Below are 138550 nucleotides of genomic sequence, written 5' to 3' on the forward strand. Positions count from 1 at the left end.
TTGGTGGCCTGCCAGCGCCTCCCTCATTTCCCACATGTCACAGGACTTCTTACGGTCCAGCCTGCTCTGTTCCTCGGTTGTCCCTCCCAAGCACAGTGCGTCCTCTCCTGGGACGGCTCTATTAATAACCCTCATGTGGATGTTCTGGGACGGCCATTCATGCTTCCTGTCCTCACGTGTGGCCCCCACTCTATGCCATTCATGAGAGTGACCCCCAGGCGTGGCTGGCTCCCTCCCTTTCTCCACTGCCAGCGCGTCTGCAGGATCCAAGGTGCCATGTGTTTGCTGTTCACAGTGACCCATGAGTGAGAGGCGGCGGCGTTCACACCATAGTTTAAGTTAACAATGCCCGGCTGGGACGTGCGCTGTGTGACCCTCCTCGGGGACTGCAGTGTGGCAGAAAAAAACACCCTGAGCTTCCTCTCTTCTCTTTCTCCTGCTGATATTTTGCTGCCCCTAACAATCATTGGATCCAATATAAGCTATAAAAGGCAGCCTCACAAGTGCTGAGCAGGGGAGGGAAGGATGGAGAGGGGTCTGCAGGGGCGACTAAAGATTCCCAGCACGAAAGGCAACCGCTATCTATCAAGGCTATTCATCCATCTAACGGGGATAATAATTTATCCTAGGGCTGTTGCTAAGGCTGAGTTAATATAGCTAAAGTGTACTATCAAGGTTAATGGCAACCACCTGAGTTCAAATCTTTGCACACATCCTCACCTAAATGTAAAAACTCAACAAAGAATGCAAATGAAGCCGTGACTCACTCCTTCAACATTACTAGGTGACAGAACCCAACAAACTTCAAATAATCTGCAGGTAGAAAAAAACCACCAAATACCAGCAGACCTCCGCTGCCTCTGTAGGTCATGAGCAGGGTCAACAGGTCAAGGGAGGCTTAAAGGACTCAGTACAGGCCAGGCACCGGGGCTTACGCCGGTAATCCCAACCCTTTGGGAGGCAAAGGTGGGAGGATTACTTGAGCTCAGGAGTTTGAGACCAGCCTGGGCAACATGGTGAAATCCCGTCTCTACAAAAAAAAAAAAAAAAAAATCCCCCCCAAATTAGCCAGGTGTGGTGGTGCTTGCCTGTAGTCCCAGCTACTTGGGAGCCTGAGCGGGGAGGATCACTTGAGCCCAGGAGGTCAAGGCTGCAGTGAGCTGTGATCACACCACTGCACTCCAGCCTGGGTGACAGAGCAAGACCCTGTCTCAAAAAACACAAAGCAAAAAAACCTGTACATAGATTGTTAAAATATGGATTAAAACATGTAAATGTAAAATATGTAAACATAGTAAACATTGCTCAGGCAACACACCTTTGGTGAGGCTCCTTCCATGTGTCCAGTCCTGCACCAGCCATTCCAAGTACATGTCCTGTGCAGCTTCCATCCCAGAGGGGGAAACAGACAAGCCACCGAAGAATGTACTGAAAGGTGGCCTCCAAAAAGATATATTCATTTCCCAGCTCCTGGAACTTGTGAGTGTGATCTTATGTGGAACAAAGGTCATTGCAGACGTCATGAAATTAAAGATCTCGAGAAGAGATCATCCTAGATCTAGGGTGGGTCCTAAGCCCAGTGACAGGGGTCCTTATAAAAGAAAGGGAGAGAGACATTTGAGACACAGAGATGCAGAGAAGGTCATGTGAGGACAGAGTCAGAGATGGGAGTGGTGCATGTATGAGCTGAGGAACGCCTGAAGCTGTCAGGAGCTAGAGGGGCCGGGAAAGATCTCCCCTATAGCCCCAGAAGCAGCTCGGCCTGGACAGCATCTTGATTTTGGGTTTCTGACTTCCTGAATGATGAAAGATGCTTTTCTGTTGTTTGAAGCTGCCGAGTTGGTGGCCATTTGTTATAGCAGCCCTGGGAAACAAATGCAGGGAAGGCATTTTCCTTGCAACCAACTTCAAGATCATTGCTTGAGGCTGGCACAATGGCTCACACCTGTAATCCCAGCACTTTGGGAGGCTGGGGTGGGAGGATCATTTGAGGCCAGGAGTTTGAGATCAGCCTGAGCAATATAGAGACCCCATCTCTACCTGCCCCCAACCCCCCCACCAAAAAAAAACAAAACAGAAATTAGCTAGACGTGGTGGCACCTACCTGTAGTCCCAGCTGCTAGGGAAGCTGAGGTGGGAGAATGGCATAAGCCCAGGGGTTTGAGGCTGCTGTGAGCCATGATCACGCCACTGCACTCCAGCCTGGGTGACAGAGGGAGACCTAGAGACAAAGTCTTATTCACAGTTGGATGTCTACCATTGAGAGTGCAGCCAGGGTCCACTTGGAGACAGGAACCATGCCAGTTATTCTAACAGAGAGAACTTAGTATATAAAAGTGTTAACTAGATATTGAAAACTTGAAAAGGCAAAGAGAAAACACTAAGTGTCACGGACAGAGAAACTGCAGGAAGTAGCTACCGTTCTTGGACAAGGGCAATGAAGGAAAGAGGCTGAAGTTGTTAAAACTTAGAAGCTTGGAGGAGGAGTCCCTTGGGGCTGGGACGCAGACCTCTGAAGGGGATGGAAAGAATCAGAAGAAGCCAGATATTGGGGCCAGCTCTCCAGACAGGCATGGCCACACTTAATCAAAGTCAGATCATATTTCTCCTTGGCTCAATACACTCCATGGCTGGTCGGGCACGGTGGCTCATGCTTATAATCCCAGGACTTTGCGGGGCTGAGGTGGGCAGATCATGAGGTCAGGAATTCAAGACCAGCCTGGCCGACACAATGAAACCCTGCCTCTACTAAAAGTATAAAAATTAGCGGGGCGTGGTGGCAGGCACCTGTAATCTTAGCTACTTGGGAGGCTGAGGCAGGAGAATCGCTTGAACCCAGGAGGCGGAGATTACAGTGAGCCGAGATCACACCACAGCACTCCAGCCTGGGCGACAGAGTGAGACTCCATCTCGAAAAAACAAACAAACAAACAAACAAACAACAACACACTCCATGGCTCCCATCTGACTTGGAGTAAAGTGACTCCGAGTCATACCTGGAAGGCTGTGCTTTGTCGCACCCTGACGGCTTCTCTGAGCCCATTTCCTACGTGTCTCTCCTCACTCACTTCACTCCCCAACACTGCCTTCTGGTTCTTGTATGTTTCAGACACACGCAGGGCCTTTGCACTGGCTGTTCCTCCTTCCTGGAACACTGTTCCATTAAATATCTTCTAAATTCTCTTTTATTTTTATAGACATAAGGGTCTCACTGCTATGTTACCCAGGCTGGGCTCAAGTGATCCTCCTGCCTTAGCTTCCCAAAGTGCTGGGATTACAGGCATGAGACACTGTGCCTGGCCTGTGTCCTTAAATATATATATGTATATATTTTTAGGCAGGGTTTCACTCTTGTCACCCAGGTTGGAGTGCAAGGGTGCAATCTTGGCTCACTGCTGCCACCTCTATCTCTCGGGCTCAAGCGATTTTTCTGTCTCAGCCTTCCAAGTAGCTGGGACTATAGGGCACGCCACCACCCCAGCTAACTTTTATATTTTTTGTACAGATGGGGTTTCACCATGTTGCTCAGGCTGGCCTTGAGCTCCTGGGCTCAAGTGATCCACCAGCTTCGGGATCCCAAAGTGCTGGGATTACGGGCATGAGCCACCAAGCCTGGCCTCTTCCCTTAAATATCTTCTAAGTCTTTGTTCCAACACACCTCCGTAGTGAGCTCTTCCCTGACCTTCCTGCTAAAAGCCCAACTCCCAGCAGCCCCTCCCTTCACTCTACTTCATTTTCCTCCTTAGCAAGCATGGACACCTTCTCCTTTTTTTGTCTTACTCTGTCCCCCAGGCTGGAGTGCAGTGGTGCCATCTTGGCTCACTGCAACCTCCGCCTCCCAGGTTCAAGGATTCTCCTGCCTCAGCCTCCCTAGTAGCTGGGATTACAGGCACCCACCACCACGCCCAGCTAATTTTTGTATTTTTAGTAGAGACGGGGCTTTGCCATGTTGGCCAGGCTGGTCTCGAATTCCTGACTTTAGGTGACCCACCTGCCTCGGTCTCCCAAAGTGCTAGGATTACAGGCGTGAGCCACTGCACCTGGCCAGCATGGTCACCTTCTAAGACACAAAATACTCTAGTGATTTGGGTTATTGTTCATCTCCCCTCCACTAGAACAGAAGCTCCCCCAAGACAGGGATGTTATCTCTTTTGTTCGTTACTGTATCCTCAGTATCTAGAGCAGAGTAGGCATTCAGTAAATCTTGGTGGAATGAATGAGTGAATTAGGGCCTTTCCAAGGATAAATGCAGTGACTAGGGAAAGAGAGCTTGTTGGGTGCCACCTCTGAGTGGCCCTGCCTGCCCTCCCTGTCCCTGTCAGGACACAGGTCACAGGGGCTGTTCTGTCCTGGGGAGAACTGGAGGCTGCCCAGCTGCTCCCTGATCCATGGCCATCTAGAGGCATCTAGAGCCTCTGAGCCCACTCCGGCCCCTCCAGCAGGAAGAAGATGTGAGCGCCTGATGGCCCAGCTCCAGTGCTGCAGGCCAGAGCAGCCAGGCTGGGAAGGAGAGCTCAGTGGAAAGGTATGTGTGAGGCACCCTCACTCCCCAAGACTGTATGTCCTGGGAGCCTTGCAGGAGATAGTGGCTGCGGGTGGTTGACGGGCCCCCAAGAGCTACCTTAAAATAAGTCCCTAGCAGAGCCATCCTGTGACCACCCTGGCTTCCTCCTGCCCCATTTTCAGGCCTGGGATGCTCCCTTCTCCCCAACCCAGAGGGCTTAGCTCAACCAGCCCTGCCCCGACAAACTATGAGAATTGTCCAAACGGCAGGCACAGCAGGTATAACTGGGAGGAACAGCCACCAAGCTCAAGCTCGAAAACATGTGGTGGAGGTCATGTTGATGGCCATGATGATGGTGATGATGATAAAGGTATCAGTGAGGGTCCTAGCCGAAAACCAATAGCACACTCACATTAGGACAATTCAAGAAACGTTAATAAAGACTTTACAAAGATGTAGGCATAGTGTATAAAGGCATTCAGAGGCCAGGTGAAGTAGCTCATGCCTGCTATCCTAGCACCTTGGGAGGCTGAGATGGGAGGATCCCTTGAGTCTGGGAGTTTGAGACCAGCCTGGGCAACACAGTGAGACCCCATCTCTAAAAAAAATTAAAAATCAGTGAGGTATGGTGGTGCATGCCTGTGGATTCAACTACTTGAGAGGCTGAGGCAGGAGGATCACCTGAGCCCAGGAAGTTGGAGGCTGCAATGAGCCATGATCACACCACTGCATTCCAAGCTGGGTGACAGAGTGAGACCCTGTCTAAAAAAATATCAAAAATAAAAATAAATAAAGGCACATAGATACAGAAACCACTAGAAATTGTGCCCAGGGAAAACAGCAGCAGCCAGATTGTCACCCTTAAGTCTGCAGGATCCTGACACAGAGAGAGCTGGGGAAGTGGTAGGTGCCAACGCTAGGTGGCACGGCAAGTCAGAGCTGGCAGAAAAAAAACACCCTGGACTCCCTCTCTTCTCTTTCTCCTGCTGATATTCTGCTGCTCACCACCATTCATTGAATCCAACATAAGCCGTAAAAGTCAGCCTCATGAGTGTTGAAAAGGGGAGGGAAGGATGGAGAGGGGTCTGCACGGGCGACTAAAGATTCCCAGCACGAAAGGCAACCACCATCTATCAAGGATATTCATCCATCTAATGGGGGTAATAATTTATCCTAGGGATGCTTTGAAGGCTGAGCTAATACAGCTAAAGTGTACTAGCAAGGTTAATGGTGCCCATCTGAGTTAAAATCTTTGAATGCATCCTCACCTAAATGTATAAGGTCAACAAAGAATGCAAATGAAGCCATGACTCAATCCTTCAACATTACTAGGAGACAGAACACAATAAACTTCAGATAACCCGCAAGTAGAAAAAAGCCACCAAATTCCAGCAGACCTCCTGCTGCCACTGTAGGTATTGAGCAGGGTCAACAGGGCAAGGGAGGCTTAGAGGACTCAACACAGGCCGGGTGTGGTGGCTTACGCCTGTAATCCCAGCACTTTGGGAGGCTGAGATGGGAGGATCGCTTGAGTTCAGGAGTTCGAGACCAGCCCGGGCAACCTGGTGAAACCCTGTCACTACAAAAAATACCAAAAAATTAGCTGGGTGTGGTGGCACAGGCCTGTGGTCCCAGCTACTTGGGAGGCTGAGGTGGGAGAATCACTTGGGGCCAAGAAGTGGAGACTGCAGTGTGCAGATGATTGATCCACTGCCCTCCAGCCTGGGGGACACAGCAAGACCCTGTGTCAAAAAAAAAAAAAAAAAAAGAAAGAAAGAAAAAAAAGGCACAGTATCAAGAGGAGGGAGAAGGGAGCAGAGTTAATAAACAAAGTACACACAGAGTCATCTTCAGAAAGGGAAAGGCCAGCACTGAGCGTCCAGATACCAAACACAGGTTTGGGACTCAGTGGCTCACAGCGCCAGCTACAAGAAAGAAAGTTGGAAGTGAATGGCTCAAAGCCAGCAGCCTCAATAACGCATTGCCTCTGGGAGAGAATCTGATTAATGGATGAGGTCGTTCATCTTCAGGATGGTGGCCACCAATTCTCTCCTTTCCTATAGATGCATGTAGTTCCCCACTGAGAGGCAGAATCCATTCCTCTACTCTCTTATGTCTGGGTTTCCCTGTGACTATTTTTGTTTTGTTTTGTTATGGGATCTCACTCTGTCGCCCAGGCTGGAGTGCCGGTGATCCTCCCACCTCAGCCTTGCAAGTAGCTGGGATTACAGGCGCAGGTCACCATGACCAGCTAATATTTTTGTTTTTATTTTTCGTGGAGATCGTGTCTGGCTATGCTGGCCAGGGTGATCTCAAACTCCTGGGCTCAAGCAATCCTCCTGCCTTGGTTTCCCAAAATGCTGGGACTATAGGTATGAGCCATGGTGCCCGGCCCCCGGGACTGTTTTTTTTTTTTTTGGTTTGGTTTGGTTTTTTTGAGATGGAGTTTTGCTCTTGTTGCCCAGGCTGGAGTGCAATGGTGCGATCTTGGCTCATCACAACCTCCGCCTCCCAGGTTCAAGCGATTCTCCTGCTTCAGCCTCCCAAGTAGCTGGGATTACAGTCATGCACCACCACGCCCAGCTAATTTTGTATTTTTAGTAGAGATGGGGTTTCTCTATGTTGTTCAGGCTGGTCTTGAACTCCCGACCTCAGGTGATCTGGCCATCTCAGCCTCCCAAAGTGCTGGGATGACAGGCATGAGCCACCGCGTCTGGCCACCTGTGACTGTTTTAACCAATAGAAAATGATGAAGGAGACACCGGGCCAGTTCCTAGAAGAGGACTGGCAGCTTCCACTTTGGACCACTTGCTGTGGGGAAGGCCATCACCACTGAGGAATTCAGGCTGGCCACACAAGGAGGCTGCATGGAGACAGACACGATGGACCAGCCTCCAGCTGTCCTCGCCATTGCAGCCCAGGTAAGAGGCATGGATGAAATCTTCAGGTGACTCCTGACTCAGCCGCCATCTGAACAACCACATGAAAGACCCCAAGTGACAGTCATGCAGCTGAGCCTCATCCACCCCTAGGACCACGAGATACAATCAAGTGATTGTTCTTTTAAGCCACTAAGTTTGGGGCGGTTTGTTGGACATTGAAAATCATCAGAACAATAGAGAGTGGTGGTGGCCCTTGGAGATGTGGCAATGAACAGAAATGAGGGAGTAAGGGGGTGTAATGAACCGAACTGAACTGTGTCCCCCCAAATTCGTATGTTGAAATCTGGCTGGGTGTGGTGTCTCACGCCTGTAATTCTAGCACTTTGTGAGGCAGAGGCAAGAAGAACGATTGAGCCCAGGAGTTCGAGACCAGCCTGGGCAACATAGGGAGACCCTGTCTCTACAAAAAATCTAAAAATTGGCTGGACGTGGTGGTGTGTGCCTGTAGTCCAGCGGCTCAGGAGGCTGAGGTGGAAGGATTGCTTGAGCCTGGGAGGTCAAGGCTGCAGTGGACCATGATTGCACCACTGTCCTCCGGCCTGGGCAACAGAGTGAGATCCTATCTCAAAAAAAGTTAACCTCAGTATCTCAGAATGTGACTATATTTGAAGACAGGGCCTTTAAAGGGGTAATTATCAGGTTGGTTCAAAAATCATTGCAGTTTGCCATTACATTTCATGGCCAAAACCACAATGACTTTTGCACCAACCTATACTTTGAAATGTGGTCATTAGGGTGGGCCCTAATCCAATATGACTGGTGTTCTTATAAGAAGAGGAGGCCAGGCACAGTGGCTCGTGCCTGTAATCCCAGCACTTTGGGAGGCCGAGGTGGGTGGATCACCTGAGGTCGGGAGTTTGAGACCAGCCTGACCAACATGGAGAAACCCTATCCCTACTAAAAATACAAAAATTAGCCGGGCGTAGTGGTGCACGCCTGTGATCTCAGCTACTCGGGAGGCTGAGGCAGGAGAATCGCTTGAACCCGGGAGGTGAAGGTTGCAGTGAGCCGAGATTGCGCCATTGCACTCCAGCCTGGGCGACAAGAGTGAAACTCTGTATCCAGAAAAAAAAAAAAAAAAAAAAAGAGGAGGTTAGGACACAGATATGTACAGAGGGAGACCACGGGAGGACACAGGAAGAGATGGCATCTGCAGCCAAAGAAAGAGGCCTCAGGAGAACCAGCCCCACCCACACCTTGATCTTGGACTCCCAGTCCCCAGAACTGATAGACAGTACACATCTGTTGTTCAAGCCCCCTGTCTGTGGTACTTTGTTACTGCAGCCCTGGCAAACAACTACAGGAGGAAATTATGGATCCTGTAGAAACTAACCAGGAAGAAGATGCCCCGACCCCTTTCCTCCAATACTCCCCATCATCATCATTCATTTTAAGACCACGCTTTCAGCTGGGTGCAGTGGCTCACACCTGTAATCCCAGCACTTTGGGAGGCTGAGGCAGGCGGATCACTTGAGGCCGGGAGTTTGAGACCAGCCTCGCCAATATGGCAAAACCCTGTCTCTACTAAAAATACAAAAATTAGCTGGGTGTGGTGGCACATGCCTGTAATCCCAGCTACTCAGGAGGCTGAGGATGAGACTCTGTTGAACCCTGGAGGTGGAGGTTTGTTGCAGTGAGCCGAGATTGCACCACTGCACTCCAGCCTGGGTGATAGGGTGAGATTCTGGGACAGACCTCTCATCCTTTCTCCGGCAGCCTCACACCTGCTGAGCCATGCCCCTGCTGTTGAGAGACGTGAAGAAAGCCAGGCTTCTGATTTTTCTCTCCAGGTCCTTAAGGTTGTTGAACACATTTTCTGCTTTTTGTCTGACCAAAGGGGACTAACTCGCATTACAAAAGGAGAGAGTTAAATCAGACAATGTTCAGGACATTTGTCTGCAAAGACTCTGAGACTCCGGCTGTTATCGAGGGCTGAAATATCTTGTTTTCAAACATTTCTAAGAAAAAGGCAGGCAGTTTCTTTTGGAGACTGTCAGTTAAGAATCTTTAGAATGGAAGTGACAGAAATCTAACTTAAGTTGCTTTGGGGAAAAAGAGGTCGAAGGGGCAGGTTTATTGGCTCACATAACTGCAAAGTCCAAAGTAGATTGACATCAGGCATTGCTGGATCCAGGGACTTGAATGCTGTCACCAGAATGCCAGCGATGGGGAAAATATGGGTGCAGCACAGTTCTTTCTGGAGGTGGTAGGAAGGATAAGGTGACCCTTTCAGAGTCCCTTGTTCCTAAGCAAGGGGAGGGAGGGAGGGAGGAAGTGGGGGCGGGGGAGACAGAGAGAGAGAGAGAGAATATTACCTGGCAACACACAGTAATTTCTATGCTCAGAAATTGCTGGTGAGGCTGGACATGGAGGGTTGGAAGTTTTTGGTTTTGTTGTTGTTATTGTTGTTATTGTTGAAGACAAGGTCTCACTCTGTCGCCCAGGCTGGAGTGTAGTGGGGTGATCCTGGGCTCCTGGGCTCAGGTGATCCTCCCGTTTCAGCCTTCCAGGTAGCTAGGACTATAGGTGACACCACCATACCCGGCTATTTTTTATTTTATTTAATTAATTTCTTTCTTTCTTTTTTTTTTTTTTTGTAGAGGCAGGGTCTCATGATGTTGCCCAGGCTGGCCTTCAACTTCTGGGTTCAAGCAATCCTCCCACCTGGGCCTTCCAAAGTGCTGGGATTACAGGTGTGCACCACCACACCAGACTGAGTGGTGGGAATTAGTAATTATTTTCTTTCAAGCTGCCAAGCACAGCCCTCCCTCTGTTAACCATGTCTAGAGATTTACTTCAAGAGCAGAGAAGGTCTACAGACCCATGCTGGTTTCCAAAGCACCCCCTAACACACACACACACACACACACTTGTGTGCACACCTGCATGTCTGCCACAGCTGTGAAGGGCCTGATGGCCCTATGCAGGTGGTTTCTGGCTTTTGGAGGAAGTCTAAGGGTCACAGAAGACAGAGGCACTACTGGGGAAGTGGGAGCTAGCAAACTCACCTATAAAATGGGGTAAGCTGGCCAGGCGTGGTGGCTCACAGCAGTAATCACAGCACTTTGGGAGGCCAAGGCAGGAGGATCTCTTGAGCTTAGGAATTCAAGACCAGCCCAGGCAACATGGCGAAACCCTGTCTCTACAAAAAATATGAAAAATTTCTAAAAGTTAGCCAGGTGTGGTGGTGCATGCCTGTAGTCTCAGCTACTCAGGGGGCTGAGGCAGGAGAATCGCTTTAGCCTGGGGGAGTCAAGGCTGCAGTGAGCCAAGGTAGCCCCACTGCACTCCAGCCTGGGTGACAGAGTGAGACTCTGTCTCCAAAAAAAAATGTGTATAGTATACATATAGGGTGAGTTGACTTATTACAGCTAGGGCTTTTGTGCCTGGCAGAAACCTTAGTCTAATCCTTTCACTCTACACAAAGGGAAACCATCCTAGAACAGAGAAGCAAACCGAGCAGAATCCTCGGAACAGGCCGGGCGCGGTGACTCACATCTGTAATCCCAGCAATTTGGGAGGCAGAGGCAGGTGGATCACCTGAGGTCAGGAGTTCGAGACCAGCCTGGCCAACACGGTGAAACCCCATCTCTACTAAAAATAAAAAATTAGTTGGGTGTGGTGGCACGTGCCTGTAGTCCCAGCTATTCGGGAGGCTGAGACAGGAGAATTGCTTGAACCCAGGAGGCGGAGGTTGCAGTGAGCTGAGATCGCACCACTGCATTCCAGCCTGGGTGACAGAGGAAGACTGCATCTCAAAAAAATTAAAAAAAAAAAAAAAAAAAGAATCCCTGGAACAGAGCCACACTGTGAGTCAGCCACGGGCAGAGACGAGCCTGCCTCCTGCCTCCTGGGTCAGTGCTCCTCTGTTTCCTCCTTTGCTTCCCCCAGGTGCCCAGTGCTCTCATACCATCCACTTTGGCTGCCCAGGACTAGACTGGAGATTGAGGCCAGAGGGAAGCTACAGAAAAATCTTGCAGCTGGAGTCCTGCTCTCTGACTAGTCAAACCTTGTATTCTGCACAGCTTCTTCCTTCTGCAGAGAGCATAGGGGTGGTACCTGATCCATTAACCAGCCCTTCTAGCCTCTGATTGTGCATCTGCTCTGCCCAGAGTGCCCGCCCCATCTTCCATCTTCCTTCTTGTGGCTAACTCATTCTTATCCTTCAAAGCCTTAGCCCAGCCCCACCTTCTCCAACAAACTCCCTTCTCGACTGCGCACTCCTGCTGTGCTCACAGAGCATCCAGGACTCGCTGCCACTGTATCTGTCACTCACTGTGGCAGCCTGGGGAGCCTGTGATTGTGCCCATCTTTCCTCCTGCACTGTAAGCTTCTCAATGGCAGGGACTTTCTTGTCCATTATGTATCCCCACCTTCCAGCAGAAATATTAGATTTTCACCTGCACAGTCTCATTTTATGCTCACAACAACCCTATGAGGTAGCCATGAGAAAACAAGGAGAGAGAGGAAGCAACTTGCCCAACACACAGAGGTAGCAAGAAGTTGATGTGAAATTGAGTCCAGACTGTGATTTCAGTCTTGGCTCTGGGCTACTGTGACCCCAGGGTCTCGGTGAAAGTTTGTTGAATGACTTAAGCGTCTTATTTCTTTCTCTGTGGCCAGATTAAGCACTTAGAGTTGGATGGTGGTGGGGAACCAATACTTCTACCACAACAACCTTTGCTGAGGGCTTACTATGGGAGAGATACTATGCTTGGCATTTGACATATACTCTATTAATTTCCCATTGCTGCTGAAACAAAGTCTCACAAGCTTGTTGGCTTAAAAGAACATGATTTTATTTTCTTACAGTTCCAGACATCAGAAGTCTGAAATCTGTTTCACTGGGCTAAAACTAAGGTATTGGCAGGCCCATATTCCTTCTGGAAGCTCTAGGGAAAAATCCATTTCTTTGCCCTTTCCAACTTCTAGAAGCTGATTACATTCCTTGGCTCATGGCCCCTTCCTCTATCTTCAAAGCCAGCAGTGTAGTCTCTTCTCTCCTCTCTGACCTGTTGCCATCCTTACATTTTGTCCCTCTGACTTTGATCCTCTGGCTTCCCTCTTATAAGGACCCTTGTGATGACATTGAGCCTTCCTGAATAATCCAGGAGAATCTCTCGACCTTGAGGTCCTTAACTTAACCACACCTGCAAAGTCCTTTTTACCATGTAAAGTAGTATATTCACAGATTCTGGGGATTAGGATATGGACATCTTTTGGGGACTATTATTCAGCCTACCACAGACATCATCAAATTTAATCCTTGTACATTAATGCTCCAACAGAGGTGTTATGATTAGCTTCATTAAATAGACTTGGAAAGCACATAGCATATGACAGGCCCTTGATAAATGTTGATGGGGCTGATCTGGTGTGAGAGTTGGTTGACAACATATCCTCCTCCCTGGACAGCAGGCCTTGGAGGATGTGTCTAGTTCTGTGTCTTCCTCAAGTCTTCTCCCACAGTCCCCTCCACTGGGGACAGATAGAAACTCTGTCAGAGTGTATGACACTTAGACACTTAATTGTCTCACTTGGGGTCACTTTGTCTCCCCAGTGAGATCACAATCTCCTTCAGTGTAAAGACCAACTCTCTTGTACTACTAATTATTTGGCCCTTTATACAGTGCCACGGGCTTTTGCAGACATCATTTTTTTTCCTTTTAGTCCTTGCAAGGACTGTCCATTTTGCCAAAGAGCAAAGTGAGGCTCTGGTGAGATGCAGAGTCAGTTTTTGATGGTGCTGGTTGATGAATCCTGCCTTGCTCTGAACCCTTTATCTCATGGTACCCACCATGAGGGGCTCTCAGCACCCTCAGCAGCCTCTCACCCACTGACTCCCCTCTGCACTTGGCTGAATTTTCTTACCTCTTTAACTTCCTCTTAGCCTTTTGATACTCTTACTGTGGCATGCTCATGTGCACACACACACACACACACACAAAACTACCCCAGCCCCCCAGAACATTTCCAGCACTGGTGTCTTTACACAGCCCTTACCCACCCACCTCCATTTATATTTCATCTGCAAAATGCTCATCTGAGCCACTTCCCATTCTTTCTCCTGCACACACAGTCACCACTAGACTTGCACATCCCCCACAGCACAGCTCCCAGAGCCTTCATAGATGACAGGGTATTCACCTAAGCTTGCTTTTTGTAGAAACACCTTGTGATCACCCTGGCAGTGATTATGAGCTTCAGGTCTGGAATCAGACTGCCTGGTTAGACTAATCAGACTGGTTAGAATCCAGGCTTTATCATGTGTCAATTGTGTGACTTTTGGAAAGTAGATTAATTCATGAACACCATTTCCTCCTCTGAAGTGAGGAATAATAACCGTGCTTTTCTCACCTCAGGGGCAGATGCTATTTTTTAGGCAAGATCTGCTTAGAGGTCCCAGTTTCTTATTGCTGCCCTTCTCTGCTGTAACTCTTCTCCCCTCATAGACAGCTCCACTCCTCCAGCCTGCTGCTTGTTGACACCAATTCTCTGGAAGGGGAGTGACATCAGTCATATATGCTTTAGGGGGTTATTTAAGCTGCTATGACTCTTCCCAGGGGCATTTCTCTTCAAAGCCTCACTTCTAACCACAGACAGGAGGACCAGGCCACCTGCTAATGAGAATTAGATCATGGGTGGTCAGATGAAGGAGGCACTGGGAGAGGGGAACTCCCCATATCTCTGGTATCCCAGCAAATAGATAACCATCATTCCAGCCATCCTTTTGTTTTCTTTCTTTCTTTCTTTCTTTCTTTCTTTCTTTCTTTCTTTCTTTCTTTTTTCTCTCTCTGTCACCCAGGCTGGAGTGCAGTGGCATGTTCTCAGCTCACTGCAACCTCCATCTCCTGGGTTCAAGTGATTCTCCTTCCTCAGCCTCCCGAGTAGCTGGGACTACAGGCGCCTGCCACCATGCCCAGCTAATTTTTGGTAATTTTAGTAGAGACGGGGTTTCACCGTGGTCTCGATCTCCTGACCTCGTGATCCGCCCGCCTCAGCCTCCCAAAGTGCTGGGATTACAGGCGTGAACCACCACGCCCAGCCTATCCTTTTGTTTTCCATCCTGTGTTGGCTTGGTGGGGGAGAGGAGGTGTTGACACCTGGAGGACACACATATAAGGCATTCTTGGGTGACTTCGTCATCACTGGACCCTATCTCTCAAAGTTCCAGCGAAATCTGCTCTTCCCTTTAAGGAGTGAAAGAAGGGTCAGCATTCCAGGAGTTCCTGGTCATACCCAGGCTTTTAATGAATTGCCACTGGGGAATCAGCATCCCGTTGCTGTAAGGGCTATAGGATGGCGGGTTGTGAGAGCATAGGGAAAGGTCTCGGAGGTCTCTTGTCCTTGCTCCACGCAGGTCTTTCTGGCCTGAAAATCCCGTTGAAGAGAGCAGCTCTTGAGAGTTTGCTCCAAGTTCCCTCCGGGTGATCAGCACCACGGACAGCGGCTAGGGCGCCCCCGAGGACCCGCAGGCAGGCAGGGTGCACAGCGGCGAGCAGGTGCTGCGCTACGTGCGGGCCAGGGAACTCGCGCGGGGAGGGGAGAGGCGCCGCGGGTGGCGGGGTCTTGGCCGGGGCTGTTTTCGCTGTGAGTCACCTCGTGCTCCCCGCGCTCACGTCGGGCCTCGGAAAGCCGGGGTTCTCCCTGCCTTTTCCAGCAACGGTGGGGTGGGGAGGCAGGAAGAAAGCGCCAACCTAGGACACCCGGACATTTGCAGGAAAGGAAGAAGCGGGAGACGGGGACTTGTCTGTGTCTCCAGCGCGTTCCTGACCCCGGCCCGACCCGGCCCATTGCTATACAAGGTCGGCTTTGCCCGGTCTCCACCTCCCACGTCGCAGGCGCGGAGGGGCTCATTCCCGGGCCCTGATCTCAGAGGCCCGGAATGTGGCTGATAAATCAGAGATAACCCTGCATGGCAGGGCAGGCCCGACACTCAGCTCCAGGATAAAAGGCCACGGTGTCCCGAGGAGCCAGGAGGAGCACCCCGCAGGCTGAGGGCAGGTGGGAAGCAAACCCGGACGCATCGCAGCAGCAGCAGCAGAAGCAGCAGCAGCAGCAGAAGCAGCAGCAGCAGCCTCCGCAGTCCCTCCAGAGACATGGATCCCCAGACAGCACCTTCCCGGGCGCTCCTGCTCCTGCTCTTCTTGCACCTGGCTTTCCTGGGAGCTCGTTCCCACCCGCTGGGCAGCCCCGGTTCAGCCTCGGACTTGGAAACGTCCGGGTTACAGGTGAGAGCGGAGGGCAGCTCAGGGGGATTGGACAGCAGCAATGAAAGGGTCCTCACCTGCTGTCCTAAGAGGCCCTCATCTTTCCTTTGGAATTAGTGATAAAGGAATCAGAAAATGGAGAGACTGGGTGCCCTGACCCTGTACCCAAGGCAGTCGGTTCACTTGGGTGCCATGAAGGGCTGGTGAGCCCAGGGGTGGGTCCCTGAGGCTTGGACTCCCCCATCCATTGCAGGAGCAGCGCAACCATTTGCAGGGCAAACTGTCGGAGCTGCAGGTGGAGCAGACATCCCTGGAGCCCCTCCAGGAGAGCCCCCGTCCCACAGGTGTCTGGAAGGCCCAGGAGGTAGCCACCGAGGGCATCCGTGGGCACCGCAAAATGGTCCTCTACACCCTGCGGGCACCACGAAGCCCCAAGATGGTGCAAGGGTCTGGCTGCTTTGGGAGGAAGATGGACCGGATCAGCTCCTCCAGTGGCCTGGGCTGCAAAGGTGAGCACCCCCTGCCACCCCGGCCGCCTTCCCCCATTCCAGTGTGTGACACTGTTAGAGTCACTTTGGGGTTTGTTGTCTCTGGGAACCACACTCTTTGAGAAAAGGTCACCTGGACATCACTTCTTCTTGTTAACAGCCTTCAGGGCCAAGGGGTGCCTTTGTGGAATTAGTAAATGTGGGCTTCTTTCATTACCATGCCCACAATACCTTCTCACTACCTCCTACCTCTTATCAAAGGGGCAGAATCTCCTTTGGGGGTCTGTTTATCATTTGGCAGCCCCCTAGTGGTGCAGAAAGAGAACCAAACATTTCCTCCTGGTTTCCTCTAAACTGTCTATAGTCTCAAAGGCAGAGAGCAGGATCACCAGAGCAATGATAATCCCCAATTTACAGATGAGGAAACTGAGGCTCAGAGAGTTGCATTAAGCCTCAAACGTCTGATGACTAACAGGGTGGTGGGTGGCACACGATGAGGGAAGCTCAGCCCCTGCCTCCATCTCCCACCCTAACCATCATCACCCTCTCTCTTTCCCTGACAGTGCTGAGGCGGCATTAAGAGGAAGTCCTGGCTGCAGACACCTGCTTCTGATTCCACAAGGGGCTTTTTCCTCAACCCTGTGGCCGCCTTTGAAGTGACTCATTTTTTTAATGTTTTTATGTATTTATTTGATTGTTTTATATAAGATGGTTTCTTACCTTTGAGCACAAAATTTCCACGGTGAAATAAAGTCAACATTATAAGCTTTATCTTTTGAAACTGATTTGTCTTGGCGCATTAAAAATAATCCCTCATTTCAAAGAAACCAACCCAACTAAAACCACAAAGCCCTGTGATCTCAAGGCATCTTCATGGTGGGATGAGGATGTGGCCTCAGAGGTAGCAGGCTTTCTTTTCTTTCAGAGTTTTTAATGCTCTGAAATGTTATTAAATATCTCAAGCACTTGAGGCACTTGGGAGAAACTGCTTTTCAAAGCAGGGCAGTTTCTTCCTAGGTGTGGAATGGCCCTGAAGTACGTGTGCAACCTGAGGGCACGTATCCAGCCGTTTTCTCCACTCGTCCTTGCTCTGCCTGGAATTCCACCATTAAAGCACTCTCCCTGGGGATTATTGCTTTCAGGTCTCAGCTAAAATGTCAGCGATTGGCGGTAGTGTGTGTGGGTGTGGCTCATCTACATTCCCATACCGGGGTGAGCCCTCCATCCTGCCCCAAATATCAGCTTTGAAACTCCAATTCCTGGGGTCATCCTGCAAAGGAGCCTTCAAAACTCCAACCCACAAAGTGAGAGGGGTCTGGCAATCAGCCCAGCTTTCCAGGGTGCCCCTCCCCTGGGGCTGCATCATCTCTTCTCTTTGCCTTAACCAGTGGGGAGGCTGTCTCTCCTATGGGTCCCCTTCCCACACACCCTGCAATCCAGGCCTCCGCAGTGCTGAGTTCCTCTCCTTTCAGATTCCTGGGAAGGGCCTCATGTCATTCGCTTTCTCACAATGCCATTTATAATTCCAGCTCAGCTGAGGGGTAAGGCACCATGAGGTCCACTATTATTATGTCCATTTTCCAAATGGGAAAACTGAGACCCGGGAAAACTGAGACCCTGGAAAACCAAGCGTCCTATCCAAGAGCACACAGCGACTAAGCGCTGGTGCTGGGAACTGAGCGGAGATCCAGGTGACTTTTGAGCCTGTGCTCTCTGACTCTTGAGCCCCACACTCCTGCCCTTGAACTTCATTCTTAAGTCTTTTCTGATGTTCTCATCAGATGTTTCTTTGAATGAGAGGGACCCAGAGGGTGGAACTTTGTGTTATTTTTCATTTTCACCCAGTGTGCATCTGAGGATTTATGGATATCTAATGACATCAATTAAGATTGTTTAGACTGGGTGCGGTGGCTCACGCCTGTAATCCCAGCACTTTGGGAGGCCGAGGCCAGAGGATCACCTGAGGTCAGGAGTTCGAGACCAGCCTGGCCAACATGGTGAAACCCCCTCTCTACTAAAAATACAAAAATTAGCCAGGCATGGTGGTGTGTGCCTATAATTCCAGCTATTCAGGAGGCTGAGGCAGGAGAATCGCTTGAATCTGAGAGGTGGAGGTTGCAGTGAGCTAAGATTGCACCACTGCACTCCAGCCTGGGTAACAAGAGTGAAACTCCATAATCTCAAAAAAAAAAATTGTTCAAAAATGAGGTTTTAGGCCAGGGACGGTGGCTCACACTGTAATCCCAGCACTTTGAAAGGCCGAGGCAGAAGGACGGCTTGAGCCCAGGAGTTCAAGACCAACCTGGGCAACATAATGGGACCCCCATATCTTCAAGAAATGAAAATGAAAAAAATTATCTGGGTGTAGTGGTGCATGCCTGTGGTCCCAGCTACTCAGGAGGCTGAGGTGGGAGGATTGCTTAAGCCTGGAAGGGGGGAGGCTGCAGTGAGCTGTGATTGTGCCACTGTACTCCAGCTTGGGTGACAGAGGGAGACCCCGTCTCAAAAAACAAACGAACAAAAAAAGAGAATAAAAGAAATAAAAAAGAGGTTTTAGGGGCAGCTTATTTTTCCACCAACTGTGAGTCATCATGTCTAATGTTTCCGAACTGGGGAGAGCAATGAGTAATTAGCATAGTTAATATTCATAAAGGCCTCATTCATGTACCAGGCACAGTCATATAGACCTCACAACAATGAAGGAGTTAAATTTCTTTTTTTTTTTTTTTTTTGAGACAGGTCTCACTCTGTCATCCAGGTTGAAGTGCAGTGGTGCAATCTCGGCTCACTGCAACCTCTGACTCCCGGGTTCAAGCGATTCTCTCGCCTCAACCTCCTGAGTAGCTGGGAGTACAGGCATGCACCACCACCCTCAGCTAATTTTTGTATTTTTTGTAGAGATGGGGTTTCATCATGTTGGCCAGGCTGGTCTCGAACTCCTGGCCTCAAGTGATCCACCCGCCTTGGCCTCCCAAAGTGCTGGGATTACAGGCTTGAGCCACTGCGCCTGGCCTGGAGTTAAAACTCTTACATCCCTCTTTTTACAGATGGGGAAACCAAGGCACAGAGATATATAACTTGTCAATGTCATGTAGTTAGCAAGTGGCAGAGCCAAGATTCGAGGACCCGTACCCCTAACCACTGTCCCACCCAGCTTTTGCGAAGCCAGTGAATTAGGCTTGTGGGTGGGATGGAGGTCCCCCTCCTGGTGGCATCACTCAGTTCAACATCTGGGGCCACTGCCTGCTGGTGGCCTTTCCCCTCTGCTCAGGTGATGAGGACACACCCCTCCCAAAATACTCCCCAAACCCAGCCGGCACTTTCAAATTCCTGCAGATGAGTCTGGCTCATCCATAAATGGGGCTCAGATGGTGGAGGCTGTACACACCATACATCCTGTTACTTGAGTCCTTTCCCTAAGCAAGGAAAGAGGACCCCAAAGTGACCTGCGAAGGAGTCAAATGTGACAGTTGGAGCTGGGTAGTGGTAGTGGGCCGCCTGCTGTACCCAGTGAGTGACATCTCATGAAGCTGTCCACGTAGTTGGTGTTTGCAGGCAGCTTTGTGGTACACACACCGCATGTAGATGCCCTTAAAACCAGCCCTCCCTAACCATTCCCCACGTAGCTGTAGCCATGGCCTTAACCTCCCTGACTCCCCGTTACCAACCTTGTCTCCCAAAGAAGCTGCCAAATGATTTATCTCCATAGACACTTTTTTTTCTTTCTTTCTATCTTTTTTTTTTTTTTTCTTTTTTTTTTAAAATTTATTTATTTGTATTGATCATTCTTGGGTGTTTCTCACAGAGGGGGATTTGGCAGGGTCATAGGACAATAGTGGAGGGAGGGTCAGCAGATAAACAAGTGAACAAAGGTCTCTGGTTTTCCTATGCAGAGGACCCTGCGGCCTTCCGTAGTGTTTGTGTCCCTGGGTACTTGAGATTAGGGAGTGGTGATGACTCTTAACGAGCATGCTGCCTTCAAGCATCTGTTTAACAAAGCACATCTTGCACCACCCTTAATCCATTTAACCCTGAGTGGACACAGCACATGTTTCAGAGAGCACAGAGTTGGGGGTAAGGTCACCAATCAACAGGATCACAAGGCAGAAGAATTTTTCCTAGTACAGAACAAAATGAAAAGTCTCCCGTGTCTACCTCCCTCTACACAGACATGGCAACCAACCGATCTCTCAATCCCTTCCCCGCCTTTCCCCCGCTTCTCTTCCGCAAAACCGCCATAGTCATCATGGCCCATTCCCAGTGAGCTGCCGGGTACACCTCCCAGACGGGGCGGTGGCCGGGCAGAGAGGCTCCTCACTTCCCAGTAGGGGCGGCCGGGCAGAGGCGCCCCTCATCTCCCGGACCGGGCGGCTGGCCGGGCGGGGGGCTGACCCCCCCACCTCCCTCCCAGACGGGGCGGCTGGCCAGGCAGAGGGGCTCCTCACTTCCCAGTAGGGGCGGCCGGGCAGAGGCGCCCCTCATCTCCCGGACGGGGCGGCTGGCCGGGTGGGGGGCTGACCCCCCCACCTCCCTCCCAGACGGGGCGGCTGGCCAGGCAGAGGGGCTCCTCACTTCCCAGTAGGGGCGGCCGGGCAGAGGCGCCCCTCACCTCCCGGACGGGGCGGCTGGCCGGGTGGGGGGCTGACCCCCCCCACCTCCCTCCCGGACAGGGCGACTGGCCGGGCGGGGGGCTGACTCCCCCACCTCCCTCCTGGATGGGGTGGCTGCCGGGCAGAGACGCTCCTCACTTCCCAGACGGGGTGGCTGCCGGGCGGAGGGGCTCCTCACTTCTCATATGGGGTGGTTGCCAGGCGGAGGGTCTCCTCACTTCTCAGACGGGGCGGCTGGGCAGAGACGCTCCTCACCTCCCAGACGGGGTCGCGGCCGGGTAGAGGCGCTCCTCACTTCCCAGACGGGGCGGCGGGGCAGAGGCGCTCCCCACATCTCAGACGATGGGCGGCTGGGCAGAGACGCTCCTCACTTCCTAGATGGGATGGTGGCCGGGAAGAGGCGCTCCTCACTTCCTAGATGGGATGGCGGCCGGGCAGAGACGCTCCTCACTTTCCAGACTGGGTAGCCAGGCAGAGGGGCTCCTCACGTCCCAGATGATGGGCGGCCAGGCAGAGATGCTCCTCACTTCCCAGACGGGGTGGCGGCCGGGCAGAGGCTGCAATCTCGGCACTTTGGGAGGCCAAGGCAGGCGGCATGCTTCGCCGGGCGATCAGAGCTATTCGCCCATAGTCCGTAGCCCAGAGCCGGGGCTGCTCGGCTCTCCGTCCCGGGGGGCCGGGGCCGGGCTGGAGGCGTGCGAGCCTCTCATCCTCTTTTTTTTTTTTTTTTTTTGAGACAGAGTTCTCTGTTGCTCAGGCTGGAGTGCAGTGGCATGAATACAGCTCACTGCAGCCTCAACCTCTCAGGCTCAAGCAATCCTCCCACCTCAGTCTTCCAAGTAGCTGGGACCACAGGCTCATGCACCACGCCTGGCTAATTTTTTTTCCTTTTAATTTTTTGTAGAGATGGGGTTTCACCAGGTTGCCCAGGCTGGTTTCAAGCTCCTGGGCTCAAGCAATCCTCACACCTTGGCCTCCCAAAGTGCTGGGATTACAGGTGTGAGCCACTGTGCCCAGCCTTACGCTTGTTATCTTATTTTATTTTTTATTTATTAATTATTTTTTGAGACAGAGTCTTGCTCTGCTGCCCAGGCTGGAGTGCAGTGGCACAACCTCGGCTCCCTGCAACCTCTGCCTCCCGGGTTCAAGCAATTGTCCTGCTTCAGCCTCCTGAGTAGCTGGGACTAGAGGCGTGTACCACCACACTTGGCTAATCTTTTTGTATTTTTAGTGGAGACGGGGTTTCACTGTGTTGGCCAGGCTGGTCTTGAACTCCTGACCTCAAATGATCTGCCTGCCTCGGCTTCCCAAAGTGCTGGGATTACAGGCGCGAGCCACCACACCCGGACTCTTGTTATTTTAATCTTTCCAGAAAGACATGTTGGTGAAAACAGACTGAGGAGATTTAGTCCATGGCTTCAGAGCTGCAAGAAGCTTCAATAGTGAACTGGTTTTTTCAGGTCTCCAGTGTTGAAGTCACAGAAGTCAGGACCACGTTGGGCCTGAAAGCTTCATCTCATGTCAGTGATTTTGCACCTGGGATAGTCTCGAGGAACACTGAGCCCCTCTCCCTCCCTCTTATGGCTGATTTGACCCTTCGTTGTTGTGTTTTGTTTTGTTTTGTTTTGTTTTGTTTTTGAGATGGAGTCTCACTCTGTTGCCCAGGCTGGAGAGCAGTGGTGCAATCTCGGCTCACTGCGACCTCTGCCTCCCAGGTTCAAGCGATTCTCCTGCCTCAGCCTCCTGAGTAGCTGGGACTACAGGTGTGCGCCACCACGCCCGGCTAATTTTTTTGTATTTTTAGTAGAGACGGGGTTTCAGTGCGTTAGCCAGAATGGTCTCCATCTCCTGACCTCGTGATCCGCCCTCCTCGGCCTCCCAAAGTGCTGGGATTACAGGCATGAGCCACCGTGCCCCACCTGCTTTGGCCTTTCTGAGAATGATTTGTGGCAAGGAAAAAAAATGCATTTCTCTTCCTGCAGAGCTGGGTCTAAACCATGACATGAACTTGGCCATTTGTCTTTGTTCATGTTGTAGATCTCAGCCTCTCTCTAGGATTTTTCATCCACTGCCTTAGCTTAAATAATCAGTCTTATTCCACCGAGTGATCCATTTTTCCCTTGGGGTCTGGAGCCTGCCCCATACAGCTGCCTTGAGCGTTTCTAGAACCAAACTCAGTATCTGCCCTTGGACACTGGCTCCCACCCTCCTGCCTCTAGCTGTCCCGTTTCGGGCACGGCAGAGGCCCGTAGCCCCTGATCTCCAGCACACATCAATCCTTTCATCCAGCAGCACCGCACTTTTCTGCCTAAGAACTTTCTCTGGCGGCCGCAGCCCACTCAGCTCCTTGGGGCCGGCAGGAAGTGCTGGGGAATTGACATTGACCTGAGCAGTGCTCAACCAACATCTGACAGGAGCTGGCTTTTTTTTTTTTTAAATAGAGACAGAGTCTTGCTCTGTCACCAAGGCTGGAGTGCAGTGGCATGATCATAGCTCAATATAACCTCAAACTCTTGGGCTCCAGCGATCCTCCCACGTCAGCCTCCCAAGTAGCTGGGATTACAGGAGTATGCCGCCATGTCTGGCTAATTAAAATAATTTTTTTTTTTCTGTAGAGATGGAGAGTCTCACTATGTTTGCAAGGCTGATTTTGAACTCACGGCCTCAAGCAATCCTCCTACCTTAGCCTCCCAAAGTGCTGGGATTACAGGTGTGAGCCACTGCACCTGGCCAGGAGTTGGCATTTAAAGACCCAGCTCACGCCTGGTGCAGCAGCTTACACTTGTAATCCCAGCACTTTGGGAGGCTGAGGTGGGAGGATAAATTGAGTTCAGATGTTCGAGACCGGCCTAGGCAACAAAGAGAGACCTCGTCTCTACTAAAAATAAAAGAAAAAAAATTAGCCGGGTATGGTGGTGAACATCTGTAGTCCCAGCTACTCGGGAGGCTGAAATGGGAGGATCACTGAGCCGGGAAGTCAAGGCTGAAATTACCACTTCACTCCAGCCTGGGTGACAGAGCAAGACTCTGTTTCAAAAATAAAATAAAATAAAATAAAACAAACACCCAGCTCCCTTGAGTCATAGGTGGCATGTGTCTCTGTTCTCCAAACAGAGAACCTGTTTGGAGTTCTCTGTGGGAGGAGGATTAAGCACCTACTGCTAGAGGTGGTCACTGACTTCTACTTTTTCTGTATCACTTCCCCACTCTCCACTGACATTTCTTGGGTTTGTCTCCAAGATCAGCCACTAATACTGGAATCCCTGTCTCCGGTTCAAGAGAACTTAAACTAAGACACTCCCAAATAAGTCAACCTTCCTGCAGAGCCCTGCCCTTCATGATTCTCCTGCCTCAGCCTCCCGAGTAGCTGGGACTACAGGTGCACACCACCATGCCTGGCTAATTTTTGCATTTTTAGTAGAGACGGGGTTTCACCATGTTGGTCAGGCTGGTCTCGAACTCCTGACCTCAAGTGATCCACCCACCTCAGCCTCCCAAAGTGCTGGGATTACAGGCATGAGCCACTGCTCTCAGCCAGTGTCACCTTACATTTGCTTTCCTTCCTTCTCTATTTGTGTGGGCAGTGCTTTCAGAAGGCCCCCAAAGATCCCCAACCTCCTGGTCTTCATACCCTCTGTAACCCCCTCCCTTAGAGTGTGAGTAGAGACCCAGAGACTCGCTTCTAAGGGACACAGAACAGTACAACATGAAGAATGGGATGTCACTTCTGAGATTAGGTAACAAAGAGACTGTGGCTTCTTCCGTAACTTCTCTTTCTCGCCTGACCTAATAGAAGACAGTTGCGTCTCCATGGAGAGACCCACGTGGCAAGAAACTGATGTTTCCACCAGCCACCAGCAAGCGAGAACCTGTGGCTTCTGCCAACAGCTGCAGGAGTGAGCCTGAAAGCCTATCCTCCCCCAGCCAAGCCTTGAGATGACTGCATCCGCAGCCAACACCTTCATTGCCCAGGGGCCCCAGGCCAAGCAGGGCCAGATCCCTGATCCACAGAGCACAGAGGTGATGAGATAATAGATGTGCGTTGTGTGAAGTTGCTAAGGTTTGGGGTGACTTGGTTTTTATTTTGTTTTGTTTTTTGTTTGTTTATTTATTTATTAAAAACAGGGTTCCTTATGTTGCTCAGTCTTGTCTGGAACTCCTGAGCTCAAGGGATCTTCCTGCCTCAGCCTCCCAAAGGGCTAGTATTACAGGCGTGAGCCACCATGCCTGGCTTTTGTTCTTTTTGAGACAGGTTCTCACTCTGTCACCCAGGCTGGAGTGCAGTGGCTTGGTCATGGCTCACCGCAGCCTCAACTTCTTGGGCTGTGGTGATTCTCCCACCTCAGTGTCCAGGGTAGCTGGGATGACAGGCACGCACCACTGCACCCAGCTAATTTTTTGTATTTTTAGTACAAATGGGTTTTTGCCATGTTGCCCAGGGTGGTCTTGAACTCCTGGGTTCAAATGATCCTCCCAAAGTGTTGGAATGACAGGCGTGAGTCACCACGCCCAGTCTGGGGTGACTTGTTACCCAGCAGTAGTTAACTAAAACAGCCTCTCACTCCCCCTCACTCTTGCTTCCTTTGAATAGGAACCCCCACAAAACTTTAGCGACTGACCTTTTGCCTTGGGCTTCGTTTTCTAGGGAAACTGTCCCCAGTATTCAGCCCTTAGTGACCTCCATATTAAACCAAAGAAACAAAACATCATTTTCAAAGTCAGCAACGATCATCCCTAAATATGAACCAATTTTTCCCAACTGGGGCTTCTGCTTTAGACCATCTGGGTCCCGCAGAATCATGCCACGAATGTGTTGGGGATTTCGTGCCAGCTCTGCACGCAGGTGACACTGCACACTCTGGGGCTCCCTGCAGCAGCCCAAGGCATACCCCCAGAGAATCGTGAAGCCAAACTCTGGGCTGGAATCTGGCAACACCCGGATTCTGGATTCTCCCACCCGTTTGCAGTGCTCCGCCCGTTGTATGACTAAAATGACTTCTTTCCAGTGATAAGGAAATAAAAGGCTTTTGATTTTTCAGCCGTGGAAGAGGTGGGGATGGAGGTGGGCCTGGCTTTCTGTGCCTGTTACTTTTCTTCTCTCTCACTCCTACAGGCTGCTTCTAACCACCCCATGAAATATTAGATCCCCACCTACAGACAACCCCCAAGGCTTGCCAAAGAGGGTCCCTTTTATCTTAGAATAATATCACTCTGGATACCTCTTGTGACCTCTAGTCACTTGCTGCCCTGATTTCCAACCTTATGGCTGCACAACGTCCTGTTCACCTGGTCAGTCATGAGGTCAGCACACCTGGGGACAGATCTGGCCAGCCAGGACAGAGCTGTTCACTCAACACACATTTTCTGAGCTTCTAAGGAGTGGATTAAAACACATTCGGTGTAGAAATAGATCAGGAGAGCAGCCAACACACACAGACTTGGTAAGTGCACAAAAAAGCTACAGCCCCAGGGGCATGGGGAAGGTGAAGGAGCTCCCTTGGGGCATCTGAAAGATGGGGAATGGGGGTTTAATTGGGGAATGCAGCTAAGAGGTAAGGTGGCAGCTCTCTACGTGAAATAGGCTAGGATACAGACATCAGCGTCAGACCTGGGGATCCAGTCCTGGTTCCGCCACTTAGGCACCTAGTGGCCTTGGGCAAGTGGCATAGCCTCTCGGGCTCAGTTCTGTTCCCTTGTAAGCAAGGACAATGCTATCTACCACCTGGGGATGGTGATCAAAATAAAATCATTTCCATAAAGTTCTCAGCACAGTGCTAGGCATGCTACAAGCAATCAATAAAGACAACTATGATGGCCATCTTGCAGGGACTCAGCACTGCACACTTGTTATGTGTTGACACGTTCTCAGCTCACTTGGGCTCCACAACAATCCTGCAAGGTAGGCAGGGAAGATTTCTACTTTATTCATTCATTTATTTATTTATTTTTTGAGACCGAGTCCCACTCTGTTGCCCAGGCTAGAGTGCAGTGGCGCGATCTTGGTTCACTACAACCTCCGCCTCCCAAGGTCAAGCAATTCTTTTACCTCAGCCTCCCTAGTAGCGGGGATTACAGGCACGTGCCACCACACCCAGCTAATTTTTATATTTTTAGTAGAGACAGAGGTTTGCCATGTTGGTAGGGCTGGTCTCAAACTCCTGGCCTCAGGTGATCCACCCACCTTAGCCTCCCAAAGTGCTGGGATTATACGTGTGAGCCACTGCACCCAGCCGGTTTTTAACATTCTTTCTCATTTTACACACAAGGAAAGTAAGGCTGCGAAGAGGTATGCAACTGGTTTGTTTTGGGCTACAGTACTGGTCTCTCAGCCCTTCAAATTTAGAGTTTTCCCCCAGTATACATTGCATTGAATGGTAATGGCTAACACTGAGTTCAGTGCTTAGCAAACAGGCCATTCATTAAACATAGACAGACTTGCTACCTGTTATTTCTCTTTTGGGGGCCAGGGAAATTGTGACCTTGGTGGCTCGGTCACTTGCCACTTGCCACATCCTCAGGGAAGGATGTAGAAGGCATTGAGGGAAACTGACTATACCTCCTTCACCCCCACCTCCCTCCCTCCATTGGTCAAGTTGCCATGGGCACAAGCCCAGGAAGGGCAGGGGGATGTTAACAAACTTCAGACACGAAGAGTCTGAGCATCTATAAACAGCAACGGAAGAAATGAAATTAGCCGCGTCCTCTAAGCCTGTCCCCGCAGCATGCTGGAGGAGGGTCGCAGGGGACATGGAAGAGGAGGAGCTTTGGAGAGAGGATGCTTGTGCTCCCCCGCCTTTTCTTGGTATTTCTATTTGGGGGTTGGATTCCTGGGAGCTTCATCACATTTGGTTCTCAGCTGACTTTATATACTAAAAAATAACTTCCTTTCACCTGACCATGGAGAGGGACTGCCAGGGGTGAAGGCAGCCCTGTCTGAGGCCAGAGGTCTGCCCACGTGGCGGATGAGGCAGGTGTGAGGCCAGCTTGAGCATCTGGATCCATTTGTCTCGGGCTGCTGGCTGCCTGCCATTTCCTCCTCTCCACCCTTATTTGGAGGCCCTGACAGCTGAGCCACAAACAAACCAGGGGAGCTGGGCACCAGCCAAGCGTCACCCTCTGTTTCCCCGCATGGGTACCAGCGTCGAGGAGAAAGAATCCTGAGGCACGGCGGTGAGATAACCAAGGACTCTTTTTTACTCTTCTCACACCTTTGAAGTGGGAGCCTCTTGAGTCAAATCAGTAAGAATGCGGCTCTTGCAGCTGAGGGTCTGGGGGGCTGTTGGGGCTGCCCAAGGCAGAGAGGGGCTGTGACAAGCCCTGCGGGATGATAACTTTAAAAGGGCATCTCCTGCTGGCTTCTCACTTGGCAGCTTTATCACTGCAAGTGACAGAATGGGGAGGGTTCTGTCTCTCCTGCGTGCTTGGAGAGCTGGGGGGCTATAAAAAGAGGAGGCACTGGGCAGCTGGGAGACAGGGACAGACGTAGGCCAAGAGAGGGGAACCAGAGAGGAACCAGAGGGGAGAGACAGAGCAGCAAGCAGTGGATTGCTCCTTGACGACGCCAGCATGAGCTCCTTCTCCACCACCACCGTGAGCTTCCTCCTTTTACTGGCATTCCAGCTCCTAGGTCAGACCAGAGCTAATCCCATGTACAATGCCGTGTCCAACGCAGACCTGATGGATTTCAAGGTAGGGCCAGGAAAGCGGGTGCAGTCTGGGGCCAGGGGGCTTTCTGATGCTGTGCTCACTCCTCTTGATTTCCTCCAAGTCAATGAGGTTTATCCCTTTCCCTGTATTTTCCTTTTGTAAAGAATTTGCTGGACCATTTGGAAGAAAAGATGCCTTTAGAAGATGAGGTCGTGCCCCCACAAGTGCTCAGTGAGCCGAATGAAGAAGCGGGGGCTGCTCTCAGCCCCCTCCCTGAGGTGCCTCCCTGGACCGGGGAAGTCAGCCCAGCCCAGAGAGATGGAGGTGCCCTCGGGCGGGGCCCCTGGGACTCCTCTGATCGATCTGCCCTCCTAAAAAGCAAGCTGAGGGCGCTGCTCACTGCCCCTCGGAGCCTGCGGAGATCCAGCTGCTTCGGGGGCAGGATGGACAGGATTGGAGCCCAGAGCGGACTGGGCTGTAACAGCTTCCGGGTAAGAGGAACTGGGGATGGAAATGGGATGGGATGGACACTACTGGGAGACACCTTCAGCAGGAAAGGGACCAATGCAGAAGCTCATTCCCTCTCAAGTTTCTGCCCCAACACCCTGAGTGCCCCATGGGTGTCAGGACATGCCATCTATTGTCCTTAGCTACAGTCTGCTGAGAAAATGCTTAAAAAAAAAAAAGGGGGGGCTGGGCACGGTGGCTCACGCCTGTAATCCCAGCACTTTGGGAGGCTGAGGCAGGCGGATCATGAGGTCAAGAGATCAAGACTATCCTGGCCAACATGGTGAAACCCCATCTCTACTAAAAATACAAAAATTAGCTGGGTGTGGTGGCGGGCACCTGTAGTCTCAGCTACTTGGGAGGCTGAGGCAGGAGAATCACTTGAACCCAGGAGGCAGAGGTTGCAGTGAGCAGAGATCGCGCCACTGCAGTCCAGCCTAGGTGATAGAGCGAGACTGTCTCAAAAAAAAAAAAAAAAAAAAGGCCAGGCACGGTGGCTCACGCCTGTAATCCCAGCACTTTGGGAGGCCAAGGCGGGTGGATCACGAGGTCAGGAGATGGAGACCATCCTGGCTAACACGGTGAAACCCCGTCTCTACTAAAAATACAAAAAATTAGCCAGGCGTGGTGGCGGGCGCCTGTAAGTCCTAGCTACTCCAGAGGCTGAGGCAGGAGAATGGCGTGAACCCGGGAGGCAGAGCTTGCAGTGAGCAGAGATGGCGCCACTGCACTCCAGCCTGGGTGACAGAGCAAGACTCCATCTCAAAAAAAAAAAAAAAAAAAAAAAGCAACTGCCACTAGCCCTGGGAAATTAAAATATTCATAGAGCCAAGTTATCTTTGCATGGCTGATTAGCAGTTCATATTCCTCCCCAGAACTGCAAGATCCTGAAGGGCTTAAGTGACATTTACTCTGATGAGTAACTTGCTTATCAATTCATGAAGCTCAGAGGGTCATCAGGCTGGGGTGGGGGCCGGTGGGAAGCAGGTGGTCAGTAATCAAGTTCAGAGGATGGGCATGCTCATACATGAAGCTGACTTTTCCAGGACAGCCAGGTCACCAAGCCAGATATGTCTGTGTTCTCTTTGTAGTACCGAAGATAACAGCCAGGGAGGACAAGCAGGGCTGGGCCTAGGGACAGACTGCAAGAGGCTCCTGTCCCCTGGGGTCTCTGCTGCATTCGTGTCATCTTGTTGCCATGGAGTTGTGATCATCCCATCCAAGCTGCAGCTTCCTGTCAACACTTCTCACATCTTATGCTAACTGTAGATAAAGTGGTTTGATGGTGGCTTCCTCGCCTCTCCCACCCCATGCATTAAATTTTAAGGTAGAACCTCACCTGTTACTGAAAGTGGTTTGAAAGTGAATAAACTTCAGCACCATGGACAGAAGACAAATGCCTGCGTTGGTGTGATTTCTTTCTTCTTGGGAAGAGAATTCAGGCCGATATTCCTTGTCGTTTTACTCTTTGTCAGAGGAAAGAATGCTGAGTTTTTCTTCTTCCTTTCATTTCACCCTCCTTTTTTGGTGGGTGGTTGGGGAGGCCTCAAATTCCACTCCTAGTGGGGTTTTTGTTATTTTTAGGGGGGAACATTCAGAAAATGAGAGTATTAATTAGATTTTCTCTGGTACATTTCGAGAGAGTTAGGTTCTACAGCTAAGTTAATGGTGCTTTTAGTTTTGAAAAGAGTAAGCAGAGTGTTGAATTTAAAAGCTGAGCAGGCCGGGTGTGGTGGCTCACTCCTGTAATCCCAGCATTTTGGGAGGCCAAGGTGGGCAAATCACTTGAGCCCAGGAGTTCAAGACCAGCCTGAGCAATAGAGTGAGACCCCATCTCTACAAAAAATTTAAAAATTAGCCAGGCGTGATGATGTGCACCTGTAGTTCCAGCTATTCAGGAGGGCAAAGTGGGAGGATGGCTTGAGCCTGGGAGGTGGAGGCTGCAGTGAGCTGGTATCATGCCACTGCACTCCAGCCTGGGTGACAGAATGAGACTTGTCTCAAAAAAATAAAAACTGAGCAAAGTGAAGAAAGGTTTGCCATGCAGACAAACTACAAGTTCATGTGCCTTTTGTGTACTAACAAGTATTTGGAAAACAGCCATAGTCTTTGCCTAATCTGGGTCTGAAGGGCCTGGGCTTGTATTTTACTAAGATAAGAGCTGCTGGAGAAGATGCCGGCTTTTTGTATCTGCTCCTGAAGAGGGTATTTGCTCTGAGCACAAAACACCAGGCAATAAGTTCACCTTAAACAGAGTAAACTGTTTTCCCACCTGTTACCCCCATGGATCCCAACCTCATCAGATTCTATGACACTCCAACACCCCACACCCACACATGCCGCTGTGCCTTTATTTCTGCTGTTCCTTCCACCTGGGGTGTCCTTCCTCTGGTCCTCCCAAGGACATTGTACTGATTTCTTAAGGCTCATATGAACACTACTTCTTTCCTGATACCTCATGCCTAGTAACAATGAGTCCCTTCGTAGGCAGCGTTGCACATGTAACCGTTATAATAGCACACAACACGAGTTGCCTATGTGCAATTGCTTGTGTCTACGTCCCTAGACTGCAAGCTCTTTGAGGGCAAATGCCCCTTCGGCACTCTCAGAGTTGATGCCCCATAAATGTTGGTCAAATTGCCTTGGTCTTGTCCAGAAATTAGGAAAAGAGGAAATGAAGTAGTAACTTGCTCCTTGCGGAGGAAAGGGGGAGGCTCCCAGTGAACTGATGGCAGGGGGTGGAGGTGGGGGGAGAGCCTCATCTAACCACCTCCAGTCAAAATCTTCTCTATCTGGACTTTAAATACCAGGAAAACCAGAGGGTAGAGAATGACAGGGATGAAAGTAAGTGCGACAGGAGACAGCACTGGCCCAAACCTGGCTCCTGAGGTCTGGGATGGTGTTGCGGGTTGCTAGGAGGGGAAGTAGCCCATTCTCAAGGTGTCACCGTAACACAGGGAGTTCTCATTGAATGGAACTGACTGAAAAATGACAAAAACACAAGGCAGAAAATGCCCCTGGGACTTTCAGAACACTTGCGGATGGATGCAGGAGCTGAACTGGCTGCGACCACTGATGGAACGGCCACTTCTCTCACTGATGGAATGATGATTTGAAGCAGATCAGAGACAGAGGCCGCGCTTCTTGCAAAACCAAAAGCAAGCGAACAAAAAGCAATGGCAGATGGCAACAACAGAAGCTGGCCATGGGTCTTCACCTCTCCAGACCCAGCAGCAGTTTCACTTCTTCTGGTTGGACATCGGGGCAATCTGTTTGTGGGGCAACTTCCTAAACACTAGGAAGAAACAGAATGGATTCCCCATCCGCTGCTCCTCCAGGACGTGGCTGCTAGCAGGAGGAAATGAATTCTAGAGGAGAGGATCAGGAAGAGTGTTCATCTGAAGGGAGAAACAGACAACGGTGACCTCTGCTAAGATCCACAGGATGAAATCTGTTCTTATTAATGTCACTGTCTAATACAGAGAAGTGGACCCGCAAGAATGAAGAGCCCCGCTGCCCAGCTGCATAGAGAGAGCTCTGAGACTCTAAAACTACGTCCTAGTGTAATTTCCACACATCAGAAAGAGGGGGAGTAAAATAAAAAGCAAGTATCCCTTGAAAGAAAGAGCAGCAGGGCCGGGCGTGGTGGCTCACGCCTGTAATCCCAGCAGTTTGGGAGGCCGAGGCGGGTAGGATCACGAGGTCAGGAGATCGAGACCATCCTGGCTTAACACGGTGAAACCCCATCTCTACCAAAAATACAAAAAATTAGCCGGGCATGGTGGTGGGCGCCTGTAGTCCCAGCTACTCGGGAGGCTGAGGCAGGAGAAGGGCGTGAACCTGGGAGGCGGAGCTTGCAGTGAGCCGAGATGGCACCACTGCACTCCAGCCTGGGTGACAGCGAGACTCTGTCTCAAAAAAAGAAAGAAAGAAAGAAAGCAAGCAGCATGGAGACAAAAGGCTAAAGGAGACAGAGGAGACAGAAGACATTTTATTCTCACATGTTAGGGTTACAATGAGAACTCCCAAGTTCCAAAGGTTCAAATAAAAATAGCATTTTACAAATTAAAAAAAATACAATTTATATACACAGTGGAATTAGCTAACATCATACAAACAAACAGTGCAAACAGAAAAAAGGAAGCTGCGACTGCGGCAATGGCCAAGGTCCGCAGAGCTGTGGTGCAATACTGCACATCAATACTGCAGGGCTGGCGAGGCCACCTTGGGCCTCTGGAAAGGCTTTCCTGTCACCCAGGGTCATGTCAGTGCATAATTCTGCATCACAAATGCCATACAGTGGACTGGGTCCTGAAAGTGTCCCTTCCAGCTGGGAACTGTTAAGTTAATCAAGGTCAGGAGCAAATCATCCCTCAGCACAAGGTCCCAAAGCCAGGGCCGGGGGCCCACTGGCCCCACTCCCTGATCACCTCGCCTAGGGGCCATGGAACACCAAGCTGGAGATGAAACACAAACCACCACCTCTTGCCACCCGTAGGCTCCCGGTCCACGGATCTGCTTTACTGAGGCGCCTGATCACTGGGTGATGGGGCTGCTAATGGGTGAGATGCTGAAAAGGCTGGTTTCTAATGGACAGAAATGGAAGGAGCGAGGCTCACAGTTGATTTGTCATGAGTGGCGAAGTTGCTGTCTTTGGGCTTATCTGGAAAGCGCAGATGCAGAGAGAGAAAAGGAAACCACGTGCCTTTGCATGGGGCCTGGGTTTGGGGCCTCCTTGGCGGCCGTCCAGTCAGTTTAGGGGAGGGAGGTATTTGCATTCTACTGTCTATCTCTGGGCTAAACTGATGGGAACAAAATATCTGGTGACTTAAACACAACAGGATGTGCACAAGGGATGAATTCCAATAACATTCACCGGGGCAGCCTCAGGGCAGGCGGCTGCTGATCCAGCCCTCGAGAGGCCGGGGTCCTCCTGCAGGGCGTTAGCTCTGCCAGCTCCGGGAAGGGGCGGGGAGAGGGGACGAAGTGTCTGTGACAGGTGATCACACCATTCTCCTGACTTGGACAATTGGCTTCCTTCTTAATAAAAGGAAGAAATAACATGATCAAGCTCTGAACACTGCCATAAAACACAGCAGCAGTTGGCCAAACAGTAACATTTAAATAAGAATTGCCTTTTTGGTCCTTGTGATGTCCTGCATTATTTCCTGGGAGTATTATCCCCATTTCATAAGTCGAGTGCATTCTGGGAAGCAGAAACATTTAGAAGTCAAAGCAATTTTGGTCAGGGAGATAAGAAAATGGGGAAAATGGAGGGGCCACAATCAGCTAGAAAAGACCTCGAAGCAGCCCCATCTCTGGAGTGGAATTATTCCCTAGAGTGTGCTGAGCGCAAGATCTGGACCAGCAGAGCCAGGACTGATGCTCACCCCAGGGTGAAAGGCAGACTTGGCCAAGGAGGTCGCCCAGGGCTGGGCCTGAGAGAGCTGTGCTGCCAGGGCCAGGTGCCGAGGCCCGTGGGCAACCTCCACGGTTTTAAAAAAAACTAAACGTAAATGAAGGCCATCTTGAGCCAAAGCACGTCTGCCCCAGGTATGCCTGCTGGGACTGATACCATGTAGAAGGTGGGAGAAGATAAGCGCGAATGCCCAATGCCCAGATGCTCACTTTGGGTGCCTAGTCAGAGGGGGCGGGCCAGCCTGGAGAAGAATGACGTCCCTGAACAACAGGGTGTGCTTCCCATGCTTCATGTGAAACCTTCAGGCACGTGCTGGCAGGAAGCATCTTCCTCACGCACCCTCCCTGCGGCACAGGAGGCCCTCCTGAAGGGCCTCTGTATGTAAGCTTGGGACAGCTAGTGCAGGGGAGAGAGAGGTGTTTGTGAAGGGCAGACAGCCTCTTCCTCAAATAGGCCATCTGCTTTATCATAGCACATACCTTTCAGTGGTCACTGGCTCAGAAGTGCTTCCTTTCTACCTTGGAAAAAAAATGGTAGCATTCCCCAGAGTTGAGTGAAGCTGCTTTATCTAGGAGTGCCCTGCTTTCAGCTAACTTTGGTGGGTGATGCCAAGATCCTCTGAGCTCTGCCTGCTTCATCAGGAAGATGTAGATCAAAACTTAAGGAAATGAAAAGGATCTGGGTACAAACGTGTTACTGGGAGACTGGGAATAATCTGCAGATGGAGAGAAAGCTGCAATGTTAAGGATTAGGGTAGACGTAAATCCGATCCTATTATCAGATTGACCATCCAGGGGCTATTAGTGTGATTTTAATCCTTTGTGTTTCTGGTGGGTGGTGGTTCTAAGGAGAGTCAAACCACAGGGCAAGACCAGAGCCTCTGCTCACACCCAGGAGCAGAGTGTTTCCCTTAAAACAAACTAGCGAGGATACCGTGTTAGGAGTCCCAAATAAGGGAAGGCCTCTCTGAAATATGGAGAATTTTCTCAATGCCCAATTCCTAAATCTAGTCATGAACTGAATGTTGTCACTGGCATCTCCCTAGCTTTTGCCTTGGCCAAGTCCCTCTCACACATTTAAGGCAACAGCCGGGTTCTCTAGGAAAGTAGCAAAGATGGCCAGGAACACTGCTCGGAGTGCAGCCCGGGGCCCGCCTGATTCTACCTCTGCTTCTGGCTCTGGTGGAGCCAGGGGTGGGCCTGTGCCAACACTGGAGGGTGGGAACACAGGGAGCAGGAAGTGGGAAGATCCTTGCTGGGGAAGTCAGAAAAGTCCAAGCTCTGATGGTTCAAAACCACCCCCAGGACCTCTGACCAGCAAGGTGTCCGATGACTCCCGGCTTTCTGAGTGAGTGGGTGACTGGGAATCTTCCATGCCCCGGAACAGCCCCAGCCAGCTGTGCCCGCCGGAGTGAGCATGATTTGCCTCCCCAGGCAGCACCGGGAGAGGGTGGGCTGGGCTGTCAGATGGTCTGGTAGTGCTGCCTCAGCCGGGCCTGCAGAAATTCATAGGTGAGGTTGTGCCGTGTGATGATCCCCACGATCTAGGGCAAAGAGAAGAAAGCCTGAGTCACCTTCAGGGTAAAACCCGCTGGCGAGAACAGGAGTGACAGGAGCCGGCCCTGTTAGTTTGTCACAGAATGTGGAGGCCTGGATAGTGCAGAGCCAGACACAGCTTGATTGGGATAAACAGATAACGAGGGCTCACACATTGGAGGCCGAGGGGACAAGGTTAGCTCCAAAAAGGGCTTGGGCCAGCTGGCATCTGAACTAAAATGTCCTTCCACAAGGCACATGCTCAGCGCTCAGCTCCCATCATGACCAGCCTGCTTCACAGATGTGCAAGCGGTGGGGCCCTTGAAGTCTCCTGAGATTATGACCCCTGCCACGCCTCATACTCACCACCTTGCAAAGTGACCTATGGGAGTCATTTGTTACAGGTCGTTACAGTGGTTCCCACGTGTCACTGTTGTTGGGAACTCCAAAGCCACGTCATAAACTATGTTAGGACTCTGTCAGTGTAGTTGGCAATTACATTTCAAGGGACATAAGTTAATCTACTGCAACAAAACCTGTGTAAGTACGCACTATGCATGCCAGGGTTGTGCCGCGTAGAAGAAAAGACTGAGGCCGGGTGCAGTGGCTGACGCCTGTAATCCCAGCACTTTGGGAGGCCGAGGCAGGTGAATCACTTGAGTTCAGGAGTTCAAGACCAGCCTGGGCAACATGGCGAAACCCTGTCTCTACCATAAATACAAAAACTAGCTGGGCATAGTGGTGCATGCCTGTGGTCCCAGCTACTCAGGAGGCTGAGGTGGGAGGACTGCTTGAGCCTGGAAGGTCGAGGCTGCAGTGAGCCGAGATCTTGCCACTGCACTCCAGCCTGCGTGACAGAGTGAGACCCTGTCTCAAAACAACAACAACAGCAACAACAACAAAAGACTGAGAGGGTGGCCTTGAAAAGTTACCAGGGCTACCGCGACAGGGTAGGGACGAGGGTTTGGTTTTTGCTTGTTTTTTGCTCATATGTGTTTTTGTATTTTCCTACAATGAAATAATATTTGTGTAATAAGAAAATAATATTTGTGTAATAAGAAAATAATGAAGTTCTAAAAAGAAGAAAAAAAGGAAAGTCTGCAGCAATAATTACTAGGTGTTTTATATCTTTGTAAAACTCAAAGTATTTTGCTTGAAATTCTCTCATCAAATGCGCAAATCCCCACACAGGTGGAGAACCAAGGAACACCAGTGGTACGGAGTGAAGAGCAACATTTCAGGAGGAAGACACAGCCTGGTAGAGGCGCGGCTCTGGCTGGAAAGGACGGCCAGTGGGACGCTGCTGCCATCTGCTGGCAGGCAGGGGAAAGGGTCCCGAGTGCACGGAAGCCGAGCAGGGTTCAACGCTAGTGTTGGGCCACCCTCTCCCCTCCTGGTGGGATGCCTATGTTTCTGGTGAGAAGCCTGGGTGCACAAACAGCACCTGGCTGGGGGATCCTCTCTCAAAGGTGGGGGCAGGGCTGGGGCCTCGCTCACCTCTCCCACAGCGTTCACCACGGGCAGGTGGCGCAGGCCCATCGTTCTGAACAGGTTGAAGACTTGGGAGACGTGGGTGTTGGGCGAGACGGTGAAAGGTGAAGGGTTCATGTATGGGGTGACATCCTGCAAAGAGACCATGTGTCACTGACTGCCTGAGACGCCAACGGCACGAAGAGGCAGCTCCGCATGGGACAGGCCGGGGCAGCCCTTCTCACCACGATCATGCGCGGGTTGAGCAGCGTCAGGTCCAGGTCGTGGATGTCGGGGTACCGCGGGTAGTCCTCGGCCATCTCGGCATAGGAGAGGCGCGGCTGGCTGGCGCTCTGCAATTCCAACCCAGACACTGTCCGTGCTCAGGCAGCAGTGGCCAGCAGGGTCACCTTAGAGCCCCTCCCCTTGATGCCTGAATATGCCCAGCTCCAGGCTGCTGAGGCAGGTGGTGCAGCAGCAGCAAGCGCTCCAGAGTGAGAGCTCTCCAGTCAAACCAAGTCCTTGGCCAAGTCCTAGCTGTGGCACCCTGGGCAAGTCCCCTGATCTGTCTGCACTCCCTTTCTTCCTGATTCATGAGATGCAAATGGCTTATTTGGAAGTTTAAGTGAGAAAGCACTAAGTAAAGTGGCCGGGGGGTGAATGTCTCCCCCCACCAAAAGATATGGCCAAGTCCTAAGCCCTAGTACCTATGAATGCGACCTTTCTGGAAACAAGGTCTCTGCAGATGTGACCGAGTTCAGATGAACCCATGCTGGATTAGGGCGGGCCCCAAATCCGGTGACAAGCGTCCTTAGGGAAAGGAGAGAAGATACATAGGAGAACGCCATGTGATGACAGTGGCGAGGATGGGGGCTGTGTTCACAGTCAGGAGCACCAAGGTCTGCAGGCAACTCCCATGAGCTAGGAAGGGGCAAGGACAGCACCAGACCCAGGGAGCGCTGCCCTGGTGACACCTGGATTTTGTACTTCTGGCCTTGAACTATGAAGGAATAAACCGCTGTTGCTTCTCACCACCCGGCTGTGGCGACTCCTCCCCTAAGTCCACTCTGCACTTCTCGCCTTGCATTCAGCTTTCCCTATGGCACTGTTCACGGCCCGCCGGGCAGCGCCCAACCCCTCGAGCTTCGTCAGGCCTGGCCTGGCTGATTTCTGCCTCGGAGAGACTTACCGACTGGCTTTCAGAGTAACAAACTCCTCGGACAAGCAGGGTGACAAGCTGCGACCGAAGGATCAGGCCGTGGAAGGTCAGAGGGCGGAACCGCTCCTCCATGGTCCAGTCTTCACTTGGGGACTGGTCAGGGTATAGGTTGGGGTAGGGAGTGTATCTGTTACACAAAAACCAGATGCTGCCTGGGATACCCTCAGCGGGAGCGCTTCTGATCCATGTTCCCAGCCCGCTCCCCATCCAACTTTCCCAGGAAACTCAGGAGCCACCTCACAACATCTGAGCCAAGGGCTCACCCCACCGCCGTGTAGCCCTGTGGGCAGTGGGGGCCCCGCCAGGCTCTCACCTCCTTTCCAGCATCTGCTGCAGGAGGTCCTCCTTCTCGGCTGGCTCCTCAGAGGCGATGTGCTCATCACACATGTTCCGTAGCTCGCTGGACGGATAGGACTTCATGGACTGGCTCCGTTTGCGCTGCTCGCCGGCCCGGGTGAGGATGCTGGATTTCTGTGGGTGGGGAGGCCACAGGCTACTGCGCGTGGGCAAACGAACATAGCAGTACTGATGGAGCTTAAGGATTTGGGTGACAGGGAGGGTCAGAAGCATATCCGGACGCAGGAACTTAAAGGGGCTGAGGTTCAAAAGAGTGGCTCAGGCTGGTGGTTCAAAGGAGCCTGAACCCTAGGACCTGGCTGCAGCTTCTGTGGTTTCCTTTAATCTGGGAAGAGCAGCTTGATTCTCCAGAGGGGAACAAGCCATCTCCTACATCCTGTCTTGATAGAATTGTCAATCAACGTGCCTGCCCCCAAAGCCAAGGAGTGGCACACGACCCAAGTGAGGCAACAGGATACCCCCTCTCCCTGGATTCTGAATCGGAATCAGGAGGAACCCAGGGCCAGTGCTCCTTCCTCCTGGTACCCAAGGGATGTCTGCTAGACCCTGCACTGCTCCCCACAGCACATGGTTCTGGTCCTTCAGCTTTCCCAGCTGTCCTGAGCTTTCCTGTGGATTTCTTTCTCTTTCTTAAGGAGGTCGAAGTCCATTTCTGTTGCTGGCATCTCTAGAACTCTCCCTGATACTCTCACACAGTAAACAAACCATGAAAGCTGCTGACTTGAAAAACAGATCTGTCCACATGCTCATTGCGGCAAGAACGCACACACATCTTCACGGCCTGATAAAGCTGCCCCTGCTGTCAAATCTACTCTCCCTGTCGCGTGTGATGAGAACAGTGCCAACTTCCCCTGAGAGCCGGTAAGTCCACCCCAGCCAGGGGTGGGCAAAGCACTAAGCCGTGTGAGACGGGACCGCTTGTCTCTCACCTGCCTTTCCTCTCATGCCGTTTTCTTTACCTTGAACTTGATGTTGTTGCTGATGAGCTGGTTGCCCTTCATGAACTCCTTCTCGTTACCGCGGTTCTCTGTGACCACCGGGAAGGCGTGGTGGACCGTGGTGCGCAGGATGCTCACCAGAGACTGGATGCGGGTGTGCGGGTAGACGTAGGTCAGGTTGGGCTCCATGATGTCGCTGGCTCTCAGCCTGGGGGAGAAGGGCAAGTCATCCAGCCTCGTGACAGAGCCCGCAGGCCCCTGGGAGCAAGCTGTGCTGGCTCTCCAGCCCTGCTCAGACCACGGGCGGGGTGGGGGGCTCTTCTGAACTGCCCCAGCTCTCCCTCAAACCCGATGCATTCCTTTGTACTTCTATCCCCCGACACATGCTGTTCCCGCACCTGGAATGTCGTTCCCTGCTGTACCAGGCTGATGGGCTCGGGCTCATCCCTCAGCTCAACAGCAACATCCCCTCACCAGGAAGCCCTGGCTGCTGGTCCAGGGGCTGGCCACGCCCTCCTCGGTGCCCTGCAGCACGCTCCACATACTACCCCTGAACCGCTAATTGTGCTACAGCATTTACCACAACTGGGTAAATGGGTGGGCTGGGCGCAGCGGCTCACGCATGTAATCCCAGCACTTTGGGAGGCCGAGGCCAGCAGATTGCTTGAGCCCAGGAGTTCAAAACCAGCCTGGGCAACACAGCAAAACCCCATTTCTATAAAAAAAATGTTAAAAATTAGCCAGGTGTGGTGGCACGCGCCTGTGATCCCAGCTACTCAGGAGGCTGAGGTGGGAGGATCGCTTGAGCCTGGGAGGCATAGGTTGCAGTGAGCTATAATCATGCCACCCTACTCCAGCCTAGGCGACAGAGTGAGATCCTGTCCCAAAAAAGAAAAACAATAATAATAAAATAAACACAGCACTTGGGTCCCCCTTTAGATCAGGGCACAGCAAACTGTAGCCCACCGATCAAGTCCGTCACGCTTACTGCTTTCCTGCTGCAATGACAGAGTTGAGTAGTCGTGACAGAGACCATACAGCCCGGAAAGTTGAAAATAAACTCCTGTCTGGCCCTCCACAGAAACGGCTTGCTGGCCCCCGTGTTAGCCCGTAAGGGCCTTGCCTGCTATCTAGACACAGGAAGCCCAGGTACCTGTGGATTAGCAGGTGGGTTATGAGGTGATTATGCCCAGAACAATCTCGACTGGCAGTAGGGCATTCTGGTGGGCACATGTGAAACAGGCTATTCTCACTCCTGGGGCTGGGCATACCCTTAAACATTCAATCACATCACGAACTTGATCCAGAGACCTCACCTCATATCTAACCAGAATGCCATGGGAGTCAAACCACCACGAAGAGGCCCTGCCCACTGCAGTCCCAAAGTGCCTGTGTCCCCTGCCCTGCCCCCGCAGCCCCCAGCCCATGGGCTGCTCCATATTCTCACACATGCTCAGGAATGGGTGTGTTGCTTCTTTCAGCCCAAGAAAAGTGAGTTACTGTTTCCTACCCTAATAACAACATTCCTTAGGCCTCAGAGCTTATATATTCTGAAACTAGGACATGAGCAAAATCATGGCCTTACTTGTCCATTTCCACCTCTGTCTCCCATTCCAGAAGCGGCACGCCTCGCAGGCCCACGTGGATATCATAAATGCCCTTATTGAAAAAGTCCCCTGTCCATTTGGCCACCTGAAACACAAAGCAAAGACCTAAAAATAGGTCCTATGGGGCGGACGTGGCCCTGAGCCTGACAGGGGCCTGGAGGGAGTGTGCTCACCATCAGTGTGACCATGATGGGGAGCCCGTAGGTGATCTCATTGGTGGACTCGATCAGGATGACCGTGAGGCTGATGGTCATGCGGACCACCCCGCCCAAGAAAGCCGCTGCACCAATCAGGGCAAAGGTCCCCGAATAGATGTGGCCCAATCCAATGTAGCTAGTGAAGGAAAACACCGAGAACATGGCTTTGAACCACACCGATAGGCTGTGGGGAGGACCTACAGCTCATACTCTTGTGCCTATGCACATATGTGCATGCATGGGCACAGACACATGAACGCACGCACACGCACACACATGCGTACACACGCACACGTGCACACACATGCACATACACACGCACACAGAGTACCTTTTTAGGACATTGGCAACTAAACGTCCAAAAGCAGCTCCACACAGCAGAGAAGGCACAAAAAGGCCACTTGGAACAGAAATGCCGTAAGTCCAACATGCAAGCAAGAAATAGAGAACGAAGAACAAGGCCAGAGTGACGGGGCTGAAAGTACCTGCAAGGGAAGAGCCAACCTGAGTCCCACTACCGGATGTCTGCCAAGGCCCAGTAGACCTACCGGGCCCGACCACACCCCATACCAGTTCCCCTTCCAACATTGGAGGCAGAAACCAATCTTTTGTCTGGGTGGGCGTTACAAAGAAGTCCTGGTCTTGCTTGGAATGAAGGGCAAGCCTGGCTGTGTCCGAGATGACACCAATCACCCACGATTGGGCTGCAGTGCAGACACTCACCATCCTGGTGGAAGAGCTGGAGGATGGCAGACTCCTGCGGGTTGAAGAAGAGTGTGGCCATGTCATTGTAGGTATCATTGGGACAAAAAAATGTCTTGATACTTGAATTCACATCTTCTGTGACCTAAGAAGAAGGAATCAGAAAATCAGTACAAGGACACCTGACTTTGAGTCTTCAAGTGGGATGTCTCCAGCCGGGTCCAAAACAGGTGGCTGCACAGCTTTCCCCATCAATCAAACAGGCCAAAAACTGACCTCTACCAATGGCAGCCACGCGGGCAAGTGTATTCTTCACATTCTGAATGCACAGATGAAAGAATCGGGATGAGGGCCTTTTGTTCATCCACACTCATGATGAAAATGTCACTATGGCCGTGATTCACCGTGAATTTGGTTCTGCTTCCTCTCCCGGTGCTAACTTTCTAAGTGATGCTGCTAGAAGCCTGGCCTGAGAGCCCTAGGACTGGGGGAAGATGAGGCAGGTGAGAGCAAGTGACTGGGAGTTGACAGGTATCTGGGGAGGAAAATCCAGGGCACCACTTGACCGAAAGCCCCAACTCTGGTTCCAAATAAAAAAAGCCTTTGATTTTGCTGCAATTTGCTACAAAAAAAAAAAAAAGCGCCTGAATTTGCTGCAAAAGAAAACCCACCTCCATAATGCCTGGAGAGCAGACCCAGTCCTCCAGGCTGCCTCTCCTTCTAAACCCCATCTGGGGAACAAAACCCAAACAGAAAAAGAGATTATTTCTTCTACTACTTCTACACATTTTAGACCTCATTTTCTTGCCATCATTCTGTGTGGGAAGATGGGATCTTTGCTAGAGGGCAAGGGTGTTTCAAGTGTGCTGTTTTATTTTCTAGTTGACAGTGTACAACGGTACAAGGTTGTACTTCACACCTATCACTGTGCATGCAAATAGGGAGTCTTATTACAAAGGTTAATCAAGGCTATGGGTTTCTTCTGGATGACACAGCTGTGGAGATGCCATTATGTGGACGTGCTAACAATACCAGGGGGTGGTTTGTGTGACCCCGCCAGGTGAAACGGGCTGGGCAATATAGACGTATGCAGGCTGCTGTGGAAACAGCACGGCACTGCTGACTGGCAGCACCTGGCACTGGTGAGCCATGTGCAGAGCCTCAGCGTTGTGGAGTGCACGGGGGATAAGCTCAGCTGATGGCTTCATAATAGACACATGCAGTGTTTCCCAAACTGTCTGGAGGAAGTTCAGTCCTGAAGGCTTTCCAGAGAGTCCTGTGGTCAACTGCATTGAGAAACATCCTAGCAATTCTTGGAAATCAGTGTGTCTGCTAAAAGCTGAGCACAGGCTCCAAAATCAGATGGCTTTGTCTCTAAACTCTGCCACTCTCTAGTGACGTTGAGAAGGATATTTCATTTTGTGAGTTTCCTCACCTATAAAATGGTTAACAACACCTACCCTCTCATTATATATGACTAGCTGAAGGTTTTTGGTCAAGACCACACTGTGCCTCAGCTTCCTTAGCTGTAAAATGGGGGCACAGCTACTGGCCAGCAAGCACAGTGCTGATAAGGATTAAATGAAATCATATAAAGTACTCAGTGGAATATCTGGTACACAATACAGACACCAAACATTTATAAGACTTATGGGAATAAGGCCCTAGAAGTTCTGTACTAAAGGAACGTATTTAGGTTGGGTGCTGTGGCTTGCGTCTATAATCCTAGCACTCCTAAAACAGGAGATCGTTTTAGGCCAGAAGTTCGAGACCAGCCTGGGCAATAAAGTGAGATACTGTCTCTATAAAAATAAGCTGGATGTGGTGGCATGCACCTGTAGTCCCAGCTACTTGGGAGGCTGAGATGGGAGGATCACTTGAGCCCAGGAGTTTGAGGTTACAATAAGCTATGATCACACCACCGTACTCCAGCCTGGGTGACAGAGTGAGATCCTGTCTCTAAAAAGATAAAGAAGCATATTTAATTTCTAGCCCATTTGACCATAGAATCGTTTTTTGTATGCTTTAAATCACACGCATCAAGGTATCTGTCTGGTAATGAGCTAGGCTTGGGAATAACTAGTAACAGGGGTCGGCAAACTTTTCCATAAAGAGCCAGACAGTAAATATTTTAGAAGTTGCCAGTGACGTACAGTCTCTGCGGCATATTCTTTTTTTTCCCTCAACCCTTTAAAAATATATAAACCAGCTGGACACGGTGGCTCACGCCTGCAATCCCAGCACTTTGGGAGGCCGAAGTGGGCGGATCACGAGGTCAGGAGTTCAAAACAAGCCCAGCCAAAATAGTGAAACTCCATCTCTACTAGAAATACAAAAATTATCTGGGCATGGTGGTGCGCGCCTAAAGTCCCAGCTACTTGGGAGGCTGAGGCAGGAGAATCGCTTGAACCCAGGAGGTGGAGTTTGCAGTGAGCCGAGATCTTGCCACTCCACTCCAGCTTGGGCAACAGAGTGAGACTTTGCCAAAAAAAAAAAAAAAACAAAAAAAACACATATATATATATAAACCAGGCTGGGCGTGGTGACTCACACCTGTAATCCTAGCAATTTGGGAGGCCGAGACGGGTGGATCACTTGAGGTCAGGAGTTCGAGACCAGCCTGGCCAACATGGTGAAACACCGTCTCTACTAAAAATACAAAATTAGCTGGGCATGGTTGTGGGTGCCTGTAATCCCAGTTACTCGGGAGGCTGAGGCAGGAGAATCACTTGAACTTGGGAGGCAGAAGTTGCAGTGGGCCAAGATCGTGCCACTGCACTCCAGCCTGGGTAACAGAGTAAGACTCCGTCTCAAAAAAACAAAACAAAACAAACAAACAGAAATATATAATATGTGTGTGTGTGTGTGTGTGTATATATATATATAGTGTGTGTGTATATATATATATAATATATACACGTAACTGGGGACACTGAAGAGGCTGTCCTCCAAGACAAGGGCCCCAATGGGGATCTGAGAGATTCAAGTGGTTACAGAGAAGCAACAAGAAAAGAGTACAGTTGTTCCTCAGTATTCACCAGGGATAGGGTCCAGGATCCCGATGGATACCAACATCCAGGGATGCTCAAGTCCCAGATACAAAATGGTGTATATTTGCATATAACCTATGTAGGTCCTCCTATATACTTTTAAATCATCTCTAGATTATTTATAATACCCTAATACAATGTAAATGCTATGTAAATAATTGTTACACTGTACTGTTTTTTATTTGCATTATTTTTTACTGTTGTCTTGTTCTTTTTTATGTTTTGCATCCTGAATATATTTGCTCCACAGTTGGTTGACCCTGCGTAATTCCATGGATGCAGGACCCACAAATGTGGATGGCCGACTGCACTTAGAGAATGCTCACCTGTCTGCAGCCAAGGGCTGGAATCACACATCTGGCTGACTCACTGAACCATAGGTGTAGCTCTCAGAGCCTCCGGGTTGGACCGAAAGAACACAGCGTGGAGTAGGCTCCACAGACTACCTCATGGGACCACTCCTCAGGGAAAGCCTCTGGAAAATATCGCGCCCTCCAAGAAGGGAAAAGGAGGAGTGCAGGAGGGTGGCGCACCCACAAAGGACCCAACGCCGGGAAGAGGCAGAGGATGCTGGGAAGACAGAAGCCTCCTTACCCTGACACAGACATTTCTTCCTCTCAAGAGTGACTGTCATAGTCACAGAGGCCATGAGGTGGGTGCTGAGCCTCTGGGCTGTGGCCCCTTCAGGCAAGGGGAGGTGGAAGAGTAACTGGGGCTCAGAAAGCACCTTGCTGTCAGCTTTCCAAGTGTCTGTTTCCCATGAGTGTTGTTCAACAGAGAGGAGTTGCCCTCTGTGATGCCAGGCTTGCTCCCAGGTTCCCCTCTGTGACGCCAGGGTTGTTCCCAGGTTCCCCTCTGTGATGCCAGTGTTGTTCCCAAGTTCCCCTCTGTGACGCCAGGGTTGTTCCCAGGTTCCCCTCTGTGACGCCAGGGTTGTTCCCAGGTTCCCCTCTGTGATGCCAGGGTTGTTCCCAGGTTCCCCTCTGTGACGCCAGGGTTGTTCACAGAAGTGGCAAAGACAGAGGGCATGTGGTGTGCACTTTCTCTGAGGTAAAAAGACGACTACAGATTCCCATATCTCTCAATGCTCGGGTAATGGGTGTGGAAGGATGAACCCAACACATCTATTAGTTCTCAACAGAGGAAGGTCATACATTTCTGGATTCTTCCTCGTGGTATGGGATAAAGGTAGCAGGTGCACTGGGGTTACCTGGAGCTGGAATGAGTCATTACCGATTTGACTCGAAGAGGACATCTGTCGGCATTCTCCTAACACCATCGAGGCCACAAACACCACCACGGTGGTTACCAGAGACACAAGGAGGCTCTCTAAGACTCTAGGAGGCAAAGCACAGCTGTTGTAACGCTACAGAAAGAAGCTCTGGTCTCAGGAATTCAAAACATAACCCTGCCTACCCCCAGCCCCGATTTCTCCAAACAGCATTCACAGCAGCCCCTGGACAGTCAACATGTGTGCAGAACTGATCCGTGATTTGCTGTATTCCAGCAATTTGTTTGTAAAAAGTGGACAGTTAAAGTGGGCTGCTACGTCCACATCATCTCTCTCCAAGGAATGAATGGCTTTCCATTATAATAAGTCCTGGGGCGAGAAGCCTCCTGAGAGCAAGCTGCTCAGCAGGGCCACGGTGACCCTTCTAACCTTATCATGTGTCCGAGTGGCCAAGTCAGGACAGGCAGGGAGTCAACCAGCAACTCTGACATCAATTAAGCTGGCTCAGCCCTTTGGCCTGTCAAGTAGGGAAGATGCATGGCCGTGTTTAGATTCTCAGTCTTAGATGAGAAATCAAAGCCGTGGAGGCAGGGTCTGCTCCTCGGGAGAGATGGCGCGGCGCACACCAAGCTCAGGGAGCCGCAGCAGGCTGGGGGGAGGCGACTGTGCAGATACCTGACGAGCTTAGGTTTCGGGTGCACGTTTCGCATACGGTACTTTGCAAGCCTCTTGTTCAGACAGTTGAATGTGGCTCCCAGGAGGCCCCCAATGACCCCCATCACGACGAAGAAACCCAAATCCATAGCTGTCCAGAGATGACATTTTTTATCAGAGTCAGAGCACTGAGAGAAGGGGAAAGGGAGAGGGAGAGAAAAACCATAGCAGCCATGAGAACCGGAAGAGACAGAAGAGAAGACAGAAGCAAGAGTGGGGCTGCTTTCCCGCACGGCAGAGGCTAATTGGCGAGATGTGCCCCTGGAAGTTGTACCTAGCCCTCTGCTCATTTCTCTCTGGTCCTTCACTTGAGAGGAAATTTTCATGGGTCAAATTAAAAATCCTTGGGGAAAGGACAAAACATACCTTAAACTCGCCAAAGTTCAGCAATCCAGGGAGCTGGAAGGAACCCCAGCTTCCAAACTGAATCCCAGAACGGAAGAAGTTGAGGGTGAAGGTGGCAGACATGGAACAAAAGAGCTAGGGGAGAGGTGACAAAAGACAAGAAGGTTCAGGAGTGGTATGTCCTACTCTCTCCCAACCCTTCCTCCTGGTACCCACTGCTCTATGCAGAGACCTCCGGAATCCACATCCGGGTACAGAGATCTAGTGACCCTTACAGTAGATACACCCCAGGTATGACCAACTCTAGATTGGGCTTTAAGAAGTTTCCGTTCCAGCAGCCTACTGTACTATGAGAGCCTATTTACAGCCTTTACAGACCAGACCTTGCACCAAAAGGAAGGATCAATGCAAAGGGAAGGACAGCCTGCTCTGAGGGAGGAGACCGGCTCCAGTCCAAGCCCCATCACTTCCTGCTTTATGACAACAGCCAGTTTCACATTTTCATGTCAGGTGGTTCATCAAGAAAGGATAACAAGGCCAGGCGTGGTGGCTCACGCCTGTAATCCCAACACTTTGGGAAGCCAAGGCGGGTGGATCACCTGATGTCAGGAGTTCAAGACCAGCCTTGCCAACGTGGTGAAACCCCATCTCTGCTAAAAATACAAAAATTAGCTGGATGCGGTGGCACGTGCCTCTAATTCCAGCTACTCATAAGGCTGAGGCAGGAGAATCGCTTGAATCCAGGAGGCAGAGGCTGCAGTAAGCCGAGATCGCGTCACTGCCCTCCAGCCTGGGCAACAGAGCAAGACTCCATCTCAAAAAAAAAAAAAAAAAAAAAAAAAAAAAAGGTAACAGTGGTTTGATTTGGGGTTAGGGAGGGTATTGATATGAGAAGTACAGAAAGTCCAGTGTGGAGGTTATGGGCACAAGAGGAAAGCTGTTTCTGATCCAGTCGACCCCCCAGTCTCATCAAAACTACCATTCCATGTACCGAGTAAGGGACACCCAGTGTAATTCGGGGGGTGTGGTTAACGCTTTCACTGAAGGTCCTCCTCACCACTTTCCACGTGAGCCCTTGGTTCCAGAAGGACGATCCCTCCTCTAGACTGAACAAGGTACCCCCGATTGGCGCCCCGAAAGCTGCAGCAACTCCAGCAGCCGCTCCTGCTGATACAAAGTCTCTCTTGTCTCTGAGGAGAGGAGAGAGACGAGTTATCCAATAAAGAGCCCTCAGCCCACAAAAGGCGGTTTCTGACTTCCTTATCATGAACATTTTCTCACACCTGTGAATGAATAGGCAGGGATCCTGGAAGGGCAGGTCACTGGTGAGGCAGCCTTTGCCGCGAGTGTGTCCACCCGAGAGCCACACACCTTAGCACCAGAGTCCCTTTCAGCATGGCGGCTACTCCGCCTGGGAACAGGAGCCCCTGACCTCTGTGTTTTCTGTGATCTCAGAATCTCAGCCCCCAGCTCAGGGGGCAGATCAAAGATCGGCACGATCACTGCTGCACCATGTTCCCACCGGATCTTCCTTCCAGAAAACCCTGGCATCAGTAAAAACATCAAGGTGCCTTCTAGGTATGTGCCGAACTTGCAGGAATACAAAAAGAAGGTGGTCCGTGACTCAGTCAAACTGAGTCTCTGATTGAAAGAGCCTTACGAGGCGGGCAGGTCAGTAACACACACATCTGACACAGGGCTAAGAAGTCTACTAAGAGTACCTTCTGACCCAGGAGGGTGGCTGACCAAGTGAATCACTGGGGAATACAAAACGCCTTCCTAAGAATATGCCTGTCTGTGGCCTTTCTTGGTTGGGTTTTTAATCTGGGACCATCTTCATTTGCCTGAGATGATTCTAGGCCTTATGGCATGACAAAATAAAAGTCACGATGCCAGCCTGGTGCTTTGGCTTCTTATTTCCAGAAGAAAAGTTCAAAGCCCGCCCCCTTCTCCCACAGTCGGGTTTCCCCGCAGGGGATACTGCCAGGCTAGAGCAAGTATCGAGTCTGACCCGCAGCGCATGAACATGTTGTTTCCAAAAAAAAAACCAATTTCTAACCTTTCCATACCTGTCGCTTCGGAAATAGGGGAAGTTAAACTGGATCTTCCGTAAGGAGATGCTCTGAAACTAAAGCAAGAGAAAAGAGAGCCACTAAAGAGCCTACTCATATAACCAAATACTACCTGTACCCCAGTAATTATGGAAAAAAAAAAAAGAACACAGGTCAGGGGCAGCCTAGGACTGAAACTATGGGAATCCACGGCATCAGGGGAGGCCCCTCTGCTTGAGCACACCTGGGTAAGTGTGCTGCAGGAAGGAAAGTCCAGAACAGCAACTTGGGAAAAAAGGAGGCTGGGCGTGGTAGCTCATGGCTCACGCCTGTAATCCCAGCACTTTGGGAGGCCGAGGCGGACGGCTGATTACCTAAGGTCAGGAGTTGGAGACCAGCCTGGCCAACGTGGCAAAACCCTGTCTCTACTAAAAATACAAAATTTAGCCAGGCGTGGTGACATATGCCTGTAATCCCAGCTACTCGGGAGGCTGAGCCAGGAGAATCGCTTGAACCCAGGAGGCGGAGGCTGTAGTGAGCAGAGATGGCACCATCGCACTCCAGCCTGGGCAACAGAGTGAGACTCCGTCTCAAAAAATGAAAATAAAAAAACTTGGGAAAAAAGGAGATTACCCCCCACCCTTGGGAGGAGCTTATTTTTCCTGCCCTCGTGTTTCTAGGACCTTCTGAAATCCCATTTTGTGCAGAGTCAACAAGTCTGAAAGAATAAAGGCAAATGGCTGAGCTGAGGGAAGGGGAAGCGGAAGCTGTTGCAGAAGACCGAGTCTGCTCTGCTCAGCAGCGCCAGGAAGAGAAGGGCCCAGAGCCTGTCCTCTGTCTGCCCCACAAAGGTGCACACTGATGCCCACTCCACGCCTGGCCTTCCACCCCTTGGCTCACTTCTGCCAGATCTGGTGCTCAAGGCAGTAGTAGGAGAGAGACCAAAAGACGAGCTCTGGACGAAAGAATCTTCCCTCCTTCACCTCAGAGACTCCCAACCACAATAACTCCCTCTTCTCAGGACTGGAGAGGGAAATGACTAAGAGTGACAGTTCACAGGGAACTGAGACTTCTCCAACAGCAGCCAGGGATCTGGAGTAGCCCCCAAGAATGGGAGCTTTGAGGTCTCGAGCTAGTACCTCAACCTCTCTAAGCCTCAGTTTCCCCATCTGAGGATGGGGGTAATAATAACAACGAATCATTGAAGGTGGCTATAAGGAGAAAGCAGTTAGTATACATGGCGTCTGGCACACAGACCATAGTTAGCAGCAGTTATTATGACTGTACCACGCCAACTAGAATCAGCATGGAACTGTGCCTAAAACCATGTCAGTCGATGCTTTGAGCCTCTTGGATCTGGCAGCACTGAGATGATCCACCCAGCCACCCTATATAGAGGCGCCTGGTGATGGCTATGGAAGCACCCAGTGACTTTCATCCGCCACGTCACAGTTTTTCTCTATGTCTCATTTTTGCTCCTAGGGCTCGGTAGGGCATCATTAAAACTTCCAAGTATAAGTTATGCCCTTTCCTGAGAGATAGACACATGGTTTACACGTGAAGCCAGAATGGCACCAGGTTCCAATGTGATGTCAGGGTGTCCCAATGGATTTGGCCCAGTGTAACCACAGACCTCCCACTAGGCCTGCCCAGAGGCCCACACCCTCTCAGCCCATCTTACCTGAGGGAGGCCAGCTCCCACCACTGAACCACTGTGGATCATGGGGCCTTCCTTCCCCACGAAGAGCCCTGGGCAGGGTGAAAAAGGAAAGACCAACAGTCAGTGCAGAAACGCCCCTGGGTCAGGAGACCTTGGCTACAAAAACCTTCCTCGTGACAACTGAACAGAGATGATCCTAAGACTTTATAAGAGAAAGAGCCAAATTCCCACCAAATAAGCTCCATTTCAAGTCTTGCTAGAAGAGAAAACACTCTACATTCTAAATTGTGTGTCAGCAAATGAGAGCCTGTGAGCCCAGACCACCAGCTCCCTCCTGGTTTTACATGGCCTGAGAACTAAGACTGGCTTTTACGTTCTTAAATGCACAAATGTAAATAGTTACATAAACATCTACATAAGAGCTTCCATTCTGATTCTTGGCCCACAAAGCCTTAAATATTTACTATCTGGCTGTTGACACAAAAAGCTTGCTAATTTTGACAAAAGCTAATTCCACAAGCTAAATTCCAAATCCCAAAACTGAAGAGTGTGTTTGTCAGGTATCTGAATGGTAACATACGAATAGTGTCTGCATTTAAAAACAGCCCATCAACAAAAAGTGCAGACATCAGCCGTTTGAGGCTGGGCCCTGCAGTCCAAATCTAATAACTGAAATACATCATGCTTCTTGTTGCCTCTGCCCTTTGAGTATTTGAAGGATACAAGTTGGACCCTTCTTACCTCCAGCCACACTGAACAGCACTCCAAGGACCTTGCAGAGCAGGGTCCGGAGACGGACGATTCCTGGCACCTTCACGCCATTCAGATAGCATTTGACCTCGGGTATCCCAGAACCTGCTGCCACCGGCTGATGGAGGAGAGCAGGCACACCCATAACTCAAAATCCATTGGTTCTCTGGCTTACCCTCAACAATCTGGGCAGCGGAAGAGGGAGAGCTGGCCACCTTCATTAGCAGCGTGAGCATCACCTGGAGGGCTTGCTAAACCACAGCTGCTGGGCCCCACTCCAGAGGATCTGACTCAGGAGGTCTGAGGGGCAATGGGAGGACTTGCACTTTTTTTTCTTTTTTTTTTGAGATAGAGTTTCACTCTTGTTGCCCAGGCTGGAGTGCAATGGCACAATCTCCACTCATTGCAACCTCCGCCTTCTGGGTTCCAGCAATTCCCCTGCCTCAGTCACCCGAGTAGCTGGGATTACAGGCATGCGCCACCACGCCCGGCTAATTTTGTATTTTTACCGGCTAATTTTGTATTTTTACTAGAGACAGGATTTCTCCACACTGGTCAGAATGGTCTTGAACTCCCGACCTTAGGTGATCTGCCCGCCTTGGCCTCCCAAAGTGGCCAGACTTGCATTTTTTAAAGAAAAATAATTTCCACTTTTATTTTAGGTTCAGGGATTGCATGTACAGGTATGTTACGAGGGTATATTGCATGATGCTGAGGTTTGGGACATGAATGATCCTGTCACCCAGGTAGTGCGCATGGCACCCAACAGTTTTGTTTTCAGCCCTTTCCCCCTTTTTTCCTCCCCCCAGAATCTGTACAAGTTCCCTGTGAGTGAGCATCACCTGGGAAGCCTTTCTTCTTTAATCTCACCAGAGGTGAAACCTTTACCTTTAGCGAACAAGAGGCCACTTTCTGCAGGAATCTGCATTCCCAGTTTCCTGACATTCTGGAAGGAGGTGGGGAAAAGGAGTGCGGGACTCTAAAACCTCCTAAGCGAGCAGGTGAATCCAAACCACCTCACCTCAATGAGAACAAGGAGGCTTGCCAGGAAGACAAAGGTGAGGTTAAAACCCAGGAGTTCAAGGAGAGACAGAGCGAGGCAGCCTTTCTGGCTGCACTCCTCCACCGCTGCAGAAACTGGGTTAAGGAAACTGTTCCTTAGCCGAGGGGTGTCCCCGTCATCACTTGAGAGGGTGCAGCTGCTTCTCCTTTGGATCATGCTGGCTGCTGAGTGCACTTTTTCTCCATATATAAAAATTTTTAAAAAACTGCCTGAGATGACTGGGTGCAATGGCTCATGCCTGTAATCCCAACACTATGGGAGGCGGAGGCAGGAGGATCACTTGAGCCTAAGAGTTGGAGGCCAGCCTGGGCAATGTAGTGAGACCATGTCGCTACAAAAAGTACAAAAGGTATATGCCTATGGTCCCAGCTACTCAAGAAGCTGAGGTGGGAGGATTGCTTGAGCCTGGGAGGCTGAGGCTGCAGTGAGCTGTCATTGCACCACTGCATTCCAGCCTAGGCAACAGTGTGAGGCCTCATCTCTTAAAAAAAAAAAAAAAATTGTTTGAGATGCCTTTGACATTAGGAAATACTTCAAACATTACAAAAAGTAACGAATACCCATACCCTCACAACTTTAGCTTTAACAAATCTCAACAATATGCCATGTATGCTCCAGGTATTTTTAAAAAATAAAACATTCAGTACCAGTTTAAGAAACAAAACCAAAAAAAAAAAAAAAAAACAGTTTTCCTTCCTCTCTCCCCTGGGAGAAACCACTAACCTGAAATTATTCTGTGTATTTCAAAAGTGTCCACACTGTTGTACACGGCACTTGTATATTCTGTAACTTGCTCTTTTTTTCTCAACATTAAGTCTTTGAGAATTAGCCATGTTGATACACACAACTCTGTGGTTCGTTCACTTTCACTTCTGTCTAAAATTTTTATTTTACAATCTACAGAAATGACATGATGTCTAAAATGATACCATATGAATGTACCATAATTTTTCCATTCTCCCATTTGGTGACTCCAGCTTTTTGCTATCATAAAGCTATAATTACCACCTTTGTACATGTCTACGGTTCAAATTTCTAAGAGGAATGTATGAGTCACAGGAATGTGCACCTTCCTTTTTCCAGAGGTTTACCGGCCAGTTTTTCTCTTTTGAGAATTCCAGTTCACATCCTTTGCTCGTTTTCCTTCTATTGGACCATCTGTTGTTTTCTGATTGAGTTGCAGGAGTTCTTCCTGTATTATTTGTTCTGAATCAGAGTCTCACTCTGTCACCCAGGCTGGAGTACAGTGTTGCAATCTTGGCTCACTGCAACCTCCGCCTCCTGGGTTCAAGTGATTCTCCTGCCTCTGCCTCCCAAGTATCTGGACTAAAGGTGCACACCACCACACTCAGCTCAATTTGTATTTTTAGTAGAGACAGGGTTTCACCATGTTGGCCAGGCTGGTCTTGAACTCCTGACCTCAAGTGATCCGCCTGCCTCGGCCTCCCAAAGTGCTGGGATTACAGGCGTCAGCCACCACGCCCAGCCTCTTCCTGTATTCTGGATACTAATTATCTGCCTCTTAAATGCATAGTAAATAACCTCTCTCACGCTGTGGACTTGTTTTCACTTTATTTATGGTGTTTTATTGTTGTTATTTGGAGTTTCTGTCTTTATAAATACAATATGTACTTTGATGTGGTCAAATTTATTGATTTTGTCTTTTTTTTTTTTGAGACAGTTTTGCTCTCGTTGCCCAGGCTGGAGTGCAATGGCGTGATCTCGGCTCACTGCAGCCTCTGTCTCTCGGGTTCAAGCGATTCTCCCACCTCAGCCTTCCAAGTAGCTGGGATTACACGCACCCACCACCATGCCCAGCTAATTTTTTGTACTTTTAGTAGAGATGGGGTTTTGTCATGTTAGCCAGGCTGGTCTTGAACTCCTGACCTCAGGTGATCTGCCTGCCTCAGCCTCCCAAAGTCCTGAGATTACAGGCATGAGCCACTGCACCCAGCCATTGATGTTTTTGTTTGTTTTTGAGACGGAGTCTTGCTCTGTCACCCAGGCTGGAGTGCAGTGGCGCGATCTTGGCTCACTGCAAGCTCCGCCTCCCAGGTTCACACCATTCTCCTGCCTCAGCCTCCCCAGCATCTGGGACTACAGGCGCACACCGCCACGCCCGGCTAATTTTTTTGTATTTTTAGTAGAGATGGGGTTTCACCGTGTTAGCCAGGATGGTCTCAATCTCCTGACCTTGTGATCCGCCTGCCTCTGCCTCCCAAAATGCTGGGATTACAGGCGTGAGCCACTGTGTCCGGCCCCATTGATGTTTTTTCTTATAGTCTGTGCCTTCTGGAGTTTTAAGAAATTATTCCCTACTCTTGACAACATATAGTCTCCTGAAGTTTTGTTTTGCATATTTACATCTTCATCTGGAATTTATCTTATTTATAGCACGAAATAGGAATATAACTATTTTTCCATATGTATCACCCATGTCCCAGCATCATTTTTTTTAAGACAAGGTCTTGCTATGCTGCCCAGGCACAATCATGGTGCATTACAGCCTCAAACTCCTGGGCTCACCTCCTAAGTAGCTGGGACTACAGAGATGTGTATCTTTTATTTATTAAATAACACAGCGTCTTTTATTAAATCATTCATCACTCCCTCACTGATTTGTAATATTAACTGTCATTCACCAAAGTTCCATGTATGTGAGGACCAGTTTCTGCTTCTCTATCATTTTCTGCTGTCTAGGTATTCCTGCACCAATATGACCAACTTCAATGACTGTATCTTAAATTTTATGACTTTTTTTTCCTAACTCCCCAAACTTGTTAATTTTATAAGACTTGATATCTGACAGGGTCAAGTCCACCTTCTTGTCATTTAGAACTATACTGACTGCTTTTGGCCCTTTACTCGTCTACACAAATTTACAAAGAATTTCTGAGTTCCACAACAAATTCTATTGGAATTTTGATTGGAACTACATTAAATTTACAGATTAGGGAGTACAGGCATCTTTGCGGCATCTGTAATCTTATCAACCACAAACATAGGTATATGTCTTTGCTTATTAAAGTCCTTCTTTTGTGTCCTTCAGTGATCATTAAAAATATGAAAGCTGAATAGCTAATAAGCGGCCCTTCTATTACCATGCTTACTGTTAAACCCATTTCTATGTAAGAAAGAATCTTGGTGACCACTGAAGTCCACGAGCACCAGGAACCGTGAAAAGGATACATGTCTGTACCACTCCGAACTTGAGTTGGGTGAAGAGTCGCACAAAAAAGTCCACAAAGAGACCCACCTGTGAAGAGCAAGAGATCTGTCACACAGCCTTATTTCCAAGTGTAGCACAAGTATAGTACAGGTGTGCTCCTCTTGAAGGCATCTCCTCCCCGACTGCACGTACGGAGGCTGCTCACCAGCCAGCAGGACGTGAATGCACAGCAGAAAAGCGCAGGAGGAGGAGATCCCTTCTCCAGCCCAGTCCCACTGCCCCTCCAAAGAACAAAGGCAGAGGGTACAGCTAAGTTGAGTGAAGCAACGGAAAACAAAGAGGGAAGCAGGTGCAGAAAAAGATGTGAGACCAAGAAAGACTACTGACACAGGGGTGTCTACTCTTTTGGCTTCCCTGGACCACACTGGAAGAAGAATTGTCTTTGGCCACACATAAAATACACTAATGATAGCTGATGAGCTAAGAAAAGAAAAACTCAGAAAAATCTCATAAATGTTTTTAAAAGGTGTATGAATCTGTGTTGGGCCATGGGTTGGACAAGCTTGCTTTAAAACACAACATTCATTTAGGTGTATGTGCTTTTTGCATGTTCCTTATTAGCAAGTTCTATTTTGTAAGTCATTATTTTGACTTGAAATCATCTTTTTTTGAGATGGGGTCTTGCTGTATTGCCTAAGCTGGCCTTGAACTCCAGGGTTTAAGAGATCCTCCTGCCTCAGCCTCCCAAGTAGCTGGGATTACAGGCACACCCCACTGTGCCAGGCTTGACTTATAACCATCTTATAGTCCATAGTTACTCTGGGTAGAGAAAACAACCAAATTCCAGTATTCCACTCTCCAAAGTGCTCAGGGCTTAAAGGAGAACTAGAAAGGCTTCTAATTTTATGGATTCAGGATCAAAGCTTCTTGCCTTTAACTCTGGCCTTCCCTCAAGCCAATGCCTGGAGGCTTTTTGATACTGAAGCCATAAAGTGGCCACACATCAATGGACAAGAGTTGGGAGTGCTATGTCATAAAGGCAGGTGTGCCTTCCTAAAATACAAAGGTAGGAGGTAAAGTTGCTTCAGCTTGAGTAACACTTATCTGAAATGCTTGGGACCAGAAGTGTTTTGGATTTCAGATTTTTTTTTCGAATATCTACATTATACTGATTAAACATCCCAAATCCAAAAATTTGAAATCCAAAATCTGAATGCGCCAATGAGTATTTCCTCTGAGCATCGTGTCAGCATTCAAAAAGTTTTGGATTTTGGAGCATTTTGGATTTTCTGATAAGGAACACTCAACCTGTAGTACTGACAAGTGGCAGCTCCAAAGAGTTTGCTATAAAAGTAGCACAAACACTAACAACTAGAGGCCTAAGGACTATGATTATAGAGAAATTTGCAACCAGAAACATATATAGCAAAATAAATACCCTGAGATTTTTTTTTTTTTTTTTTTAATTTTTAAGGAGACAGGGTCTCCCTACGTTGCCCAGGCTGGTCTCAAACTCCTGGGCTCAAGCAGTCCTCCTGTCTCGGCCTCTCAAAATGCTGGGATTACAGGTGTGAGCCACCGTCCCTGGCCCACCACCCTGAGATTTAAATAAAACAATAAATCAACCCAAGTTTCCCCAAAATGGTATCCATCAGAATATCACTGAAGAGGGCTTCTGAATGCCATCAGTCTTACCTAGTAAGATGTTCCTTTACTTGTGGATTTACTATAGTAAAAATTTGATGCATGCCATGAAAATAAAAATTGTGGTTGGCCCCTGTGGCTATATTATACCGAACACATGTGTATGTTTTCTAGGCATATCATGTCAAATTAAGTAGGAGGCTTGTGGCCAGTTCAAGATAAAGGTGGTCAACAGGCTGTTACTGAGGACAGATACCCTATCCCAACACTGTACTGACCGGAATCAGATTTGACATGGATCTTTCTGACTGATGCTGATTTTTCCAGCTTCTCTTCTTCATATTTAACAATGTGAAGTCAGCAGTTTTGGTTCCAGACTTTTTGCTATCCTCATCTTTGGCCATGTTTCCAACCTTGCCCTGTCTTTGATTCACCTGTGAAGTTGCTGCCTCCACCAACTCTGTTCATACGGGCATATGCCTTCACTCACAGCTGCTGGCTCTATCTTCTAGATAACATTAACGACGTACGGGGAGGAGCCCAGGATAGCACCATAAACTCCCTGCATGAGATCAATAGCTATGGTGTGCCACCCTGTTCACTGGCACGCTGTGCTAAGTGAAGGGCATGATGTTCACAGTTCCGTACCCATGACTTTGCTTTTTCCCTAAAGAGCGATCTCATGCCTGCCTAGAGTCCTAACCACTCGGGAGGCTGAGGTAGGAGGGTCACCCAAGCCCAGAAGGTCGAGGCTGCAGTGAACTATGATTACGCCACTGTGCTCCAGCCAGGGTGACAAAGCGAGACCCTGTCTCTATTTAAATTAAAAGAAAAAAAAAAGTAACTTTAACATCCATTATTTACTCTACCCAATGCACTATCTACCCATTAGGGAGACAACTAGTTTACTAGGTAAATTATAGATTATGATCCATAATCATATCATAAAAGATAAGTCCTGCCCAAACCTTTGAGCGCTTCAAGAGCACCATCGTCATGTGTCTCGCTTTCATTTCACAAAGCAAAAGCAGGGGAAGTGTGAAAAACTGTGCCAGGATTATTCATTTAAAAAAAAAAAAGGGAAAAAAGAAAAGGCACTCTTGATTATAATGACAAGTGTTATTGCATTATAATGTTATAGATGTTATAATGACAAATGACAATGTTATTCACCAGGCCAGGGCTTTCCCTGTAAGCCCCTCCAGCCCTATGGCCCACCATCCCTCCAGGCCCTGCCTCCTCACCAGGCCAGTGCAGACTCCAATGGCAAACACCACCATCCACTTCACCGCCTCATACCTTCGACCTTTCTGTTCACACAGGAAAAGAATGATTCAGTTTACAGGGTTATGGTGGCAGAGGGGAAGAAACACATCTTGGCCAACCAGTTTTAAGCTAAATTCCACGTGGAGAGCAGGCACAGTAAAGATGATGTTGGGATTTCAGGTGCTTTACAGTGCAAAAATGATGGACTCTTAAGAGGCTGGGCAAGGTGCACTGACAGGGGGAACTCTGGTTGGCAGGATAAAGGCCTAGGGAATAAATGCCAACATAGGCCTACCTTGCAGATAGCATGGGTTTGGTTCCAGACCACCACAATAAAGCAAATATCACAATAAAGTGAGTCACACGAGTGTTTTGGTTTCCCAATGCATATAAAAGTGATGTTTACACTATACTGCAGTCTATAAAGTGTGTAATAGCATTATGCCTACAAAAATGTACCTAACTTAATTAAAAAATACTTTATGGCTAAAAAATGCAAACAAAATGCATGCTATTGGAAAAATGGCACCTTGCTCAACACAGGGTTGCCACCAACCTCCAGTTTGTAAAACCTGCAGTATCTGCGAGGTGAAATAAAGCAAAGCGCATAAAGTGAGGTCTGCCTGTATCGCACGAAAAGGTTCAAAAAACAAGGTGTAAAGATGTTTACTGGGGCCTTTAGAAGAGAAAAAAAATGCCATGTTAAGACTGATTTGATCCCCAGAGATGAAAAATTGTAAGACCCACCTTATTATCCATGGTCTCCAAAACTTCCAGGTAAGGGTCATTGATACAGCGATCATAATCCAAACTCTGAAAAGAGGCAAAGTTGAGTCAAAAGGTCATGTCAGGTGAGAAGACCTGCAAAGGGACAAACCTCTGGGTTCCTGCTACTCAACGTGTGGATGGGCAGAGCAGTGGTAGCTGCAGCACCCAGGAGGAGCTGGTTCAAAATGCAGAATCTGGCTGGGTGCGGTGGCTCATGCCTATAATCCCAGCACTTTGGGAGGTCAAGGCAGGTGGATCACCTGAGGTCAGGAGTTCAAGACCAGTCTAGCCAACATGGTGAAACCCTGTCTCTACTAAAAATACAAAATTAGCCGGGCATGGTGGTGCGCACCTGTAGGCCCAGCTACTTTGGAGGCTGAGGCAGGAGAATCACTGGAACCTGGGAGGTGGAGGTTGCGGTGAACCGAGATCGCACCACTGCACTCCAGCCCGGGTGACACAGCGAGACTCCGTTTCAAAAACAAACACAAAGGCCGGGCGCGGTGGCTCACGCCTGTAATCCCAGCAGTTTGGGAGGCCGAGGCGGGCGGATCACGAGGTCAGGAGATCGAGACCATCCTGGCTAACACGGTGAAACCCCGTCTCTACTAAAAAAAATACAAAAAATTAGCCGGGCGTGGTAGCGGGCGCCTGTAGTCCCAGCTACTCGGGAGGCTGAGGCAGGAGAATGGCGTGAACCCGGGAGGCGGAGCTTGCAGTGAGCCGAGATCGCACCACTGCACTCCAGCCTGGGCGACAGAGCGAGACTCCGTCTCAAGAAAAAAAAAAAAAAAAAAAAACACAAAAACAAAATGCAGAATCTTAGACTCCTGCAGCCCTGCAGCCCCAGATGACTCAGATGCACATTAAAATTTGAGTGGTGTTGCTTTAGGTTCATACTTCATGCTTTAGGAGAAGTTTTAAATTACCTATTTTTAAACTTCCTGTTTTGGCAAAATATTTAAAGACCTTCAGCTATCATCAGCCTTATGAAACTTACTCCATTAGATATGAACAAAAGTTTCAGTTAGTCAGAACCAAATTAATTTAGAATGTCAATTAGTTATAATTATCTTTTGTAGTTAGTGTCTATGGAAATGAGGTTAGTCACAAGACAAACTAATACGGAAGGTATTTTTAAAAGCAACTTCCACTTTTTTTTTTTTTTTGAGATGGAGTCTCACTCTGTCGCCCAGGCTGGAGCGCAGTGGCACAATCTCAGCTCACTGCAAGCTCCGCCTCCCGGGTTCACACCATTCTCCTGCCTCAGCCTCCTGAGTAGCTGGGACTACAGGCGCCCGCCAACACGCCCGGCTAATTTTTCTGTATTTTTAGTAGAGACGGGATTTCACCATGTTAGCCAGGATGGTCTCAATCTCCTGACCTCGTGATCCGCCCTCCTCGGCCTCCCAAAGTGCTGGGATTACAGGCGTGGCCAACTTCCACTTTATGTTAGGAAGAGGCACAGATTCAGCTTGGCTCTCGGCTCCTAAAACTTCTACATCTGAAGCAGCATCCTTTACAACATGCATCACAAAACACAGAAATCCTGCAAGCAACTTGCAGGTATGCCACAGACATTTAGAGAAACAATTCAGAGGAAATCATTTTAGTTGTCTTGTTAGAGAAGCAGCAGTCTGGGCTGGGCGCAGTGGCTCACATCTGTAATCCCAGCACTTTGGGAGGCTGAGGCAGGAGGATCACTTGAGGCCAAAAGTTCGAGACCAGCCTAGGCAAGATGGTGAAACCCCATCTCTACTAAAAATACAAGTTAGCTGGGAGTGGTGGAGCACGCCTGTAATCCCAGCTACTCAGGAGGCTAGGGCAGGAGAGCTGCTTGAACCTAGGAGGCGGAGGTTGCAGTGAGCCAAGATCATGCCACTGCACTCCAGCTTGGGCAACAAAGCGAGACACTCTCAAAAAAAAAAAAAAAAAAAAAAAAAGACGCAGCAGTTTGGCAACAAAGAAAAATAATGGTCGGCCATCAGCTCTCCTTCCCACAACCTGTTCCTACCCACATCAGCTGGACATTGGCTGGGTGGCAGCCACACTCCCAGACAATAGTTTCACGTCAGCCAAACACATGTGATGAGTGACAATTTATTCTATCTATATGACTACCTATAGTCCAAATTCTTTTTTTATGAGTCCTGGAGTACCAACAAGTGACTGAGTAAATCAATTATACATCCAAATATAGTAGATTATACATCAATAAAATGATTATAGTTAAGTCTATATAGAAAGATATGGAAAATGTCCAAAAATTATTCAGCAAAAGAGCAAGATGCAATTAAAAAATAAAAATAAAGCAGGATGGAGAATTAAAAGTATAATATCCCTTTTTGATTAAACAAAATTAGGATTATTTGTACATCAGCATTCATAATGGGAAAACATCCGTGAGGTAGTGCTTAAGGAGGTATTTGTTTCTGGGTGTTGTCTGAAATTCTCATGGCACAAATGGTGTGCTTTTTTATATTTTAAAAAATGATCGGCTGGGCGTGATGGCTCACGTCTGTAATTCCAGCAGTTTGGGAGGCCGAGATAGGTGGATCACTTGAGGCCAAGAGTTTGAGACCAGCCCGGTCAACATGGTGAAACCCCGTCTCTACCAAAAATACACAAATTAGGTGGGTGTGGTGGCACACACTTGTAATCCCAGCTACTAGGGTGGCTGAGGCAGGAGAATCGCTTGAACCCAGGAGGCAGAGGCTGCAGTGAGCCGAGATTGTGCCACTGCACTCCAGCCTAGGTGACAGAGTGAGACTCTGTCTCAAAAAAAAAAAAAAAAATCTTTTTTACTGATCAGAAAAGAAACACAGTGAGGAAAAAAGTACTTTTAGAAACTAGACTCATCCATAAGTGATTAAACATATATGCACCTACATATGTATTGTAGCGGCCAAGAGGAAAAGCTTCCCCTTTCACTCTCTAAAGGTCTGCTGAAAGTGAACCGACAAAAGGCAGATTAATGGGAGCAAAGGCATCCACTTATTTCACATGCATTGCACAGGGGAACTGCAGAATGATACCCAATAATGCCAGCGAGGTACAGACGCTTCTATACTCTTCTTCACAGGGGAAGGGGAGATGGGGATGTGGGAGGAAATAATTCTTAGTGGGGAATGAATGGATCTGGGAAGCAGATATCATCTTGTGAATGATTCTCTTTGGAAATTGTATGGGACGGTGAACAAACAACGGTTGGGACAGTTTGTCTGGGCTCTAGGTATGTTGTTTGGTCTTCAGTCTCCTCTGTAAGATGAGTTTTAACGTTCCCTGGTTAATGACATTTCAGGAAAGGGATCAAAGACAACTGTGTTCCTCTCTGGTAGGTCCAGTTTCTAGGTAGATAAGGGAACGGCAGAGAAGAGCCTCATCCTGTGCTTTGGGAGAGACAAAGTGTGAGGGTGGAGAGTTCAGCATATCAAAGCACCATATTTCCAGGTATCATTTTCTGAGCCCCAACAATACACACACACACACACACAAACATACTTTGTCTTTTTTCTTTTTTTTGAGCCGGGGTATCTTTTGTTTGTTAATGAGATGAGTGGCGGCTGGGGGCCCTTAGATGGCTTCAGAAAAGGGGCTGGTCACCAGGAAGACCAAGGCAGGATTAGCGGGGTGGGACACCCATCCCTCCAGGGAGGAGACCGAAGCTGAAGGTTAAGCTGATCACCAAGGGCTGGTGATGTAATCAATCATGACTGCGTAAAAAAGCTTCCATAAAACTCCAAAATGACAAGGTTCAGAGAGCTTCCAGACAGCTGACCGTTTGGAGGTTCCTGGAGGGTAGCGTGCCTGGAGAGGGCATGGAAGCTCCGCGCCCCCTCCCACGTTCCTTGAATCTCTCCATCTGGCTGTTCTTCTGTATCCTTTATGATATCCTTTATTAATAAACTAGCAAATGTAAGTAGCATTTCTGTGTTTTCTGACCCGCTCTAGCAAATTAACCAAACTCAAGGAGGGAGTCCTGTGAACCTTCAATTCACTGCCAGCTGCTGAGAAATGCAGGTGACAACCTACTACTTTTTTTTTTTGAGATGGGGTCTTTCTCTGTCACCCAGCATGGAGTGCAGTGGCATAATCTCGGTTCACTGCAACCTCCAACTTCTGGGCTTAAGCCATCCTCCCACCTCAGCCTACTGAGTAGTGGGGAAACAACCTCCACATATCGGTGTTCGCAGTGTTGCGCGAGTGGTGCCTGAGAGCAGAGGAGAAACAATACTCTTGCCTTCATCCAAAATATGTATGGAAATTACTGGTCAATTACTTCATTGATGGTTCCATCTAATAATGATATGGTTCCGTAAACATTTAGAAGGTTTTTAGATATCTAGAATAGGCAAATAGACAGAAAGGAGATCAGTGGTTGCCTGGAGTCAGGGGCAAGGAGAACAGGCAGTGGCTGCTAATGAGTGCAGGATTTCCTCTCTGGTGATGAAAATATTCTAAAATTGACTGTAGGAATTAGCTGGGCGCGGTGGCTCACGTCTGTAATCCCAGCACTTTGGGAGGCCGAGGCGGGCGGATCACCCGAGGCCAGGAGTTCAAGACCAGCCTGACCAACATGGAGAAGCCTCGTCTCTACTAAAAATACAAAATTAGCCGGGTGTGGTGGCAGGCGCCTGTAATCCCAGCTACTTGGGAGGCTGAGGCAGGAGAATCTCTTGAACCCAGGAGGCAGAGGTTGCAGTGAGCTGAGATCACAACATTGCACTCTTGCCTGGGCAACAAGAGCGAAACTCCGTCTCGGAAAAAAAAAAAAAAAATTGACTGTAGGAATGGTTGTACAACTCTGTGAATATACTAATTTTTAAAACCCCATTGAATTGTACACTCTACATGGGTGAACTGAATAGTATGCCAATTATAGTGCAATAAAACTGCTAGGAAGGGCATTTAGAAACAACCGCAACGCTAGAACACCAGAATCCCTTTTTTTTTAGTCAGGGTCTCGCTCTGTCACCCAGGCTGGAGTGCAGTGGCGTGATCACAGCTCTCTGCAACCTCCGTCTCCTGGGCTCAAGCAATTCACCTGCTTCGATCTCCTGAGTAGGTGGGACCACAGGTTAGCCACCACACCTGGTTAATTTTTTTGTATTTGTTGTTGAGATGGAGTCTCGCCATGTTGCCCAGGCTGGTATGAAGTCCTGGGCTCAAGTGACCCACCTGCCTCAGCCTCCTAAAGTGTGGGGGTAACAGGTGTGGGCCACTGCACCCGGCCCCCTGCTAATTTTTAACAAATTTTTTTGTAGGAACAAAGTCTCACTTTATTGCCCAGGATGGTCTTGAACTCCTGGCTTTAAGCGATCCTCCTGCCTTGGCCTCCCAAAGTGCTGAGCATATAGGCATGAGCCACTGTGCCACGCCTTTCTTTTTTTTTTTTTAAATAAATTAGTTGAGTTTGGCACTTTGTAAATATGTACCAATGGAATATATGAACTATTATTATAACCAGATACTGTTACCTCTCCTTTGCTATGACTAACTTTTTATTTCTGCAGTATATGTTGCTCTTTGGTTTAGGGGACTAACAACTTTTTTAAAAAATAAAATGTTATCTGTGTCTTGCAGGGCTGTTACAGGGGGTTACGAGCAAAATGGCACCTGGCTGGGAGGGAGGTGCGGGCTGAACCAGCCCCAATTCAACCAGGAAGGGGCATCTTAGTGTTCACACCAAAACCACCTTCAACTGGTTGTGAGCTAGGGGTGCTGCTATGGCCAGTGGGGGAGGCCTTTAATTCTAAGTCTTACGTTCTGAGTGTGCCTCTTTCTAATTCAAAGGTACAATATAAATAGACTGTGTGACCTGCATGAAAACATTCCTGTTTGTAATGGCACATCTCACAGAAAGTTACCATTTTTCAAACCACCTATAATGAGAATGGATGTCAAAATGGGATTCTAACATTTTGTAAGACCCCAAATTTATCAAATAAAGAGTCAAATATGTGCAATGAACTCTTCCTGAGACAGAAGAAGGGGCACTTTTTAGAAAGATATTCAACAGAAGGGTTTTCTAGTTGACTGACTATCAAGGTAGAGAAAACCCTATAACCCCATTCATTAAAATATGACTATTAACACCTTACTAAATATCCTTCTACATCCTTACCCACGTTTTTATACACATGCTTTTAACACGTGTTTTAAATAACAAAAATGAGATTCCACTAAATCAACTATTTTAACCTGTCCCACTCACTCCCCTCTTTATTATACTTTTTGTGTCAAGTTGATTTATTTATTGAATAAATAAAATCCAGACTTTTCTGTTTAAGTGCCTGAATGAATTTGTTCTTACACAAAGCAAGTGCTCTCAAGAAGCTCATTCTTGAAGATGGTTGAGAAATATGAATGACTAATATGAAAAGAACATTAACCCATGAAATGTACATGAATATGGCCACGCGCGGTGGCTCACGCTTGTAATCCCAGTACTTTGGGAGGCTGAGGTGGGTGGATCACCTGAGGTCAGGAGTTCAAGACCAGCCTGACCAACATGGTGAAACCCCATCTCTACTAAAAATACAAAAATTAGCCAGGCATGGTGGTGTATGCATGTAGTCCCAGCTACTTGGGAGGCTGAGATAGGAGAACAGCTTGAACTCAGAGGCGGGGGTGGAGGTTGCAGTGAGCCGAGACCGTACCACTGCATTCCAGCCTGGGCGACAGAGTGAGACTCTGTCTCAAACAACGACAACAACAACAAAAATTTACATGAATATGCATATCAGTTGAAGGCAAGCGCATTACAAATGTAAGTACAATTTAGTAGAAGGGGTGAGGGAGCCTGGGTGTCAATGGGGAAGCCTTGGTGAGCTCCTAGAAGTAGGATGAAGGCTGTGAGACAGTCTCAGTCCTGGTGATACAGTCAGGATGATGTAACAGGGTTCAGTGAGGGAGTGCAAGGTGACAGAACAATATGGAGTATCTTATACTAATTCCTGCAAACTTCTCAACTATGTACAAGAAAACAAATACTTACGAAACAGAAGAAAATGGCCAGGTATAGTGGCTCATACCTGTAATCCCAGCACTTTGGGAGACCGAAGCAGTATCACCTGAGGTCAGGAGTTCGAGACCAGCCTGGCCAACATGGTGAAACCCTATCTCTACTAAAAATACAAAAATTAATCGGGAGGCTGGGGCAGAAGAACCGCTTGAACCTAGGGTGGGGTGGAGGTTGCAGTGAGCTGAGATCGAGCCATTGCACTCCAACCTGGGCACTAAGAGTGAGACTCCATCTCAAATTTTAAAAAAAGAAAAAAAAAGAAATAGAAGAAAACACAGCAGTGGATATAGTGCTTTTTGGTTCATTCAAAGCAGTCCCATCAGAGTGGCATATTAAACTATACAAACGGCTCCAAATGGCAAAATCTAGACAGTAGAAAATCCCAGGGTCCTAATTATGTTGTCAAATAACTTACAAAAAAAAAAAAAAGATGAAGGAAGAAGCTACAGATTAAAAGAGATTTAACAGATTTATCAAACAAATAAAAAAGGACCTTTTTTGGAACCTAATTCAAATAAAGTTAAAATACATATGACATTTACAAGAAAACTGGAAAATCTGGACAGTAGATATTTGATATCGAGAAATTCCTAATTTTTTAGATGTGGTAATAGTATTGGGTTATGCTTTTTAAAAGTCCTTATCCATTAGAGATGCATATAGAATTATGGGTGAAATAATATGATGTACAGAATTTCTTTCAAAATAACATGGGAAGGGCGGCCAGGTATGGTAGATCATGACTGTAATCCCAGAACTTTGGGAGGCTGACATGGGAGGATCGCTGGTGTCAAGGAGTTCGAGAACAGCCTGGGCAACATAGGGAGACTGTCTTTACTTTAAAATACACGCACACACACACACACACACAAACACACACACACAATAAAAAATAATAATAATATGAGAAAGGAGAAGTGGATAACGAAAGCACAGACAAAAGAAGACTGGGCTTGAGCTAAATCACTGTGGAAGCTGTGTGATGAGGACAAGGGGTTTCAACAGATTATTGTTTTTGCATATAGTTGAAATCCTTCATAATAAAAGTTAAACAAAAAAGTGCTACAAATCCTAACGTTGACACTAAATTCTACAGCATGAAGAATTTATGGAAGAGTGAGACTCTGTCAAAAAAAAGAAAAGATTGTGGAAAATTACCTAATGATACAAAAAGTATAATAAAGGGGGTGAGTGGGACAGATTAAAATAGATGATTTAGTGGAATCTCATTTTTGTTACTTAAAAAAATCATGTATCATGTATATAAAAGCATGGGTAAGGATGTAGAAAGATACTTAGTAAGGTGTTAACAGTCATCTTTTAATGAATGGAGTTATAGGCTTTTCTCTACCTTCTTTATACCGTTTAAGAATTTAATGATAAAAAGTCACGCATGTTGTTTCACCCCAGCAGTGTTGGCTTTACTAAAAACACATACTCTAAGAATCCCATACATGAAAGTTGGAACTTAATCAAGAACATGTCAGAGAGAAGCTGCTTGAGCAAGAAAATATCTGAAAAGCAAGCTCTCCTAGAAGAGAAGCAAGGCCTCCTTAACAGTTTATGAGCACACACCTGTTAGGCGCACATACTGCCTGCCAGTGCCTTTCACTCTAAGTCTCTCTGTAAGCTGTAAAAGCAAACAGTTTAATGGCAAATACATACTCTATCCAGGTTAAGGTGCCACAGATTTATAAACGTGTAAAAACACCAGACCTTGTTTTGGGGTTAAGGTGAGAAAAGGGCTTGCTAAACAGTCTCTTTCCTAGAAGGAAGTTCTCTTACCCACTCACTCCCTGGGCCAGAAGGTCAAAGAGCATCTCTGGTTGGAATCATAATGCTTCGGCCTGAAGTGACCAGGCCACTCACTACTTTAGTTGCCCAAGCAGTATCAAAGGAGCTCACCTCATAGTCTTTCCTTGGAAGAATCTCATCCTCCTCCTCCTGTGTTTCTCCAAGGATGGTCTAGAAAAACAGATCAGCAGAGGGAGCCTTTTTTAGTGGTTAGGAGTGGAAGGAGGCAGAAGTATTTACTGAAATCAGTGGCTACCTTCTAAATCATCTGGAGCCATTATCAAATAGGAACCAGCCCTCAAAAAAAACCTTTCGGGGGTGAGGGACCATGTGGGTGAGGATCTACAGCCATCAGCTGAGCTCTTCATTTCCACTGATAGTCTCCAAATAACCACCCTCCTCTTCAGGACACCTCAAAGATGTCCAACGCCAGCTGAAGAGGGGGGTAAAAATGCAGGTTCCATTTGACAGTGTGACGTATCTGAAATCAGAAAGGACTTGTCAACTCTGGGAACACAACTCAAGTTTTCCCAGGATGCTTTGCAGGGGGAAGCTGGACTGTCAGTGACCCAGAAAGGGTGAGGGATAGAGTGAGAAAGGACTGGAGAAGCTAAAACAGCAGCATGATAAGCACAAAGTCCTGTGAGGAAGCTCATTCTGAAAACGCTTGTTTCATTCCAAACTCTTTTCAGATGGAAATAAAAGGAAACATGGGTGGGATTTACTGGAGCTGGCCTGGATTCTCCCTCAGATTCCAGGAGGGGTTATGAGAAAAGACCCCAGACTTAGGCACGTGAAGCAGGGTAGACGCTTCGAGAGCCCGGGCTGCGGTCCCCAGGCCCCACCCGCTGCCACCTGCGGGCCCAGATTGGCCCGGCCCCACCCCCGGTAACGCCTCTCTCAGTCCCTTAGCAACCGCCCCCTCCCCAGGCCGACTCCGCCGGCTTCTTACCAGCTCCTCGGGGGTGCGGGTCTCACGCTCACCGCAGCAGCAGCACCACCTGCAGCAGCAGCACAGAGACCCCCTGCACCCCGCCATCTTCCTCTTTTACTGCCACTCTGGACCCCTCTAGCGACCCCCTCCCAGCCAGGATCTGCGCCTCACGTGACTGGCCCCGGGACGGTCACGTGGCCCTCTCGAGCTCTGGGACTGAGACCGGGAGTGGCTGCAGACGGGTGGGGCGAGGACTCGCATCACATGACGATAAAGGCACGGCCTCCAACGAGACCTGTGGGCACGGCCATGTTGGGGGCGGGGCTTCCGGTCACCCGCGCCGGTGATTTCCGCCCTGTAGGCCCGCCTCTCCAGCAACCTGACACCTGCGCCGCGCCCCTTCACTGCGTTCCCCGCCCCTGCAGCGGCCACAGTGGTGCGGCCGGCGGCCGAGAGTTCTGAGTCACCCGGGACTGGAGGGTGAGTGACGGCGAGGCCGGGGTCGCCGGGAGGGAGATCCTGGAGCCGGCAAACAACCTCCCGGGGGCAAGGACGTGCTTGTGGGCGGGGAGCGCTGGAGGCCGGCCTGCCTCTCTTCTTGGGGTGGGGGCTGCCGCCTCCCCTGCGCACCCTTCGCGGGATTAGTGTAACTCCCAATGGCTACCACCTCCAGCGACCGCCAACCCTCAAGCGAAGACTGACTTTGGCTCCCTGCCTGGACGGAGGGGTCCCTGAGCCAGGGGTGACGATCCCGCCCCTCTGACCGGCCCAGGCCCGTGTCCTCGCCCCCATCGGTGACTCAGTGACCTGGTGACTGGATTCTCGGCCACCTGGGCGCCGAGACGGCTTCCGGCTCCTGCCTTTTAAACCTGCCTCCCCGGGGAGCACCTGGAGAAGAGCGCTGGGCCCGGGGCACTGCGGTCCCTGGCGCCCACTGCGTCCCGCTGCGCACGGGGGTCCGCCGGGACCTTTCTGGGAGTCGTAGGCTTAGTATCCCAGTGCTTGGCGCAGACTAGTTGTTCAGTAAATGGCAGAGGCTTATTTTGAGAGAGTGGCAGCACCTGGCCCTTTGGCGCTCAGTGAATGTTGGCTATCACCGTGTGCCAAACTCTGGGGATACCCCAGGCAGGACACCGGTCCTGGTCTCAGGGAACTGGGGAAAGAGAAAGGAGACAGGCCTTTTCACCCACAATTACAACCCAGGGTGCTATGGGAGTCCAGCTGATAACGGATAAATCGTGGGAGTTGGCTTACAAATATGGCACATGCCTGGCATATACTAGGAATGCAATAAGTCTTTGAAAATCAGAGGATTTACAGGTGGTTCAGCTTCCTCCTACTCTAGGTTCTGTTCCAGCAAGCAATTAACGAGGTGCGCCCTTAAACGCTGGAGGAAAGCCAACTGGCTGCTCTTGCTGTTACTCCTCCCCCCCGCCCCCGTTCCTCACTCCCCACAGCCATCCCCACTGAGAATCTGGAGTTTGAGGTCAGAATGAAAGAAAGCAGCCCTAGAGGGAGAAAGCTTTGGCTCAGGGTTCTTAGTCTGGAATCAACTCCTTGTCTTTGGATGTATCCCCGTGTAGTCTGTGCACCTGTGTGTGTATTTCAGGGGAAGGGAGCAGTGCATTTAATCAGATTGTCAAAAGAGTCTAAGACCCCAAATGGTTAGGTACACAGGGTTAGTGGTGGACAGTCTGAAAGAAATGAACCTCACCTGGGCTTTCCTCTGTTGTGCCATGTCACCACACACCCATTCACTACTGTGTGTTTGCCTATTGCTGTGCAAGTGTTTTGTTTGTTTTTAAGTGTTTGTCTTATTTTCTTAACCAGACTGCCAGATGGCCCTATGCCCTCTGTTGGCCTGTCTGTGCCCTGGTGGCTCTGATTACTTGTTTCTGTTTTTTGTTTTTGTTTTTTTTTTTTTGAGATGGAGTTTTGCTTTTGTCGCCCAGGCTGGAGTGCTATGGCACAATCTTGGTTCACTGCAACCTCTGCCTTCCGGGTTCAAGCGATTCTCCTGCCTCAGCCTCCAGAGTAGCTGGGATTACAGGCGCCCGCCACCAAACCTGGCTAATTTTTATATTTTTAGTAGAGTCGGGATTTCACCATGTTGGCCAGGCTGGTCTCAAACTCCTGGCCTCAGGTGATCCACCCACCTCGGCCTCCCAAAGTGCTGGGATTACAGGTGTGTTTTTTGTTTTTTTAAGAGATGGAGTCTCGCTATGTTGCCCAGGCTGGCCTTGAACTCCTGGGCTCAGGCAATCCTTCTGCCTCAGCCTTCCCAGTAGCTGGGTCACTGTGATGATCTGAATTGAATTCTGTGATGTGTAAGTAGAGCAGCCTGCAAGGCAAGCACAGATGGGGCAGCTTTTGCTCTGAGAAATTCGTGCCCTTACTGAACTTGGGTCTGGCTATTTTTGGAACATGGCCAGCATCAAGTTCTAACCCACAACACGGTCTTTTTGGAGTAGCATGAATTCAGGAGAAATCTGGCTGCATAGTCAAGCCCTCACCCCTTCCATCCTGTGCACGAACTGTTTCAAGTAACAGATGTTCCAGGCAGAGCCAGCCAGAGTGAGCTGTTCCTTCTCTGGAGGGTGATCTGGTATCCCTGAACGCCTGTTGGCCTCATCTCCACCAACCCCTGCAGTCTCTGCCCCTGAGTCCCCCTCCTTCCATCCGCCTCCCCTTACTAGAGCCTCAGCCCTCCCTCCTCGCCTGGAAGCCTTGCCCCCGCCCCCTTGTGCTGGCTGGAGCTCAAGCCTCTTCCTTTGTCGCAGCTCCGCCCAGTTGAACACACCTGCTGGGGAAGGTGCCTCTGTTCCCTCCCCACGCACTCTGGGCCTGAGCTGACAGAGATGGACCATCGAAAAGCCAGGGTCCTCCCAGCTGGGCACTACTGCCCCTCGCTAGGAATATGGGCCTCGCAGGTCGGCAGCGTGAGGTCCTCTGTGCCACCTTCCATCAGGTAGCTGTCACCGAGGAGCATGTTGCAGTGCCGGGTGGGGGCTGCCTTGCATGCAAGGAGCCTGGCAGCAGCGGAGGGCAAGGCTTTGAGTGAGGCGGCCCCGACAGCCATAGCTGAGGAGCATGGAGCCACTGGGAGGGGGCAGTGTCACCTTTTTTGGCCTTCTTCCTGTGTGGAAATACAGCGCCTCCGGCTTGAACCTGCCACTCAGGTGTCTTGATGTGTCGGGGGTGTGGCTGCCTGCCCCCTGATGCTCCCTGCCCCACCCTGTGCAGTAGGAACCCAGCCATGGTGAACGAAGCCAGAGGAAACAGCAGCCTCAACCCCTGCTTGGAGGGCAGTGCCAGCAGTGGCAGTGAGAGCTCCAAAAATAGTTCGAGATGTTCCACCCCGGGCCTGGACCCCGAGCGGCATGAGAGACTCCGGGAGAAGATGAGGCGGCGATTGGAATCTGGTGACAAGTGGTTCTCCCTGGAATTCTTCCCTCCTCGAACTGCTGAGGGAGCTGTCAATCTCATCTCAAGGTAAACTCATGCAAGGTTAAGGTGGGAGGGGGGAGTGGTGGTGCCTGGGGAGCGAACTGTCAGCCCTGAGGCTGGGCTGCCCTTTAACCCGGCAGAAAACAGCAGCCGGAGGGGGCGGGAAGGAGAAGGCAGAGTGGGTCATCTGATCTGCAACTTCTCCGTTGCCTGTAAAAGTCCCTCCACAGTGTCAAGGTATTTTAGACACACTCTTCAATGGGTTAAAAATGTTGATTCTCACACTGTATTCTTTGAGGGAACTTGGGGGCTGGATCACGAGTGCAGTTTACGAAGTCACAAAGCAGTGAGATTGTTTTCAGCAAGTTAGAAATTTGGATTATGCTTCTTGAACTCTAGAAATGCCAACTGAATTACATTAGCACTTCATGAATTGCAGTTTTTTTTTTTAAGTTTATGCCTTTTACTGTATGCACGTCTCACGTGTCACTCCCAAGTTTTTGAAGTTTAAATGCACAAGGATGTTTAAATACACCGTTGATAGCTTGTAACACAAGTACTCGTGCACATCCAGGCTTTTTTTTGAGTCTCGTTTCGGAACTTGGCCTTGGTCTGCACAACTGTAAGCTGCTGCACAGGGCTTGGGGGGTGGCATGAAAGAAAGTGAGTCTGCTGACCCTCTTTCTAACTGTTCCTACAGCGAGGCTGTGCTTGCCACAGTTAGGATTCCCCTAACTCTCAACCATGATGTCTTAACTCACCTGAGATAATAAACAGGCAAGCGCTGTGAAAAGTCTGAAGTGCTGCTCTCACACAAAATGATAGCGCTGTTGTTGTGTCTTACCTCTGTAATAGTGATCATAACGGCACCTCACATATACTGAGTATTCGGTTTGTACACCAGGCACTGTTCTAAGTTCCGTGGAACCAGCTGCCGTCATATTCTCCTAGTGTTATGGTTTTTTGTTGTTGTTGTTGCTTTTTTTTTTTTTTTTTTTTTTTGAGACAGAGTCTCATTCTGTGGCCCAGGCTGGAGTGCAGTGGTGTGATCTTGGCTCATTGCAACCTCTGCCTCCCAACTCAAGCAATTCTCCTGCCTCAGCCTCTCAAGTAGCTGGGATTACAGGCGCCCACCACCACACCCAGCTAATTTTTGTATTTTTAGTAGAGATGAGGTTTCACTATGTTGGCCAGGCGGTCTGGAACTCCTGACCTCAAGTGATCCACTCACTTCAGCCTCCTGAAGTGCTGGGATTACAGGCGTGAGCCACCACGCCCAGCATCGTAGTGTTATTAGGAAGTGGGTACTACTATCTGCCGTGTCTTATAAATAATGAAACAGAACTCACAGAGATTAAGTAATGTACCCAAGATCACACAGCTATAAGTAGCAAAGCCAGGATATGAACGCTGATTGGTCTGTCTCCAACCTTCATTGATGCTTCTCTAACTCCCGGGCCCCATGGGAAGGCAGTGACGGATGGTATTTCTCCTGGAACCTCTCTTCAGAAACAAACCCCCTACAGGTTTGACCGGATGGCAGCAGGCGGCCCCCTCTACATAGACGTGACCTGGCACCCAGCAGGTGACCCTGGCTCAGACAAGGAGACCTCCTCCATGATGATCGCCAGCACCGCTGTGAACTACTGTGGCCTGGAGACCATCCTGCACATGACCTGCTGCCGTCAGCGCCTGGAGGAGATCACGGGCCACCTGCACAAAGCTAAGCAGCTGGGCCTGAAGAACATCATGGCGCTGCGGGGAGGTGTGGAGCCAGCACTCCCCTACACTCTGGGTTCTGGCTTTCCCGGAGGCCACTTGGTAGCCTGAACTTGGTTCCTGAAATGGTCCTTTACTTCTTCCTGGGCCCCACGCTAAGGATCCGCAGGATCCCATCCCCGCCGGTATTGTCAGTAGGCATTGTGGGTAGTGAGTCATCCTGGGCACCACACACAGGCAGCCACCTCTCCCACCTCTTGACCTCGACATAGGAGTTCCGTCGGGATTGCAGTCGCGGCCTGATAACCCTCTGCCTTGCCTACACCACTGCATTGATTGCTGGCTGCACCCAGCACTTGGCCCAATCACAGAGCAACAGAGTATCCAGGAGTGAGAATAGCCGGTTAGGCCTCTGGTGCCTGCTGTTGTCAGGCCACCTAAGAGTGGGAAGAGGGAGCCTGATGGGTGGGATCCTATGGCCTCATGCTTCCCACCACAAGATCCCTTCACTTGAGATGAGTAGAAAATTCTCCCAGGAGGCAGGAGCCCCAAGGCCGTGGGATGGGAGAGGGTGGCAGGCGTGCCCAGGTAGAAGTAGGGAAGGGCTCTCCAATCCTCCAGGCACAGTGAGGAGCAGCGGTGGTCTCCTATTCTCCACCGCCAGCACAGGGTCAGCATGCAGTGAATATTGAACTGGTGGGCTGCTTTTTTCCCTCCTGCTGTCTTACCAAGTGCTAGAAAGAGACGAACCAAACCTAAATAATATGAAGTTTCTGCCTTCCAGGGACTCGCAGTCCTGGGTGTCGGGGCTAGGTAGAGGGAACAGAAAGGGTCTCTGGAGGTTGGGTGAGACCCAGTGACTATGACCTCCACCAACCCTGCAGACCCAATAGGTGACCAGTGGGAAGAGGAGGAGGGAGGCTTCAACTACGCAGTGGACCTGGTGAAGCACATCCGAAGTGAGTTTGGTGACTACTTTGACATCTGTGTGGCAGGTGAGTGGCTGGATCATCCTGGTGGCGGGGATGGAGCTGGGGAGGCTGAGATGCCCAGAGAGCCTGTCGGTGTTCGGTTCAGGACACAGTGATCAGGGGCACTCATGGGTCCATGCTGGATGAAGGACATGCAGAGGTGAACTGCACCGTGTCCTTGCTCCTTTTGTATCACCCACTCCCCTCCTGGGCCTGCCACCATCGACCCCTAGCTTTTTGTTCCTCTGCCTGGCCGTGCCCTTAGCCTGCTTGGCCTTATTCTTTTCTTTAAAACGAAAGAGGGGTCTGGGCGCAGTGGCTCACGCCTGTAACCCCAACACTTTGGGAGGCCGAGGCAGGCAGATCACCTGAGGTCAGGAGTTCGAGACCTGCCTGGCCAACATAGCGAAACCCCGTCTCTACTAAAAATACAAAAATTAGCCAGGTGTGGTGGTGCACGGCTGTAGTCCCAGCTACTCAGGAGGCTAAGCCAGGAGAATCTCTTGGACCCAAGAGGCGGAGGTTGCAGTGAGCCGAGATGGTGCCACTGCACTCCAGCCTCAGTGACAGAGCAAGACTCCATCTCAAAAAAAAAAAAAAAACAACACCCCACAAAAGAGGGATATTTACTTACAGGATTCCAGAGGGCAGGGAACCCAAGGTCAGGAGATGGCCTCAGACCTCACGAGGCACTGGAAGAGGTCAAAAAGCAAGGCCCTCCCTCATTCCCTCTGGGGCCACAGGGTCCCCCATCTCCGCTTCCCACTGCACATCTGTGCTTCATCTGGGAGACCTGATACCCATGCTTTTCCACACACTTGGCCTGCTCCTGAGTGTGCAGAGTGTCAGTTCCAGCCAGTTCCCCAGGCTAATGGACAGGCCTCCGTTCCAAATTCCCAGGAGAGAGAATCACCATTGGCCACAGCCACAAGACCAGGTTCCCCCAACAGAAATGGGTGGGTTGGACTTCTCTTCCACCCTTGAAGCTGAAGGCTGGCATTGAGCCCTCAGCGTCTCAGACAGGGCTCAGGTATGGCAAGACAGTGTGCACCAGGGACAGGAAGTCCCGGGATTGGCACATTTTCTGGGATGACAGTTTTTTTGCCAATATTCTGGGAGAAATCCTACCATTTTTAAACTAAACATGGCTATGTTATGGAGTAGCATCTAAAGTGATATGAACTAAAAAAAAAAAAAGGCCAGGTGCGGTGGCTGAAGCCTATAATCCCAGCACTTTGGGAGGCCAAGGCGGGCGGATCATGAGATCAGGAGTTTGAGACCATCCTGTCCAACATAGTGAAACCCCGTCTCTACTAAAAATACAAAAATTAGCCGGGCGTGGTGGCGCGTGCCTGTAGTCCCAGCTACTTGGTAGGCTGAGGCAGGAGAATCGCTTGAACCCAGGAGGCGGAGCTTGCAGTGAGCCGAGATCGCACCAATGCACTGTAGCCTCGGCAACAGAGCCAGACTCCGTCTCAAAAAAAACAAAACAAACCCAAAAAAAACCACGTGGCTTCAAGAAAATTACATGTTGTGAGTGACTTTGGCCTTGTCCCTAACCCCCGATGGACATGTCCATTCTGTCAACAGGGGTGTTTAGGTGCTAAGTCTGGGAAGCGCTGATTAGGAGTCAGAGAACAGACATTTCCAACTGTTAAATTGTCATCGCTTGTATCAGCCATTATATAGTCAGTTACTGGGGGAATGTGCACCCGTGATGGGCGTTAGGTGATAATGATTGGAAACTAGTGAAGCTGTGAGCTCACAGTTGCTGAATGGTTTCTTACTTTGCTTATCAAGTGGGTAATGAAGATCAGTGGATTAGAAAACACCAACCTGTTGGGCATGGTAGCTCATGCCTGTAATCCCAGAGCTTTGGGAGACTGAGGCAGGAGATCAAGACCAGCCTGGGCAACATAGTGAGACCGTGTCTCTACAAAAAATAAAAACATTTTAAAAAAGAAAACCCTCAGCTGTTCATGATAGAAAAATAGAGTAAATGGCAAAATCTATACGTAATCAAATGCTAGATTTGTTCGGTGATATTTAGGTATTGTAGCTATAGTTTTCAGCTATTAAAAAGCCTTGTTGTTTCTGAAATTTCTACTGGGAAAATAGCTTTGTTATTGCAAGTGTGAAGCCCCATTGCTTTATCCCCCACTCCCTTACCCCTTGAAACAATAGTTTTTAAATTCATTTTTGATGACTCTGGGTTTCTTAAGAAGGGAACTGCCTTATCAGAGCAAAGCAGCTTGGCTTTCCGCCTGGCTCAGAGTCCTGCCCTGGGCTTGGGCTGATGAAACCAGCACTCCATGTAGTTTCATGAAGGCCTATGGTCATCCTGCTTGCCTGACCGAGCAAGGCTGCTAGTAAGTTTAGTCATTGAGGAAAGGGGTCAGAGAGTTCACAGAGCCAGTAAGGAGCCTATGGGACATCTGATCCCACCTCCTAAGCAATTCTGGAATCTCGTCTTCGGCATCCACTGCCCCTGTGTTTTCAGACTCCAGGAGCTCATTGTTTTGTGGGTGGCTTCTAGTACTCTAGCCAGCTCTCTGAACCGGATGCTGGTTCTGCCATTAGAAACAACACAGAATATGACTAATAAAGAACTTCACTAGGGGGCTGGGTACAGTGGCTCATGCCTGTAATCTCAGCACTTTGGGAGGCCAAGGTGGGAGGATTGCTTGAGCCCAGAAGTTCCAGACAAACCTGGGCAAGATAGCAAGACCCCATCTCTAAAAAATAAATAATTAATTAAAAAAATTTTTTTTAATTAGCCAGATGTGGTGGCTTGCATCTGTAGTCCAAGCTACTCAGGAGACTGAAGTGGGAGATCACTTGTGCCCGGGAGTTCAAGGCTGCAGTGAGCCATGATTGCACCACTGCACTCTAGCCTGGGTGACAGAGCAAGACCCTGTCTCTGAAACAAAACAAAACAAACAAACTCACCTATGGTGGATCCTTTTTCCCCAGGACAGACCTTTGGACATTTGAAAGGAGTTTCTGTATTCTTTTCATTCTTTTTTTTTTTTTTTTTTGAGACGGAGTTTCGCTCTCGTTGCCCAGGTTAGAGTGCAATGGTACGATCTCGGCTCACTGCAACCTCTGTCTCGTGGGTTCAAGCAATTTTCCTGACTCAGCCTCCTGAGTAGCTATTAAAGGCATACACCACCACACCTGGCTAATTTTTGTATTTTTGGTAGAGACGGGGTTTCACCATGTTGGCCAGGCTGGTCTCGAACTCCTGACCTCAGGTCATCCTCCTGCCTTGGCCTCCCAAAGTGCTGGGATTACAGACATGAGCCACCGCACCCTGCCATCCATTATTTTCTTTGAAGAAAACATCACTTTCTTCAGTTCTTCCTTGTGTAACTTGGTTTTTAGCTTTTCACTATCTTGGACCCCTGAGTAATTTCAATGTTACATTAATAACAATGTTTAATCCGGTGCCTAGAGAAAAGTCAAGCTTAGTACCCCAGATGCTGCCCAGCCAGTGCTAACTGTAGCATTTTCTCTTTTCCATGGCCACCAAGTGCAGGCCTGATTTGCTTGGCTGCTCAAGGCAGGACAGTGTGGGAGTTTGGAGCAATCCACCCCCACTCTTGGAACTGGGCTCTGAGCCACCTCCCCTGAGAGTCATCTCTGGGGTCAGAAGCGTATCAGTCATGAGCCCAGCCACTCACTGTTTTAGTTCAGGCCGTGCTGTGCTGTTGGAAGGTGCAAGATCGGAGCCCCCAAAGCAGAGGACTCTCTCTGCCCAGTCCCTGTGGTCTCTTCATCCCTCGCCTTGAACAGGTGGAGGCCAGCCTCTCCCGACTGTCATCCCTATTGGCAGGTTACCCCAAAGGCCACCCCGAAGCAGGGAGCTTTGAGGCTGACCTGAAGCACTTGAAGGAGAAGGTGTCTGCGGGAGCCGATTTCATCATCACGCAGCTTTTCTTTGAGGCTGACACATTCTTCCGCTTTGTGAAGGCATGCACCGACATGGGCATCACTTGCCCCATCGTCCCCGGGATCTTTCCCATCCAGGTGAGGGGCCCAGGAGAGCCCATAAGCTCCCTCCACCCCACTCTCACCGCACCGTCCTCGCACAGGCTGGGGGCTCTGGGTGGAGTGCTGAGTTCGCTGGGTTCTTCCCAGATCTCCTCTCAGGTCCAGAACTTGCACAGCGTTGCTTGGCCACCCCATTTTGGTTACCTCTAATTTTCCCCCCAAAACCCAGCAACAGTGTCTGTTGAGGGGTTTGTTGTACTTTGGCCGACAAGCATCACCAAAAGGGATTCTAATGCTCATTACAAATCCTGCTTAAATCAGTGTTTCCCAAAGGTGGCTGTCATCAGAACCACTTGATAAGCTTTTTCAAAAAATGGATCTCCAGGTCCCACCCCTGGAGGTTCTCACTCAGTAAATCTGAGGGAGGTCCTCGGAATGTGTGTTTTACTTCTTGAGCTTGGCAGGTGATTCGGATGATCAGTGCAGCATGGGAACAGCTGGGTTAGATGACACCATGTTACCAACAGACACATCTAGGGCTAAAAGGCTGGCTCAACCCAAGGCTGGAATGCTTAGGGCAGCTGCTCTACTCTGTAAAAAGTGGGAAGGCTGGGCATAGTGGCACGTGCCTGTAGTCCCGGCTACTTGAGAAGCTGAGGCAGGAGGATGGCTTGAGCCCTGGCGTTTGAGAGCAGCGAGACTCAGTCTCTAAAAACAGAAAAAAGAGGAGAAAACGGCAGGCCAAGCCCAGGTGTGCTCCTGGAATATGATCAGACTTTCGTGGGTCCCTCTGCCTGACACTGTGGTTGGCATGGAGGATGGAAGGGGGAGAAGTATTTAGGGTGGGAGACGGGCTGGCCAGCAGCCGCCACAGCCCCTCATGTCTTGGACAGGGCTACCACTCCCTTCGGCAGCTTGTGAAGCTGTCCAAGCTGGAGGTGCCACAGGAGATCAAGGATGTGATTGAGCCAATCAAAGACAACGATGCTGCCATCCGCAACTATGGCATCGAGCTGGCCGTGAGCCTGTGCCAGGAGCTTCTGGCCAGTGGCTTGGTGCCAGGCCTCCACTTCTACACCCTCAACCGCGAGATGGCTACCACAGAGGTGCTGAAGCGCCTGGGGATGTGGACTGAGGACCCCAGGTGAGGGCAGTGGCCCAGAGATCCCCAGAGGAGGGTCCAAGAGCAGCCCTGGCTGCAGTGCTGGCTCCCCACGGTGGTACAGATGGATGTCTGTGCCATGGCTAGCTGGGCACATCGAAGGCTCCAGTCTCAGAGGGCATCAGATGGAAGAACCCAGCCTCAGTGGTGCTCCCCTGCTTCCGGCTCCCTCTAGCCAATCCCTTGTCTCAATTCTCTGTCCCCATCCTCACCCAGGCGTCCCCTACCCTGGGCTCTCAGCGCCCACCCCAAGCGCCGAGAGGAAGATGTACGTCCCATCTTCTGGGCCTCCAGACCAAAGAGTTACATCTACCGTACCCAGGAGTGGGACGAGTTCCCTAACGGCCGCTGGTGAGGGCCTGCAGACCTTCCTTGCAAATACATCTTTGTTCTTGGGACGGGGAGGGCAGAAGAAGTTTGCATGCTTGTGGTTGACCTGGGAGGAGTCAGGGGCAGAATTTACAGGAATGGCCTCCTGGGCATGTGGTGGCACTGCCCTCTGTCAGGAGTGTGCCCTGACCTCTGGGCACCCCTCTGCCAGGGGCAATTCCTCTTCCCCTGCCTTTGGGGAGCTGAAGGACTACTACCTCTTCTACCTGAAGAGCAAGTCCCCCAAGGAGGAGCTGCTGAAGATGTGGGGGGAGGAGCTGACCAGTGAAGAAAGTGTCTTTGAAGTCTTTGTTCTTTACCTCTCGGGAGAACCAAACCGGAATGGTCACAAAGTGAGTGATGCTGGAGTGGGGACCCTGGTTCATCCCCTGCCCCTGGCCTGACCCCAGCTGCAGGCCAGGCTGCGGGGCTGTGACTTCCCCATCCTGTGCCCTCCCCTCCATGCTGTGGACATGGCAAAGGGAGAAGGGTAAGTTGGGAGACCTCCACCTGGAAGGGCTTAGGGAGGCAAAGACAGGCTGGGTCTTTGTTGGGGGCTGTGAGAGGGACTCAGGGTGCCAAACCTGATGGTCGCCCCAGCCAGCTCACCGTCTCTCCCAGGTGACTTGCCTGCCCTGGAACGATGAGCCCCTGGCGGCCGAGACCAGCCTGCTGAAGGAGGAGCTGCTGCGGGTGAACCGCCAGGGCATCCTCACCATCAACTCACAGCCCAACATCAACGGGAAGCCGTCCTCTGACCCCATCGTGGGCTGGGGCCCCAGCGGGGGCTATGTCTTCCAGAAGGTGTGGTAGGGAGGCACGGGGTGCCCCCCTCTCTTGACCGGCACCCGTGGGTTCCCCAGAGCTTAGGGCAGAGCAGCCTGCCTCTCCTGGGCTCTTAAATTTTGAATGAGCATGGATTGGAGCGGATGGGAGCTCATGCTTTAAGTCAGATAGACCTGGCTGGGCACGGAGCCCGGCCAGCACTTTGGGAGGCCAAGGCGGGTGGATCACTTGAGCCCAGGAGTTCAAGACCAGCCTGGGCAACATGGTGAAACCCGTTCTCTACAAAAAATACAAAAATGACCGAGGCATGGTAGTGCACACCTGTAGTCCCAGGTACTTAGGGGGCTGGGGTGAGAGGATCGCTTGAGTCTGAGAGGTTGAGGCTCCAGTAAGCCATATTTGTGCCTCTGCACTCCAGCCTGGCCCACAAAGTGAGACCCTGTCTCAAAAAAAAAAAAAAAAAGATTGGTTGGGCTTGGTGGCTCATGCCTGTAATCCCAGCACTTTAGGAGGCCAAGGTGGGCAGATCACAAGGTCAGGAGTTCGAGACCAGCCTGACAAACATGATGAAACCCCATCTCTACTAAAAATACAACAGTTAGCCGGGTGTGGTGGCGGGCACCTGTAGTTGCAGCTACTTGGGAGGCTGAGGCAGGAGAATCGCTTGAACCCGGGAGACGGAGGTTGCAGTGAGCTGAGATCATGCCACTGCACTCCAGCCTGGGCGACAGAGCAAGACTCCATCTCAAAAAAAAAAAAAAAAAGATAGAAATCAGACCTATGGAGGCAGGTCACTCGACCTCTCTGAGCCTGGTTTTCTCGTCTGTAAAATGGGATGTAGCTTGTGTTCTGGGCATGAAACCTAACAAAGCATGTAACGTGCTTGGCACATGGTAAGAGCAGGAAGCACTCCCTGAAAGGCAGCTGCTGTTACTATCCTGAGTTGACACCTTTCTCCCAGGGCTGCTGGAGTTAACATTATGTTCTGATCTAAGGCCCACGGGCCCTGGAGCAGAAAGACCTGAGTTTAAGGACCAGCTCTACTGTTTACTGTCAGAGTAGCCAACGTGCTCAACTTCCCTGAACCCACTTTCCTCACGTGGGGATCACTGTGCCCAGCCTCCAGTATTATCAGCATTCTAGCAAATGAGTTTGAGTAAACCCAGCTTAATCCCTGATAGGCACTGGTTCTAGAGGAGATGTCAATGTCATTGTCACCTTGCACTGGGGAGGATGGAATGTGTGGGGCCTCTCTCCCATGACTCGGCCTGTCAAACCAGTTGCTGCTGTTCAGAAATGGCTTCTTCGTGGAGTCTTCCCTGACTGATTGGGAGAGGGGTGGCCGATAGCCCTCAGACCTGTCCAGACTGAGAAACTCACATCCCCACTCACCCTTTGCTTATGGACGTGCCAACGCCACAGTTCATTATTCCGCCCACATGGCTGCCAGTAGTCCTGATACCTTAGGTGTCTACGAAAGGGCATCTGGCAGGGCTGGGGTTGGTGACAGGCACCTGTCTCTCCCACAGGCCTACTTAGAGTTTTTCACTTCCCGCGAGACAGCGGAAGCGCTTCTGCAAGTGCTGAAGAAGTACGAGCTCCGGGTTAATTACCACCTTGTCAATGTGAAGGTAGGCCAGGCCCCAGGGTTCCCACAGAGTACCAGGCCCTTCGTTCAGCAAACACCCAGCACCTAGCCTGGGCTAGGCATTGTGCAAGACAGAGAGATACAGGCAGAACTGGGTCCCTGCTCTTAAGGAGCTCCCAGCCTAGAGTGAGGGAGGCAGATCAATGTGTGACCACCAGCCAGTGTAAGTGGGAAAATCAAGTTCAGGAGAGGATGCTGTTGGGTCCAGAGGAGGGATATCTCACCTGGGAGGCCAGGGAAGGCTTCTCAGAGGGTCATCTGTGGGAATCACTGAGGACAAAGAGGAGTTGGCCAACAGGAGAGAAGGGTATTCCTGGGACAGGGCAGAGGACAGGCAGAGGCAGTGAGCTGCACCATCTGGGGAAACCAAGAACATGAGCAGGAGGCGGCGGGAGTGTTAAGCAGGGGCCAGGCCCGCAGAGATCATGGTTGTCCTGCTGGAATTTGAGTTTTCCCTCAATGCAAGGGAAGCCTTTCTCCAGCAGTGGGGTGGCTTGTTATTTTAGGCAAATCACAGTGGATAGTCATACGGATGAGAGAGATTGGGGACGGCTAGAGCCGGGGAGGCCAGCAAAGAGACCCCTGGAGTGACCCAAGCCAAACACAGTCCTGGAGGTGGGCTAGACAAGAGGGAGTGGATCAGAGAGTGAGCAGGGGGTGCTCAAGGAGGAGAGGGGAAGTGGTCAGGATGCCTCTAGGTTCAGGCTTGTGTGGGGAGAGATATCATTCACAGATGCAGGCAGAGGAGGCCAGGAGCGGAGGCACAGGGAGAGGGGAGTGGAGGCGCAGGGAGAGTGGAGGCTGGGAGTGGAGGCGCAGGCCAAGGGTATTGAGCCCAGACAGCCCCATTGAGTCAAGGCTGTCCAGGCAGTGGGACTCCAGTTGTCCTTGGCCCAGGTCTTACCCCCACCCCACATCCCCTCAGGGTGAAAACATCACCAATGCCCCTGAACTGCAGCCGAATGCTGTCACTTGGGGCATCTTCCCTGGGCGAGAGATCATCCAGCCCACCGTAGTGGATCCCGTCAGCTTCATGTTCTGGAAGGTAAAGGAGCCGGGGGCAAGCTTGCCCCACCCACCTGGAAAACCGTGGGGAGGGATTGGGACCAAGTCCCAAGCGTGTGCTGAAGGCCACACTGGACCCAGCCTTCAGGGCACACCCAGCTCTGACTCACCCGTGTCACTGCTGACGCAGGGTGTTTATTTCTGGGCAGGGGTGGGAAGTGATACTGGCATTGGGCCTTGTTCTATTCCGGGAAATGTCCTGTTGAGCAGAGCCCTTGGAGAGCCCTGTTAATCTTGCCTCTGTGTGTGTGTGCATGTGTGCGGGGGTATGTGTGTGTAGGACGAGGCCTTTGCCCTGTGGATTGAGCGGTGGGGAAAGCTGTATGAGGAGGAGTCCCCGTCCCGCACCATCATCCAGTACATCCACGACAACTACTTCCTGGTCAACCTGGTGGACAATGACTTCCCACTGGACAACTGCCTCTGGCAGGTGGTGGAAGACACACTGGAGCTTGTCAACAGGCCCACCCAGAATGCGAGAGAGACGGAGGCTCCATGACCCTGCGTCCTGACGCCCTGCGTTGGAGCCACTCCTGTCCCGCCTTCCTCCTCCACAGTGCTGCTTCTCTTGGGAACCCCACTCTCCTTCGTGTCTCCCCCACCCCGGCCTCCACTCCCCCACCTGACGATGGCAGCTAGACTGGAGTGAGGCTTCCAGGCTCTTCCTGGACCTGAGTCGGCCCCACATGGGAACCTAGTACTCTCTGCTCTAGCCAGGAGTCTGTGCTCTTTTGGTGGGGAGCACTTCCGTCCTGCAGAGGACCACAGTGGGTGGCACCTCCTGAGAAGGCGAGGAGAGTGGTTGTTGCCAACTAAGCCCTCGAACCACGGCAGCCTCCAGAGCCAGCCTGGGACTCCCAGTGAACTTACACTTGGAGCCCATGCAGTACAGGCAAAACACGCAAGGGCATCAGGCACTGGTGGCATCGTAGAAGAGATGTGGCAAAGTGCTGTACCCTTCCACCTCCTAGAGGTGGGCAGCTGGGCCCCACCTACTTGTGACTGAAGGGGCACACCACTGCCCTGCCTGCCCACTTAGCCGTCCACGGCACCAGCCCCCTAGATGGGCATTGGGCTGACACCTACCATGCTGCTTTTTGGCACAGTTGTCTATTCTGAGCCTTGAGAGAAAAAGTGCCCCTTAAGGGTTGAAGGCAGTCTGAACCCTTGTGCTTGGTGGGGCTCGTGGTCTTCCCCTTTTGCCTGGCTGTGGAGGCCTGATGCTACCCCGTTCCCTGTCAGAGGCCAAGATGAGATTTGCCAGCACAGGGGCCCCAGATCTGCCTGGGCCTGTGCAGCAGCCCAGCTTCCTGGTGTATTTTTCAGGTAGGCCCTTGTCCTGCCAGCTGCCTTCCTCATCCCCTCGTCCTGTCCCAGAGGTTATCTGCCTGGCCTGGCTCCCCACGAGTCACCTGCAAGCCCCATGGCCTGGGGGCAGTGACTGGCAGGTGCAGATGGGCTGTTTTGTGTCGTGGAAGAGCAGCCTGATGGCCAAGGGGGTGGACGCAATTGTGGGATGTCCTCTTTACTCCCTTCCTGGCCTCACTGGCTGGGGCAGAGGGGCAGCCGCTAGGAGAGACTGAAAGCAGCAGCTAGGACTGAGGAGTGGGTTTTATTGTCCTTCAGAGCTCTTCAAGCTGTCCCCTCTGTCATCACTCCCTGGATGTGTGGGGCATGGTTCCTTCCCTGGGAAGGCTAAGTTAAGTTCAGTTCTGCTTTTTATTCTATGAGAACAAGTCACAGCTGCAGCTGGGCCCCATGCTGTGCCCCAAGCCCCCAACCCCGCGGTGCTCCGGCGGCTTCCTGTCCACTCTCGGGGCCCTTGGGTCCTGGCTTGCTCCAGGGTCTCGGGCTACTGGCAGCTCCTCTCCTTGGGCTCCTGGCTGCCAGGCGTTGGTGCCACTTCTTCAAGGCCTGGAACCAGGGAGAAGAGGAAATGCTATTGTTGTGGGCTTTCTCCGGGGTCTGTGCTGTGCCTGCTAGAGCAACCCCTGTACCCAGCTCCTTTTGTCCCCAGGGCCCCTCCCTCTGCCCCAAGCAGCCAGCCAGTCTTGCCCAGGCCAAATGCACAAGCTCAGAATAGATCTGATGGTGAGCTGGGAAGCTGTACTCAGAGCAGAGCAAATGAGGGAGGGGGCGCTCAGGACCCAGGCCCTCCATGGGCTAGTGTGAGTGGCAGCCATGCCTCATGCCACACCTTCTTCCCAAACTGATGGACCGGGTGGGCCTGGCCTGAGCTGGGGCCACAAATCAAATCAAGGGCTCCAGCATCCAGCCTGTGTGTTCTGTAATGGAACTGACCCCCTCCCCTGAAAACGAAGGGGCCCCGGGGCTGGCAAGCAGGGAAAGCTCCGCGGTGCGCGGCTGTGGCACAGACTTCTGGAAGGCTGGCTGAGTGGAATGCAGGGAAGAGGGCAGTACCTGGGAAAGGACCCACCCATCTTCCTGCTGCTGTAACTGCTGAGCCACTCGCAGTCGCAGGATCCGCTGCCACCACGTCTGCCAGGCCCATCTCAGGTGCCACTCCCTGAGCTTTGGGGACAGTTGGCAGAGAAGGCCTCTTGTGCTCACGCTCCCCCGCAGTCCCCAGCCCTTCTGCCTTTCTCCCCCAACACTGTTGCACCAGAGTGAAAGGGCTATGGCAAGGGGGTGCCATCTGAGGAGTATTAAGAATGCAGATTCCTGGGCCTGTCCCCCAAGGTTTTGGAGTCAGTAGGTCCAAGGGCCATACTTTTGAGAGGGGTTTGGGTTAAGTATGAGGTGAAATGGGAGATGGTCAGTGTGGAGAGGGGTGCGCCCACTCACCAGGGTCCACACCAGCTGCTCTGCCCCTTGGGCATCCACCCAGTGCTGCCATGCCACTGCCAGGCACCTGGCCTGCTGGGAACCCCGCAGCCCGTGAAGCAGTGCCTCGAGGCACCGGCGCTGCAGGTACTTCCTCCTGATGGCCAAGAGCATCGTGACCCTTCAGGGCCAGAAGGAGGGCAGAGCCATGGGCCTGGGCCTGCTTTTCCAGGATCCTGCAGGAACTAGCACTGGCCAGAGAGGGCCCAGCTGTAGCCATGGCTCAGGCAAGCCCTTCAGCCCTTGCCCCCATCCCTCGGACCCACCAAACTGCACACGCAGCTCCTCTTACCGTAGCCTCCATTTATGGGCCTCGCTTTGGGCTTTGCAGGCTCTGGGCTCAGGGCTGGAGTGCGCTCTTGGTCCCTGGTCCCTCATCCACAGGGGCAGGCCTGGGACCCAGCTACTCTGTCCAGGCCACTGTGGCCAGAGCTGGAAGGCAGGGCAGAGGGAATGTTCCCTGCACCCTGCAAAGGGGAGTTGAGTCGCAAGAGGTTAAGGTGGGTCCAGGAAGGCAGCTGCTCTTAGTGCCCGCCTAGGAGTTGAGTACAGTGAGGAGGGTGGAGGAAGGTGCTGAGCTCAGCCTTGTGCCCTGCCCCCATCTCCCCAGGCCTCCAGCCTCTCCCGGCTGCCGCCCAAAGAGAAATCACAGGGGCGGGGCAGGAATGCAAAGTGTTTTCTCAGAACAGCTGAAACATTCCGAAGAGGGAATGGATGGGGAGAATGGTCAATACACAGAAGACCGTGTCCCAAGGAGCTGATTTCCAGGCCCCTGAGGACTGGAGACCGCTTCACCCCTACACTTCAGACACCGTTTGTCCCCCGGGGCAAGGTCTCCTTACTCTGAGCCCAGGCCGTTCCCCTTGGCTTCCTCCGTCCACCCGGGCTGCACTGCAGTGATGGCGCGGGAGGCACCAGCTCTGTGGCCTGTGTCCAGCAGCTGCAGGTCTGAAGGAATAGCCAGAGAGGAGCACCTGAACCCCATGGGCTTGGACTTCCTGGGGCCCCGCTGGGATTTCTTCGCTGCTCTAGCTGGCAGGACACATCCCGGCCTCTTCTTCCACCCATTCCCTCATGTGGCTGAAGACATTCCAACAATGGGGTGGGTCCATAATAGTTAGCCCTCAGTCAGTGCCCGGAGCACAGCCCTGGGAGGGGGCTATTTCTCTCCCCACTGAAAACATTTCAAAGCTGAGTTACTTGTCTGAGGCCTCATCCCTCGGAAGCCGTCTGACTCCAGAGTCTGAGCCCCCGGCTAGTACTCTATAGAGAGGGGGCTCTCCAAAGGGGCTGCTGGGGCATGTGTGCCTGTGGCAGAAAAGAGGAGACCCTGGAATTCAGCACCCTGGGTGCCATTCCCAGCGTTTAGTTTCTAGAGGCCTCAGTTTCTCCATCAGCTTATGGGATCCTTGTCTTTACTGACAAGAATGGAATAGAAATGTAAAAGTACTCTGAAAAGCAATTGCCCTGTAACTTATCTAGAAAGAAAAGACCCTGAGACTCCAGAATCTGCTGTTGCCATAGCCCCATATGTGTGAATTCTGCAACTAGCCAAGGCTAGTTCCTTTCAATTCCATTTAAAAAACAAAAACCAGCAGGTGTGGTGGCTCATGGCGTAATGGGCCTGCCCAATGCTTTGGGAGGCCAAGGCAGGTAGATCGCTTGAGCCCAGGAGTTTGAGACAAGCCCTGGCAACATAGTGAGATCCCATTTCTACAAAAAAAAAAAAAAAAAAAAAAAAAATTAGCCGGGTGTGGTGGCACACGCCTGTAGTCTCAGCTACTGAGGTGGCTGAGGTGGGAGGATCGTTTGAGCCCTGGAGGTTGAGGCTGCAGTGAGCTGTGATCGCACCACTGCACTCTGGCCTGGGCGACAGAGTGAGACACTGTCTGAGAACAAAAAACGACTTGAAAAAAAAATCACCTTAGCTTTTTCTCTTAGAATCTTCTCTAAAATGTATTCTTTGTGGCATTCTGAAATAGGATTCATGATGATGCCTGTTGATCTTAGGGACACTACCTCACCTGCCAGTATCTTTGGGGCTGTGTCCTTCAAGGACATGTCCCCAGACTGCTGTGCAGTGTCATTTTTTGTGTTTGGTTTGGTGGTGGCTTCTTCCCCCTTGCTAGGCTATCAACCTCTTATCACCATTTGTTGGTGTCAGAACTAACTGCTTCTGGTCTGGAGAGGGACTGACCGATGCCTTTGGGTAGAGAGAATTATGAAAGAAATTTTGGTATTTTTCTACTTTATATTTTCTGAGGTTTCTGTAATAAGCATATTTCACTTTTCCAATAAGAAAAAAAAAAAAACTTGGCCTGGCACGGTGGCTCACACCTGTAATCCCAGCACTTTGGGAAGTCGAGGTGGGAGGATCACTTGAGTTCAGGAGTTCGAGACCAGCTTGGGCAATATGGTGAAACCCCGTCTACTAAAAACACAAAAATTAGCCAGGCGTGGTGGCGTGCACCTGTAGTCCCAGCTACTCAGGAAGCTGAGGCGGGAGGATCACTTGAACCCGGGAGGCAGAGGTTGCAGTGAGCTGAGATCACTCCTCTGCTTCAGCCTGGGCAATTGAGCCAGACTCTGTCTCAAAAATAAACAAAAAAACTTGACAAAAAAATGCTACTGTCCTCGTGTACCTATTCTGATCCTCAACTGCACCGTGAGAAAGCATGCATTTCAATGTCTCCCTAACAGGCTGTGACCCAACATGCTGGTCTTTGCGGCCGGACCTGCAGTGGCCTGGCACTCGAGAGGTGCCAGGTTCATCTTTGCTGATGGATTCAGAGTTGCTTGTCAGAGGCTGACTGAGAACTGGGGAGAGGTGGTGCATACGAGGTTGCTGGGCCCCTGGGGAGGCATCCAGCCATGCTGCCACCACGGGCTGAATCAAGCTGATTCTAAGGCCGGTGGTCCGAGGGTCATTTTTGGACCTCCCGCCCTGCCTAGGCTCCCTTCACCTGTTTCCAAGGGGCTGGGGCGTCCAGCAGCAGGCTCCCCCTGCTGGCCATCCGGGGCCAGAGCGTGAGGTCAGTCTGGGGCTTGGGGCGTACCTTGCCGGCCCCTGGCAGTCCCAGCCGCACCCTGAGCTGCGCTGTCCGCAGGAAGCGCCTGAGCTCAGCCGGCTGGAGCTGGGTGAGGATGGCTCGCTGGACACCGCCGCGCACCGCCGACTGCGCCGAGGCCTCTAGGACCCTGCGGGAGAGGGAGGAGTCTGCAGCCTGGGCCATCAAGGCCAGGACTCTCTGCAGGGAGCCCCCCCACCAGTGCCCTGCGGGAGGGGGCCCTCCGGGCCCAGCCCCAGGCTGGGGCCCACCCACCTCCCACACTCCCTTTTCTGGAGGGAGAATCTGGGTAAACAGGATGGAGAGCGACCTGGAAGGAGAAAATCACAGACAGGGACAAGCATCCTGTTTAGGGGCAGAGAGGGGACAGTCCTGCCAGTGCCACTTTGCCTCCCCTTCCCTGGCAAGAGCGCGTTTATGGCGCTTGCTGAGTGGCTGGCTGTGCTGGTGACTGCAAGGCATGACCATTGGAGACTTCCCCAAGGAGGGGACACACAGCAAGAGGCGGTGCCAGGATGTGGCCCAGGACTAGATGGCCAGGGCGGCCTCTCCCTGTCACCCCCAACCACCCTCTTGAGCCTTTGCCCTGCCACCCAGCCACAAATTACTCTCTACCCCTGCCAAAAACAGGCTCGAGGCCTGAGCTGGAAGCACAGAGTGGGGCTGCACTTAGACCACAGCACTCACCAGGCTCGCGGCTTCCAGGAAGCATGGGCTCGGCTGACCTGGCCCCGACAGGACTCACGCACCCACAGAGCCCAGCACCAAGTCCAGCACTGGGCTGCCTGGGCCCCAGCGCTCTCTCCTGCCTGCTGCTGGGCCTCATGGTGCATGCCCGGGGCCACCGGCCATGCTGGGAAGGCCTGTGGGGCCCGGGCCTTCTTCTGCTGCCCATCTTCCTGGCCTTGCTGCCCGCAGCTTCTCCAGCGGGCAAGGGAGGCCTGGGCCACACGCTGCTCCTGTGCCCCGGCTGCCACTTCCTGGGCTTCCCGCCATGTGGCAAACACGGCCCCCAGTGCTCTTCTCCTCAGGCCATCCTGAAAGGCTTGATGCTGGGCCCGGAGCACCCCCGTGTCTCTTACAACCTCACACCAGGCCTGGAAGTAGCTGCAAAACAGACACATTGGGCCAGGTGTGGTGGCTCATGCTTGTAATCCCAGCACTTTGGGAAGCCAAGGTGAGTGGATCACCTGAAGTCAGTTTGAGACCAGCCTGACCAACGTGGTGAAACCCCGTCTCTATTAAAAATACAAAAATTAGCCAGGCCTGGTCGTGGGCACCTGTAATCCCAGCTACTTGGGAGTCTGAGGTGGAAGAATTGCCTGAACCCAGGAGGCAGAGGTTGCAGTAAGCCGAGATCGTGCAAGTGCACTCCAGCCTGGGTGACAAGAGTGAAACTCCAACTCAAAAAAACAAAACGAAACAAAACAAAAACAGATGCATGGGAGGGCTTGTCTCGTTCTCAGAGTCAAAAGTCACATTTATTCAAAGTTACACCTGCAAATCTCCCACAAAACAGTAAACGACCAGTAACAGGTGAAAGCACTGGCTTTCCATCTTGCAACCTCAGCCTCAGAGGGCAGGGGCTGCCCTGCGAGGGGATGGGAACCAGCAGTATGGGTTCAAGTCCCACATCAGCCATGCCCTGCCTCCCATCACATGCCCAGGTGGTTGGTGAGGGAGAGGAACACCATCTCTCACTCACTGAGAAGCCAAGAAAAAAAACCATCTACGGCCAGGCACAGTGGCTCACACCTGTAATCCCAGCATTTTGGGAGGCAGAGGCGGGCGGATCACCTGAGGTCGGGAGTTCGAGACCAGCCTGACCAACATGGAGAAACCCCGTCTCTACTAAAAATACAAAATTAGCCAGGTGTGGTGCCACATGCCTGAAATCCCAGCTACTCGGGAGGCTGAGGCAGGAGAATCACTTGAACCCGGGAGGCGGAGGTTGTGGTAAGCCGAGATCGCGCCATTGCACTCCAACCTGGGCAACAAGAGCGAAACTCTGTCTCAAAAAACAAACAAACAAACAAAATAACCATCTACACCCTCAGATGCAAAAGCACAGACGTCAGCCATTCTGTAGCCAACAGTTCACTGCCCCTATGGGGACACTGAACATTCGCAAATTTGTACTGAACTGTGGGAGGAGCCATTCTGTGTCCTCTGCTTGGTTTTACAATATGCATTCATGAACTGTATACATGTTCCACCAGAACATCTTTACTTAAATGAAGATTTCACTCTCTTCTCTTAGCGACGGTGTACAGCAGAATTCTCCTTGCTGTAACTCCTCACAATGGGCGTTATGGTAGATTTCTGAGGAGTGGATTTCTCCTTCTCCTTTTTTTTTTTTTTTTTGAGATGGAGTCTCACACTGTCGCCCAGGCTGGAGTGCAGTGGTGCAATCTCGGCTCACTGCAACCTCTGCCTCCCGGATTCAAGTGATTCTCCTGCCTGAGCCCAAGTAGCTGGGACTACAGGCACCTGCCACCATGCCCGTCTAATTTTTCATATTTTTAGTAAAGATGGGGTTTCACCATGTTGGCCAGGCTGGTCTCGAACTCCTGACCTCAAGTGATCCATCTTCCTTGGCCTCCCAAAGTGCTGGGATTATAGGTATGATCCACTGTTCCCAGCTGATTTCTCCCATCTTAATCATATCCTCTAAAACCAAAGAACTGACCTGGCCAGGAGCTGGACTCCCGGGGCTTGTTGGGGCCACAGGTTAGGGGTGGGGTTTGCCACCACTCCCAAAATAAATAATAAGGTGTCAGTGGTCATGGCCCTCTGTTTCCAGGCTAGGATCTCCCTTCATGCCCCTTTTTTCCCAGGCCACAGGCCTCCTATCTGGGCCACCGTCTGAGCTTCCCACCCCCTGGGTGCTCTCCTTGCTATTCCTTGGGTGGGGAGGACCAACACCCTCCCACCCCCAGGCCCACCCACCTCTGCAGTAGCAGCTGCTCTGGCCGGGTCACTGTGCGTCTCTGATGAGCTGCTGCCTGCTGCCAGCTCCGGAACACCACCTTCTGCAGGCCCTGGAGGTGGACCTGCACCCATGTCTGGCACTTTTCATGCAGGAACTGCTGCCCTGGGGCCAGAGAGATGCTGAAGAGCCACTGGGTGCTCACCCCAGCCTCTTCCCATGGGCCTCTACGCAGCCAGCCCTTCGCCCCCTACCAGGTGGGAACAGAGGAGGCTACCCTGACTGTCTGGGTTAAAAAGCCTCTATTATGGGTGTCCTGCTGGTGACCAGGCCAGCCCAGCTCATAGAGTTGTTGGGTTTGTTTTTGTTTGTTAATTTTGCCACAGTGTTTTCAAATCTGGAGAATTCAGGTAAAAATCTAATTTTCTATTTTTTTTTTTTTTGAGACGGAGTCTCACTCCGTCGCCCAGGCTGGAGTGCAGTGGCCCGATCTCAGCTCACTGCAACCTCTGCCTCCTGGGTTCATGCCGTTCTCCTGCCTCAGCCTCCCGAGTAGCTGGGACTACAGGCGCACACTACCACGCCTGGCTAATTTTATGTATTTTTAGTAGAGACGGGGTTTCACCATGTTAGCCAAGATGGTCTCGATCTCCTGACCTCGTGATCCGCCAGTCTGGGCCTCCCAAATTGCTGAGATTACAGGCGTGAGCCACTGCACCCGGCCCAAAAATCTAATTTTCAATTTTTCTGTAAAAACTAGAAGTTCTGGAAACACTGGCTCAGTGTTCCTGCCGGGGAATGATTGGGCTGCATAAGCAGCTGTCTCCAGCGGACAGGACATGACTTTCTAGAACCACCACAGCCCTGCCTGCCAGCTCATGAATGCGATATGTCGGTGTAGTGGGCAGCCTCCAAGACAGCATCCTGTGTTCGTGTCCTGGGCAATGCCCCGCCTTGAATACGGGCTGGGTTTAATTAGCTTCTAACAGACAGAATTTGGCAGAAGCAATGGGATGTCACTTCTGATATCAGGTTATAAAAAGACTGGTTGGGGCCGGGTGCGGTGGCTCACGCTTGTAATCCCAGCACTTTGGAAGCCGAGGCGGGTTGATCACTTGAGATCAGGAGTTCGAGACCAGCCTGGCCAACATGGTGAAACCCCGTCTCCACTAAAAATACAAAAATTAGCCAGGCGTGGTGGCAGGCGCCTGTAATCCCAGCTACGAGGGGAGCTGAGGCAGGAGAATTGCTTGAACCCAGAGGGTGGAGGTTGCAGTGAGCCAAGATCGCACCACTGCATGCCTGGGCAACACAGCGAGATCGTCTCAAAAAAAAAAAAAAAAAAAGACTGGTTGGGCCATGCAACAGCTCTTTTTGCCCAGAGGCCAAGACCCAGAGAGCAAGCCTGCCTTGGGACCATCCCTCCTCCCTTCACTGGCCACATTCCTCAGGGCTTCTAACACACTGCACCCTCAGCCAGCTCTGCAAATCCAGTCCTTCCCACTGCCCTATTTTGCTGACCCCTTCCCACGCCTCAACTTCTCTCGCCACTGCTCTGCCCGCTGAGCCCTTCTCACCTCCTCCTGGGACCCTCCCTGACTAACTCTGCTGGCCCCTAAGGGCACCATGACTCTGCCCACTTCTCTCCCAACTCAGGGCTCAGACCAGTGACTCCTAGAGGCCAGGTGAGGATAAGGATGAAGATAAAGGTGATGACGTAGGGACTACATTATCCCCATTTTACAGATGTGTAAGCTGAGACTCAGGGAGGTTAACTAGGTTGTTTAAGTTTCACACAGTCAGGGTATGGAAGAGCAGGGATTCAAACTCAAGACTACAGAGTCCAAGCCCCCAGGTTCTGCTCTGCCACCTGACTCCTGGGTGTGCCCTGTGGGGGTCTCATCACCAGACTTTGCTAGGGGATGGGAGGGTATGGCGGGTGGTGAGGCACTCTGCAGAGTCACTGTCCCTCTCGGAAATTTCACAGCTGAGGTCTATTCATTTGCTCATTCATAGCACAATGTGTAAGAGTTGGTCAGCCTGTTTTCTTTGAACCCAGCTAGGTTAGTGTCACAGCTCAGCAGACCTCTCTGATCAATTGCATTTGTTAGCTATGGCTGTGTAACAAATTACCCAAGTACTTATTAGTTTTAAACCACAGATGTTTGTTATCTCACAGTTTCTATGGGTCAGGAGTCCAGATGTAGCTTAGCCTCTGCCTCAAGTTCTCCCATGAGGTTACAGTCAAGTCGTTGGCCAGGGCTGCAGTCTGGGTCTCAGACAGACCCTGGCCCTGCCCTCACCCACAGTGCCCCCGACCAAGTCTCCACTCACCCTGCCAACAGGAGTGCCAGTGGCATAGGGCATCTCGTGCCAGCCACCAGCCCCGCTCCTGGGCCCACCGCTTCACCAGCCGTGACTGCAGCAGCCGCTGACGCCACAGGCCCAGCACAGCCCTGCAGGTCCGATCCCAGGCCCGGTGGGAAGCCAGCTCTCTCCAGCGGCTCCAGCTGAGGAAGATGCTGGGAAAGGGAGGGTCCACCCTGAGGATGGCCACTGTCCCCCAAATCCCAGGCCAGCCCTGCCCCGCCCTCCTTTCTCTTCCTCTCCCCAGCAGCAGGAGGCTCTGGGTGACTCTTCTGTTTCCATTATGGGAGGGTGGGTTGCTGGGGACTGGAGGGGCCAAGCACCTCTCCCAGGGTCACGATGATGAGTGGTGGGGATAGGGTGGGATTCTAGACCCCCACTGCCAAGTCCTGTGCTCAACCACTAGCCATAAACATTGCTATGGACTGAGCACTCACAACGTGCCACACACGGCATTGGGGAATGTATGTGCCGTGCCTCGCCATTGCCCCACTGGAGCGAGTACTATTAACCCCATTTTACAGATAGGCAAATAGGGCACAGAGAAGTTATGCAACTTGCCCAAGATCACACAGCCAGTGAGGGGCAAAGCTGGGATTAGAACCCAGGGAGACCAACTCTGATGCATTGTGCTATAAATGAATAAATGAAGGAACCTCAGCTGCGAAATCTCCAAGAGGAACAGTGACTCTGCAGAGTGCCTCACCACTCCCCGACACCCTCTCAGTAGGACGGGGCAGGAAGACAGGAGGAACTGAAGCCCCCTGAGGTGCAGACCCCAAGGGGCTGCTGCTGTGAAGGCCAAGGGTGGATGGGAGAAGGGGCCGGGAAACAGTAAGTCCATAGAGTGGCGGGCGGATGGGGAGGGATCCCTACCGCCTCTGGCGGGTATGCTGGTACCACCTGGCTGTGCCCTGGAACTGCTGGGCCCGTGCCTGCCAGAGCAGAAGGCACTGCCCCTGCTGCCGCTGCCCAGCTGCCCACAGAAGGCTCCCCTGGAGAGTATCCGGGAGGGTGGGGGCCCTGGGAACCTGGGGAAGGAGATGTGGAGTCCTTGGTCCCCTACCCTGTCCCCTTCCCACAATCTCCACCCATCCACCCCTACCTGCCCCAGCCCCTCCCCACCCTCCTACCTCTCACCTTCTCCAGAGAGTCTTGGAGTGTGCTGCTGCCCAGTGGCTCCAGAGCCGAGGGGGTCTTGGTGCAGCTTGATGTGGCATCTGGGCCCAATGCCCTCAAGTGCCACCATCTCAGGCTGCGCTGCAGCATCCGCTGCTGCAGGCCCTGGAAGAAGGAGCTAGAGAAGGGGCAGGTGAGTGCCCCACCCAGCCTCACCCTCAGGCTGTGCAGGGTGGCCAAGCAGGGGCTACCCTACCCTGGCCGCTGTGAAAGAGATGGGCTGAAAGGGTGCTCGCCACAGGCCAGACGCTGGGCTAGCGTTCCACGCTGTTGCCCCCCACAGCGGCTGCATGCTGGGATCACTGGGGGCTTCAAGAGATACCGATGCCCACCAGGGTCCCACCCTAGATTCTGCTAGATTCTGACTTAATGGTCAGGGTACAGCCTGGGCTTCCAGACTTTTTCTGGGGTTCTCTGAGTGACCTCAGTGAGCAGCTGAGACTGGGCTGACTGGGCTGATGCTTTTTTTTTTTTTTTTTTTTTTGAGACAGGGTCTGGCTCTGTGACCCAGGCTGGAGTGCAGTGGGACAATCTTAGCTCACTGCAACCTCTGCCTCCTGGGTTGAAGCGATTCTCCCGCCTCAGCCTCCCGAGCAGCTGGGATTACAGGTGCGTGCCACCACGTCTGGCTAACCGAGCTAGTGCTCCACCTGCTTCACTGGCTGGCCTCATCATGCTCCCGGGGTGGCTGGGAGCCCATGCAGCTGATCAGAGGTGGAGCTGGTCCCCAGGCCCAGGGATCCCAGACTCCAGAGGCCACCCCTACAACCACACCAGTACTGCTGCCTGCACTCACTTATAAAGATAAGAAAGCTGAGCCCGGGGGAAGATCATTTCCCCAAACTCCAAATAGCAGCAGACCTGGGACTCATCTAGGCCCAGGAGGGTGCCCCAGGAGAGCTGCCAGGAGATATGAACTGTGCCCTGAAGTCCAAAGGCCAGAGGATGAGCTGGAGAGGGAGGGCCTGGGGGTTGTGGGGCAGGCATGTGAGCAGTGCCCCCATATTCTGAAAGGTCACGGTGAACTGAATTCCCCTGAAGTTGCAGGGGTACACTGAAAGAGGCTGAGGGTCCAAGTGGACCACGTGGGTGTATGGCTTTCAAAGACAGAATTCCTTTTTTTTTTTTTTGAAATGGATTCTCGCTCTGTCGTCTAGGGTGCAGTGGCATGATCTTGGCTCACTGCAACCTCTGCCTCCTAGGTTCAAGCCATTCTTCTGCCTCAGCCTCTCAAGTAGCTGGGATTACAGGCGAGCACCACCACGCCTGGCTAACTTTTGTATTTTTAATAGAGATGGGGTTTCGCCGTGTTGACCAGGCTGGTCTCAAACTCTTGACCTCAGGTGATCCACTGGCCTCGGCCTCTTAAAGTGCTGGGATTACAGGTGTGAGCCACCACGCCCAGCCAAGGACAGAATTCTTAACCCTGCAACTGCTCGCTTCCATTCCTCCTGACATCCCCTCCGGGAAGCTGGCTTCTCCTGATCGCCACCCTCCCCTCACCTACAGCCTTCGTCTGGGCTCCGAATTCCAGCAGTGACCATCTTGTGTGGGGGCAGCACCCAGGTCTCAACACAGGACCTTCTTGCTCCTGACTCCCACTGGGATTTACAGCAAGCTGCTCCAGCCCTCTGAGCCTCAGTTTCTCTAGTTGTGTAATGAGGCCAATGGGAGAGGAGATAAAAGCTTGATACCTGGCTCCTGCCCTTGTTCCTTTACAGTATTTATTCTGTGCCTGCAACATGCCAGGCACCTGCAGGGAGCTGGGAGCCAGCGGTGACAGCCAGACAGACATGGTTCCTGCCATCAGGGACTTACACTTGGCAGAGAGACGGGCATTCACTAGGGTTCCGGCCACCCCTGTAGAGCTCCATGTCTGTGTCTCTGGCAGCCCCCTGGCCCCCAGTGGCCCTCTGCTCAATCACTGTTCCAGTGTCCCTAGGCCACCTCCCAGGGCCTGACATCGGCTGGGCACCGCAGTGTGCCAGGCCCTGTGCAGGGCCACAGGGAGGAGTGGGATGCAGTTACTGCCCTATGGGATATTCCTCCCGCATTCCTCCTGGCGCTGAGCACTGCTCACGTGCCCACCCCACAGCCCCCAGGCCCAACCCCAGGTCACAAGCTCGAGGACACCTACTTGGCCCACTGGCGCTGGAAAAGCCGCATCTTCCACAGCAGCAGCGCCCAGCAGAGGGCCAGTGTCCGGCAGGCATCCTGCAGGGAGCCCCGGCCTTGCTCCTGCAGCCTCTGGGCCTGGCCCACTGCACCCAGGCCACAGGCTCCAGGGCCTGCGGTGTAGACAGCCTCACGTCCTGAGAAACCGTCAAGAGTCCAGTCAGCTGCCTCCCCACTGACCTCACTCTGCCCACAGCCATTGATAGCTGCTGCCTCGGGCCCCTCTTGGGAGCTCTCCCCTCTTGTCCCGTCCCACCGCTTCCAAGCCCTCCCCTCCAGGTCACCTCAAAGATCCCATCTTCCCCAGTTAAGTGTTTTTTATTTTTTATTTTTTATTTTTTTGAGACAGAGTTTTGCCCTTGTCGCCCAGGCTGGAATGCAATGGCATGATCTCAGCTCACTGCAACCTCAGCCTCCTGGGTTCAAGCGATCCTTGTGCCTCAGCCTCCCGAGTAGCTGGAATTACAGGCATGTGCCACCATACCCGGCTGAGTTTTGTATTTTTAGTAGACACAGGGTTTCACCATGTTGGCCAGGCTGGTCTGGAACTCCTGACCTCAGGTGATCCACTCTCCTCGGCCTCCCAAAGTGTGGGATTACAGGCGTGAGCCACTACACCAGGCCCCTAGTTAAGTTTTGGGGTGGGGATTAGGGCTGTGTGTCCCCCATCACACCAGGAGCTTCCCAAGAGAAGGGCCCACATCCCTTCTGGGCAGGATCTGGGATACCAGCACCGAGAGAGCCTGCAGTGGGAGGAGCAGAACTAAGTCTCTCACCCACAGCAGCTCATAATGGGACATAGGGATGTGGCTCAGCCGGGGCCTGCCCACTCTGGGACCCCTCCTGCACCCTCCCAGGCCTACAGGCTGCCCTCCTAGAAAGCCCCAGTTCTATCACCTCCCACAGGAATTCACATATTCAACTGGGGACCACTGAAGAAGGGGCTTAAGTGACACGGTTTGCTGGGGCGGAAGCCAACACTAGCTCACCTGGTTTCTGCCGGCAGAGGGACAACTGGGTCACCTTTGCCCCATCTGATTCCCGGAGCTGCTTCATCCGCACCCACTGTTCCAGGCATTTCCTCAGGGTCCCCGTCCGGCGGTCAGCCAGGTGGTCTTGGTACTGGGACCCTCTTTGCACGAACTGCTGCCACGCCCCGAAGCACCTGGGAGAACAGAGGGAAAGTACCCATGTCAATTGCAAGATCTGATGACTGCGGCTCCAGCTGCCTGCCGTTGCCAGACACACTACCCAGGCTTTGGGCAAGCCACTTCATCTCTCTGAGCCTCCGTGTTTTGTTGTTGTTGTTTGTAGACGGAGTTTCACTCTTTTGCCCAGGCTGGAGTGCAATGGTGCGATCTCTGGTCACTGCAACTTCCACCTCCTAGGTTCAAGAGATTCTCCTGCATCAGCCTCCCAAGTAGCTGGGACTACAAGCATGCACCACCATGCCCGGCTAATTCTTTTTGTATTTTTAGTAGAGATGGGGTTTCTCCATGTTGGCCAGGCTGGTCTTGAACTCCTGACCTCAAGTGATCCAGCCGCCTTGGCCTCCCAAAGTGCTGGGATTACAGGCTTGAGCCACCGCGTCTGGCCAAGCCTCCGTTTTCTCATCTGTAAAATGGGGCTGCTTTGAAGATGCATTGCATGTCACCTGCTCAGGCCATGACACTATCACCTCTGGCAGCGTGGTGGCCTCAGCAGCCTCTGACCTGGCCTCCCTGCATCCACTTTCGGCCTCCTCCAGTCATTTCCTATTCAGTAACCCAGTGGTGTTTTTCCAATCTCAAATCAAATCATCAGAGTCACCTGCTAATCCTCCAGCGGTAGCCTCCTTGCTCTACCATCAAATTTCAACCCCTCCCCACAGCCAACAAGGTGCTGATCTGGCCCCCACAGATTTTTCCAATCTCATCTTCAACTACCCTCAGCCCCCCTACCCTGTACTAACAAGGGTCCAGTTCGGCTCTGCTACGCCTCAGGATCTTACACTCCTGGCCAGAGGCCTCTGAACACTCTACCCTTCTCTGATCTTCCTCCACCAGGCAACTCTTCATCCTTCACATCACCACTGAACCTTGGTCTAGGTCAGCTTCCTGCACTAAAAATTCTCACAGAAAACTTCACCAGGGGGATGTAGTCAGCAAAATGCAGACAGTGGGAAACTAGCAGGCAAGCAAGTTGATTTCTTCAACAAATAACATGCAAACAAAAAAATGAAGGGGAGCCTATAGTTTACAAAGATTTTAACAGGCCGGGCGTGGTGGCTCACACCTGTAATCCCAGCACTCAGGGAAGCCGAGGAGGGAGGATTGCTTGAGCCCAGGCTGGAGTGCAGTGGTGCGATCATGGCTCACCAGTGGGACTCTGTCTCTACCAAAATTTTTAAAAATTCGCCAGGCATGGTAGCTCACACCTGTAATCTCAGCACTTTGGGAGGTCAAGGTGGGCGAATTGCTTGAGTCCAGGAGTTCGAGGCCAGCCTGAGCAACATGGCAAAAAATTAAATCTCTACAAAAAATTTAAAAATTAGCCAGGTGTGGTGGTACGCACCTATAGTCCCAGCTACTTGGAGGTAGAGGTGAGAGGATCCCTTGAGCCTAGGAATTTGAGGCTACAGTGAGACATGATTGCACCACTGCACTCCAGCCTGGGTGACACAGTAAGACCCTGTCTCTAATTTTTTTTTAATTAAAAATAAAAAGACTTGAATGACTTATCAACCAACTGCCATACATGGACCTCATTGCAAACTCTAATACAATATATACTTGCAAATGTGAATACTGGCCAGATATTCATGAGTATTAAGGAACAGTTGTTTCATTATTTTTTAGTTGTGAGAGTGGTATTGTGGTTATGTTTTTATTATTTATTTATTTACTTATTTCTGAGATGGAGTCTCACTCTGTCGCCTAGGCTGGAGTGCAGTGGCACGATCTCGGCTCACTGCAACCTCTGCCTCCCGGGGTTCAAGCAATTCTCGTGCCTCAGCTTCCTGAGTAGCTGGGATTACAGGTGTTCACCATCATGCTCGACAAATTTTTGTATTTTTAGTAGAGACGGGGTTTCACCATGTTGTCCAGGCTGGTCTCGAACTCCTGACCTCAAGTGATCCACCTGCCTCGGCCTCCCAAAGTGCTGGGATTACAGGCATGAGCCACCGCGCCTGGCCAGTGGTTACGTTTCTAAAGAGTCCTTATCTTTTAGAGAGGCATATAAAAATATTTATGGACGAAATGGTATAATGCATGGGATTTGCCTCAAAATAATTTGGAGCGGGGGATGTATTTGGAGTACACATGAAACAAGCTTCAAGAGAGGCTGATTTTGTTGAAGCTGGGTGATTGGTGCGCTGGGGTTTATTATCCTATCTGCTCTACTTTTGAGTAAGAAAAATGCCCCACAGGCTGGGTGCGGTGGCTCATGCCTGTAATCCCAGCACTTTGGGAGGCCGAGGTGGGTGGATCACCTGAGGTCAGGACCAGCCTGACCAATATGGTGAAACCCCGACTCTGCTAAAAATACAAAAAAAATTAGCCGGGCGTGGTGGCATGTGCCTGTAGTCCCAGGTACTTGGGAGGTGAGGCAGGAGAATCGCTTGAGCCCAGGAGGTGGAGGTTGCAGTGAGCCGAGATCGTGCCACTGCACTCTAGCCTGGGTGACAGAGCGAGACTCCGTCTCAAATAATAATAATAATAATAATAATAATAATAATATAATAATGCCCCATAATAAAAAGTTAACTACCAGGGAGCAAAAAAAGAAACTCATAGATCTGTGTTCCTTCTCTTCACAACACTTAAGCCAGGTGGTATTCACATACACCCTTGGGACTGCTAGTTTCCTGTCTGTTCCCCCACCAGCCATGGGTTCCACTGTGATGATGGGCAGAGGTGGGAGGCCGGGACTAAGCTTTGCTTATATCCAAATCCCAGCCAGTGGGGCGGGCTAGCATGTTCTAGGCATGCTCAGTCGATGGCTGCTTTCATTTCCTATTTGCATCCTTGCCTCTCAATACTAGGAGTCAAGAGCTGACTTAAAGGGAAGTGGGGGCCAGGCATGCTGGCTCATGCCTGTAATCCCAGCACTTCTGGAGGCCAAGGTGGGCAGATCACTTGAGTTCAGGAGTTCGAGACCAGCCTGGGCAACATGGTGGAACCCTGTCTCTATCAAAAATACAAAAAATTAGCTGTGCGTGGTGGCGCATGCTTATGGTCCCAGCTACTTCAGAGGCTGAGGTGGGAGGATTGCTTGAGCCAGGGAGGTGGAGGGTGCAGTGAGCAAGATGGTGCCACTGTACTTCAGCCTAGGTGACAGAGTGAGACCTCATCTCAAAAAAAAGGGAAGGGCATCCTACCTGCACAGCCTAGCTCTCTGGTGCTGGGGGCTCAGTGGGGCCACCCAAGCTACACCTGCAACAGTAGAGTGCCAGGCCTGGGGGAAGCTCCCTGTCCTCTGTGTGGCCCTGGTGTCCTTCCGCAGAGTCTCCCTCTCCTGTCTGGCCCGTTTCTTCTGTTGGCACCACAGGAAGAACACTAAGGAGAGAGGGAGGAGGGAGAGAAAAGAGAGAGTAAGCAGATGGGAGGATCTGAGCCAGGAGGGGCCCCTGACATGTGGGGTGCCTGTCGCAGGGCACCCCCCATCTCTGAGTAAGTGAAGTCTAGCTCCAATACTCCAGCCTCTGGTGTGGGCCTGCATCAGCGTATCAGCCCAGAAATGCAGGCCGTGCTCCTCTCATGCTGTGTGTCCTCAAACAAGTCGCTTAACTTATCTGTGCCTCAGTTCCCCATCCGTAAAATGGGCACAGTTCCTCTTGGAGGTCACTGTGAGGCTCAAATGAGATTGTCTCTGGGAATGTGCCAAAGCAGATGCACAATAAACATTCATTCGCCCAGGGTCCCCCGCCCCTGCCCAGTGCGGAGCTCAGGCCCTGCGTGGCCAGGCTCCATCTCCCTGCTTTCCCAGCACCCCACGTCTCACCAGCCAGTTGCAGGGCCTGCAGGATCTGGACTCTCTCGTGTCTGCTGTCTGTTCTCTGCCTAGGATGTGACAGAAGCCACTGAGCTCTCTCCTCCTCCCTCAGACTTCCTGGACTAAAAGCAAAGTTGCCCAGAGAGAAGCTGATGACCCGGGAGGAAGGGCACACGGTCCCAACCTGTCCGCCCCACCCCAGGCAGGTGCGGTCTGCCCTTGGGAGCAGGGGGCGCTGAGTCCTCCTACCCTCTTCTGGACAGTTTATTTTATGTCGGATTTAAAAGCTTTTGCTGGGGGGAGGTTCTGCTCTTGATTTATTCTCTTTAATACTATTTGGATTTTTTTAAAACAACAAACGTATTAAAATAAATATCATTTAAATAATTATTTAAATACATTTGTTCAATTTAAAAATAAGAACATGGCCAGGCATGGTGGCTCACACCTGTAATCCCAGGACTTTAGGAGGCTGAGACGGGCAGATCACTTGAAGCCAGGAGTTTGAGACCAGCCTGGCCGACATAGTGAAACTCCGTCTCTACTACAAAAAAAAAAAAAAATATATATATATATATATATATATATACACACACACACACATATACACACACACACTGCCAGAGGTGATATACACACACACACACACACACAAATTAGCCAGTGTGGTGGCACACACTTGTAGTCCCAGCTACTCAGGAGGCTGAGGCATGAGAATTGCTTGAGCCTGGGAAGCACAGGTGGCAGTGAGCAGAGATCGCACTACTGTACTCCAGCCTGGGTGACAGAGCAAGGCTCTGTTTCAAAAAAAAAAAAAAAAAAATACCCAACTGTAGTAGAAAATTGGGGAAATAAAGAAAAAAATAACCAGAGGCCGGGCGCAGTGGCTCACACCTATAATCCCAGCACTTTGGTAGGTTGAGGCAGGCAGATCATTTGAGGCCAGGAGTTTGAGACCAGCCTGACCAACATGGCGAAACCCCATCTCTACTAAAAATACAAAAAAAAAAAAAATCAGCCAGGCGTGGTGGTGTGTGCCTGTAATCCCAGCTACTTGGGAGGCTGAGGCGGGAGAATCGCTTGAACCCAGGAGGCAGAGGTTGCAGTGAGCCAGATTGTTCCACACACTCCAGCCTGGGCAACAGAGCGATACTCTGACTCGAAAAAAAAGAAAAAAGAAAAAAAAAGAAAAATATAACCGAGTTTAATCCCACTGTCCCAGAGATAAGCATAGTTTCCATTTTAGCATTTTTAAATGAAATATCTTTTACTCCTTAATTGTGGTAAAATACACGTCAGAAAGTTTACCATTGTAACCATTTTTAAGTGTACAATTCAGCAGTGTTAGGGATTTTCACATTGCACATTTTCAGGTTTCTTTTTTTTCTTTCCGGTCCTTTTTCTATGCACCATGTGGTTTCTATGCAACTATGTGGTTGGGAAAAATATTTTGGATACATTTTTATGCTCCTTTAAGAAAAATTTAACATTGCCACACCATTTTCCCTTGTTTTTTTAAAAATGCTATGCAAATATTCACAAAAATACTTCCAGGGAGGGGGCTATGAAAGGATGAAGCTTTCAAGTTAATTAATATACTTCCAACTATTTGTAATATTTTTCAAATTGAGCATGCATTACTGCTATGATTGGAAACATAACCAGTAAAAAATCTTCCTGGCCAGGCGCGGTGGCTGGCTCATGCCTGTAATCCCAGCTCTTTGGGAGGCTGAGGCGGGCGGATCACGAGGTCAGGAGATCGAGACCATCCTGGCTAATACGGTGAAACCCCATCTCTACTAAAAATACAAAAAATTAGCCTGGCGAGGTGGCGGGTCCCTGTAGTCCCAGCTACTCGGGAGGCTGAGGCAGGAGAACAGCATGAACCTGGGAGGCGGAGCTTGCAGTGAGCTGAGATCGCGCCACTGCACTCCAGCCTGGGCGACAGAGCGAGACTCCATCTCAAAAAAAAAAAAAAAAAAATCTTCCTAAACATCATATTGGATGGTTGCTAATTGTTCATCACATGGTCAAACCATCATTTCCTCACTCACTGTTGAGCATTTAGGCTGCTTTTCAGTTTATTTTTTTGAGACAGGGTCTTGCCCTGTTGCCCAGGCTGGAGTGCAGTGGCATGATCATAGCTCACTGCAGCCTTGATTTCCTGGCCTCAAGTGATCCTCCTGCCTCAGTCTCTAGAGTAGCTGGGACTACAAGCATGCCCCCATGCCTGGCTAAATGTTTACATTTTTTTGCTAGAGATGGGGTCTCGCTATGTTGCCCAGGTTGGTGTCTAACTCCTGGCCGAGGCCTCCCAAAGTGTTGGGATTATAGGTGTGAGCCACCGTGCCTGGCTGTTTTGAAGTTTTTACAATTATAAATGATGCCATGATGGACATCTTTTTTGCATAAATCTTTGCCCACATCTGCTTATTTCATTCCCATTCTTTTGTGGGGATGAGGAAGTAGTGGGGGCAAGGCAGGAAGTTGGGGAAGGAAGGCCACCGGCTTCCTAGGCAACACTGACCAACCTGGTGTGTTCCAGCCTGCTTCTCTGGGCGGGGTCCACCACTGTGCTTCTTCCCAAGGAGAGGCCTTTGCCCTGGGCTCTCCTGGAGGGCGGGGACCCTGGCCCAGCCTGCATGTGGGGCTGCACTTGTTTCTGCTGTAAAGCCAGGTTTCTCCACTGGCTCAAGAGAGAAGGGGAAAGGAGATGTTGGCCTTGAATCTGCCTCCCAAGGGAACACCAGGCAGGGGCGGGGACAGGAGTAACACATGCCTATCAGATTCCACAGCCTGTGGTCTTAACCATTACTCTGCCTATTCATTCCTTCTTTGGGAATGAAGGAATGAATGAATGAACAAATATAGAGCGATGCATCCCAAGAGGCAACGCTTTCCTTAAAAGATGAAAGCTGCGACTGGACCCTCTCAGAGCACCCCTTTCCCAAGGAGGGAAGGACACAGATGCTCCCTCCCAGCCCTGGCTGGCAAACCTCTAATAAAAAATAGCAACCACTTATCTACTAGCTTGCTATATGCTAGGCAGAGTTCTGAGTCCCTTATTAATTTAATCTCACAACGACCCTGAGAGAGGTATGTTCTATTATCATCATCATCCCATTTTAGAGAGAAAGAGACTGGGGCACAGAGAGGTTAGGTAACTTGCCCAAGGTCACGCAGCTAGAAAGTGGTAGAGGGGGAGGATTTGAACTCAGGCAGAGCTGATTCAGGTGTGTGGACTCACAACTACACCCTTTACTGCTGATCATTCATGAGGTGCAACCTATGCCCAGTGGGTGTCCTCTCCGTAGACTGAGTCTCCTCCCCAGACACACCACTGCTTCACACAGCCCCCTGGCCCAACCTGGAGACCGCTGACCTCTCGGAAGCTCCGGACCAGCAGAACCTTTGTGTACTGCCCCCATGCTGCCTCCAGCTGAGCCTCCCAGAGCCACAGGGCCTGAAGGCCCTTTCGCAACAGCTGCCAGCGGCCCAATGCCACTGCCGCCGCCGCTGGCTCCCGCTGCCTCTTCACCAAGTGCCTCCAGGATCGAAAACATCTGGACAACAGCTGCCAGCTGGGGACAGACCAGGGCTGATCAGGGTGTGGACTGCCCTCCTATCCCCAGGGACAGCCCAGTGGCTGGATACCCTCTGAGATGCCTTTCCAGCAATCAGTAGGGTGATGAACCACGCCACAACAGGAGTATCACACTGCAGACTGGAAGAACTTCCCTCTTACTGATGGCTGGACTTGGAAACCCCACACAAGCAAGGCCCTGGGGGTGGGAGAATGCCCTCTTTATTTCTTTTATATACATACAATTTTGAGACAGAGTCTTGCTCTGTCACCCAGGCTGGAGTGCAGTGACATGATAATGGTTCACTGCAGCCTCGACCTCCTGGGCTCAAGTGATCCTCCCACCTCAGCCTCCCGCATAGCTGAGACTACAGACATGCACCACCCCACCCGGCTGATTTTTGTAATTTTTTTTGTAGAGACGGGGTTTTGCCATGTTGCTCAGGCTGGTCTTGAACCCCTGAGCTCAAGCAATCTGCCTGCCTCAGTCTCCCGAAGTGTTGAGATTACAGGCATGAGCCACCGCATCCAGCCAGAGATTGCCCTGTTTGCCAAAAACCCAGGGTGGCCTTGGAAGTTCAGGACACTCAGTGTCCCAAACCCATGAGCATCAGTCCCTTCCTTCTTGTCCCTGGGGCCCTGGAGGCTCCCTTCATTCCCCAGCAGGGACAGGTAGTAAGTTCCTCTTCCTTGAAACCCTGCCTCCTCTCCATCAGGCCCTCATCTCCATTTGCACAGGCAAATGGGAGCGGAGTCCTGAGCATGTGTCCCCCAACTCCAACCCCTGTCCCCACCCAGCCATGGCCTCACCAGATTGCCTCAGACTCCGGGGCTGTGATGTTTTGTGCCTTGTTCTGGGAAAGCAAGAGTACATAACACAGTTCTCAGGCCAAGCAGCAGGCAGAACAGGGCACCCCCTGCCAAGCCTCCCTGCCCTGGAGCAACACCTCCCACCCCCTACCCCACCTCCAGCCTCCCCGGGCCTCTACCTTCGACGCACTGCTCGCTGGGACTGTGTCTGACAGATGGAAAGCTGTCCTCTCCTCCTCCCTGTGGACCCGCTCCCTCGGGGCCCCCTCCTCTCCTTTCTGCTTGGGTGAGACTCCCCAGGCTGTGTTGGAGAAGGCTGAGGAACAGGGGTCGGTCCCCCTGCTTCCCACCCCTCGAGGGAGACTGGAGTCACCCCTCTGTGCCCTGCCATCTTGAGACCAGGGGGAGCAGCTGTCCCCTGACCCTAGGGGGTGGGCAGGAGGGAGCCCCTGCTCAGGATTAAGGGAATCCTTGGTCCGTGTCCCCAAAGTGGTCTCAGGTGACATTAGCTTGCTTTGTGCCCAAGAGTCTGAGAGACTAGCCGGGGTCTCCAAGAAAGCCGCAGTTTCCCTGTGGCCTCGAAGGCGTCTCCTCCTCCCATCCGAGGAAGCAAGGACAGGCTGGCTGGGCTGGGGGTGGGCGGAGAATGGCTGGCCGCTGCTGGTCCAGAGGTCCTGCTGCACAGCACCGGGGGGTTCCTGGGGTGCCTGGCACCTGAGTCGGGCTGCCTCCTGCGCCAGGCAATGTACAGAAGCCAGCAGCTGGTGGACGGCAGCATGGGATGGGGCCTGAGTCTGGTTCTGACTGGGGACAGCCAGGTCCTCCAGGGTGAGAGGTTCCCCCACCAGCCTGGACCTCCAGCTCCCCAGACCACCCCAGGATCTGAGGCCTGGCTGTGTGTGCCCATCGAGAGGGGCAAAGGCTTCAGTGGGCCTGAAGTCCCCGCTAGGGATGCCTGGGGCCAGCAGCCTGGACTGCCTCAGGCAGGGAGATGGGCGAGCCAGTGGCTCTTGGGATAGGAGAGGACCCCAGGGCAGCTTGCGGGGCCCAAAGCTCCCCCCAGGCTCTGGGCACAGGTGGGAGCTGCTGGTCTCGTTGATGCTCAGGTTGCTCTGCTGGATGGCAAACTCTCGGGCCTTCCCTTGGCGCCTCCTGGCCAGGGACTGCAGGTTGCTCTGTTGCCAGAAGCTTGAATTGACCAGTTGGCCAGTCGTGTCCTTCAGAGCTAGGCCCAGGCGGGGACCAGGGCTGGCCAGGTTGGTCTGGACTCGGCAGGGCTCCTGGTCTAGCACTGCCCCTGGGGAGGGTGTGGCAGCAGGCCCTCCCCTCTCCACCTGGCACCCGGGCACCCACTGGTCATGTCTACCACTCAGGCCGATGCCCACGCTCCTCTGGAATCTTCGTTGCTCTAAAGAGAGGAGAGACAGCCATGACTTGGGTGGCTGGCACTCAGGTGGGACAGGCGAAGCTGTCCAGGCCTCGGAGCCAGGGAGGGGACGGGGCCCCAGCAGCGGGAGGGAGCTCAGACTTCCAGGGTCTGCTGCCAGCTCTGTCTCCCTGGGTGAAGCCATGGGCAGCCCCTGGGGCTCTTGGAGTAGGGGGGTCTTGGAGCTGGACAGAGGGAAGCAGAGAGATATTTAGGAGGCTGTTGAGGGGGTCCCAGGAGAGAGATGACGGTGGTTGGGATCGGGGTAGCAGGTGGGTAAAGAGAAGATTCAGATAAACTTCAGAGATGGAGCCAGCGGGCTTGGAAGAGTCAGGTAATAAAGGGGAAAAAAAGAAAAGAATCAAGGGGGACTCCTTGATTTCTGGCTTGAGCAAAGAGGTGGTGGGGGCAGCGGGCTGGGGTGAAAGCAGGACTCCATAGTGCAACGGCTAAAGGTAAGCTGCTCTGGGAACATGGAGAGGGGACTTGGAGCTCCTCCCCAGCCCCCAAGCCCACTCCACAGGCACAGAGTCCTTGTGGGGATGGATGAGGTACCGGGAGGTTCTGGGCGCAGGGCCTGGCAGGTAGAGTGGGCCATAAAAGTTACTGCCTTTGTGGATGGGAACTAAAGCTCAGAGAGGTCAAGCAACTTGCCTCATGGTCACACAGCTGGAACACGAAGAAACTGGGATGTGAATTCAAGAATCTACATTTGTTCTTGGGCTGCTCCCCTTCTTGGCTGGCCCAGCTCTGTGGCTTTCTTTTTTTCTTTTTTTTTTTTTTTTTTTGAGATAGAGTCTTGCTCTGTGGCCCAGGCTAGAGCACAGTGGTGCCATCTCGGCTCACTACAACCTCCACCTCCTGGGTACAAGTGATTCTCCTGCCGCAGCCTCCTGAGTAGCTGGGATTACAGGCACCCGCCATCATGCCTGGCTAATTTTTGTATTTTTGTAGAGACGCGGTTTCACCACGTTGGCCAGGCTGGTCTTGAACTCTTGACCTCAGGTGATCCACCCACCTTGGCCTCTCAAAGTTCTGGGATTACAAGCGTGAGCCACCACGCCCAGCCCTCTGTGGCTTTCTTAAAGCCTCAGCAGCCTGAGAAGGGATGTCCCCAGGACCGAGCTGTGGGGGCCCCATCTTAGCCAGGGGCACCAGCCAGGCCTCTTCCTGACCTCACTCTCCCAAGACCCCCCTCCTTAGGCCCCAGGCTGGGAAGACTCTGTCCTATGTCCAGCCGACCGTGGGTGGCTGATCTCTGGAATTAGCCAGGCCCTATAGGCTGGCCTGCCTGGGAGGGGGGCTCTGGGCCAATACCTAGAGGGGGCCCTGCTCCTGTAACCGCCCATCCAGGCCCACTAAGCCTCTTGCCTGGCTTCGGGAGCACTGCAGGCTTTGGGGACACATTCTCCTTGTGGCTGGCATCAGACCTTAGCTCCATGGGCTCAGGGACAGGAGTATCCTTGGTCCACTCCACAGTGAGTGGCCTGGTCTGTTTAATCAGATGGGCCCTGCGGGGAGAGGACAGGTTGCCCTGGCTCTCATTCAACCCCACCCCATTCTGATCACTACCTCCTCCCTTTAGCAGTACTCCTGGCTGCTCTTGGCCTGGTCCCAGCTGCCTGGGGCCTGCCCCTCACTGTTCTGGTCTCTCAGGGGCTCCTCTCCCTGCCCTACTTATCATCCCCCTTTCCATATTAAGTGTCCAGGTCAAATGCTGCCCCATCCTGCCCCCCAGACCTCTCGGCTGATCTGCATACAGGTCGGAACATGCAGGTCCAGCGACCTCCTCCACGCCTACCCGGATGTCTAACAGGCATCTCAGCATTAATATGTCCAAAACTGAACTCCAGCCGTCCCCGCAACCAGCTCTCTCCCATCTCGGTGCCCCCCTTTTCCACGGATGGCAGCTCCGGCCTTCTGGTGGCTCAAACAAAAATCCTGGAGCCACCCCGATTCCCCTTCTCCCTCACACCAGTGGCTGCTCTGACAGGCTCTGCCTCCCACACGCATCCAGGATCTGACCCCTGGAGCACTGGCCGGAGTGGCCCTCACCTGCCACCTCCCAACTGGTCACCCTTATTCTGCCCTCGTCCTCACGCCCGACAGCCTCCTCTTCATGCGGCGGCAGGGTGATCCTGTAAACACTGAAATCAAATCATGCCCTGCCTCAACTCTAATGCCACAGAAGCTCTCCAGCCCCCTCAGTGCCCCGTGAGCCTTCAAGGCTGTAGGCCAGAGGTTAGCAAATTACTGCCTGGGCCAGTGGTCTATTATGTGAATAAAGTTATATTGAAACAAAGCCCATTTGTTTACAGACTGTCTGCTTTCCAGCTGCAATAGCAGAGCTCAATAGCTGCAAGATACCTTAGGCTGCAAAACCTTTTTTTTTTTTTTTTTTGAGCCGGAGTCTCACTTTGCCACCCAGGCTGGTACAATGGTGTGATCCCGGCTCACTGCAACCTCTGCCTGCCTCCCTGGGCTCAAGGGATCCTCCCGCCTCAGCCTCTAACAAGCTGGAACCACAGGCACATGCCACCACGCCAGACTAATTTTTGGATTTTTTGGTAGAGACAGGGTTTCACCATGATGGCCAGGATGGTCTCGAACTCCTGACCTCAGGTGATTGGCCCGTCTCGGCCTCCCAAAGTGCTGGGATTACAGGTGTGAGCCACCACACCCAGCCCCGCAAAGTCTTTAAAATCTGCCTGCCAGTTATGGTCCTCCCCAATTCCTCTTCCCCTTGCCCACTGTCCTCCACACACACCAGCCCCCTGGCTGCTCCTCCAAATGGCACACACGACCTCACCTCAGCGCCTTTGTGCTGCTGTCCTCTCTGCCTTCAAGTCTTGCCTCCCTCATCACAGTGAGCCCTCCCTGCCCACTGTCTCTCCAACTGCAGCAACCTGGCCTCTCCTCACTCTCTTTGCCCTGCACTTGCGGCCACCTAACATAGTGAAGAAATTAGTGTATTTCTCCCTCCAGTGGCCTAGGAGCCACACGAGGGCAGGCTGGTTTTTTTGTTTGTTTGTTTCCCTGCTGGATTTGCAGCCCATAGAACAATGCCTGACCCCCAGCAGGGGCTTGTAAATGCGCATTGAATAAATGACAACCGTGCTAGGCACCTTGCAGCCTTCAGCAGGCGTCCTGCCATTTAATCTGCACTGCAGCCCTGGGACTTAGGTTCCCTGTTTTAGAAATGAGCACAGGAGCTTAGAAGGGCCTGTCCCACCCAAGGCCTCAGAGGGAGCACCCCAGGGCTGGCTCCACAGCGCAGACTCCTAACCAAGAACACCCCACCATCCCCTCTTGCCCAAGTTGACTTGAGGCCGCTCAATCCACAGGAGACCTTCCTGCACCCCTGCCCCTCACGCCGGAGCTCTTCGGTCCATTTCTCCGCTCCTCGGCCCCCTCCCTCAGACTCCCCCCTCCCACTCCACCCCCACCCCTGTCCACTTAAGGGGGCTCACAGCCTCCCTCCTCTTGCCACCAAAAGAGTCGGAGGTCAGTTTCCTGCCCTCATGGATCTGCCCTCACGTGCGTGGGTCCTCCTCGGGTCCTCCTTCACCCAGTCGGATTTGAATCTAGACGGGGGCTGGGACCGCTAACGATCCCCGCAGGTCGGCAGGTCGCGGGCGGGAGGGGACGTCGGAGAGCAGAGCGTGCTGCCCCGCGCTTGGCCCCGCCCAGCCCTGAGCCGTGGGCGTGGCCACCGACGTCCTGGTACAGGTTTTGCGGGGTCCTCCGCAGGCAAGGCACGTGGTCCCAGGGCAACTTTTGCACGTGCAAGATGAGCGACATTCTCTTGGCCATCAGGTCCCCGGGAACCTCCTCCACCCTCTGCCCCGAATCCTGTGGCAGCATCATTGGGGTCTGGGCTTCCTCCACCAGGCGTGCCTCCTCTTGGCTCCTTCCCGCACCTAGAGCTGCCTCCTGGAGCCCCCCCACATCCGGGATACCCCCAGCCATGTCCCCACCACCTATGCCTCTTGGGGCTGCAGGACATGCCCCCGGCTCCCACTGGTAGGAACCCCAGGGGCAGGACATCCGGGTCATGGACACTCACATCCTCACCCGTTCCCAATAGGTGCGATGTCCCATCCAGGGATGTCTCAGATGCAGCTGGCACACCATGGCCCTCATGGCTGAGGACACCCCCGTGATGGGCCCCCAGGATCTGGGGGGCAGCCACCACCCTGATCACCACCTGGAATGCCTCATCCTGGACCTCCTCCAATGAGCATGTCCCCCAAGGGGTCGCGGTCTGGATCTCCCATGGGTCACCCATGTCCTGTGCCTCCATGGTATGTGTGGACCTCCTCCACCGATGCTGCCTCATGGATACACTGGCCCTCCCCAACACCCACCCTATGGCTTCCAGGGGGGACTCTCCCTCCACCCAGACCCACTCCGTGGCCTCCAGTTCCCCCTCAAGGCCCACTTTGGGGCCCTCTCCCTCAGTAAATTCACATTCTTCTTCCTCCTGTTATATCTTCCCAATATCTTTTTGATTCCTTGGACCAGAGATGCTGCAGCTCCTTGCAACTAAGGCACAAATCCCTTTCAGCCTTCCCATCTTCCTTTTTAATGCCATTTTTTTCCCCATAGAAGGTATTTCTTTTTCATGTTGGTCCTAAGTATTTTGCAAATGCAAAGGAAAATAAAACTATAACAAATTTCTTGTTAAAAGAAAGAAAGAAAGAAAGGCCAGGCACAGTGGCTCACACCTGTAATCCCAGCACTTTGGGAGACTGAGGCAGACGGATCACAAGATCAGGAGTTCAAGACCAGCCTGGCCAACATGGTGAAACCCTGTCTCTACTAAAAATACAAAAATTAGCCGGGCATGGTGGCGGGCACCTGTAATCCCAGCTACTCAGGAGGCTGAGGCAGGAGAATCACTTGAACCTGGGAGGCAAGGGTTGCAGAGAGCCAAGATCCTGCCATTGCACTCCAGCCTGAGCAACAGACCAAGACTCTGTCTCAAAAAAAAAGAAAAGAAAAGAAAAGAAAAGGCTGGATGTGGTGGCTCATGCCTGTAATCCCAGCACTTTGGGAGGCCGAGGCAGCCGGATCACTTGAGGTCAGGAGTTCAAGACCAGCCTGGCCAACATGGCAAAATCCCATCTCTATTAAAAATACAAAAAGTAGCTGGTGTGATGGTGTGCACCTGTAATCCCAGCTATTCAGGAGGCTGAGGCAGGAGAATTGCTTGGACCTGGGAGGTGGAGGTTGCAGTGAGTGGTGATCATGCCACTACCCTCCAGCCTGGGTGACAGAGTGAGATTCTGTTTCAAAAAAGAAAAAAAGAAAGAAAAACTCTCCCAGCCTTCAGGCACCTCAGAAACTGGCTGGACTCCACCTTAGTACCCAAGCTTTGCCGTGCCGTCAGCCTAGCTCGATCACACTTCCTTCAAGGCTGCAAAGGTCCGTCCACTTTCCACCTCCCAAACCTTTGCCCACATTGTTCCCCACCGTGCCCAGCCATCCCATTCCTTCCTCTGTCCAGACTGTATGTTTTCTCCTTTCTAAGCACCTGCTGGGAGAGGAAAGAGCACTCAGTCAGAAAACCTGTGATGAACTCCTTCTGCTGGCCAGGCGCAGTGGCTCACACCTGCAATCCCAGCACTTGGGCAGGCTGAGGTGGGAGGATCTCATAAGCCCAGGAATTCAAGACCAGCCTGGGCAACATTGCAAGACCTCATCACTACGAAAAAAAATACAAAAATCATCCGGGTGTGGTGGTGCACACCTGTGGTCCCACCTACTTGGGAGGCTGAGGCAGTAAGATTGCTTGAGCCCAGGAGTTCAAGGCTTCAGTGAGCTACGATCATGTCACTGCACTCCAGCCTGGGCAACAGAGTGAGACCCTGTCTCAAAAAAAAAAAATCCTTCTGCTGCTGTGTGATCTTAGGCAAGTCCCTAACCTCTCTAAACCTAAGGTTCCTCATATGTAAAAGGGGGATGGTTAGGCCGGATGCAGTGGCTCACGCCTGTAATCCCAGTACTTTGGGAGGCCAAGGTGGGTGGATCACTTGAGGTCAGGAGTTCCAGACCAGCCTGGCCAACATGGCGAAACCCCGTCTCTACTAAAAATATAAAAATTAGCTTGGTAGTGGTGGTGCGTGCCTGTAGTCCCAGCTACTGGGGAGGCTGAGGTAGGAGAATCTCTTGAACCCGGGAGGCAGAGTTTGCAGTGAGCCAAGATTGCGCCACTGCACTCCAGCCTGGGTGACAAGAGTGAAACTGTCTCAAACAAAACAAAACAAAACAAAAGTGGTGGGGGTGGTAACACCTCCCTCCCCTACCTCTCTGGCTTGATGTGAGGGTCAGATGTTTAACAAATAAATGCCAAAGAACTTTTTAAATGCTAAAGCAATTCTTGAAGAAGGAGGGGGTGATTACTGCTCCCTTCATAGGTCTGTGTGTCTAATCTTTCCTCCTAAACCTGGTGGATGGAAGCTTTTGTTCTTTAGGTTTATTTATTTTATTTTATTGTTTGTTTGTTTATTTATTTATTTGAGACGGAGTTTCGCTCTTGTTGCCCAGGCTCGAGTGCAATGGCGTGATCTTGGCTCACCGCAACCTCCACCTCCCAGGTTCAAGCGATTCTCCTGCCTCAACCTCCATAGTAGCTGGGATTATAGGCATGTGCCACCACGCCCGGCTAATTTCGTATTTTTAGTAGAGACGGGGTTTCTCCAGTTGGTCAGGCTGGTCTCGAACTCTCGACCTCAGGTGATTCGCCCACCTCGGCCTCCCAAAGTGCTGGGATTACAGGCATGAGCCACTGCACCCAGCCTATTTATTTTTTGAGAAGGAGTTTCACTCTCGTTGCCCAGGCTGAAGTGCAGTGGTGCAACCTTGGCTCACTGGAACCTCCACCTCCTGGGTTCAAGTGATTCTCCTGCCTCAGTCTCCCAAGTAGCTGCGATTACAGGTGTGCACCACCATACCCAGCTAATTTTTTTTATTTTTCATAGAGACAGGGTTTCACCATGTTGGCCAGGCTGGTCTTGAACTCCTGACCCCAGGTGATCCACCTGCCTTGGCCTCCCAAAGTGCTGAGATTACAGGCGTGAGCCACCGCACCTGGCCTGTTCTTTAGGTTTTGACTCTCTTTAATCTGTAGTAATATTTTTTGCCTTAAAGTCAAATTTGTGGGATATTAATTTAGCACCACCAGTTCCACTTTGGTCCCTATTTGCCTGGTATAACTTTTTCGTCCTTCTACCTTCAGCCTTCCCATGGCCATAATTTTAGGTTTGTCATTTGTAAACACAATATAGCTGGAATTTTAAAAAATCTGATCTGACAATGTATCTTGAGTTTAATTCTTTACAAATGTATGATTTTGACATATTTATTCTATCTTATTTTTGTGCTTGCTAGTAGCCAGAGTTTTCATATTTCTCCTTTCTTGCATTTTTTTTTTCTTTTTTGGAGATGGAGTCTCGCTCTGTCGCCCAGGCTGGAGTGCAGTGGCGCCATCTTGGCGCAAGCTCCGCCTCCCGGGTTCACGTCATTCTCCCACCTCAGCCTCCCGAGTAGCTGGGACTACAGGCGCCCACCACCACACCCGGCTAATTTTTTTTGTATTTTTTAGTAGAGACGGGGTTTCACCGTGTTAGCCAGGATGGTCTCGATCTCCTGACCTCGTGATCCGCCTGTCTCGGCCTCCCAAAGTCCTGGGATTACAGGCGTGAGCCACTGCACCTGGCCTCCTTTCTTGCATTTTTAAGAATTGATCAAGGTTTTCTTTTTCTTCAGGTCCCCCCTGCTCCTCACTGGCTTGGAAACTGCACATTTCATATCTATTCTTTCTGTGGTTATCCTACACACACACACACACACACACACACACACACACACACACGTATATTTAGAGACAGAGTCTTGCTCTATCCCCCAGGCTGGAGTGCAGTGGTGCGATCTTGGCTCACTGAAACTTCTGCCTCCTGGGTTCAAGCAATTCTCATGCCTCAGCCTCCCTAGTAGCTGGGATTACAGACACCTGCCACCATGCGTCTGTACATAATTTTTGTACTTTTAGTAGAAACCGGGCTTTGCCATGTTGGCCAGTCTGGTCTTGAACTCCTGACCTCAGGAGATCTGCCCACCTCGGTCTCCGAAAGTGCTGGGATTACAGGTGTGAGCCACTGTGCCTGGCTCCAAGATATTTTAATATGTATATTTAACAAAAACTAAAGTTAATTGCCAGTATTTAATCTCCTTTTAGGTCAAAATTACTATTTCCTTTGTGCATCTCAGATCTTCCTTCTGAGAAAAATTCCATGTGCCATCAAAAGATTCTTCAGATGTTTCTATATCAAAGATCTATGGGTGATAAACTCAACTGTATTTTTCTCAGTATCTTTATTTTACCCTCATCCCTGAAAGATGACCACAGGTGCATAATTTTAGGTTGACGGTTATTTTTCTCACCACTTTGAAGGTATCATTCCACTGTCTTCTGACTTCTATTGTTGCTGTTGAGACATCAGCTGCCAGTAATTGTCAATCTTTTTGAGACAATACCTTTTCTATCTGGCTGCTTTTGGGAGCTTAATTTTTGTCTTTGGTGTTCTGTAGTTTTCATTCATTCATTCATTCTACAACTTTTACAAAGCATTAACTGGGTGCCATGGGTGCCAGCATTGTTCTAGGTGTTGAAGGTATAGAAGTGAATGAACCATGTTCTGTTAGAATGACTGTCATCCAGCCTGGCTGGGTTGCAGTGGTGCCATCACGGCTCACTGCAGTCTCGAACTCCCTGGGCTCAGGTGATCCTCCCACCTCAGCCTCCTGAGTAGCTGGGCCTACAGGCACTACTCCCGGCTAATTTTTGTGTCTTTTGTAGAGATGGGGTTTCGGCATGTTGCCAGGCTGGTCTCCAACTCCTGGGCTCAAGTGATCTACCCACCTTGGCCTCCCAAAGTGCTGGGATTACAGGTGTGAGCCTCTGTGCCCGACCTCTTTTTATTTATCCCGTTTGGGAATTGTTTCGCTTCTTGAACCTGAGCTTTGCTGTCTTTCCATTTTGGAAAATATTCTGACATGATTTCTTTGAATGTTGCTTCTCTCTCATCATCTCCTTCAGGAACTCTGGCTATATTTATATTGCTCCTTCTCACTCTATCCTTTGTGTCTTCTTTTTCCCCGCCCCCCCCCCCCCCCGAGATGGAATCTTGCTCTATCACCCAGGCTGGAGTGCAGTGGTGTGATCTCGGCTCACTGTAACCTCCACCTCCCAGGTTCAAGCAATTCTTCTGCCTCAGCCTCCCGAGTAGCTGGGATTACAGGCATCTGCCACCATGCCCAGCTAATTTCTGTATTTTTAGTAGAGACGGGGTTTCACCATTTTGGCCAGGCTGGTCTCGAACTTCTGACCTCGTGATCTGCTCACCTGGGCCTCCCAAAGTGCTGGGATTACAGGCATCCGCCACCATGCCCAGCTAATTTCTGTATTTTTAGTAGAGACGGGGTTTCACCATTTTGGCCAGGCTGGTCTCAAACTTCTGACCTCGTGATCTGCTCACCTGGGCCTCCCAAAGTGCTGGGATTACAGGCATGAGCCACCATGCCCGACCTGTGTCTTAACTTCTTTTTTGTATTTTCTGTCTCTTTCTACTGCATTCTGGGTGATTTCTTCAAATCTATCTCCCAGGCTACCATTTCTCTCTTCAGATGAATCTATTCTATGAATTAACCTAGGCATTGAGTTTCTGATTTCAATCACGTGTTTTTCATTTATACTTCTGTTTCATTCTTTTAAAACTCCACTGGCAATCCTGATCTCTGCATTGCCACATTCCAGCTCTGAAATCAAGTCTCCGTGTGCCCTTGTCCAAGGCTGTACCTTCTGGGCCTGTGTCTAGGAGATTTAGGAACTAGGAGATCAGCTTTCACGTTGTGCTCTGGGGATCCCTGGGTTCCCTGGTACTGATGAGAGGGTACTTGATCAGACCTGCTGCCTCTTATATATTGAATATTTCTTTTAAACAAGGGATTTGAAATAATTTTTTTTGAGACAGTCTCACTCTGTCGCCCAGGCTGGAGTGCAGTGACGCAGTCTCAGCTCACTGCAACCTCTGCCTCTCATGTTCAAGTGATTCTCCCACCTCAGCCTCCCAAGTAGCTAGGACCACAGGCATGAGCCACCACGCCTGGCTAGTCTTTGTACTTTTAGTAAAGACGTGGTTTCGCCATGTTGACCAGGCTGTTCTCGAACTCCTGACCCCAGGTGATCCTCCCAACTCAGCCTCCCAAAGTGCTGGGATTACAGGCATGAGCCACTGTGCCTGGCCTTGAAATAAAATATTTTTAAAACCACTGGGCTAGGGGAGGTCTAAGTTTCCTTCAAGTTCAAATTTGTGATACTGAATTTTCATCTCAGATATGACAATGTTTTATGACAACCTGTTGACTCTGTAGATAGTTTCTGACTTAGACGTGTGCACAAAAGCACCTGACCACCTGGAGAACTGGGTCCCGAGTTCTGTTGCTAGTGAGGAAAATCTGTTTTACTTCCTGAAAAATTTTCCAATCTTTTGAAAACTTGTAGAAAGCACTCAAGAAATGTTCATAGCATTGAGTCAAAGAGATGAATTGACTTGCCCGAGATCACACAGCTCAAAGCTGATGATGCTGGGATCCATGCCTAGGCAGCCCAGCCCAAAGCCAGGCTCCAGGCCACTGTGCCATGGCCTTCCCCATAGAAGCTGATCAGAGGGACACCAGCCCCAGGCCCACGCACTCCTCTCCATCTCCCCTCCCAGGCACAAGGGCACGACATTACTGTATCCAGACAGCCTCGGAGGCTGGGGCTGGGTCCAAGGCAGGGCCGTAGGGCCCCAAGTACCCCACACTCCTAACACCCATCCCCTCCTCTGTACATTCATCCTGGGACCCTGAACAAGTCCCAGGGGCTGCAGGCCTCAGCTTCCTTGTCTGTCCAATGGGAGAAATGTTCTGGTGCCCCTCACCTGGGGACAGGTCTGGCAGCAATGAGGTCAGCCAGGGCGGGAGGCCCCAGGTCACTCCTGCCCTCGACCGGCTGGTACCAGTCACAGGCCACCTGGACTCCTTCCCTCTCTAAATGATTACACAGTTGTACAGATAATGAGATCTAACATTTATTAAACACTGATGTTGCACCATTTTCAGTCCTCACTAATACCCGAGTCAGGCACTATTATTGTCCCCATTTTCAGATGAGGAAGCTGAGGCACAGTGAGGTTAAGAGATAGTGTCTCTTAACACAGCCAGTTACAGAGTGCATAGGGGATTTAAACCAAGGCTCACTGACTCCAGAGCCCGTTTAGAGACACAGTGTGAGAGTTGGCATTTCCAGGCCATTCCGGAGACTCTGAGAACCGGCCTGAGGTGGGGCCCTGTAGGTACTGCAGCTCTGGTCCAGTTCTGGCCAACAGGAGAAGGCAGTGACCTCCCGTGGGGCAATTTCTCTGGCTTCCTCATGTGGAAGGCTCAGCTTTGTGAAAACAAGAAATAGATTTGCAAACTGGACAAGTGTGACTTCAGTCCTGATATGGTTTGGCTGTGTCCCCACCCAAAGCTCACCTTGAATTGTAATAATCCCCATGTGTCAAGACCGGGGCCAGGTAGAGATACTCGAATCATGGGGATGGTTTCCCATACTGTTCTGGTGATGGTGAATAAGTCTCATGAGATCTGATGGCTTTATAAATGGGAGTTCCTCTGCAAGGGCTCTATCTCTTGCCTGCCTCCATGTAAGACGTGATTTTGCCCCTCATTCACCTTCCCCCGTAATGGTGAGGCCTTCCCAGCCATGTGGAACTTTGAGTCCATTAAACCTCTTTCCTTTATAAATTACCCCGTCTTGTATGTCTTTATTAGCAGCATGAGAACAGACTGATACAAGCCCTCTCCAGCAGGAGACCAGAGGCAAGAGGAATTTGCTTCCTGTGGTTGACAGCCTCAAGAATGTCAGACACTATATAAACCTGCAGGGTGCCCTACTTCCAAGTCCCTACAGACATGGGCCTTTTAAAAGTTGCACAGTGGTGAGAATGTCTAGTTGGAAAGCCTCGTTAGCACAGTGCAGCCCGTCCATGGCTGAAGTCCTGGGCTTATCCTGGACCTGCCCTCATCCTGGACCTGCCCTCCCACGTCCTCCCTCCTGGCTAGCGGCAGCTCCAGCCTTCCAGTCAGGCCCACACCTCACAGTCCCGGGCTTGTCTCTGCATCCTCTATCCAGCCCATCACAGGTCCTGCTGCTTTGCCTTCAGAGAGTGTCCAAGAGTTGACCACTTGTCACCACCCCCACCACTGCCCCCATCCAAGCCACCAACATGGTCCTTTTAGAATGCAAGCCAGGTGCAGTGGCTCATGCCTGTAATCCCAGCACTTTGGGAAGCCAAGGTGGGCAGATCACTTGAGGCTAGGAGTCCAAGAGCAGCCTGGCCAACATGGTGAACCCCATCTCTACTAAAAATACAAAAATTAGCTGGGCATGTTGGCAGGCACCTGTTATCCCAGCTATTTGGAAGGCTGAGGCAGGAGAATCGCTTGAACCTGGCTGCAGTGAGCCAAGATTGCACCATTGCACGCCAGCCTGGGCAACAAGAGAAAACAAAACGCCAGGCGCAGTGGCTCACGCCTGTAATCCCAGCACTTTGGGAGGCCGAGGCAGGTGGATCACGAGGTCAGGAGATCAAGACCATCCTGACCAACATGGAGAAACCCCATCTCTACTAAAAATACAAAATTAGCTGGGCGTGGTGGCGCATGCCTGTAATCCCAGCTACTCAGGAAGCTGAGGCAGGAGAATCGTTTGAACCTGGGAGGCAGAGGTCGTGGTGAGCTGAGATCGCGTCACTGCACTCCAGCCTGGGCGACAGAGCGAGACTCCGTCTCAAAAAAAAAAAAAAAAAAAAAAAAAAGGATATAAGGCAGACCTTGCCCGGCTCTGACCAACACCCTCCAGGGGCTCCCATCTCATTCAGCCAGAACTGGAGTCCTCAGAATGACTTGCTAAGCCTGCACATCTGACCCCAGCCACCTTCTGACCTCATTGTCTTCTTCTCTCCCTCTCCCACCCTCTGCTCAGCCACTCTCTGCCTCAGGCCTTGTTAGCTGTCACTAAGAACCTCTCATGCTAAATGGAATGCCCCTGGGTGACTTTTCCCGCACCCTGGCATCCCCTGCCTCTGGAACACGGCCTCACTCACAGTGGGCTCTGGGGCGCTTGCTGTATGTTAGAAGCTCTCCCTGTTAAGGCCGCTGTGTGGAAGGGGCAGCCACACGGTTGCCTCCTCCACCGTTTCTGTCTGCCTCTGATGGCCCTCTGGCTCCCGACTGCCTGCACGGTCGGGGGGTGGCACAGTGCCTGCAAATCTAAGCCACCCTCTCCCACTCCCTGAGCAGCTCCTGGCCAATGACTGGAAAGCCTGGCGCCCTTGATTTCATCACAGGCTCTGCTTCTGGGGTACACTCCGAGACAGGAGCTTTCCTCTGTCCTCTCCCGCAAAGAGCCGGTTCGACCTGGGGGTCTGGGACGATGAGGGACTGAGGTGTCTGGATACACTCCCCTGTGCGTGGCCCAGGCTGCATCATCTGCCCCCACTGCCTGGGCCAAGCCCCTGCCCTGGCTTTTCATTCCCTTTGGGAATCTGACACGTTCACGACGCAGGTACACAAGCCTTCCCGGGGCCGGGATGCTGTATACACAAGATAAACGGACTTGGGTCTTAGTCCCATTCCCCTCGGGTCACGCTCCTCCTCCACCCAGGGTGGCTACGGTCATGAACCTGACAGGTGTCCTTCTAGTCCATGCTTTTCTATTTTACCGCACATACACCCAGGAACAACATATGGCATTGCTGTGAGGTCTGAAAATTCATCCCAATGCCATTCTGCAATCTGCTTTGTTCACATTTGCGGGGGGCCAACGTTGGTGGAAATAGGTCTGGTTTAACAGCTGTAACTGCTGCACTGTGCTCCATACGATGAATGGACCGTGGCTTACTGGTCCGTACTCCCTATAATGAATGGACCGTGGCTTACTGGTCCATACTCCCTACAATGAAGACTGTGGCTTCCTGGTCCATACTCCCTACAATGAATAGACTGTGGCTTCCTGGTCCATACTCCCTGTAATGAATGGACCATGGCTTACTGGTCCGTCTCCTGACAGCGAGGCTGTTTCCAGTTTCTCACAACTGCAGCTGCTCAGCAGCCCTCTGCCTGGAGCACAGCCCCTTCCCCACAGCAGCCTTCCTCCCTGACCCAGAGGCCCATGTCCTCTTCTTTCGGGGCTCTTGCCTCTGTCTGTAATCCTCCAGGTGGGAAGACTGCTAGGTTGAGAGCAGGCTCCCAAGGTCACCACTGCAGCCCCAAGCCCGCTCGGCACCAGGCAGGTACTGAGCCTCTTTTGATTGACAGATGGACGCAAGAGAATAATGGGAGTTGTGCACTAGGCCTTGACCCTGTGCCAGGGACAAGCCAGGATGGCCTGGGAAAGCCCTGGCACTTGGTGCCCAGGGGGCAGAAGAGCAAGCTGTGAATAGCTAGACCTGTCCGTGGGGTGGGCCGAGGCCCTGGGGAACTTCTGGAGGTGTCAGCCCAAGTCAGCTGTGACCAGACACAGGGGCCACCAGGAAGAGGTCGCCCCTGCCTCCTAACCTAGCATCGTCACTGGCCCGAGGAGCAGGTCCACTGCTAACAAGTTCACCATCACTTAGGGAGCCCTCCTCACGCCAGGCACTTCACACCTGGAGCAGGCACCAACCCTTTCTAGAAGACACTGAAGGCATGCAGCTAGTAAGTGGCAGAGCAGGATTCCAAAGAGTGCCTGGGTCATCTGGTTCAGAGAAACAGATGCCCACGCACCACACCCACCAGTGTCTCTCTCTCCTATAGCCTCTGCTAGGCCAGAGCCAGGCTCAAGCCCAGCTCAGCCAACGCACATGCCTGTTTCCTCCTGCCATGACAGAATGGGGCAGCACAGCACAGGCTCCACCTGGGAACTGGCAGGAGACATCTTCCCAGGAACAAGGCCAGGCCCCAGCCCAGCCAGGAGATTGAAGGTGGCTCAAAACACAGCCCATCTACAGAATTCCCCAAACTTTAATGCTGTGCTCTGAAAAGGGAGGCTGGAGGTTGTGGTGGGTCACAGTGTTGCTGACACCTCTGGCCTCCAGCCCTGCATCCCTAGGCACCAAGTGACCAGGCAGTGAGAAGGACTCACTCCCATGCCAGACTGCTCCTCGGGCTGAGCAGGACCTGAAGTTCTCAGGGCTTCCACCAAAGCCCAGCAAACTTGCGGGACGCCTGAGGGGGCATCAGCAGTCCTTAAAGGCCTGAGCTTGCAACACTCAGGCAGGACTCGGCTGAGGGCCTCTGTGGTGCCACCATGGGGTAGGAGGTAAAGAGAGACCCTGGTTCCAGCCTGGGAACCAGTGGGTGCCCTGAAGGGAGGGGAGGCCTCAGGGAGTTCGGGACAGGAGTGTGCATGGTACTGGGCGGCCCATGGGGGCTCCTGGCCTCTTGGTTCAGGCAATCCCTGAGCTGGGGACACATTCCATCTTAGATCCAAGAGACGGAGGTCAGGAGCATCCCTAGAACGACCTCCCAGGCACGAGGAAGGCCCGGGGCAGGGCCGGGTGCAGCGTGGCTGGCTTCAGTACCCTCGGGCATCTTGACTCCTGCCCTCTGGGACTGCAAAGGGATCTGCGGGCGCCTCTGCTGAGTCAATCGTCTGGTAGGCACTACGGTCCTGAGAAGACCCAAGGAAACCTAGGTGACAGGCGACATGGTGGGAAAGAAAAATGAAGGGTGAGAACTCGGGATGTTCAGCTGAGTCCAACCCAAGATCCACCCCCGCCACCCTCGGGCTGGGCATCCTGACACCATGCACAGAGACAGAGGCAGCAGCCCCAGGCCCTAAACCTTTAGCATGTATTATTCATTCAATCCTGCCGTATCCCTGTGCGACGGGTATTTTTATTGTCCCCACTTTACAGATGAGGAAACTGTGGGTCAAAGGGATGAAGTGACTTGCCCGAGATCACACAGCTCAAAGCTGATGATGCTGGGACCCACGCCTAGGCAGCCGAGTCCAAAGCCAGGCTCCTGGCCCCTGTGCCATGGGCTTCCCCAGGCAGCACGTGCTTAGGAACCTGGGCAGAGGGACATCAGCCCCGGGCCCACGCACTCCTCTCCAGCTCCCCTCCCAGGTACAAGGACACCACATTACCATATCCAGATGGCCTCGGAGGCTGGGGCTGGGTCCAAGGCAGGGCCGTAGGGCTCCGAGTACGCCACATGCCTCACTCCCATCCCCTACTCTGTACATTCATCCCGGGACCCTGAACAAGTCCCAAAGGATGTGGGCCTCAGTTTCCTCATCTGTCCAATGGGAGAAACATTCTGGCACCCCTCGCCTGGGGGCAGGCCCAGGCAGTGCTGAGGTCAGCCACTGTGGGCAGCCCCAGGCCATTCCCACCCTCAACCAGCTGGTGGCAGTCACAGGCCACGTGGGGCATCTCATCTCAGGAGTGAAAGGCAGAAGGCCACACCCTACCACCTCCCTCCACTCCTCTCAAAGAGAGAGAGAAAGGAAGAGAGAGAGAGGTGTCAGAGAGCAGGCAAATGGCTCAGCCACCAGGAGAAGGAGTACAGGAGTTCAGAGAGGGCGTGGGAGAGGGCAGGTGTAAGGCTGGGTGAGTGGGGAGGGGCTGGTAGGCAGGGAAAGTGCCCCCTCCCTGTTCAGGGCTATCTTCACTGAGGCTCCCACAGCCTACACTGGCACGGGCTCTGCCCTGGCCACCTAGCAGTCTCTGCAGCAGGAGAGGGAAGACCCCATGTGGCCGGAAATGGGGTTCCAGTGATGGGCCCCGGTGAGAACAGAGAGGAGACCTGTAGGTGCCCGTGGCTCTCAGGATGGAGACAGCCCAGGGCTGCCCCTGGGAACTAAATGGTACCCCCAGCTGTGCCTGTGTTCTGGGCTGAGAGAAGGGCCCAGCCTCAGCTTCACAGCAGAAGAAGGTCACGGCAGACCAGGACAACCAGGGGACCCCTGGGCTCCTGCAGCAGAGACTAGGAGCTTGGACCTGTCCAGCCTGGTACAGAGCGCCCATGCCACACTCTCCCTGCACCTTCAGCCCTGGCCCCATGGGGCAAGGCTGGCTCACTGAGGGAGAGGCTGGAGGCCAGGCAAGGGAGAGACGGGAGCGGTGAGGAGCTGGCTGGAGGTGGTGGCCTCACCAGCGTGGACCAGGAGCTCACCCCCGCGCTCCCGGTACATGTGGTAGACGAAGCAGCAGGAGAGCGGCTTGAGCAGCAAGCTGAGGATGGCCATGCCCACGCCAAAGCGGCCCGTGTCCGTGAGGCTGACCCGCGGGTAGAAGATGCTGATGTGCACGATGTCCAGGAAGATGGTGGCCAGCAAGCCACCCAGAAACTGCAAGACACACCACACTGATGAGCACAACACCCCCAGCACGCTCCGTGGCTCCCCCACCATACACCGGATGGGAAGCTGTTTCATGCCCTGCTGTGTCCTTGGGGCTTGCGGGAAAATGGATCAAGCAAGCAGGCAGGGCCCCGTTGGGGAGCCGCTGGCTGAGACTGCAGTCTGGGGGCAGGGATGCCGGGGGCCCAGGTCTCGGTTACACCAGAGCCTCCCTCCCCACCCATTTCCCGTCATCTCCAAGGCCATGATGGGCACAAGACCTGGCTCTAGAACCTCCATAGAGGAAGGTTCCTTGGAGTTCACCCAGTCCTTCTCCAACACAAAGAAAATCTCTTCTCAGTCATCCTGAGGCCCTGGCCTCGGCTTGAAGAGCCCGTGCGGGAGTGCTCACTGCCCCACGGGGCCCCGTGGGTGCTGAGAAGCTCCCCCTGTGGGAGGTTTCAGTGGGGCAGGGTCACCTCTACTTCCTAAAGTAGTGGAATGCCCTCTTGACCAGGTCTCCCAGCCATATCCCCTCCCCTAAAAGAGAGCCGCAGAGGGAGGTTACAGGGGATGTTCCACTGCTCTTGCGAAGTGGCTAATCCGAGGCACTGGTGGGACCCACCCCATGGCTTTCCTCAGGGAGATAATGGCAGACTTGGGGTTCTCTATGCCAGACAAGAAGAGCAGCAGGCTGGGCTCCTGAAGACAGGCATGGGCCGGAGCCCAGGAGGCTGATGAACAGGCTTTAGACAATGGGAAGTGGTGGCCCAAGGAAGAGGGGGAAGATTGGGATGGGACGGGGTAGCAGAGCCAGGCTATGTCTTGCCCTGTGCTGCGGCCCCCAGCCCTGCCGCCTCTCCCCGACCCTGGCTCACCATGCTTATGGCATCGATGGAGTCCCGCTGAGCCACAGCCCACACGCCCAAGGCCAGGATGGTGAAGTTGGCCCAGGCATAGGAGCCTGAGAATACAATGCAGCCCCTGTAGGAAGAGGTAGCTCAGTCCCGTCAGGCGGCCACCACCCCGCAGGTCACCTCCCTCCTGCTCCGGGGTCTCAGGGCCTCCTCCCAGAACATACCATAGTCTTCGAGGCCACCCGGCTGTGTGCCAGCAAATCCCATGGGCTCCGCCTCCCACCCAGACCCTGGATCTGGCTGTGTCCCTGTAGATCCAAAGCACCTCCCTCTCCTGGCAGATGACAGCCTCAGCCACCCTGTGCCAGCGTCCTGACTGCCACTCTGTTCTCTAAACAGCAACTGGTAATGTAGTCAGATGCTGTCACTCCTCTGCTAAAAATCCTCCAACAGTTTTCTGTCCCATTTGGAATAAAATGCAGACTCTTCACCAGGGCCTAAGGGGCCTGTGGGATCCCGGACACGGCCTCGCCCTACTGACCTCCCAGCCACTGCCCTGTGCGGCAGGCGCCCTCTACCCTGACACCTGGCCCTCCTTTTGTCATTCACCCTGAGACTCGAATGTTCACCCTGAGACTCCTTCCCTCGCCCACCGGTGCTAAGTACAAGTTCGTCACTTTCCTAACACAAGGCCCGCCCTATTCTATTTTTAGGGTATTGATACTGACATTGTTGACTTGTCAATCCAATCAAAATCATAGTGAACACAGATCACTTGCTAGTACCTAACATGGTTCTGTTTTAAATTAACTCATTCATGTACATTTATGTTAATAACCATAGGAAGGAAGTATTATTGTTACCCTCACTTTAGAGATGAGGAAACTGAGACACAATGAGGTTAAGTAACTTGCCCAAGGTCACACAGTTGCTGAGCAGTGGGGCTGGGATTTGGAGTCTGGCTGGAGAGGCCATGCTCTTGCTCACCCTGCTGTGCTGCAAGGAAGACTCAGGGGGACAGGGACTGAGTCTACCTCGTTTATTACCAAACCCACTGGGCCTTGCCTTCCCCTGCATGCAGCGGGCGCTTCCTAGATTTATAGGACATTCACTAAAGTGTAACATGCAGAAGACATGTGCAAGGCAGGTGTGGAGTGCCATTTGGTTCAATAGGTCTTTGAATAAACCATCTTATCTTTTGCTTTTAAGAAAGCAGGTGCCTGGGTCCCAGCCCAGAATCACCAACTCAGAATCTTGGGGAAGTGTGACTAAGAAATCTGTATTTTGGCCCTGCTTCTCAAGGTCGTGAATCATGATGGTTACAATTCACATTACTCACAGCTGTTGCCCTGTGCGCTGCACTTCGAAGTTTGCAAAGTGCACAGGTGAGCTCAATCGTTTCCAGTCTTGGTTTGGCAGAGAAATGTCTCCAGAAGCTCAACAGATTAAAAGAGATGGTAAAGGTGAAAATCAAGCTGCAGTGCTGAGGCCTCACTGTGGGGCAGGCCCTGGGGAGCCCTGATGAGCACTTCCATGTCTCCCTCCCAGCTCCTGCAGGGTGTGCAATCCTTATGCCTATTGTACAGACGGAAATCAAGACCCGGAGAGGCAGAGCTGTCTGGCCCACAGTGACCTGGTTAAAACACGGCAGAACCAGGACCTGACCCGGCTGACACAGACCCTGAGACCGCAGGAGACACACAGATCCCCACAGAGTCACTTACCAGGTTGTCAGCAGCCAGTGACCTAGGAGAATCACCTGTGGCACAACAAGGGGGAGAGAAGAGGTCTGTGAACATGACCACCACAGAGGCAGGAAAGTGTCGGGTGCAGAAAACACAGGACGCCCCTGCGCCTGGCACCTCTGAGGGCCTCGGTAATGTCTGTTGAAAAGGCACACCAGCAACTGCAGGTGGCCCAGGAGTGAAGGAGGAGGAAGAAAGCAGGCCAGGCCAGGGAGGGGCCGCTTCATGCCTTCACCCCTCCCATGGGGCAGCTGACACACACACCCCTTCCAAGCGTCAGAGGCGTATGAACCAGAGCAATTCCATCTTGAATAGGAGCTGGGTAAAATAAGGCTGAAACCTAGTGGGCTGCAATCCCAGATGGTTAAGGCATTCTAAGTCACAGGATGAGACAGGAGGTCAGCACAAGGTACAGGTCATAAAGACCTTGCTGACAAAACGGGTTACAGTAAAGAAGCCGGCTAAAACCCACCCAAATCAAGATGGCCACGAGAGTAACCTCTGGTTGTCCTCACTGCTACACTCCCACCAGCACTGTGACAGTTTACAAATGCCATGGCAACGTCAGAAAGTTACCCTATATTGTCTAAAAAGGGGAGGCATGAATAATCCACCCCTTGGTTAGCATACTATCAAGAAATAACTACAAAAATGGGCAACCAGGCTGGGCGCGGTGGATCACACCTGTAATCCCAGCATTTTGGGAGGCAGAGGTGGGAGAATCACCTGAGGTCAGGAGTTCAGGACCAGCCTGGCCAACATGGTGAAACCCTGTCTCTACTAAAAATACAAAAATTAGCCGGGCATGGTGGTGTGTGCCTGTAATCCCAGCTACTCAGGAGGCTGAGACAGGAGAATTGCTTGAACCTGGGAGGTGGAGGTTGCAGGGAGCCGAGATCGTGCCATTGCACTCCAGCCTGGGCGATGAGAGAAACTCCATCTCAAAAATAAGTAAATAAATTAATTAATTAAGTTTTTAAAAAAGGGCAACCAGCAGCCCTCAGGGATGCTCTGCCTATGGAGTAGCCATTCTTTTATTCCTTTACTTTCTTAATAAACTTGCTTTCACTTTACTCTATGGACTCGCCCTGAATTCTTCCTTGTGCGAGATCCAAGAACCCTCTCTTGGGGTCTCGATCGGGACCCCTTTCCTGTAACACAAGGGTGGGAGGCTCCTTTGTGGAATGCAGGGAATCTGCTCTGAAATCAGAAGAGGCCTCGATGGGAAGCGGAGCGGTGGGGACTCACGTGAGGGTGATTTCTTGGGACACTGGAGCTGGCGCACTGTGGGGGGCAGAGGGGAAAGCAGCTGTTGTGGCTGGAGAGAGCGGGCAAAGGGAGGGTAGCTGGGGACAGGTACGGGGGCCTGAGGGCCTCGGGAAGGAGCGTGGGCTTCATGCCAAGTGCAACGAGGGACACCACTGAGACTTTTCTACAGGGAGAGAGCTTGGTATGCCTTATGGTAAGGAAAAACAACAACAAAATCCCCCTGGCTATTTTTCTGGATTTCTGCAATATTCTACTTTTTTCTTTTTAAATTTGGAGACAGGGTCTTGCTCTGTGGGTCAGGCTGGAGTTCAGTGGCGCCATCACAGCTCACTGCAGCCTCAAACTCCTGGGCTTAAGTGATCCTCCTGCTTCAGCCTCCCCAGTAGCTGGGACTACAGGTGTGTACCACCACGCCCAGCTAATTTTTGTTTTTTTGTAGAGACAAGGTCTCCCTATGTTAACCAGGCTAGTCTCAAATTCCTGGGCTCAAGCAATCTACCCACCTTGGTCTCCCAAAGTGCTGGGATTACAGGCAGGAGCCACTGCACCCGGCTACAATATTTTACCCTTTTTAATGTCCTCTGTGTCCTTAAAATAACAGCCTCCTCTCCTGGAACTGGTCTCTACTCCGGGACATCAACAAGGCCCTGACTGGAAAGCACATAGAAAAAGGGCAGATGGAGGCTGGGCACAGTGGCTCACGCCTGTAATCCCAGAACTTTGGGAGGCTGAGGTGGGCAGATCACCTGAGGTCGAGAGTTCGAGATCAGCCTGACCAGCATGGAGAAACCCCATTTCTACTAAAAATACAAAATTAGCCGGGCATAGTGGCACATGCCTGTAATCCCAGCTACTCAGGAGGCTGAGGCAGGAGAATCGCTTGAACCCAGGAGGCAGAGGTTGCAGTGAGCCGAGATTGCGCCATTGTACTCCAGCCTGGACAAGAACAAAACTCCGCCTCAAAAAAAAAAAAAAGAAAAGAAAGAAAAAGGGCAGATGGGCTGGGCGCGGTGGCTCACGCCTGTAATCCCAGCACTTTGGGAGGCCAAGGCAGGTGGATCACTTGAGGTCAGGAGTTCGAGACCAGCCTGGCTAACATGGTGAAACCCTGTCTCTACTAAAAAGACCAAAATTAGCTGGGCATGGTGGTGGGCACCTGTAATCCCAGCTACTCCGGAAGTTAAGGCACGAAAATTACTTGAACCTGGGAGGCAGAGGTTGCAGTGAGCCCAGATTGGGCCACAGCACTCCAGCTTGGGTGACAGAGTGAGACTCCATCTCAAAAAAAAAAAAAAGAAAAAAAAAGACAGATGCCTCGGGAGGGCAGGCAGCTGCAGAAAGAGCTTCCAGAGGGAAGGGACCCAGGCTGAGCACAATGTAGGAGCGGGGCTCGGCCAGGCAAAGTGGGGCCAAGCCCCAGGCCCTGCATGGGTGGCGGTGGGCATGGAGATAACTGAGGTCGGGGTGGGGTGGCACAGATACTTTGGGAGGCCAGGAGCCCCAAATTGGGAGCTTCAACGGGCCTGGTGGTCAATGAGGGCCCTAGAAGTTTACTCAAGGGATTGAGGGGTCAGGCTGGAAGGGAGAGATGCCACATGCCTGGGGCAGAGGCAGTGTCCTGGCGCAGACACGGGCAAGGTTTGCGAAGAAGGCCGGGGTTTCTGGCCTGGGTGGAAGGGCAGAAGGAGCCCTCACCACCTGCAAAAAAGAACTGTGGGCCAGGTCTGGTGGCTCACGCCTGTAATCCCAACACTTTAGGAGGTGGAGGGAGAAGACTGCTTGAGCCCAGGAGTTCGAGAACAACCTGGCCAACAAAGTAAGATCCTATCTCTACAAAAAATCAAAAAATTAGCCAGGCATGGTGGAGTACACCTATAGCCCCAGCTACTTGGGAGGCTGAGGTGGGAGAATCACTTGAGCCAGTGAGGTCAAGTGTACAGTGAGCCAAGATCATGCCACTGCACTACAGCCTGGGGGACGGAGCAAGATCCTGCCAGAAAGAGAAACGAAGGAAAGAAAGAAAGAAAGAGAGAAAGAGAAGAAAGAGAGAAAGACGAAAGAAAGAAAAGGAAGGAAAGAAGGAAGGAAGGAAGGAACGAAGGAAGGGAAAGAAGGGAAAGAAAGGAAAGAAAAGAAAGAAAGACAAACTCACTCTGGCAGAGGAGGAAAAAGCATTTCTAGAAGAGTTACTTTTGACCACACACCAACTATGTGCCAGGCCCTATGCCAACCGTCTCACATGACCTTATCTGGACCTCACAGCAGCCTCTGGTACTAGTATTCCCATTTCACAGATGAGAAAACCAGACTCAGAGATAAATTATGTTGATCAAGACTCCACAGGTAGCAAGTGGCAAAACTGGAATTAAATTTCAAACTCGCCTCCAAAACCAGCGCACCCAACCTCCCCACTGGGGGCGCAGGCCTTCACCTGGGAACTGTTTGGGCTTGTGAGAAAGGTCCACACATGGGGGCAGATGGAATCCAGAGCTGGTGGCTGACATACTTCACCTTTACCTCCAGGGCCCAAGGCCAGAGTGAACCACAAGGGGCCTGGCTCTGTGGCCCAAAAGAAATTCCTTTCCCAGCTCCAAGAGACTAGGAAAATAATTCTGTAAGGACCGATGCACCCAACTTTAAGATCTCGAGACTCTGACCAGGCTGAGTAGTGTGTTACAGAAGTCTAGCTCTAGAAGGAATCTTCGCCATCACCTCACCTACCTTCGTCTACTATTGAGCGCTTCCTATGTGCTAGGTGCCATTCTAAGTGCTTTCTGTATATAAATGCACTAAATCCTTACAATCCTCTGAGGTCTTATTATCCCCATTTTACAGCTGAGAAAACTGAGGCTCAGAAGGAAGTAACTTGCCCAAGGTCACAGAGCAGGCCAGTGGCAGAGCCAGGACTCAAACCCAGGCTGTGCTGTCCAGCCATTAGGCCTCTCCCCATTACAAAGATGGGGAAACTGAGGCAGGAGAGGTGTAGTCTTCCATGGATTTCAATCCCCAGGGGCCTGAAGTGATAAACGGTGTTAAGTTTCTTAAACATTTAGTGTCACCCAGCATCACTGGCACCTGCTTTTCATCCACCCTGGGGAGTCAGAGGTGTGCAGAGCAGATTCGGAGCTGAGCTCTCAGTACTGACCTCGCTAACCAGGTACTCTGCCCTAGGAATGGAGGTGCAGTGAACCCTCATCCCGAAGGAAAGCACCTGATTGAAGGAAAGCATCCTGAAGGAAAGCAAGGGAAAGGGCACCTGATTGAACAGCAGGGAGGCTGGGAGGGTGGGGTGGTCAGGGGCTTCTCTGAGGAAGGGATGGGGAAGGCTGAGGGGGAAGAAGAGCATTTTGAGCAGGAGGGGCGGCACTCACAAAGGCTCTGTGGCAGAAGGGGGGCATAGAACTTTCTGGAAACTGAACAGAAGCCAGTGTGGCTGGAGTGGAAGGTGAGGGGAGTGGAGGAGGGAGGGACAGGAAGTTGGGGGCAGGCAGGGCTGGGCATGAGGACGATTCTGATCTTTATCTTCAGAGCTAACCACTGTCCCCTCCATCTGATAGTAAACCCTGGACCACAGACAGGAAGGAACTTGCTCAGGGCCACACCGCAGAGTCAGCCACAGTGGTCCCAACATCCAGCTTTTAAAGAAGACACCGAGGAAAGAGACAGAGGGAAGGTAGCTCCCATCACCCCTTTCCTCCCCAAAATCGACACCTAACTCTTCCCACTCTGGGCTTGTTTTGGAAATGATCTTCATTTTCAATGCTCTCGCTCCTATGCCTAGACTGTACACAGAGTAGGTCTTTAATAAATGGGCCCTGCAGAGCCCTGGATTATTCCGGAAAGAATGGCAGTTAGCATGAAAGGCTGAGTCCCAGGGGGGCCTCTGATCCGCAGGATACCCTAAGGGTCATGCTTACAACCTATGAGGTAAAGGCTTTTCCTAGCGCTGGAAGGGCCTGTAATACAGAGTGAGCACCCAGCTGGGTCCACACCTCTGCCATCTCTGTTAGGGAAGAAAACAACGTAACCTGGAAATACTGCAGATCCTTAGCGCACACAGTCTCCTCTGCGTGATGTCACTTTGGTTTGATAAATATGAACAAAGTTAGCACCATTTGCTCCTCTTAAGCCCCTGGGAAAAGAAACGTCCGGAAGCCTAAGCCTCCCCTGCCTCAGTTTCTTCATCTGTGTAACAGGAGGACACCCAGAGAGGCCTTAATGTGCAGGAAGGCTCCAGGGAGAAACTGAGCCAAACGGGCCCTGCACTTCCTGGCAGCCCAGGGAAAGAGGGGCCAGTAACTGTCAGGACAAAACCACTGTCTTTTGGCCCTGGGGGAGCTTCCTGGTAGCCAAAGAGACACAGGATTCTCAGGTATGGCCTGAAAGAGGAGCTGGAAGCAGGGGAGGAACCTGAGCTAAACGGGTGGCAGGGCCAGGACCTTTCCCAGCTGGGCAGGAAGGACGGACCTGAGCCCCTGGACTCTCACTACAGTGCTCAGCCCAGGGGAGGCCGCCCAGCTCTTTCCCAGACCGGGGTCAATGGGCCAAGGCAGCAGAGGGTCCCAGGATGCTATGCTGGAACAGGAAACCTGGGTGCTGGTCCAGGCGCCAAGGCCTCAGGCTCCTTTCTGCGAAACGGAGGCAGTACCCATTTGTCCCACGGGGGTGCCTCAACTGCCAGAGACAAGCATCTATCTGGACGGTCACTGTAAGTATCTGTTTACTAACTGTTAAATACCTATGTGGGGCAGGGATCCTGCATCATCAACGACAGCAGCAACTCCTGCTACTGACAAGCACCTGCCTGCCATGCATCTACACTGCACTGCCCCTAACTCATGTCATCCGTGTAACTGTATGGGGTAGAACTGAGGCTCTGAGAGATTAAGTAAATTGGCCCAATTCATAAAGCTTACAAACAACAGAGCCCAGACACAAATGTCAGAATCAATCTATCCAGCCAGAGTTTTTGTTTGTTTTTTTGAGACAGAGTCTTGCTCTGTCGCCCAGGCTGGAGTGCAGTGGTGCGATCTCGGCTCACTGCAACCTCTGCCTCCCGTGTTCAAGTGATCCTCGGTGCCTCAACCTCCTGAATAGCTGGGACTACAGGCGAGCACCACCACACCCAGCTAATTTTTGTATTTTTAGTAGAGGTGGGGTTACATCATGTTGGCCAGGCTGGTCTCGAACTCCTGACCTCAAATGATCCACCTGCCCGGGTCTCCCAAAGTGCTAGGATTACAGGTGTGAGCCACCACGCCTGGCCCAGCCTGAATTTGTAACCCTAATTCTAGACTACGTCCTGGACCATGGATCCATCATCCTAGGAGGTAGGGACTGTACTTAACTTCTTTTTACAATGAAGAAATAGATACTGAGAGAGTTCAGAAACCTACTCAAGGTCACACAGAAACCTACTCAAGACCTTGAATGCAGACCTGCCTGCCCCCAAAGCCTGTGCTCTGTCCACTGTGCTACACCGTCAGGATCTCGAAGAGCCGTAGAGGGCAGATGGAAATGAGGAAGTCTAACCTGGAGAAGGAAAGGCTGAAGAGAAACCAGCAGGGCATGCAGACCAAGACTTAAACCCTTTGTTTGCCACTAGAGGACCCATGGCGGGGTAGGACTTCCCAGAAATGGAATATACTCCTACCAGTCCTGTGCAAACACTTGGTGGCCTGTTACACATGCTAGTGAGATCCCCCAGGGTGGCCGGGGCCCAGGGACACCAGTCAGGGCTGCCAAGGATGGGAGGCAGAGTTGTGCAGCGGTTAACTTCGTGGGTACTGGAGGCGAACAGGTGGATCTGATCCTGGCTCCATGACTTTAGAACCTAGTGACCTTAGGCAAGTCACCTGACCTCTCAGAACAGCTGTTGGCTCTTCTGCAGAGAAGGGCAATACTGCCTGATTCAGTGTTGTTGTGTGGATCCAGTGGTACAGGGAGGTGGAGAGGTGTGGGAAGCGCTCCACACAGTGCCTGTCAGGAGTTCAGCCCTCCATCCCAGCAGTCCTCATTACTGAGTTCTTAACCCAAATGCTACACGACTACCTCCCAGACCGCCAGATCCTCCTCCCAAGGTCTTCTTCCCACAAGACCTCTGTACCCAAGTCCAGTCCTTTCTAAGCTCATCACAATGTCATTCTTGCAGCTCAGGACCTAGCTTCAAGAGACATGGACAGGGCTTGGTCAGGAGCTGCCCTTTGTGCAAAGGGCCTGGGGCAGTTGTTTCTTCTCACCTGGCACCACTGCCCAATCCGGCTGAGCTGGGCAGAAGCAGGCACTCAGCCCTTGCCCAAGGAATATACAAAACGAGGGAGTGGGGAGGGAGTGCAGGCCACAGGGAGCAGTTCCCCACCTCCTGAAGGGCTCTGAACTCAGAACATCCCCTAAGTGCCTACAAGCAAGGAGTCAACAGCTGCCCTCCACAGGGTGGCCAGATCCAGCAAACAAAAATACAGAACACCCAGTTAATTTCCAATATCAGATCATGAATAATTTGTTAATATGTCCCACATATTGCCTGAGACTTACTTATACTAAAAAACGGTTCGTTGTTGATCTGAAATTCAAATTCACCTGGATCTCCTGTACACGACCTGACAACCCTGACCCCTCAGGGCCTTCCAGCACTTCGTTGTCTCTGACTGGTAGCGGCTAACACCCTTGGAGACTGGGGTCTCGTTTGCCAAGTCAAGGAGAGGACCAGCCTTTTCATCCTGGGTACCGAAAGCCAGCATTGCTCATACCTGTGGATGCTCTTAGCCTGTCAGGCCCAAAAAGTTGCTCAAAAAAAGCCCCAACGAGACTAAGCCCTCCCAAAGGACAGAAACAGCCAACGTTAAAGTCAGCCCTAAGCTGGTACCCCAGAAAGGACCTGGCCCTGGAGTCTGATCCCTATGGGTTCAAATCCTG

The 138550-nt window shown here is 51.6% G+C and overlaps 6 protein-coding genes and 1 pseudogene across 16 annotated transcripts in view; 4 read left to right on the plus strand and 3 right to left on the minus strand.

Moving 5' to 3' along the window:
- Positions 1-13656: 13656 nt before the first annotated feature.
- Positions 13657-16915, plus strand: NPPB (natriuretic peptide B). Its single transcript, XM_008975586.7, has 3 exons — positions 13657-15677; positions 15910-16165; positions 16708-16915. The coding sequence occupies exons 1-3, from the start codon at positions 15546-15548 to the stop codon at positions 16722-16724; spliced, it is 405 nt and encodes a 134-aa protein (XP_008973834.4). The 5' UTR covers positions 13657-15545; the 3' UTR covers positions 16725-16915.
- Positions 16916-28003: 11088 nt separating this feature from the next.
- Positions 28004-34184, plus strand: NPPA (natriuretic peptide A). The gene is made up of 3 exons (XM_008975592.6): positions 28004-28443; positions 28566-28892; positions 30000-34184. Exons 1-3 carry the CDS (start codon positions 28321-28323, stop codon positions 30009-30011), a joined length of 462 nt encoding a protein of 153 aa, XP_008973840.4. The 5' UTR covers positions 28004-28320; the 3' UTR covers positions 30012-34184.
- On the minus strand, positions 32887-70126 carry CLCN6 (chloride voltage-gated channel 6). Of its 2 annotated transcripts, XM_003822067.5 has the most exons (23): positions 69834-70126; positions 68993-69052; positions 60043-60108; positions 59274-59339; positions 56406-56472; positions 53175-53281; positions 52145-52271; positions 51425-51492; positions 49762-49820; positions 48750-48882; positions 47714-47827; positions 47309-47475; positions 46613-46739; positions 42374-42497; positions 41982-42135; positions 41627-41786; positions 41432-41538; positions 39868-40054; positions 38865-39022; positions 38522-38678; positions 37578-37685; positions 37360-37485; positions 32887-35870 (listed from the first exon to the last, which is right to left on the minus strand). In XM_003822067.5, the coding sequence occupies exons 1-23, from the start codon at positions 69918-69920 to the stop codon at positions 35790-35792; spliced, it is 2610 nt and encodes an 869-aa protein (XP_003822115.4). In that variant the 5' UTR covers positions 69921-70126; the 3' UTR covers positions 32887-35789. The 2 variants fall into 2 exon arrangements, 1 of the variants encoding a protein (XP_003822115.4); XR_004670405.3 differs by lacking the exons at positions 32887-35870; positions 37360-37485 and having other exon boundaries at positions 38522-38644.
- A 34-nt stretch (positions 70127-70160) lies between these two features.
- On the plus strand, positions 70161-86132 carry MTHFR (methylenetetrahydrofolate reductase). Of its 4 annotated transcripts, none has more exons than XM_003822069.6 (12): positions 70161-70295; positions 73059-73307; positions 74789-75027; positions 75866-75976; positions 79788-79981; positions 80839-81089; positions 81324-81458; positions 81649-81829; positions 82098-82280; positions 83792-83893; positions 84836-84955; positions 85256-86132. In XM_003822069.6, the coding sequence occupies exons 2-12, from the start codon at positions 73072-73074 to the stop codon at positions 85472-85474; spliced, it is 1971 nt and encodes a 656-aa protein (XP_003822117.4). In that variant the 5' UTR covers positions 70161-70295; positions 73059-73071; the 3' UTR covers positions 85475-86132. The 4 variants fall into 4 exon arrangements, with proteins under 4 accessions (XP_003822117.4, XP_008973838.4, XP_008973836.4 ...); XM_008975590.4 differs by having other exon boundaries at positions 70164-70295; positions 73062-73307; XM_008975588.5 differs by lacking the exon at positions 70161-70295 and adding an exon at positions 71031-72783.
- Positions 86133-86568: 436 nt separating this feature from the next.
- C1H1orf167 (chromosome 1 C1orf167 homolog) lies at positions 86569-113294 on the minus strand. 2 transcript variants are annotated; one of them, XM_063601930.1, is made up of 20 exons: positions 111702-113294; positions 109084-110312; positions 108905-108948; positions 107894-108092; positions 107043-107197; positions 104521-104633; positions 103898-104075; positions 100527-100702; positions 99500-99674; positions 97324-97480; positions 97060-97214; positions 96151-96338; positions 93837-93981; positions 91575-91994; positions 90876-91017; positions 88662-88767; positions 88112-88286; positions 87781-88010; positions 87413-87507; positions 86569-86889 (listed from the first exon to the last, which is right to left on the minus strand). In XM_063601930.1, exons 1-20 carry the CDS (start codon positions 111769-111771, stop codon positions 86713-86715), a joined length of 4329 nt encoding a protein of 1442 aa, XP_063458000.1. In that variant the 5' UTR covers positions 111772-113294; the 3' UTR covers positions 86569-86712. The 2 variants fall into 2 exon arrangements, 1 of the variants encoding a protein (XP_063458000.1); XR_010111306.1 differs by lacking the exons at positions 90876-91017; positions 91575-91994; positions 93837-93981; ... (10 more) ...; positions 109084-110312; positions 111702-113294 and having other exon boundaries at positions 86676-86889; positions 87397-90864.
- On the plus strand, positions 112101-114794 carry LOC100985132 (splicing factor 3B subunit 4-like; annotated as a pseudogene).
- Positions 114795-125420: 10626 nt separating this feature from the next.
- The window catches only part of AGTRAP (angiotensin II receptor associated protein), a 14686-nt gene continuing 1556 nt past the window's right edge, over positions 125421-138550 (minus strand). For 2 of the 6 annotated variants that reach the window (XM_008975593.4, XM_063601932.1), the window contains exons 2-6: positions 130346-130380; positions 129961-130057; positions 128643-128748; positions 127599-127773; positions 125421-126107 (exon numbers count right to left, since the gene is read on the minus strand). In XM_008975593.4, the coding sequence (XP_008973841.2) occupies positions 126080-126107; positions 127599-127773; positions 128643-128748; positions 129961-130057; positions 130346-130380 (441 nt within the window). In that variant the 3' untranslated portion in view covers positions 125421-126079. Of the gene's footprint in view, positions 126108-127577; positions 127774-128642; positions 128749-129960; positions 130058-130345; positions 130381-138550 lie in introns of all 6 variants that reach the window. The other 4 variants (XM_003822071.5, XM_063601931.1, XM_003822072.4 and 1 more) reach the window with 2 other exon arrangements.

This window comes from Pan paniscus, chromosome 1 (genome assembly GCF_029289425.2).
Source record: "Pan paniscus chromosome 1, NHGRI_mPanPan1-v2.0_pri, whole genome shotgun sequence".
Taxonomy (NCBI): domain Eukaryota; kingdom Metazoa; phylum Chordata; class Mammalia; order Primates; family Hominidae; genus Pan; species Pan paniscus.

What these genes read in the sequence shown, in the direction of transcription:
- NPPB (XM_008975586.7), top strand. Translation starts at nt 15,546, where the DNA reads ATGGATCCCCAGACAGCACCTTCCCGGGCGCTCCTGCTCCTGCTCTTC. An exon ending in TGGAAACGTCCGGGTTACAG is followed by an intron (nt 15,678 to 15,909) that starts GTGAGAGCGGAG and finishes CATCCATTGCAG; the next exon opens with GAGCAGCGCAACCATTTGCA.
- NPPA (XM_008975592.6), top strand. Translation starts at nt 28,321, where the DNA reads ATGAGCTCCTTCTCCACCACCACCGTGAGCTTCCTCCTTTTACTGGCA. An exon ending in CAGACCTGATGGATTTCAAG is followed by an intron (nt 28,444 to 28,565) that starts GTAGGGCCAGGA and finishes CCTTTTGTAAAG; the next exon opens with AATTTGCTGGACCATTTGGA.
- CLCN6 (XM_003822067.5), bottom strand. Translation starts at nt 69,920, where the DNA reads ATGGCGGGGTGCAGGGGGTCTCTGTGCTGCTGCTGCAGGTGGTGCTGC. An exon ending in GTTCGGAGTGGTACAGACAT is followed by an intron (nt 53,282 to 56,405) that starts GTATCCTTTTCA and finishes CAGTTTCTGCAG; the next exon opens with CGGTGGAGGAGTGCAGCCAG. An exon ending in GCAACAACATCAAGTTCAAG is followed by an intron (nt 39,023 to 39,867) that starts GTAAAGAAAACG and finishes CCCCACCCACAG; the next exon opens with AAATCCAGCATCCTCACCCG.
- MTHFR (XM_008975588.5), top strand. Translation starts at nt 72,674, where the DNA reads ATGGACCATCGAAAAGCCAGGGTCCTCCCAGCTGGGCACTACTGCCCC. An exon ending in TCTGTGCCACCTTCCATCAG is followed by an intron (nt 72,784 to 73,058) that starts GTAGCTGTCACC and finishes CACCCTGTGCAG; the next exon opens with TAGGAACCCAGCCATGGTGA. An exon ending in CCGGGATCTTTCCCATCCAG is followed by an intron (nt 79,982 to 80,838) that starts GTGAGGGGCCCA and finishes TGTCTTGGACAG; the next exon opens with GGCTACCACTCCCTTCGGCA.
- C1H1orf167 (XM_063601930.1), bottom strand. Translation starts at nt 111,771, where the DNA reads ATGGAGCTAAGGTCTGATGCCAGCCACAAGGAGAATGTGTCCCCAAAG. An exon ending in CAGCGAGCAGTGCGTCGAAG is followed by an intron (nt 108,949 to 109,083) that starts GTAGAGGCCCGG and finishes TTGCTTTCCCAG; the next exon opens with AACAAGGCACAAAACATCAC. An exon ending in CCGGAGTCTGAGGCAATCTG is followed by an intron (nt 108,093 to 108,904) that starts GTGAGGCCATGG and finishes GTCTGTCCCCAG; the next exon opens with CTGGCAGCTGTTGTCCAGAT.